Source organism: Ranitomeya variabilis, chromosome 5 (assembly GCF_051348905.1).
Source record: "Ranitomeya variabilis isolate aRanVar5 chromosome 5, aRanVar5.hap1, whole genome shotgun sequence".
In the NCBI taxonomy this organism is placed as follows: Eukaryota; Metazoa; Chordata; class Amphibia; order Anura; family Dendrobatidae; genus Ranitomeya; species Ranitomeya variabilis.
This window is the reverse complement of record NC_135236.1, coordinates 642,834,867-642,959,452: the sequence shown is the minus strand read 5'-3', so window position 1 is coordinate 642,959,452 and position 124,586 is coordinate 642,834,867. Positions and strand designations below refer to the sequence as shown.

The 124,586-nt window shown below is 45.4% G+C and overlaps 2 protein-coding genes across 3 annotated transcripts; both read right to left on the bottom strand.

Moving 5' to 3' along the window:
- Nucleotides 1–4,247: 4,247 nt before the first annotated feature.
- LOC143776655 (uncharacterized) lies at nucleotides 4,248–6,088 on the bottom strand. Its single transcript, XM_077266296.1, has 2 exons — nucleotides 5,660–6,088; nucleotides 4,248–5,189 (listed from the first exon to the last, which is right to left on the bottom strand). Exons 1-2 carry the CDS (start codon nucleotides 6,086–6,088, stop codon nucleotides 4,551–4,553), a joined length of 1,068 nt encoding a protein of 355 aa, XP_077122411.1. The 3' UTR covers nucleotides 4,248–4,550.
- Nucleotides 6,089–24,070: 17,982 nt separating this feature from the next.
- MAML1 (mastermind like transcriptional coactivator 1) lies at nucleotides 24,071–93,801 on the bottom strand. 2 transcript variants are annotated; one of them, XM_077266295.1, is made up of 5 exons: nucleotides 92,981–93,801; nucleotides 34,061–35,476; nucleotides 32,725–33,012; nucleotides 32,240–32,354; nucleotides 24,071–30,155 (listed from the first exon to the last, which is right to left on the bottom strand). In XM_077266295.1, the coding sequence occupies exons 1-5, from the start codon at nucleotides 93,296–93,298 to the stop codon at nucleotides 29,158–29,160; spliced, it is 3,135 nt and encodes a 1,044-aa protein (XP_077122410.1). In that variant the 5' UTR covers nucleotides 93,299–93,801; the 3' UTR covers nucleotides 24,071–29,157. The 2 variants fall into 2 exon arrangements, with proteins under 2 accessions (XP_077122410.1, XP_077122409.1); XM_077266294.1 differs by having other exon boundaries at nucleotides 34,061–35,479; nucleotides 92,981–93,800.
- Nucleotides 93,802–124,586: the final 30,785 nt, after the last annotated feature.

Here is a 124,586-nt window from a genome sequence, read left to right as displayed (position 1 = left end):
GCGCAGCGGTGACGTCACTGCTGTACTCTCACTTCTCACTGTACGGCCGGCAGTCAGTGAGAGCAGGAAGCAGACGGCAAGGGACCTGGACACCGAAAGGCGAGTATGTACTGTTTGTTTTTTTTGGTAACCAGGGTAAACATCGGGTTACTAAGCGCGGCCCTGCGCTTAGTAACCCGATGTTTACCCTGGTTACCAGTGAAGACATCGCTGGATCGGTGTCACACACACCGATTCAGCGATGTCAGCGGGGCCTCAACGACCAAAAAAAGGTCCAGGCCATTCTGACACGACCAGCGATCTCGCAGCAGGGGCCTGATCGCTGGTACGTGTCACACATAGCGAGATCGCTATGGAGGTCGCTGTTGCGTCAAAAAACTTGTGACTCAGCAGCGATCTCGCTATGTGAGACGGGGCCTTTACTGTGAACTCACAGCATGCGGTCAAAGGAGCACTCAATGGAAGAGAAAGATCATCATTAGGCTGAAAAAAGGTTGAAATCCATCAGAGAGATAGCAAAACTGTGAAGAGTGGCTAAATCAACAGTTTGGTACATTCTGTAAGAAAAAAAAGTGCACTGGTGAGATTGGGAACTCAAAAAGTCCTGGAAGTCACCAGAAGTCAACAGTGGTGGATGATCACAAAATCCTTTCGATGGTGAAAAAAAACCTCTTCACAATATCCACCCAAGTGAAGAACACTCTCCAGGAAGTAGGTGTTTCAGTATCTAAGTGTACCATAAAGAGAAGATTTCAAGAGAGAAAATACAGAGAGTTCACCACAATGTGCAAACCATTTATCAGCCTTAAAAATAGAAAGGCCAGAGTAGACTTTGTAGGAAAAAAAAAATCTAAAGCCGCCCAGTTCTGGAAAAGGCATTTTTTGGACATATGAAACTAAGCTCAACCTGTCCCAGAATGATGAGAAGAAAGAATGGTGAAAGCTTGGAACGGCTCATGATCCAAAGCTCACCATATCCTCTGTAAAGCATGGTGGAGGCATTGAAATGGCATGGGCATGCATGGCTTCCAATGGCAGAGGGTCACTAGTGTTTATTGATGATGTGACTAAAGACAGAAATCTGAAGTGTACGGGGCGATACTTTCTGTTCAGATATAAACAAATAACGTAAGATTGATTGGACGGTGCTTCACAGGACAGATGGACAATGACCCAAAACATACAGCGAAAGAAACCCAGGAGTTTTCTATGGCTAAGAAGTGGAATATTCTGCAATGGCCAAGTCTATCACCAGATCTAAACCCACGTTGAGCTGCATTTCACATAGTTAACCCCTTCACGACATGCGCCGTATATATATATGGTGCTGCGGGAGCTGCATTCCTTCAAAACGCAGTGTATATACAGGGCCGATATTTCCAATCAATGCGCTGCATAGCTGTGATTGGCCAATGAACTCTGAGCAGTCAATCACAGCAATGTCACAATAAAGTTTAAAAAACACAAAAAAACACAACATGTGACATGCTGTGATTGGTGCTCTGAGACTTCAGCCCTGCTATGTGTAGCAGAAATCACAGTCTCCTATGAACGCCGGCCATGGGCCAGATTTCCCAGAAGAATCATTATGACACTCAAGGGCAGAGGTGTCAAACTGCATTCCTCGAGGGCCGCCAACAGGTCATGTTTTCAGGATTTCCTTAGCATTCCACAAGGTGCTGGAATCATTCTGTGCAGGTGATTAAATTATCACCTGTGCAATACAAGGAAATCCTGAAAACTTGACCTGTTGGCGGCCCTCGAGGAATGCAGTTTGACACCTCTGCTCAAGGGAGTCATCATCAGACCCCCGGCTGTCTTGACAACCCATTGGCGTCCCGCAATCACGTTACGGGTGTGCTGATGGGAGCGTTGCTGTGTATAGCACAAGCGATTAGATGGATAAGAGGACTATAAAATACAGTGAAAAGTAAAATAAAAAAAATAAAAAAATTAAAGTTTTGGAAAAAATAAAACCAGCACAAAAAGTTCGCCCCCCCCCCCTCTTGCCCCATTAAAAATAAAACAATTAAAAAATACACACCTTTGTCATCGCCGAATTTAGACATGTCCAATCTATCAAAATTTAAAATAAATGAATCTGATCAGTAAATGGCGTAATGAAAAATTTTTCAAAAAGCCAGAATTACGTTTTTTTTGGACACCACAGCATTGCAATAAAATACATTAAGAGGCGATCAAAACATTGCATCTACCCCAAAATGGTATAAATAAAAATGTAAGCTCAGGGGGCAAAAAATGAACCCAAACCCAGCCCCAGATTCCCAAAAATGAAAAAACATTACTAGTCTCGGAAAATGGCGACAAAAGCAAACAAATTTCCAAAATTTTTCACCATTTAAATAAAAAAACAAACAAAAAACAAAACTGTGCATGTTTGGTATCTGCATTCCTGGGGAATCCTATTGCATTTTGCCACGTAGTTCACCTGGTAAAGAAAACACAATTATGGAATTCCACTGGAATTGAAATTTTGTTCCGGTGTTCCAGTACATTATGTGGTAGAATGAATGATGTCATTCAAAAGTACAACTCTTTATGCAAAACACAAGCCCTCCAATTACCATATTGATGGAAAAAAAATGCTTCTTAGAAGGGCAGGAAAAACAGAAAAAAAACAAACAAAAATCGCCCGGGGTTGAAGATGGTTAATCAAATCTGAGAGTCTACACTTCAATTACATCTCAATTGTTTCATTTTAAATAAAAATAGTGGCTTGCAGAGCGGAAATCAAACATTCTGTCACTGTCCAAATATTTCTGACCCAAGGTCCAAGTTACTTGCAACCCTAGATTATGTGAATGCATTTTTTTCAGGCTGTCAAAAAACATGTTTTTCAAGCAGAATGCACATCAGGAATTGCTCCTTTTCTCTGGAGTTCGTGAACTTTTTTTTTTTTTTTTTCAGTGATTTTGTTACCACTTTTACAAAGTTTTTTTTCCAGTCTTTTTTTTTAAAGCCTTTAAAATTCCTTTTCACATTTTCCAAAGTGATTTTTGTTAGTGAAGACTGGCTCCAAACACACTTAAAGGGAACCGGTCACCAATTTTTCCCCATATAATCTACGGCTACCACCCTTCAGTCCCATGTGGCAGCATTCTAATATACTGTATATATGACTCCAATTCGTCTTGTAAGGCAAAAAAAAGCCGGATTACTCACCGGTAATGCTCTTTTAATGAGTCCACGACAGCACCCCACATGAGAGAGAGGGATCCGCCCATAGGAACAGGAAACCTACAGAATAAAAGGAGGCGGTCCCCTCTCCTCCTCAGTTTAGTTTACAGAGTATAAAAAGGGAACCGCAAAAGCTTTAGTATTAATTCTTATTCAGCAAAATATCTTAAAAACTCTATACAACCATTATTTGTGAATTAAAGAAAGGGCTGTGCATAATCAGGGAGGGTTGTAAATGGGTGCTGTCGTGGACTCATTAAAAGAGCATTACCGGTGAGTAATCCGGCTTTTTACCCTTCGCCACGACAGCACCCCACATGAGAGACTTTCAGAGAGTCATTACTCGGGTGGGATAACTGTACTAAGCACAGCTCTACCAAATGTCAAATCAGACGATGAAGATAGATCAAGTCTATAATGGTTGTAAAAGGTAGAAGGTGTAGACCAAGTTGCGGCCTTACATATTAGATGGATCGGGACATCCGCTTGTTCCGCCCAGGAGGAAGCCATGGCTCGTGTTGAGTGCGCTTTAATACCCACTGGAGGAATCTCGCCTTTCGATGTATAGGCCAAGCAGATAGCATCTCTGATCCACCGAGATATGGTAGCTCTCGTGACCCCATGTCCTTTCTTGTGGCCCTGAAAGGAGATAAACAGAGCCCTACTCTCCCTCCATGTTTGACACCTTTCTATATAAGTCAGGATGGCTCTTCTGACATCTAAGGTGTGGAACTTATGTTGTTCAGGGGTTACAGGAGAATCAAAAAAGGAAGGGAGAAATATTTCCTGTGACCTGTGGTAGGTGGATGCTACCTTAGGGAGGTATGAGGGGTCTCGTTTTAGGACTATTCGGTCATGGAATGTCAGTAAGAATGGTGGGTCTACCGATAGTGCCTGGATGTCACTAACACGTCTGGCTGAGGTCAGGGCTACCAAGAGGGCTACCTTATATGTGAGGACATTTAGAGGTATAGAATCTAGAGGCTCAAATGGGGAGCTGGTTAAGGCTTCTAGCACTAGATTTAAATCCCACGGAGGTAGACGGGGAATATGTACTGGGTTACTCCGTTCACAAGACTTAATGAATCTGGAGACCCATCTATCAGCGGCTATATTATATCCATATAAGGCTCCTAACGCTGATATCTGGACTCTTAAGGTGTTCACTGATAGTCCTAATTCTCTACCTTTTTGTAGGAACTCTAGAATAGGTGTTATCGGAACCTGCTTAGTGAATGGTACTGTATGAAAGTCTAAGAATTTTTTCCATACCCTGCTATATATCAGGGTGGTAGATCTTTTCCTACTTAGTAGCAGGGTGTTTACTAGTTGTTCTGAGAAACCCCTTGAAGTTAATAATTGCCGCTCAAGTTCCACGCCGTCAAGTGAAGCCCTTTCACTTGCGGGTGGAAAAACGGCCCCTGGAACAGTAGTTCCTTGTCCAATGGAAGAATCCATGGATCGGATAGACACATGCTCTGGAGGCAGGAGAACCACGGTCTTTTTGGCCAGAAGGGTGCAATGAGGATTATCCTTGCTTGCTCCCTCCTGATCTTCCTGATCACTAGCGGAATCAGAGACATTGGAGGAAAGGCGTACGCCAGTTTGAAGTTCCAAGGATGGTGTAGAGAGTCCAGCATGTCTGGGTGATCCATGGAGTTCAGGGAAGCGAATCTTTCTACCTGTCTGTTGCCTCTTGTGGCAAATAGATCTATCTGAGGCACTCCCCATGCTTTTGTTATTAGTCTGAACACGGCTCTGTTTAAGGACCATTCTCCCTGGCGCAGCCTGTTTCGGCTGAGGTAGTCCGCTTTGGTATTCTCTATGCCTCTGATGTGTAGGGCTGTTAGGGACGCAAGATGAGCCTCTGCGAACTGGAAGATCTCCCCTGCGATGGTCATCAGACTTCCTGACCGTGTACCGCCCTGGCGGTTTACATAGGCCACTGTGGTGGAGTTGTCTGAGAAAACTCTTACATCTGCTCCTTGGATCTGTGGAAGAAAATAATTTAAGGCTTTCCCTACTGCTGTTAACTCTTCCAATTTGATGAACATGATGATTCTGACTGATTCCAGGTATCCTGGACTATATCATCCTCCATATGTGCACCCCATCCCGTAGGGCTGGCGTCTGTAGTAATTATTCTGGATGGATCTATTATCCATGGTACACCCCCTGAAAGGTGTCCCATATCTAGCCACCAGGATAGAGATTCTATGACATCTCTAGAGAGAGTTAGTTTACTCTCTAGGTGTCCTACCCGTCCCTGGGCTGACAGTACTTTGAACTGTAATTGGCGGGTATGAAATTGAGCCCATGGTACAGCCGGGATACATGAGGACAATGATCCCAGTAAGGACATAGCCTTCCTTAGTGTCATGTAGGGGTTCTTTATCGCTTCTGACACCTTTGACTGTATAGTCCTTTTCTTTGAATGCGGGAGGAAGCTTTTTTGACTTACTGAGTCTAGCTGGATCCCTAGAAACATTTGAGTAGTGTCTGGATTCAGCCTGGACTTTTCGAAGTTGATAATCCAACCCAACTCCTGCAGGGATGAGATTGTGTTAGATAACCGCAATTTACATTGAGCTACAGAATTCCCTACTACTAGAAAGTCATCTAGGTAGGGTATTATTAAAGTGTCCCGTTGGCGTAGATGAGCCATTACCTCTAACATCACTTTTGTAAAAATGCGGGGGGCCATAGAAAGCCCAAATGGCATTGCCACATATTGGAAGTGACGAACCTGTCCCTCCAGGATGACCGCTACTCTTAGATACTGCTGGTGTTCGGCATGTATTGGAAGATGATAGTATGCATCTTTTAGGTCTATCCCGGCCATGACACACCTAGGGAACAAAAGCTTGATGGTAGAACTAATGGATTCCATTTTGAAAGTGTGGTTACGTAAAAAGGAATTTAGTTTTTTGAGGTTTATGATGGTTCTGAATGAACCATCCGGTTTATTGATCAAGAATAAAGGGGAATAGAACCCCCTCCCTTCTTGATCCCGGGGAACTTCTATCAATACTTTTTTAGATAGAAGCGATAGGATCTCTGATTCCAGAGCTTCTTGTTGTTGTTGACCTCTCGGAGATGTTACAATAAAAGAATCCCAAGGGATTCTATCCAATTCTAACTTTAATCCATTCCCAATAATGTCCAGAATCCAAGGACTAGATGTTATTAATTTCCATTTAGAAGAGAAATACTTCAATCTACCGCCCACTTCATAATTAACGGTACTTGTTGCGTTTTTGGTTATAGGATCCGGAAAACAGAGCACCTTTTTGTTTTGGATCCTTTGCCTCCCAGCGCTCCCTTTGCTCAGTAGGTTTATTCCTGGTGAAGGGGCGTCTCCTGAAAGCTCTCCTGTAAGAGGGAAGGTACTGGTTAGGGAAGCCTTTCTTCCGCTCTCCTGCTTTATTTAAGAGCTCGTCCAGAGCTTTCCCAAATAGGAACTCACCCTGGCAGGGGATCGTGCAAAGTTTTGCTTTGGCCTGTGCGTCCCCTTTCCAATTCTTCAACCAGAGTGCTCGCCGTGCTGTGTTTACTAGGCCGGCTGACCTGGCTGTTAGGCGTAGTGAATCTACCGACGCATCTGCTAGAAATGCTACTGCGTCTTTCATTAGAGGGATTTTCGACAGAATTGTATTCCTCGAAGCTCCACCTCTAATTTGTTCCTCCAGCTGCTCTGTCCATACTAGCAGTGACCTTGCAGTGCAGGTGCTAGCAATGGCTGGCCTGAATGCCCCCGTATTTGCCTCCCATGACCTCTTAAGTAAGGCTTCTGCCTTTCGGTCTAACGGATCCGTTAGAGTCCCTGAGTCCTCCACAGGCAAGACCGACTGTTTAGAAGTTGAAGCCACTGCCGCATCAACTTTTGGAATTTTTTGCCAGGAACTAAGTTCTTCGTCACTGAAGGGGTAGCGTCTTTTAGCAGAGGATGGCAAGAATCCTCTTGTATGTTGTTTTTCCCACTCTTTCTTAACCAGCTCCTTAATTGTGGGTATGGTGGGGAAGGACCTTCGTTTTCTTTGTCCTAATCCCGCGAACATGATGTCCTGCGCTGACTTCTTTCCCTTCTCATCTGGGCACCCCATCGTGCTCCTGACGGCTTTAATTAAACTGTCTACGCTACTATTTGGTAGACAAAGCCCTCCTTCATATTCTGATGAACTTTGCTGGGACTCCTCTTCATCAGAGGATTTTTGCACTACCTCTGACTCCGAGCTTACTGGAGATCGGGACCTGCTGGGCTGGCGGGTACTGGTGCTACTTGTATGGGCCAGACCTTGCATCTCTTCACGAATTATGGCTCTAACGTCAGACGGGGTCATTACGTTTTCTTGCCGTAAGGTCAGTACGATGCATTCTGCACATAACCTCTTAGTATATGAGTCCGGGAGGGGTTGCAAGCATAAGGCACATTCTTTGTGTTTGGTTTTATGTGTCCTTTTCTTAGTCTAGAGGAAGGGGATATAGGAGGAACATATATCAGCATATGGGAAGAGACTCTTTTAAAACTCACCCAGTGAAGCTGACAGGTACCGGTTCTGGAGGCGGATTCTTGGCTGAAAGACCTTTCTGTCTGGTGGCAGATCGTTTTTCCTGGGATCGATCTCCACTTTTGGTGCTGCTCCTGGCGCTTGTCTCCTTACTGGGAGACTGCTCTGTTGCAGACAAGTGCGCTACATCGGCCGGTGAAGCCATACTTACACACACCGGCCGACGCTAGTGCTGCACTTTTAAATCTGGCGCCGAATCTCCTGCCTCCCCGGACCCAACCCGGAAGTGCTCCAGCGACTTCCGGGTTAGACGCGCCGCTCCTCCTTACCATGCGGCGGCTGCTGGATAAGAAGCCGGCCGCTGAGCGCGCGCGTCCTCATGGATCCGGGCGGCCCAGCGGTACCAAACCCGGACCATGGCGACGATCAGACGAGGGGGGAGGCTGCAAACAGTGGCTCCCCCGCCGCTGCTTCTGGCACCGCAGCCCCTGCCGTTCCACCAGAGACTGACGCAGGCGGGTGCATGGCCCAGGAATCCTTTTTTGGATTGCAGGTACTTCGGGGTTCCCATAGAAACAGGAAACCTAAACTGAGGAGGAGAGGGGACCGCCTCCTTTTATTCTGTAGGTTTCCTGTTCCTATGGGCGGATCCCTCTCTCTCATGTGGGGTGCTGTCGTGGCGAAGGGTAAAAAAAGACCTATTATACTATTTATTAAACTATGCTTTATCATCATACCACCGAACAATAAGTGGAATAAAACGCAATCAAAAAGACGAATGTAAATAAAAAATGGTATCTCTGAAAACGTCATCTTGTTCCACAAAAAAACAAGCCGCCATATACAGGTCCTTCTCAAAAAATTAGCATATAGTGTTAAATTTCATTATTTACCATAATGTAATGATTACAATTAAACTTTCATATACTATAGATTCATTATCCACCAACTGAAATTTGTCAGGTCTTTTATTGTTTTAATACTGATGATTTTGGCATACAACTCCTGATAACCCAAAAAAACTGTCTCAATAAATTAGCATATTTCACCCGACCAATCAAATAAAAGTGTTTTTTAATAACAAACAAAAAAACAATCAAATAATAATGTTCAGTTATGCACTCAATACTTGGTCGGGAATCCTTTGGCAGAAATGACTGCTTCAATGCGGCGTGGCATGGAGGCAATCAGCCTGTGACACTGCTGAGATGTTATGGAGGCCCAGGATGCTTCAATAGCGGCCTTAAGCTCATCCAGAGTGTTGGGTCTTGCGTCTCTCAACTTTCTCTTCACAATATCCCACAGATTCTCTATGGGGTTCAGGTCAGGAGAGTTGGCAGGCCAATTGAGCACAGTAATACCATGGTCAGTAAACCATTTACCAGTGGTTTTGGCACTGTGAGCAGGTGCCAGGTCGTGCTGAAAAATGAAATCTTCATCTCCATAAAGCATTTCAGCCGATGGAAGCATGAAGTGCTCCAAAATCTCCTGATAGCTAGCTGCATTGACCCTGCCCTTGATGAAACACAGTGGACCAACACCAGCAGCTGACATGGCACCCCACACCATCACTGACTGTGGGTACTCGACACTGGACTTCAGGCATTTTGGCATTTCCTTCTCCCCAGTCTTCCTCCAGACTCTGGCACCTTGATTTCCGAATGACATGCAAAATTTGCTTTCATCAGAAAAAAGTACTTGGGACCACTTAGCAACAGTCCAGTGCTGCTTCTCTGTAGCCCAGGTCAGGCGCTTCTGCCGCTGTTTATGGTTCAAAAGTGGCTTTACCTGGGGAATGCGGCACCTGTAGCCCATTTCCTGCACACGCCTGTGCACGGTGGCTCTGGATGTTTCCACACCAGACTCAGTCCACTGCTTCCTCAGGTTCCGGTCACCTCTTCTCGTTGTACAGCGTTTTCTGCCACATTGTTTCCTTCCAACAGACTTACCATTGAGGTGCCTTGATACAGCACTCTGGGAACAGCCTATTTGTTGAGAAATTTCTTTCTGGGTCTTACCCTCTTGCTTGAGGGTGTCAATGATGGCCTTCTTGACATCTGTCAGGTCGCTAGTCTTACCCATGATGGGGGTTTTGAGTAATGAACCAGGCAGGGAGTTTTTAAAAGCCTCAGGTATCTTTTGCATGTGTTTAGAGTTAATTAGTTGATTCAGAAGATTAGGGTAATAGGTCATTTAGAGAACCTTTTCTTGATATGCTAATTTATTGAGACAGGTTTTTTGGGTTATCAGGAGTTGTATGCCAAAATCATCAGTATTAAAACAATAAAAGACCTGACAAATTTCAGTTGGTGGATAATGAATCTATAATATATGAAAGTTTAATTGTAATCATTACATTATGGTAAATAATGAAATTTAACACTATATGCTAATTTTTTGAGAAGGACCTGTAGGTCCATTCACGGAAAATAAAGTTACAGCTCTCAGAATAAAGTGATGCAAAAATAATAATTTTTTCAATAAAAGTTTTTATTGTGTAAAAGCAGCAAAACATTACAAAAAGATATAAATGTGGTATCACTGTAATTGTACTGACCCTAAGAATAAAGCAGCCTTATCAATTTTACCACCCACTGAACGGCAGAAAAAAAATGAAAAGAAAAAAAAACACAATTCCAGAATTGCTGTTTTTGTTCATTCTGCCTCCCAAAAATTGGAAATGAAACCGATCAAAAAGTGTCATGTGCCTAAAAATGGAACCAATAAAAACATTAATTCGTTCCACCAAAACCAAGCCCTCACATGACTGTCACCAAAAATGGGTATTTGGTGAGAGGACAATGAGGGGATGAGGGAGGAGAGGACAATGAGGGGAAAGAGGACAATGAGGGTATGTGATGACAAGATAATGAGGGGCGAGAGGACAATGAGGGGGATGAGGGGCGAGAGGACAATGAGGGGGATGAGGGGCGAGAGGACAATGAGGGGGATGAGGGGCGAGAGGACAATGAGGGTGTGTGTTGAAAGAGGACAATCAGGGTATGTGGTTAGAGGGGGGTATGAGGGAGGAGAGGACAATGAGGGGGATGAGAGGGGGCAATGAGGGTATGTGGTAAGAGGACAATGAGGGTATGTGGCGAGAGAGGACAATGAGGGTATGTGGCGAGAGAGGACAATGAGGGTATGTGGCGAGAGAGGACAATGAGGACTTGGGATGGAAGTAAAGGGGACTAATAATGGATTTATGAACAGGGGCGAGGAGGGAGTAAGGCGCATAGGACACTTTATAATGAATTGAAAGGTGGGAAAGACGCTGTCAGGGACTTGTAATGAATTGTGAGGTGGCGGAGGATGCTCAGTACCTGATAGCATCATAATGAATTTGGGTGGTGGGAGAAGACGGTATCAAGGACTTATACTGAATGGAGGGACACAGGACTGAGGCTATGTGCACACATTCAGGATTGCAGGAGAAAATTCTGCTGGATATTCTAATCTGTTGGTAGAGAGAACACTACGTAAAACATTTTTTTGCCACTTTTTTATGCGCTTTTATTTTGTCTGCAAGAATTGACATTATGCAGATTTTAATCTGCTTCAAATTTGCAAGGAAAAAATAAGCAACGTGTGCATGCGACTTCAGGCATCTCATTCACTTTGCCTGTACTGTAAAACCTTACAGACTTTCCACAAGAAAAATGCAGCGTGTGCGCATAGCCTTACAGTTAATTAGGGAGAGTCACAGACTGAATAATTTATATTGGGCGGCAGAGAATATAATGAATGGGGGGCTCAGTGCTGGTTATCACACTATATTTTGATTGGTGCGTGACTAATAGTATATTAATGGTGGAGTACATATCTGTACTCAGAAGTGCAGTGGGGGGTAGACATATGTATGTATACAATGTATGTGACCTGGTTAGTTTCAGGGCTGTGATGGATCGTGACAAGACGAGTCGTGGCTGGGAGATGTCGACATGAAGGTCAGACCAGATGGAGAAGACGCAGCGTTCCATTATAATGAATGCGGACTATTATAGCACTGTTCTCTGCCCGCAATACATCCCCTGATGAGCCCCTTTTGGCCATTTAAGGGGGAAAATGCGTCGGGATGGGATACTGTACCTTAAGAGAAGTTCATCCTCTATATTACCATTTCAGAATATGCGTTTGTTTTCACCTGCACCCATTATATATTAACCCTATTATGGATATGCTGTATCTAATGTCTGGCATATGTAATTGATGACATTAGTAGTGGTTTGCATCTATCTAGTATGGAGCCCATTATGGATATGCCGTTGTGATACGAATTTAAAAAAACACCATCACATCCAAACATAGACTAAGTGTGGTAATAAAGGGAAAAAGGTCTGAAAAGAACAGAGCGGCTAGCTCCGAAGACTCGTCAGGATGAAATAGAGAAAAAAGGGCGATGTTCCCCGATAGTAAAGTATGTCCGGATCAAAACGAGTCTATTGTAAGACTCCCAGGATCATTAAGGTCCCAAAGATCTAATGGTATGCGAAAGGGAAGAACCACATGTGAAGACTCCCTGTGAGGAAGTCCATATTTGCAGTTTTGTTGCAATAAGACGGAAAAATACTAGTTCAGCAAACCTGACATGGTCAGTGCGGATCTACCAGGATCACTGGGGCCCTTCCTGCTTCCGAACATATCTCGGAAGTAGTGGAAGAGGGGTGAAGGAAACTAGTACCATGGAAGAACCAGAGCATGCACTGCGATGGCTTTTGGACCTGGAGGCTGAACCATGAACTTAGAGTACATTGGCGTTCAGTCTGGTGCCATTCCGACCTACACCTGGAGTGCTCCAGAGAAGACGGATCTGATGGAAGACTTCCGAGTGAAGTTCCCACTCACATGAGGCAGGACCCTGACGGCGTCCACCGCCCAGAGTTCTACACCTGAGATGTGTAGTGCCGAGATCACCAGATGATAGATCGTGGCCCAACAGAGAATGTGAGGTACCTCAGCCATGACGCCTGACTGTGGGTACCTGCTTAGAAAAAAAGCAGCTGACCGACAGCACAACAGATGAGCGGATGCACGTCCTAGTTCCACTGGACCCCCATGGAAAATGTACATACCAAATAGGACAGAAAGGACAGCATCCAGTCCAGGTGAAAGTGTTCAAAGATGAATTCCTTTATTTGCCAAAGTGCAACGTTTCAACCCACATGGGTCTTTATCAAGCATAAAACAGATTGGTAATGGTGGGTTTTTATAGGGAGTGGATTACCATCCACCAATCCCCACAAAGACCCCACCTACATCATAAATATCATTAAAAAAACAATACAACAATATACATACAAATAGTATATCTCATATACAAAACATCAATCAGGGCAGAGTCAAAGAAATCATTTCATATATGGCAATATAGTACCCAAAATCACCCACAACAGCCTCATTATAAATCCGTCCACGTATCCATAGTAGCCATGAACCAATGATTAAGTGCGTTATAACCAGTGCATTAACACCCTACCTATCAGATCTGCCTTGATATCACATTCGGACACATGCACGGAATCCACCAATCTGCAACCGATCCATGTCACACCAATCACACGCAATATCCACAATGCAGTGCTCCCTACATACACCAATCACACCGCAAAAGTGTGTAATGTTTACTAACAAACCCTCATGTCCAATAGATGAGCCGCTCATACCAGCAACACGTGCGCCTCCTCCAATCGATCGGTTAGCCTCAAGAGCCGGAAGCCGGTGCCACACAGCAGCGTGCCGGCGTGCGGACGCACAAGACTCCACCCCCAGACGCGTCATCACTGATGACGCAACATAGTGAGGGAGATAACGTACGCCCACAGCCGCGCATGCGCTCCGGACCCTTTCTTTTAACACTACAGCTCGAGCGCTGAATCGCATATCAAGAGGGAGGCATAATGTGTATAACGTGTATAGCGTTATAAAGAGACGCTTCCCTGAAATGGATAGCGCCCCCTGGATAGTCTGTCAAAATATTAATATCATGTGTAAACATCAATAGCAAAGGAGCATATAAAACAATGGGGCTGATGGATACATAAACATAATCGATCCCATGTTAGATCACAATCTCACAATTAGGTCAATGAGGAAGATGATGTATATATCAAATAATGTCCATAAAGTAATATTCCACCCACAGAGGCCATCAAACTCTGCATCTTCTACCAAAATGGCCATGTATGCATATAGACCTAAAAACAAAAAACACATGTATAAAACCAATTAAAAACAGTCCAATACCCCGATAAGGTCACAGGATAACAACACAACTAACTAAGGCACACAGATTTGGAGATTATATTCGATATTTAATCCTCCAGGTTGCAAAGAACCTAGCCTGGAGATCCATCTCAATTCTTTTTGCTTCAACAACAAAGTACGGTCTCCACCTCTGCTAAGTGGTGGCACCCCATCAATCACCCTGAACCTCAATTGGCTCACAGTATGCCTATTGTCACAGAAATGTATAGGGACCGGTAGTTCTAACATCTTATTCCTGATAGTACTCTTATGTTTCCCTATTCGTATCTTGACCTCCTTTGTTGTCTCGCCAACATAGACTAGCCCACATGGGCACACTATCATATATATGTCGAAACTAGACATACAGGTATATCTACCTTTGATAGTAATCACTTTCCCCGTATGGGGGTGATGGAAAACATCCCCCTTGATCATATTACTACAACAGGCACAACCGAGACAGGGGAAATTCCCCTGTCTCGGCGGGGCCAAAGTTGCTCTGTACAATGTTTTTACCAGGGCCTATATCAGAATGTACGAGCCTATCCTTAAAATTACGTCCTCGTCTATATGAGAGAACATGGGTATGTGAAAATTCGGCTACATTTGGAAGACCATTTTTCAATATATGCCAATGTCTCCTCAAAATACCACCCATTTGACTACTGGCAGTATTAAATGTAGAAACAAAAGGTATACGCTTCTCAACATTCTTGGTTCTCTTATTTCTGAACTCCTGTCTTGTCACATTTTTTACCTTATTTCTGTAAATCACCACATCACTAGCTGGATAGCCCCTGTCCATAAATTTCCTGCACATGTCATCCAGTCTGGGATCAAGCAGAGAATCATCCGATACTATCCTTCTCACCCTTACCATCTGACTCCACGGTAAGGATTCCACCATTTTCCTAGGGTGATGGCTATTGAAACACAATAAACTATTCCTATCGGTCTCCTTGACGTATAAATGAGGACGGATGATTCTCTGCTTGATCCCAGACTGGTAAGAACATTGTACAGAGAACTTTGGCCCCGCCGAGACAGGGGAATTTCCCCTGTCTCGGTTGTGCCTGTTGTAGTAATATGATCAAGGGGGATGTTTTCCATCACCCCCATACGGGGAAAGATATTACTATCAAAGGTAGATATACCTGTATGTCTAGTTTCGTCATATATATGATAGTGTGCCCATGTGGGCTAGTCTATGTTGGCGAGACAACAAAGGAGGTCAAGATACGAATAGGGAAACATAAGAGTACTATCAGGAATAAGATGTTAGAACTACCGGTCCCTATACATTTCTGTGACAATAGGCATACTGTGAGCCAATTGAGGTTCAGGGTGATTGATGGGGTGCCACCACTTAGCAGAGGTGGAGACCGTACTTTGTTGTTGAAGCAAAAAGAATTGAGATGGATCTCCAGGCTAGGTTCTTTGCAACCTGGAGGATTAAATATCGAATATAATCTCCAAATCTGTGTGCCTTAGTTAGTTGTGTTGTTATCCTGTGACCTTATCGGGGTATTGGACTGTTTTTAATTGGTTTTATACATGTGTTTTTTGTTTTTAGGTCTATATGCATACATGGCCATTTTGGTAGAAGATGCAGAGTTTGATGGCCTCTGTGGGTGGAATATTACTTTATGGACATTATTTGATATATACATCATCTTCCTCATTGACCTAATTGTGAGATTGTGATCTAACATGGGATCGATTATGTTTATGTATCCATCAGCCCCATTGTTTTATATGCTCCTTTGCTATTGATGTTTACACATGATATTAATATTTTGACAGACTATCCAGGGGGCGCTATCCATTTCAGGGAAGCGTCTCTTTATAACGCTATACACGTTATACACATTATGCCTCCCTCTTGATATGTGATTCAGCGCTCGAGCTGTAGTGTTAAAAGAAAGGGTCCGGAGCGCATGCGCGGCTGTGGGCGTACGTTATCTCCCTCACTATGTTGCGTCATCAGTGATGACGCGTCTGGGGGTGGAGTCTTGTGCGTCCGCACGCCGGCACGCTGCTGTGTGGCACCGGCTTCCGGCTCTTGAGGCTAACCGATCGATTGGAGGAGGCGCACGTGTTGCTGGTATGAGCGGCTCATCTATTGGACATGAGTGTTTGTTAGTAAACATTACACACTTTTGCGGTGTGATTGGTGTATGTAGGGAGCACTGCATTGTGGATATTGCGTGTGATTGGTGTGACATGGATCGGTTGCAGATTGGTGGATTCCGTGCATGTGTCCGAATGTGATATCAAGGCAGATCTGATAGGTAGGGTGTTAATGCACTGGTTATAACGCACTTAATCATTGGTTCATGGCTACTATGGATACGTGGACGGATTTATAATGAGGCTGTTGTGGGTGATTTTGGGTACTATATTGCCATATATGAAATGATTTCTTTGACTCTGCCCTGATTGATGTTTTGTATATGAGATATACTATTTGTATGTATATTGTTGTATTGTTTTTTATGATATTTATGATGTAGGTGGGGTCTTTGTGGGGATTGGTGGATGGTAATCCACTCCCTATAAAAACCCACCATTACCAATCTGTTTTATGCTTGATAAAGACCCATGTGGGTTGAAACGTTGCACTTTGGCAAATAAAGGAATTCATCTTTGAACACTTTCACCTGGACTGGATGTTGTCCTTTCTGTCCTATGTGGGTACCTGCTAGATGATTGACGTATGGCACAGACGTGGGATTGTCCGATTGAATCGGATGGGGTGACCTGCCAGAAGGCAGTGGACCTGCTGTAGAACTAGCTGTACCGTTCGGATCCCCAGAACAATGATCTTGAGGAGAGGACTGGCATCGGGAGTCACTAATAACTGGGAGAAAGGATCTTCTCTGGATAAGGAAGGAGCTCAGAGACTACCCTCTGAAAGCCTGATTGACCTGCAGAAAACGAGAGGAGCGAAGGAAACCACTTCCATTGTTGTCACCAATTTTCCTCAGAACATTCCTAGCAAATCGAATGGAATGAGAGGATGAATGAACAAAGGCGCGAGGTCCCTGTTGAAGGGCCACGGCCTTGTCTTAAGGGAGAATCACCAAACTTCTGGAAGATTCTGGGATCAGCCTCAAAAAGGATATCTGCTGGGCTGGAAATGAGGAAAAAACTTATCTAAGTTTCGCTGCCAGCCTAGGAGAGAGAGAGGGTATCGCAAAAGATACAGACGACTCAGCGCCGGGCTGAAGGAGCGGCTAGAAAGTCGACCAGGTAGAGCAGGACGACCACGCCTCTAGGGTGCAAGAGGAACATGACAGCCCCATAACCCTTGCGAACACTCTGGGTGCGGTAGCAAGGCCGAAGGACAAGGTCATGATTTGAAAATGCTGTTTGCGAAAGGGAAAGCGAAGAAATTTTGAAGAGGGAAAAACATAGGAATGTGAAGGTAAGCATCCCGAATGTCGGTGGATGCCAGAAACTCCCCCTTTTTCCGTTGAAGTAATGGCTGAGCAGAGGAACTCCATCCGAAGAAGGGGGACCTTGTCAAGCTTGTTAGAAGTTTGAGGTTCAGGGTCGGTCTTACTTTTCGGTCCCCATTTTGGAACCAAGATCCCTTAGATCTAGACCGTCCTGGACAACTGATCCGCTGCTGGTTGGGTCTATAGGAAATCAAAATAGTTAAGGTCTCTGACCTAGAGACCATTGCTCTAGCAACACATGCGGCGGATAAGGGAGGGTAGAGCGCTGAACTGGAGACCGCAAGACGGAATGAACTAGATTTGCTATCTGACAGTCGGTTGTATTTTTAATTGATGACCCATTGGGTAGGGATACTGGTGGGTATACCACAGGAGATTCTACCCAGTTAATATGGCAAGTGGCAAAATGCGCGGCTGCATGCAGAAGGAGGAAAAACCGTCTCTTACTATCGCCACTCTCTTTTGACTGTGCGGAGTTAAAGGGAACCTGTCACCCCGTTTTTTCAAGATGAGATAAAAATAGTGTTAAATAGGGGCAGAGCTGTGCTTTACATTAGTGTATTTTTGTGCCTTTATTCCCCACCTATGCTGCCGAAATACCTTTGTAAAGTCGCCGTTTTGGGCTGTCACTCATGCTGGTCTGGTCATATGGGCGTGGTGACATCGCTGTTTCTCCCCCAGATCTTGCTCATCTTTCCGTTGGTGGCGTAGTGGTGTGCGCATGCCCAACAGGCGAATCCACTGCGCAGCTGAAGGAAAAGAGCGTGATCTGCGCTATTCAGTGGTTTATCGGTGGGCGCGGCCATCTTCCTGAGGCCGCGTGTGCGCAGATGGTAGTGCTCGGCTTCCCGGGGCTTCAGGAAAATGGCCGCCGCGATCTCCATCTGCGCACGCAGACAGGTTCCCTTAAAATGATGAACCCTCGATCCACCATCCTCTTAACAGGGAAGTGGAAAGGAATCGTCCGCCTTCTTGCATCATCTGCTAAATAGTGGAGATGCAGAGGGGGTGTTCGGACGCCAAAAAAAGGAGCCTCTGTACATCCACAGAGGTAAGGTCCCCGGGTGGACAGGGCTGGTTGTTCGGCATTAGGCCTGGCTGTAGAAGAGGCGACACTCCATGTGCTCGTCTATTGCTGGTGTGGGGAGATCGGTGTCCTTTAAAAGGACCTGTCGCCCTTAAGAATCAGACCAGGCATGGCATCTCACGTCTTAGGGAGGGAACACCCCGCGTGTTTGGATATTGGCTGAAAAAGGATACCGCGCTTGCAGGTTTCTGTCCAGTGGATCGCTTATCCGGACACTCCCTGTCCGGGTGAATGGAAAATGCTCTGCGAGGGAGTTTAGTTTCCTCATGAGGGACACTGCATAATGTAGAGTAGAACCGAAGTCCTCGTCAATCTACAGAGATTGGTTAAGGATATAAATAGGCGAATCCATCCTTTTCTGAAGTTCTGGTGAGTCCAGAACCAAGGCAATATCCGATCCATATTCAGACTTGTTTTCAGCAAATCATTGGTGAGGGATCAGGAAATGAAACTTCCGTTTTCTAGGCGCGTGTACGTTTCAGACGCCTGTACGTTTCTAGAATACTTGAGGCCCGTGCTAGCCGACGGCTTTAAGACCAGGAAATACTGGTCATGCGCCTTTAAGACCGGGTAATACTGGCCATGCGCCTTTAAGACGGGTTATACTGGTCATGCGCCTTTAAGACCGGGAATACTGGTCATGCGCCTTTAAGCCGGGGTAATACTGGTCATGCGCCTTTAAGACCAGGTAATACTGGTCATGTGCCTTTAAGACAAGGGAATACTGGTCATGGGGCAGGATATACTGGTCATATTAAGTACAGGGGGAAGATACAGGGGAAGAGTGCAGTACTTCCTCACCCGGATGCATAGTCGTTGTGTCCCTTTAATGTAAAACCAAAGCCCGTGTGCGTGCGTGCTGGCAGGGTGGACCAAGATGGCCACCAGAGTTGCAGAGGTGATAAAGTCTCGCAGAGAGCAAGAGGCGCCAATTTGGGGGGCCGGGCCACAGACGTTATGTGGGCGGAGCCTCGTGACTTCCATGAATAGGCCCAAGCCGGGGCCTAAATTTCTGCAGCCGGCATGAGCAATACCAGCGTTGCTGAGGGAAGCAGTCACTCCCGTGCCAGGGAAGCGCCAGAAAAGGTGGGCGGAGCCGCCTTAGCGCGCCATAGTGCGGGCGCGGTTTCCGGTATGCAGCCTACACATCGGCCAAAGCCGGGGCTAAATTTTTGCAGCTGGCCGGAGCATTACCTTAGGGAGGTGGGCCACAGGGAAGCTGAGGCTGCCTGTCAGCATGTGAATATCCCACTGCAGAGGCCCATCGCTGACTGGATCCACTCACCATCGTTTTAGCGCCGAGGAAAGCGCGCACACTCTACTGTTCTGCTGCAGGTGCAGGGATAGAGGGATAAACCTCAATCCACCATCCCTTTGTTAGGGAGGTGGAGATGAACCGTACGCCTCCTTGTGCCATCCGCTTTCACAGTGGTGAGACAGTGGGGGCTGCTCGGACGCCATAGAGAGGGGCCTCTGTACATCCACGGAGTTCAGCCCCCGGGTGGACAGGGCCAGTTGGCCGGCATTAGGCCTGGCTCCAGGAGAGGATACGTGGAGGCGACACTCCATGTGGTCGCCCGTTGCTGGTGTGGGGAGATCGGGACTCGAAGGAACCATCGCCCCTGAAGTGAGCTCAGGCATGGCTTCCCACGTCGCAGGAGAGGGTACAGAGGGGTATACTCTGCGTGCTCGCCTGTTGATGATGCGGGGGAAATCGGAACCTTGAAAGGATCCGTCGCCCCTTTCACTCCATTAATTAAAAAATTTAAATTTACAGAAAAGTAAAAAATAAAAAACGTTGGGGTCTGAACCAAGAACTGGTTAGCTGAGAGCCAGCAGGAGGGTGTATACTGCAGGGGAGGAGATCACTTTCTTTGTATCACTTAGTGTCAGCCTCCTAGTGGCAGCAGCATAACACCCACGGTCTGTGTCCCCCAATGACGCATAGGAGAAATACATGTCAGATTTTAATCCATGAACAGAGAGGCCCAAGAAAAATCACACGTGTATGGCCCCATAGACTATCACAGGTACGAGTGCCGTCTCCGAAAAACACGGATAGCAGTAATTATGTGGAAATCAGGTGTCTGAATGAGCGCAGTGGTCTCTTAGAGGCCCTCATTTCTGACAGACACAGGATGTAGACCTTTCTATATCGTGGCTAGTCAGCATCAATTGGGTTATTTTTTATATGTATGCCAAAGACTAAAATGGACTTGTCTCCTTCACCCTTTCGAGAGGCTCTACCACAATGAAGATATCCTAACTTTGTAAGATTCTGGAGGCCACGTTGAAGTCCACATACCTCTTTTCTTGGCACTTATGAAAGAAGATGATGAGTATAGAGGTCACGCCATCTTCCATCGATACCAAAGTTCATGCTGGAGGGAATGTAGTGTGGATGGTGCTGAACTTCTCACTGGGTGGTGTTGCTCTTTGTTTAAACCAGTTGCATAATGGTTCCCAATTAGTGATGTGGGCAAGTGCTTGTTACTCGAATTTGCCGAGGGTGCTGGGTATGCACTGAGTATTGCGGGTGCTCGTGTGACCTCTTCGCACCCCAACATGTATCACAGCCAAAAAACATGTAGAATTGCTCGTGTTTGTCAGGCAATCCCAACATGTTTTATGGCTAACAGTTGCAAAACATTTGTCACTCGAGCATCCGCGAGACTTGGTGCACACCAGAGCGCCCTCAGCGAACTCGAGTAACGAACACTTGCGCTCATCACTTTTTTCAATACAACACAAGAAGCTCTTATCACAAATTCCTAAATCTGTCATCGGCTAGAAAGGGAATCCTGAGATAATTCCTAACGACTGCTTACATGGTCACACCTCACCAGTGAGACATGGAGGAAGGAAGGATCGGCAAAAGATAATCTTACTATCAATCTCTCCAAGGTTCTCCAGAAATTCTTTATGCGAGGTAAGATTAAAATTAAGTCAGGTGACCATTTGCCATCCATGTCACTGCTTCTTTTCCATTCTATAGTCTTATCTGTTGGGATACAAGTGTCGTCTTGGATGCAGTTTCGCTTTATTATGGGATGAAAGTCAAAACAACAGACTGGATCCAATTCTTGAAGGATTGAAACTAAAAAGTATCAAAAGTGAAGGGACCAGGGTATTTTTTTTTTTTTTTGACGCCCATGCAATTTTTTTTGCAATCAATTCCAGAGTACTTTTTTTTTTTCCCACATCATCTTAATCAGATCAAATAGAACTTAAAAACGAACGCCATGGTGCATTGTAGTTTTAAAGTTGAAGAAAAGTTTATTTTTAAAAGGGAACCCGTCAGCAGGATTGTGCTCAGTAAACCTACAGACATTGTCAGGTCGGCGCTGTTATACTGATTACAATGATAACTTGGTTGATGAAATCAGTCTTGTGGTTGTTGTGTAATCTTTATTTTCAGTTTTAGGGTATGTGCACACGTTCAGGATTTCTTGCAGAAATTTCCTGAAGAAAACCGGAAATTTTCTGCAAGAAATCCGCATTTTTTTTTTTGCGTTTTTTTTCCGGTTTTTTTGCGTTTTTTTAACATTCTGCAAGCGTAATTAGCTTGCAGAATGCTAAAGTTTTCCAAGCGATCTGTAGCATCGCTTGGAAAACTGACTGACAAGTTGGTCACACTTGTCAAACATAGCGTTTGACAAGTGTGACCAACTTGTTACTATAGATGCTGCTTTTGCAGCATCTATAGTAAAAGATAGAATGTTTAAAAATAATAAAAAAAATAAAAAAATGGTTGTACTCACCCGCAGACATCAGATCTCCTCACCGGCGTCCATTCCTATAGCTGATGTGTGCGCGCAGGGCCTTCCATGACGTCACGGTCACGTGAGCGGTCTCGACCAATCACAGGACAGTGACGTCATTCGGCAAGGTCCTTCTCCGCACACCAGCTACAGGAACCAGCCAGCGTGCAGCACAGAGGCGGGAACACTGCGCTGGACATCGAGGGTGAGTATAGGACTGTTTTTTATTTTATTTCTTATTTTTTGACCACTTATATGGTGCCCAGTGCGTGGAGGAGAGTTTCCTCTCCTCCACCCTGGGTACCAACCGCACATAATCTGCTTACTTCCCGCATGGTGTGCACAGCCCCGTGCGGGAAGTAAGCAGATCAATGGACCCCTAGGTGTGCGGAATCCCCGCAATTCCGCATTTTTAATGAACATGTTGCTTTTTTTTCCGCTATGCGATTTTTTCGCGGAAAAAATCGCAACATTTGCACAAAAAATGCGGAATACCTTGTAAATAATAGGAGGCATATGTTAGCGTTTTTTTCGCGTTTTTATCACGTTTTTATAGCGAAAAAACGCGAAAAAAACGCTAAAAATCCTGAACGTGTGCACATGGCCTAAAGTTAATGATCTGCTCGTGCTCCAGGGTGGTCTGTGGGGGGTCTTCATGTGGTGCTCTGATTAGGTATTCATCTGTATGGCTTCTGACAGGTCACTGATCCATCAATCACATTCATCAGGCAGGCGCTGGAGCATGGTACAGTAGATAATATGCATATTTCCATTTCATTTACACATATACAGTTATATGAAAAAGTTTGGGCACCCCTATTAATCTTAAGCTTAATGTTTTATAAAATTTTTTTTTTTTTGCAACAGCTATTTCAGTTTCATATATCTAATAACTGTTGGCCACAGTAATGTTTCTGCCTTGAAACGAGGTTTATTGTACTAACAGAAAATGTGCAATCTGCATTCAAACAAAATTTGACAGGTGCATAAGTATGGGCACCCTTATCATTTTCTTGTTTTAAATACTCCTACCTACTTTTTACTGACTTACTAAAGCACTTTTTTTTTGTTTTGTAACCTCATTGAGCTTTGAACTTCATAGCTAGGTGTATGCAATCATGAGAAAAGCTACTTAAAGTGGCCACTTGCAAGTTGTTCTCCTGTTTGAATCTCCTCTGAAGAGTGGCATCATGGGCTCCTCAAAACAACTGTCAAATGATCTGAAAACAAAGATTATTCCACATAGTTCAGGGGAAGGATACAAAAAGCTGTCTCAGAGATTTAACCTACCAGTTTCTACTGTGAGGAACATAGTAAGTAAATGGAAGAACACAGGTACAGTTCTTGTTAAGGCCAGAAGTGGCAGGCCAAGAAAGACATCAGAAAGGCAGAGAAGAAAAACGGTGAGATCAGTCAAGGACAATCCTCAGACCACCTCCAGAGAGCTGCAGCATCGACTTGCTGCAGATGGTGTCACTGCGCATCGGTCAACTATACAACACACTTTGCACAAGGAGAAGCTGTATGGGAGAGTGATGCGAAAGAAGCCGTTTCTGCAAGCACGCCACAAACAGAGTCGGCTGAGGTATGCAAAAGCACATTTGGAGAAACCAATTTGTTTTTGGAAGAAGGTCCTGTGGACTGATGAAACCAAGATTGAGTTGTTTGGTCATACAAAAAGGCGTTATGCATGGCGGCAAAAAACAAAAAAACGGCGCTGGCCTGACACTGTGTAGGTTACGGAGCACAATCCTGCTGACAGGTTCCTTTTGACCGAACCTTCTGTTAAATAAGGCACACATCACCAAATACTCTAACAAAATACTTTATTTTATTTTTTTTGAATGGCAGAACATAAGTGGATTTCTTTCTCTTTAGTAAGCCATATCTGTAGTACAAGAATAAAGTATTGGGTTTTTTTTGTTGTTTTTTTTACACATTTTCAGAAAAGGAAAAAAAAAAAAAAAAAAAAAAGGCCGATGTTCAGAAAGTCATCTCCATTTACAAGCAAAGGGGAAGAAATAAAAAAAAGTTACATACATCCCCAAGACACAGGGAAAAATATATAAAGAATAACAGTTTCTTTTAAAATCTATAAAAAAAAAAGTTTAAAAATATACAGTCAGGATCTAATTTTGTAATTTTTTTTTATATATAAAACTGTAAACTATTATTTACAGAGGAAGTGTATTCAGAGGAGAAGAGCAGAACGCTGGGACTGACGGCCACTAGGAAGCAGTTACCACTTGCTTACTAATTAGCGGCCGATTTCTACCTACAGGCCCGCAGCACTAGTAAGCGCTATGCTCCACAGTGATCACTATTCTTTACCCCAGTCTCGCCCACACAAAAAAATTATTATTGCCAAGTGTACTGGTGCATAAAGTCAGTGGAAAAGAACTGAAATGAGTGGAGCTACTGGCAGAAACATAGAAAAGACGAACATAAAGAGACTAAACAACCCCCCAAAAATACTTTTAAATTCTGTGTACGACCTGCGATGTAACCACTAACATATGTCACAGGCATCACTCGACTCCATGTAACCCGGACCTCAGTGCATGAAAATGGCTAGAAGAGTGGTCCCACCACGGCAGCATCATTTATGGGGGTTTGGCCAAAATGTTTTTATTAAACACATAAAATTCAGTAAAATTTAGGAAAAAATATTTTTATTTATTGTGTCCCAATGGGAACAACTGCTCTGATGTAAATTTACTAGAGAAATTCATCCAAGAAGGAAAAAAAAAAATAAAACACATTCAACTCTTTGGGAAATCTACCAGGCATAGATTCTGTAGACTGGAGCATTCTAGAAATCGGTGGGCCCCCAAGTAATATTATGCCCGAAACCATTATTTGGGGCTAAGAATTATTTCTGTAATTGAGTTTCATAAAATAAAAAAGAAAAAAAAGTGTCACTGCAGAATGATGTCTGGCAATCAGTCAGTGAGCTCGTTATGGTGGTCCAATGGTAGAGTTTCTGATTTTTTTTATGCTCCTCCAGCTGACCACAGACCACATCATAGTTAAATGTGTAGGGCAAGAGAGTTTAAAAGCGGAAATATTTCGTGAAGCCAAATTACAAATATGATTTTTAACCTCAAATACATGTATTTGAGGAAAAAAAAAATATGAACAAAAACGTCCCCAGATGTGGACAATCTATTCGATTTCAAGGACGGGGCATTGTCCTCTCTCAACATTGGCCCTATATTTATTGCTGTAAGACTGAGGCTAGTAAAATGGAACCAGTCGTGAAATTAATGCTGCGGAGAGCGGTAGCAGGGCGACGCCATTAGAGTCCAGCCTCGAACTAGTCACCCGAGTCACGATTCAGTGGATTTTTATATATAGGTTCTGTCAAATCGCTGCAATAATGCGGTCGGTGTCCGATACTCGCTCTCTGAGGTTCAGCAGCATCAATCTACTACGGTCAAGCTGACTTGGACAAGGATGAAGTAAGATTGAGCCCTTTGTGGCTTTTGGTGGACATGCACTCCCTGCACCTGTGAATCTGATCTGATCCTTTGACAATTCCAACTCAACGCAAAACCAAGACAACAGAGGCCGCCATCACTAGAAGAAATTAAATGAAATCATAGTGGATTGACTGGCATCTAGAGGAGAGACTATGGATGAACATTAACATCAACTTTGTATAAACTGGTGAGGCCACTGAAAATGGTGTACACTTGCAAAAATGCATATTCTGCACAAAAGAGAGAAATTGTAAGTACCGTATCTCAGCAAAACCAGAACAACGGTGGTAAACTACTAGCGGGTTCATCAAGAGTCAAGGTTATTAGAGAGCGAAAAAGGAAACATTCCCTTTTATCACCGAAAAAAGAAAATTACTCAACAATGATGGTTTTTTCACCCCTTCCATTAGATGGAAGAAACCTCTTGTGTAATTTAGATAAGAGTCTAGTCACGTTCACAGTCTGGTTCTCCAGGACAATGTCCTTTAGTTACCCATCCACCACATCACTGTACGATAATAGTTCGCTTCTCTATAAACTAGGGCCCCACACACACTAGAAGGGAACTGTACTTTCAACAAACTTCAAAAATCAAAAGTACAGAAAAATATCAGAGAATTTTACTTTGTCTCCTCTTATGAGATACTTCTTTCCTTTCAACCCCTCTCTCGATCTCTCCCATCTATTCTGTAATGAAAAGCTCAGCTTTTTCTTGCTGAAGACAAGCACATTGAGGCCTCAAGTTACCTCTCCTTTTAGACTATGGGGAGGAGGAGTGTGGAGCAGGGTGGGAAAACAAGCAGAGGAATACACAGAAAGGTTGTGCTGATCTTCCTAACAAGCGTAATTTCATCCCTGTGCTGGATTCACAGCTACATTGATGAGTATTTCTATATAATGTCTCCACGTTTGCAGTTGTTTGAGATCGTGCTAAGTAATGAAGACTAGGATTTCCCCTCTGTGTGCATGAAGGATTAAGCAGCTAGTGGCCACCCACCAGCTCAGCGTTAACTGGATTTCTCTGACCTTACAATTGAAAAATGGTTGGCCGACAGCCATCTCGTGTATAGGCACCTGATGCAATCAGGTCTCCGCTTACTTACAAGGTGTTCTGGATGCTCAGGCCCTCCATTAATATTGCCGATACATAGTCCTAAAAAAGGGGCATTTAAAGAAGAATAAAAAAACCTTCAACAATTATGAATGTGGGTGACATCGACTCTCTTACTGTGACATTACAGAAATTCTTAGCTTCTAAAAGGCACAATGGTGAAGAACCCTGGACTGGTCAGAAGCAAGCAAAATGGGCTGCTAGTTAAGGCGACATCTAAAAAAAACAAAAACGGAAGAAAGGTGAAAAAAAAAAAAAGACTAAGTTTTTGTATTAAACTTGATGTGGTTTAAAGGAAGAAAGTGCCAAGTGGAGTAAGATGAGTAAAACTATATTAAAAAGAACAGGACACAGATGTGGGGAAATGGTGACGCTAGATCTATCCCAAATAATGAACATATGACTGCAGAAAGTCCCATTGTTGCATAGGTTTGTGTGTAAGAGTGTTTTCGGGTGACCCATGTCGCCGACCCCTGGCAGCAGATTGCTTGCTTATATAAGTTGGTGCAGAACCCAAATAGAAATGTACTGATGAGGGGCCGGATCCATACAATTCTCAGCAGTGGATCCCAGACTTCCCCTCTGCATCTTTTAGCATAGATTTTTTTTTTTTTTGTAGAGAAAAGAATACTAAAATGTAGAACACACCCCAGAAATCCTCCTCGATTACCCTTCTCTCCTTTGTAATGACTGGATCAATCAGAACTGCAAATATACAAAAAAAAAAAACCTCATATACAGCTCAAATATTCATCTATTCTTTTCCTCATTTTACCAAACTCTGTCTCACTGTAAGGCATCTAGTCAGCAGGGCTGTGGAGTCGGAGTCCATTTTGGTGGAGTCGGAGCTGGTATTATGGAAAGTAAGGAGTGGGAGGTTTGGCTTACCGACTCCACAGCCCTCCCCCGGTCTGCTATAGGAAACCCCCAGGTGAAAACGAATGGGCTGGTATAGGGTAAGAAACACGTGAGAGTGATACAAGATGGAATCACTGGAGAAAGTTTTCATTACTTTTGGGTAGCTGCTCCTTAGCGATGGACACTAGATGGCCGTTTACTAGCAAAGTCACAGTTTGCTGCATGTTCCAAAGGAGCAGCTGAGTAATTTCTATTGCTCCTACTTTTGAAAAAAAAAACAAGAGCAATGAAAAAAAACAAACTTTAAAGCAAACTTCTCTAGTGATTGCAAAATAAAGGAGCGCAAGTTGAGGACAACAAAGGAAAAAACTTTGCAAAGCTCAATGGCCGTGTTACTACATAAATGCTGCGATTTTTTCCGCAGTTTTTTCATTAGTGCAGAAAAACTGTAAATAACAGTGCAAGCAAAATGCACGCGACTCCATAAAAACTAATGTGGGTTTAAAGGCGCTTTTGGATTGTGTGCCTTTTTTCCCTCCACTATAGGCTTGTACGTGAAGCCTGATACAAGCGCAACCGCGCTTTTAGTGAAAAATCCCAGAGATTATGCAAAAAAAAAAAAAAAACCAACCCTGCAACTTACATTTTCTGCACTAAAAATACATAAAAAATTGCAATCAGACAATCAGAGCAAATTGCTATTGAATATTTTGGTGTAGACACCTCCAGAAAATAAAGCGTTAAAAAGGGTTGTTTGCATGTGGGAACATGGCTTTAACAGTATTTGTAAAGTTTACAAAATTACACTATGGAGATAAGTTGGTAACATTAAAGTACAGGCGATCAGACTGTACTGGGGGGCACACTGGGGTGCTAGAAGGTGTTCCCTAAAGCTTTCCTTTATTGACCGTGATTATTTGTGGGATTACATAGAAGATGGAGGTTCTCTGCCACCGAGAACAGCTACGGATCACCTCCCGAGTGCGATTTCACAGTGGGGCGAGGTAAAGGAAATAACGGGGTGCTGTGATGAAGTGGCCTCAACCATCAGGAAACAGTGATGAGATTTGAGCGTTCGCTTCCAAGTACTATCTATAGTAGCATTCATCTGGCTCTCTGCTACTGCGGACCCATCACTCCCCACAGTGCTTCTGAAAAATAAGGCATTTGCTGGGAAGAGGGGCCCTGCCATCAACAATGACAGAGACAGGCAGTGGTGAGCAGAAAGACCCACATATGCTCCAGGCATCTGTGGCCATTGGGGGTGGGGAAGGAAGCAGCAGGCCATTTTATGTTCCAGCCTCAGGGGACAACAGTATCTCAATGGCACAGGTTTTTGGTCCAAAAAGAAAATGTACATTTTAGTTTTTGTTTATAAAATGCACTAAAATGTTCTCAAAATTAATATAACCCCCCCCAAAAAAAACAGGAATCCAGGCTCGGTATCAATGGTTCCCCAATAACTCATCCAAGTCATTCATCCATTCTTCTGAAGTCCTGTTTTTGAGCAAGGAGTCCAACAAATCTGCATCCCCCGACAAGTTCTGTAACCCGGCATTGCCCGACTGTCCACCAAATCCAAATGAAAGGTCCTGACCCGTCGACCTCACTTGGTAATTTTGCGTACAATGGAGCCCAGCTCGGTTGGCCATCTGCTGGCCTGGGTTCTGGGTGAATGCCGTCAAGTCTGGCACTGCTTGGTTCATCACAGGTAGGACCTGCTGATTAGGTGCTGGCGGCTGACCGGCAGGATTTGTCCTTTGCTGGGAAGCCAAATTTGGCATCATCTGACCAGGGACAGAGCTGCTCAGCGAGTTCATAGGTCGACCAGCTCCTAGGCCAACCTGTGGCAGACCTTGGCCAAATGCTTGGTTGGATATCTTGTGGTGATTCTGCTGGAGGTGAAAACCAGGATTGGCAGTACTGAAGGCAGACAAGCCATTGTTTCCTTGGGGTTGATTGTTCATGTTTTGCATTTGTTGATGCTGCCATCCTGGATTCTGCGATGCCATGCCGGCAGGCATTCTTGGCATTTGAGCCTTGGACATAGCATGGTTCATCCCTGCTTTATTATGCTGTGCTGCTAGAGCCGAATTTGCCATGTGGTTTGGTCCGTAACCAGCGGGAAGGCCGTTTCCTTGTCCTAGGTTTGGCTGCCTCTGTATCTGAGGCTGTCCGTTGGGCATGTTACCCTGCGCTGCATGATTCGGAACCATCTGTGGGAGGCCTGACCCCATGTTGTACATTCCGCTACGCTGCACATTCTGCATATTGGGGTACTGGGAAACCACTCGTTCTTGAGAACTTGCAACAGAAGACAAGGATGGAACAGCAGTGTGGCCCCCCGTCATCTGGAGCATCGGCTGTGACTGGGAAAACATGCGTGGACTCCCTGAGGTCTGATGTGCCATACTGTTCACCCCAGGCATAACTGAGGCAGACCCTACAAAAGAAATGGAACAATAATGGTAAAGGCTTACTCTATTTACTGCCATTCTGACAAGCTTATCTTCTTCCAATTGGATGGAGGAAGACGAGGGTGCAGAATGCCTCATCTAAAAGCTGGTCATAAACCTTTAATAGCCATCATCTAAACATCAGGGGACAGCCATGGACCTGCGCCCCGGGCCCGCATCAGGGGACAGCCATGGACCCGCATCAGGGGACAGCCATGGACCCGGGCCCGCATCAGGGGATAGCCATGGACCCGTGCCCCGGGCTCGCATCAGGGGACAGCCATGGACCGGGGCCCGCATCAGGGGACTGCCATGGACCTGCGCCCGGGCCCGCATCAGGAGATAGCCATGGACCCGTGCCCCGGGCTCGCATCAGGGGACAGCCATGGACCCGGGCCCGCATCAGGGGACTGCCATGGACCTGCGCCCGGGCCCGCATCAGGAGATAGCCATGGACCCGTGCCCCGGGCTCGCATCAGGGGACAGCCATGGACCCGGGCCCGCATCAGGGGACTGCCATGGACCTGCGCCCGGGCCCGCATCAGGAGATAGCCATGGACCCGAGCCCCGGGCTCGCATCAGGGGATAGCCATGGACCCACATCAGGGGACAGCCATGGACCCACATCAGGGGACAGCCATGGACCCACATCAGGGGACAGCCATGGACCTGCGCCCGGGCCCGCATCAGGGGATAGCCATGGACCCGTGCCCCGGGCTCGCATCAGGGGACAGCCATGGACCCGGGCCCCGGGCTCGCATCAGGGGACAGCCATGGACCCGAGCCCGCATCAGGGGACTGCCATGGACCCGTGCCCCGGGCTCGCATCAGGAGATAGCCATGGACCCGTGCCCCGGGCTCGCATCAGGGGACAGCCATGGACCCGGGCCCGCATCAGGGGACTGCCATGGACCTGCGCCCGGGCCCGCATCAGGAGATAGCCATGGACCCGAGCCCCGGGCTCGCATCAGGGGATAGCCATGGACCCACATCAGGGGACAGCCATGGACCTGCGCCCGGGCCCGCATCAAGGGATAGCCATGGACCCGTGCCCCGGGCTCGCATCAGGGGACAGCCATGGACCCGCGCCCACATCAGGATACAGCCATGAACCCGCAACCCTGGCCCAAGTTAGGGACAGCCGTGAACCCGCAACCCTGGCCAGCGTTAAAGTAAGCTGTGGTTGCTGTTGTTTGTAAAGGGGCTCAGCTCCTGGATAGGCCATAACTTGCTGGTCGCTGGGGTGCCCTCTCATGCACACCACCAATTATTTGCCTATGGGAGTGCCAAAAAATAGCCAAGAGCTAAACTGTGCTAAGTTTGGCCTTCTCAAAGATGCAGAAAATACTGGCGGTGTCTGTAAGAAAGCACTGCTCCATTACTACAGTTCTTGCGATTGGTTGAGACTCCAGCAATCAGCCAGTTATACTGGTGCTTCTTGATAAAAAATGTATATCGTAAAAGCAAGTTAAAGGGGTTGTCCATTCTTAAGCTCAAATTCTGTTGTCACTATGTGATTGCAGGTTTGTAAAATCCTCAGACCGCACACACTGCGAAGATTCTCTGGTACCAGTGCTGGGAGCGATGGGTGTGCGACATCAAGCATAGGATTTGCACACATGCCGTCTTGTGCCGAATAGATGGGCACAATATAAGTGTGGTGAGGAAGGTCACATACAGTCTAGTTGTAATGTGGCCTGAAGTATGCACATCACAAGCTTGAGGTCACGGCGCTGGCAAATCCTCACAGTGCGCTTGATGTGAGGATTCACAAGTCTGCAGTCACATAAGCTACATGTCTGAAGTTGCTCAAAGACGGACAACCCCTTTAAAAACTGTGAAAATCAGCTCGGAAAATTTCTTTAGAGAAGCCACACAAACAAGAAACCTCAGTGAGAAAATGACCAACTACTATGGGAGACTTATAGGCATGCTCTGTGCAGAGGTCACTGTGCAGGGAGGGAGAGGAGGCAAGCTTTGATTGTCACCTAATTTTTTTTTTTTATTTATTTATTTTTTTTTTTTTTAAGCACTGCAAACACAGATTGCTATAAATGTCTGGTGTCCTTACCCTGAAAAGGGCCCACTGCCTGCTGGGGATATGAACTCTGTTGCTGGTCCTGGTACTGAGGGGGCGGTCTGGTGAGATGCCGCTGTAGTTGCTCCTGTTGGTGCCTTTGCTTCTCCTATTATGAAAAAAAAATGTATTAGACAAATGCCTACAGGGTGCCATGACACTTTTGGGCATATGTGGCAATACAAACAGAAAGGCAAGACAGTGGCACATGCATAAAGAGACAAAGTATTATGTAGGTCCTTGGCAGTGAAAGTGTTAAAAACAGGTAGGTGAGGTGAATAGGGGGGGGGGGGGGGGCTACATATCAATTCCCTAATATAACATATTATGAAAAATGTTGAGGCTATGTTTCAGCAAACGGCTAAGGGTCTTCAGTGATATCTAATACCCATCTGCTGCTTCTTAGGAGGAGTCATTGGCCTTTTCAACAGTAGTTTGGTGTCTTGTGTGGAGTTCGTTCCTGTAATTGGTTCCCTTACCTGCTCTGCCAGGAGCTGCTGCTGCCGTTGCCCCCGGAGGTACTGCTGTTTTTGCTGCTCCAGAAGTAGTTGCTGCTTCTGCTCTCGCTGTTTTTGCTGCTCCAGGAGAAGCTGCTGTTGCTGCTGCTGTTGTTGCTGCTGCTGTTTTAGCAAGGCTTGCTGCTGACTGTTCAGGTATGTGGCATTGGCGTGGTTGCCAGACATGGACACAGCCGGTGGCTGTGACACCACACCGGGGCCTCCCACCGACACTGGGACACGGGGCACATTGGGCTGTGGATTCTGGTCCTGTAAATTTTCCAATGAGAAGAAAATGCCACATTATAACAAAACCCTGTCAAAACATTAAAATATCATTCATACCAGACAATTAAATCTCATGTGTATGTTGACACTTTTCCACACTTGCAGGGTACAAGTAAAAAAAAAGGTATGTTGAATCTCAACATGCCCGATCTTTTGTTCTCACAAGAGATTAGCTGCCACTATAAGCCAATCGTGCATATATGTATTTATTCTCCATCGCACGTTTCGCTCACGCTTCTTCATGGAATGGAGTTTCCCAGAGGAAGTTTGAGCGAAACACGTGTTGGTAGATACACAGTGATACTTGCACATGAAAAACCCCTTTGTTGGTACTGTATGTTACTGAACATTGCCGCTTGAGAACTTGCGTGATATCCTAGTTAAGGACCTGCTTTATTACCATAGCTATACATACTTTCATATATTATAGTGTTTCGCTATTGGTTGCATATCAGACAGATCATTTCACTTATGACTATGGTCTGCATTTTCTCTTACAATTAACTTTTGATATAAAACTTAATGGTCATGGTATATAATTAGTAATTTTATTTAATAAAATATTGTGTTGTACATGTCAGAGCCACCGATTATTTTTTATAAAACATCATTAGGATATTTTAGTGCAGATCATATCAGATAGTGTCCGCTACTAACCTCATCGGTTTGATCGCCATAAATATATTGTCAGTATATCTTACTAAATTTAGCTGGATCTGCAGACTAGTATCTTATGGCATTTGGCCAAATGTGCATTCTTGATGGGAGGAAGGGAATAAACTACTGACTGAATGCGGTCCCCTACCTAAGAACAAAGTATGGGGCATGTTAAAATCCAACATGCTTGATTCTTCTTAACCCTAAACATCTGCCATTGGGAAAGTCAGGACAAGGCCATATACATAAGATGGTCCGTCAATCGGGCAGAAATCTGATGAGTATGGTCACCTTGTGCCTGCTGCCAGGTGCAGGGAAACAAAGGTTTGGCAATGTTAAATTTGGCCAAATAATAATGTCACTCGTCACTTACCTGCCCATGTGATACTAATGGCCTGTAAGAAATTCCAGCCTTGTGCTTTATAAATATTCGGCTCTGCTCCTCCGTCATAGGAGGCAGCTGCTGCGCCGCCTGCTGCCGCTGAAGATATGGTATCATTACATTCTTGTTCGGATTTTGGGCGACAAGCCCCGGGCCGCAGTCGGCCTCGTAATGTGAGAGGGGTAAGGTGTTGCCATAGTCCAGCATGGCATTGGGACCTGCAGACTGGGTGGGATTTAGACCGTTTGCGGGTTTATGAGCGATCATGACGACGTGGTTCGCCTGCATGTAGGTGGTGCCGCCACGTGGGGAGTTTTTGTTCATGTTAGGCATCATAAGTTTCTGGTTATTAAAGTCTTGCTGGTAAACAGAAGGGCTGGTAGGTTTATCCATGGTAAAGGGGACGCCGAGAGGACTCTGAGAAGATCCTGACTGCGGCCAGTTGGTCATTGTATTTGACGGATGGACCTGCGGCGCCTGCTTGTTTTGCAGCATCTGGTCCCTCTTTTTCTTGGCTGCAACTGCAATCTGCTGGAGTTGGTGGGCTGAGGACATATCTTTGGTAGCGCCAGCCCCCTGGCCGCCCAATAAAACATTGCTTAAAGGTCTCTGCACGTTTTGCGCTTGGCTTGAAGGCTGCATTGATGTCTGGTTGGACGATTCGGTCACAGTCTGAGAAGACTGCTGAAACACAGTCTGGGAACCACCTACCACGGGAGATGAACTGCTCGCAGGCACTGACGGAGTCGCACCAAAAGGCCCACAAGACGACGACCTGACTTGAGGCGATCCGAGGGAATCCTGCTCAAAAGTGGCAGGAGAAAACTCCGTTTTGATGTGAATGTCTTGCGGCAATGGAGTCTGCGTGGCAGAATGTGAGGCATCTTTGTCCTTTTTGTCTTCTAAGTCATCATTAAAAATATCATCCAGGTCCTCATCAGGGACAGACTTGTTCAGCTCCTCGATGAGTTCTTTCCATTCCTGCTCATTCAGGTTTAGGTCTGGCATCAAGTTATTTTGACACATTGACCCACCGACGCCAGACAGCATGCACGGCAAGTCATCCACCGGCTCCTGCTTCATTTCTTTGCCGAGGCAAAGAGAGAAATCGTCCACGTCCCCGTTCAGCTGCAAACCTGCATCCGGAAGACACTTTTTATTGACCCCATCCAGTCCGATCGCGTGGCTGCCGTTCAGCTGCAGGGAATCGCCGCTCGGAGGCTTGCTGTCCAGTTGGTGCAAGGGGGAGACTGGAGGCATCCCATTAGCGGATCCGATCACCCCCGACAGACCGTCATCGTGCCGGAGCTTCTTCGCCACCGAGAAGAGATCTCCGTATCCGTTCTGCTGCTCTCCATTCTGAGGTGAAGCCGCACTGTCCAGCTTTCTTTTCACGGTGTCATGAAGCTGCTGGAAAAAAATGGGAGAAAAAAAACAAACAAACAAAAAACAGTTATTTTTATGATCAGTCGGGAGCAGAAAAAGCAACTTATAAAACGGTTCATGAGGACATCGGGCAAAAATCTGATTGTGGTCAGCGAATAGAAAACAGTCAGATATAAGGTACAGGTAACAAATGGAAATAACCCATAAATTGGCTATGCGCACGATTAATCAGATCTGACGAGGCTGCAGAATCTGAAAATCCACTTCAGAGTGGAGGAATATTTAGTCCATAGTGAGCGATCTCAAGTCCCAAGTGGATTCGATCTCCATCCTCCCTGACCGACAGCTGCAGCTTGTACTGATCAGCGTGAGATGTCAGCAGGGAGGAGGGACAATGAGGAGCTTGGCCAGAGATTGAGATAAACTTTCAAAAAGTATTATATGGCCATTCTCACATTGAATACACCATTTGCAAGTCTAAGATCTGTTTAGTAATGTATGCAGTTTGGTGACAGACCCGCTTTAAAAGGATTGTCAGAAGGAAAAACATTTGTAGGTTCAGAATGGGGTAAAACAAAATATATAATTTACAATGTACTAATTTGCCATAGGGCTGTCTAAGTGAATGGTTCTTTAAAAAAAACCACGTACATCTGAACTGAGTCAAAGTGATAAAACGACCATTATAATAATAGTTTAAATAAGTCTAGAAACGCCAACATTTTTTTTTTATATATTGATTCGCACTCAAAACAGAGGCGTTAAAAAGGCATAAGCTGTGTTGTTGTAATTCCCAGAGCCGTACACCAGGGGGCAGTAAATGCTCCTATAAGGAGCGTTCACAGCCACATAAAACAGAAGCTCCACTCAAAGTGTCAGCCAGAGAAATTCCTCTGTGGTTATGGTGACCTTTTGGGAGAAGCGTGCAGCCCCAGCCGGAGCATTCCTACTTCTAGAGGCTTATTAAAACAACTCACTTTCCTCAGACGACTTCTACCATATACTGGAAGACACAGGGGATAAAGCGCAGTCACTGCGTATAGAAACGCAACAACCCCCAACATATAGGAAAACCCCACAGTATTTCCCACAGTGCCCACTAACAACTGCGGCCCGTTCTACACCTCCTGCACTGACACATTGCAGCAAAACAATACAACATACAAGACTTTCATTTTAATTTCCAATTCACTGACAACAAGTCAAACTCTTGCAAAAGTTGAATTTAGAGGGGCTGGCTGCTTGGGGTCTCCATGATCACTAGGACAAGGGTTCCCGAGAAGAATGTGTGACTACTGCTCCGGAGGGTAAAGCTCCACATAGTCCGGGAGGAGGTGTCCTATTCTGGGAAAGGATGGGACGAGCGGCAGATATGCGAGATTAGCAGCTCCTGATGTGTCCGACAGCCCCTAATGTTTCTACACGTATACTGTGCGGCACAAGCAGTTTAATAGGCATGATGGTAATGTGCAGCATTACATGAAATTAATAACCCTTTGATCTATAGATAAAGTGATCAGTAATTGCCGTACGGGTGGTCTCGCCGTCAGTCATTTTGCTTTTGGTTGTTTTGATGTGTTGCTTTGGCAGATATTCACATGCCGTGCATACTAGACCACCGTCACCACGCCACTTTCACCTCCCTCGTCTTCCCCAGTGTCCTCCTGTTATTTCACAACGGAGCAGAAATTATCTAAATGCAGGCCAATCTTACGGAGAACACTGCATCCCCAAAGGAGTACACCTGTGATATCACGTCGGCCCGCCGCCATCGTACCGTCAGCACGCCGCCATCGTACCGTCAGCCCGCCGCCATCTTACCGTCAGCACGCCACCATCGTACCGTCAGCACGCCGCCATCGTACCGTCGGCCCGCCGCCATCGTACCGTCGGCCCGCCGCCATCGTACCGTCGGCCCGCCGCCATCGTACCGTCAGCCCGCCCTCTCACCTCAGGTAATGCAGCCATTTGTGTGCAGAAAATGTGATATTTTGTGATTAAACATACACGCTGCCCAATGTGTGTTTATAGACCCTGCTATACTCACCATAGGTTTCTATTTCTACTTCAAAAAATAAAAAAAACTGGAAAAAAAAAAATGCAATGGGGTTTTTTTCCCAGCTCCGATTAAGGGCAGATTTCCAGCATTTCTTCTATACATTTAAAAAATGCTGTGCTAAGTCTGCACCTAAAGTGCACCAAAAAATGCATTAAGAAAATGCAATCGGTGCAGATACGTGCAGAAAATAGGCGCAGCGTTCTCACGGGTGGGAACATGGCCATAAGGATCATTTACATGGGACAATAATTGTTACAGGAGCCTTCATAGGCTGGGGCTACATGGCGACCTCGGCCACCATAGCTGTGGACTGAAGATACACAAGTAACCTCGGCCACATTGTCACCCCTACACTACAGTGACCAGCAAGCTGCAAGAAAAAAACAAACAAACAAATTAAAACTGAAGGGTCCTGGCCAAGATGGCCGTGTAGTCCCAACCTTATCGGCCTGTGTGAATACCCCGGCAATCAGCTGACGAGTGAGCAAAATGTTCGACTGTTGATCAATTGGAACATTTATGCCGGAATAATCACAGCTGAGTAAATGATACATCACTGGAATCAGGGTCTCTGTCTGCTCTCAAATGGGGTAGTAAAAACCTGGTGATAGATTCCCATATCTCCACCATTTCTATGGTTGAAATTAAAAGTGTAGTCACACAATAGCAGGATCAGCCTACAGTATAATTGTTTACAGTCAGTAACCATGGCGACACAAAGGAATACACAGACGCCGTAGGCACAAACCGGTAGGAGATCTTTAACAAAGACCATAGACAAAGTTGCTTCACTTTAAATGCAGGGAGATGGATTTTATTTAGTCCATGCTGCCACCTCCGCACATTTCGGAGGTAAATGATAGATTGAGCTGCTGCCTCCTAGGTTTGTCCGCTCGCCCCAGTAGTCAGCACATTGCCGCCCATCGTGTGTAATGTACGGCAGTATCTGCCTGAGATGAGTAAGACGCACACCCACACGAAACCTGGAACCGGTGTCTGACACGCACAAAAACCGACTCTCAGGGATGACAGTGAAGGGCCATTTTAGCAAACAATTAAAAAATAAATAAATATAGGGGTTCACAGTTGGGTCACACTTTTTGTTTACTCAAATGTAAGTGTTTTAGCCTAAAAGTAATTGTTTTTCATTAGAATTTTTCTGTTTGACTCTTCCAGACGTCGTGTTGCACTGTCTATTGCTGCCGGCAGGAGGAGTTAACTGAGACTCGGTCAGTGAGCCCACTCTGAGGGTCCGAGTCTGTAACCCCGAGTCCCGCCAGAGTTAATGTGCACGTCCTCAGCAGGTCAGTACTCTAGTAGCTGGGTGATGCCCTTGTGGCCGCTGGCCAGGTCCATTTAGCCCATTAATCAGCCCTGATCGGCCCTTGTTTACCGATTTCTTTCTGTGGGCCGATGAATACTGATGGGATCAGAACGGGTAATATGACTGTTCTGTGCCAATGTAGCCTCATGGGTCGGCAGCACCTCACCTGCTAACACTGGGCAATGTGCTGCCGATGATTTTTATGTAGCCTGTAAACAATCCAATGACCCGCTGAACAAGCGTCATGCTCGCCCATCCAGTGATCACTGGTAGGTTACCATTGGCTGAGAATTGTTTTTGCGATGGAATCGGTTAGCAGCATAATGTAGGGGCAGAGACCCTGATTCCAGTGATGTGTCACTTAGACTGCTTGGTGCAATTTTGATAGAATCCCTGTTTTGTCTGATGTAGATGTAGCAGAGCTCAGACTTCTGAGCCGAGTATAACCCCACCCACACCACTGACTGGCAGCTTGCTTACCATTCACAGGAAGCCAATCAGTGGTGTGGGCGGGGTCACACAGATCAGCCTGACTTTCCTGCACGTGAGACATACTCCTCTAGTAATAATGTCCTGCTGATAAAACACTTTTTACAGCACACAGCCTAGTAAAGTGATACATCCCTGGAATCAGGCTCTCAGCTCCTACATCATTCTGCTCTTAGATTAAATCGCAAAAACCTGATGGCAGTTTCTCTTTAATAAGTCTTTTTTTTTTTTTAAACCCAGTCACAGTAAAATGTAAACATTTTGGGTATTCATTTCAAATTCTATTTCTAATATTGAATATTGCAAAAAAAAACAAAAAAAAAAAACAAAGCACAACAAAAAGTAAAAAATAGTCTAGTATGCAAAAATAAGATGCACAGGATGGACAGCCATTGTCCATCTGATGTGACCCTACAGACTAGTATGACATATGTGCATAAGGTAAAACGCGCTGCCGGATGCAAGAGACCTGTGAACAAGGCCGAGGAGCTGTATACAGTCCGAGAAGGCGCCAGTGTACAGCATTACTTATGGAGAAGCTATAAATCACCTGCATTTGTGTAACACCTAATGCAGCGGTGGTCAAGCTGCCACAACATGGAGACCCCTGAATACAGGGCATAGATGTCCCATGTGCCCGGTGTCCTCAGTGGCGTCCATCCATGACCGGCAGCCATCCATAACCGGCGGCCATCCATAACCGGCCACTCTCCATTATATATCCGCACTCTGTAGAGAGAAGGAAGCTGGTGGGCCACTAAAAGCCGCCAGCTGCCCACCCCCAACATCAGCTTAACAAAGCCTAGGCTACAGTGCCTTTTCCCCCCTTAGGGCATCAGGAGCCACAGAGGAAATAAAAGCTAAAGTAGTAAAGCCAGATTAATGGAAGGTAATAATCACTTGTGAAGTCCCATGATGGGTGTGGAGGACCTACGATGGGGTCTAGTAAACAGTGACCGTACATAATGGGGCTGGGGGGGGTTGTTGGGAAAGTCTGGATGGAGGAACGTCTCCCTCAGGCATGTGGAGACTAGTATCTCCTACAAGACAATCCAGCTACTCGGTTACAGCCGGCGGTCTCGAATTACAGAGCAAACAGCCAAACCGAGCTCTGTACTGGGAAAAACCAGCCTGGGATGACAATCTGGACCATCGCCGCTGTATACTGTGGCGGGGTACCGTGTATACCCGTGGAGAGATCACCATACACACCATCCAACAGTTGGACAATGGCCCATCCAGGAGCAGAAACTCTCCAAAAACCACGAAGAGCTCAAAAACCACTCACTTTAATTGGAATGTCAGATTATCTGCTCCAAAATCTCCTGAAAAAATCCTCAATGTGAACATGCCCTTATACAGGCTAATCCGAACGCTGTCCCCACACATCATGGTACTAGTACATCCTCCATCGTACACCGCCAGATGTGCTGCCCAGAAGGACTCTAATTTTCACCGTCTGATCACTCGGCAGATCAGCATTTTGCTCGCTTGTTGAATGACCACTAAACAGTGTAGGAGTTGCCCGACCTCCGGCCGCGGTGGGAGAAGAAATGAGCTGATCAGTGGGGTGCTCACTATCAAACCCCCAAAAGTCTCCCATTAACAGCACCGGACAACCTCTTTTAAAGGGGATCGATCACCAGGTTTTTGACACCTAATCAGGGAGAAGCATAATGTGCAGACGGAGACCCTGATTCCAGCAATGTGTCACTTGCTGTCTGCTGCAGTATTCATAAAATCACTTACATCAGCAGGAGATTATCCCTAGAGGACTAGTAAACCTGCTGCCAGGTAGTCCTCCATATTTACGAGCTCCGTATATCCCCACCACTAATTGGCAGCTTCCGTCAGCCGAACACGAGGATATGGACGAGCTTGGGTGACACTAATGTGTGGGGGGGCTTCACTGACAGATGAATGTGGGGACAGAAAAATCCCACAAGTCCCATTTTGTACTGCCTGAGAAAAAGTCATCGTCTGGCATTGGCTTTCTCATAGTACACAGAGTGAGCAACGATGTGCCTGGGAAACATGGCAGCGACAGAAGCTGGACGAACACCCACCTGAAAGGTGTATGGGGGGTTTAAGCCATACACATCAGATTAGAGCAGAAGCTCAATCTCCGGCTTATAAGGTGCACCTAAAGAAACGGCTCATGGAGAGCACAGCACTACAATAAAACACATTAATTACTGAGTTGTCACTTTTGATAAATAAGGCGCAACATGCGAGGACCCCAGAGCCACCGATTCCTCGAGAGTCCTCCATCTCTACCAGCAGTGCTGATCCAGGCTTTCTCACTACACAGGAAATAATATCAACAGGAAGGAGTCACGTGTCGGTCTGGACGGCGCGGAAACTTTCCTGCTGCTGAAAACCTAAAAATATTTCAAAATCAGACACATTTCCATAGAGTGAAGGAGTCACTGGTAGCCATACACCAGATAAATGTGGTCCGAACCGGCCAATATCTGCAAGACCAGGCAGTCATCAAAAGGGTCTTTGGGTGTCCAAGCTCTGCCATGATGTCAAGGAGAAATAGGGTTGGACATGTTGGATTTCAACATGCCCAGTTCTTTATCATTGCCGGTAAGTTGCCAGCAGAGGAGTCTGGCAGTCACATACTCCCCAGCACCCTTCAGAGAAGACATGCACGCTTGGGTGAACTAAAGGCTAATCATCCTGACTCACTACTTTATTATTATTATTATTATTATTATTATTCTTCCTTTAAATCATAGGAGCAGCAGGGTTCATTATCACATTTGTGTTCAATATCACATTATGATTTATGCCCGAAACGACGTTCATTTTACAATGCGCAGCACGTTCGGAATCATGCAATTCCATACGAAAGTCATGGGTGGTGTCCACTTGACATTGTTTTAGCTAATCTGCAGCATAAACAGCTAGCAAAGCGTGTAAAATGACTGATCAAACCATCCACAGGCGCTAGATAAACCCTTGGCGTGGCTAATCAGTTCAGTGCACCTTCCCACCTGCTTGTTTTCTGCCTCCATCCATTTAAGTCAAAGCTGTCAATAGAAGAAAAGGAGGGCGTGATAGATGGAAAGGTGAAAGCAACCTTTTCACCATGCCGGTGCTTGGTTTGAACAGTCATTTTCTGCTCACACACTCCCTTTAAAAAGGGAACAATCTCGACAAAGCAGATATGGTATTGTAACAAGTGCAATGACATCAAAGTAAACATAGTTTGCATTTTTGGGTGAATGCACAGCAATTCCATTCCCAATCCGCATCCAAAGCGGCATGTAACAACACTGCATCTAAAACGGCATGTAGCACCACTGCATCCAAAGCGGCATGTAACAACACTGCATCCAAAGCGGCATGTAACAACACTGCAGCCAAAACTTCAGTGGAAAAACAGCTTTTTTCTGGAGTTTTTCTCTTTTTTGAATTAGTACTATATATTTAAGATGGTATTTAGGTAGGAACTCATTTCCTTTTACAAGTCCCTCCTATACATGTCTTTGACGTGTTAAGATGCCCCTATTTACAAGCTTCTCACACACTGGGAATACAATTAGATACTTGACATAGCCTGAGGCGAGTTCTCCGAGGGCCCCAAGACATAGCAGCCATGTCACGGGATGTCCTTCCGGTAACAATGGGGGCAGTGACTGGTCATTCTGGAACAGAAGCTGCATTATGGTGAACATCACCAGATATATTACCGTATATATCCACATATATAGGGAGCCATGAGCAAGCTATGAGATTCTCTAGCCTCGGCTACTCCCGGCTCACCCCAAGAAACCCAATCTGCTCTGCAAACCAGAAGAACTTGTTTCTCTAGTGGGAGAAAAGAAAAGATCTGGGTTTGGCTTACAACAGGGAAATCAGTAGAAGGTGCAATTCACTGGATAGCTGCTTATAATGATAAGAGCAATTATCCTATGCTGATCCTGACATGTAGAGACCTATAGGCAAGCCCCCTTATAATGACTCTGCAGAGGACTTCATACACGCGGTGAAGGACACATCGTCTTGTTATTTTCACCATACAGCCAATATTACTAATAGAGAACATTAGTTGACGTCTGCTCCTAATCTTTTTTAAATTTACAACCACAAAAGACAGAGTAATAACAATACATTAACGATAGGTGATAAGTTGCTGATTATTGGGTGTCCGATTACTAGGCCCCCACTGATCCACAGACCCGGGCTCTGGGGACCTTCATTAGAATGGATCAAGGTCCTCTCTGTGCATCAGCACTTTTAGTGCCCATGGGACGGAGGGAGAACGTAGACTACATATCTAAACAAGGAAAGTGGTGGCTCAGCTCCCCAATCCGGTTATCGAGACTAAGGAACTCCAGGAAGCCTCGCACGGACCAGGTCAGAGCAACTCTAATAGTCATGTAACAGAACCAAAGGGTCCAGCACAGAAAGGTAAAACTTCACATTTATTAACTTCAGTTAAAATTATTATATATACACACATATACACACACACACACACAAACACATACACATTTTGGCGTATATTTTCATGGTCTAATATCATGACCAATAATCTCAATCATTAGACTTTATAATCATGGTTTAGACCATGATTAGGGCTACACACCAAAACGTGTAAATCTTCTAATTTTGCGTGTCCAGTACTATTTATGTTTTGGTTTTTTTTAACTGAACTTAACATGAATTTTATTTTTTAGAGATGCAGAAATTCGCTCTCTATGCTGGACCCTTTAATTCGCTCTACATTTCCACCTAACTAGAGACATGTTTACACGGGCAGGGCTGGATGAGCCCATCTTCCATTTATTTCTAAATCAAAATGGTCCTTAACCAGCGCTGATCGACGCCAATGTAGAAAGACCCTTATCACACAAGGCTAGTGAGGCTAGCAACAATGGAGACATCATTGCCGTAACTAACAGCGTGCCAACTTCACCAAGTATAGGACTACTAAAGCCGGGATAGGTACAATGCGCACATAGGAGATGTCCACATGCTCATCAGGCACAGGAATCTTGGGAATGGGCAGCAATTCCTTCTGTGGCCAAACAGTTGGGGCTTAAATTTCACTAAGGGGCAAAACTTTTCTGCTAAAAAAAACAAAAAAAATAAACACATTAGTACAGTGAGCTGTTCAGTAACCAAAATGAAGCCCATCCACATAAAATAGCTGGTAGCCAAACATCCACTGTTCTTCCCAACTTTGGCATACACATCAGGTCTTAAGTCAGTCGAACCCGCAGACCCTCCAACATGGGCGGGGCAGTCGCGACCCTCCAACATGGACGGGGCGGTCGTGACCGTCCATCTGGCGCAGGGCAGTCGCGAACCTCCAACATGCATGGGGCGGTCGCGAACCTCCTCTGACTGATTAGGTTTGGGTAGCATTTTGGAACTCAACATGCTTGAACCCTTTGGTCTCCAACACTACTAACTACTACTAACTACTAATACACATTAGATGTCCCTCCGTTTCAGCCAATCTTAAGCTGGCCGTACATGAGATGGTTGTTGGACGAACCAGCGGTCTTGTCCTGACCACCCCATACTCATGAGCTTTGGGTGAGGGTTCATGCATTTTCCATGCAGAGAAAGGAGAAAGCTGCGAACAAACTCCTTTGGCAGCAGCTCATCTCCTCTGACAGATTATGTTGGGGAAGAAAAGGATTGGGAACTTGAAATATTTCAAAGTAAAAGAGGGAGCCCATACACATGATAGTTGGGCAATCCTGTTGAAATTGGTGAATAAGGCCAATTTTCATCTGATGTGCATGGGGGTCTTTAGACGAATCATCATCTCTAGGCTTTGCGGCACCAAAGTGTAATATCAGATAAAGCTAATCCTAAGTCACTACCATTAGCTAACAAGACGCAAAAACTAAAATGAATGTTTTTTTCCCCTAATCAGAAACCACCGTAATGGTGCGCACAGGATGTCATCCCACCTGGATATAGGAGAATGTAGGACACCTTAACACTAACACTTATAATGGTTAAATGCAGAGGGATCACAGAGAAAAAAAATAACTCATAGCTCATAGGAGCAGCAGGTTCATCCCTCACTCGTAAGGCGGAGATCCCATTTGTGTTGTGCCATTTCCACCAGAGGATCAGGTGCTCTTTTTGGCTATTCTTGGGAGTCAAAAATACTGGAATCTTTACAGACACCACTGAAATTCGGTGGTATTGGTCAGGAATGGTTTGACAACAGATCTGTCATCTAATTGTATGATACCACAACATAAGTGTTATCCAAGCCTAATGCAGGACAATTTCAGAGTGATACATGGACCAGGGATGGTCAGCAGTAGATGATGAAACCTACGTCCCGCTTTCACTCAAGAGTAGGGTTGAGCGAAACGGATCGTTCATTTTCAAAAGTCACCGACTTTGGACTTAGGATCGGCCACGTGGTCGGCGATCTTGGCGCCAAAGTCGCGTTTTGTATGACGCCTTCCCCGCCATTTTTTCAGCCAATTAAGGAGTGTGGGCAGCGTGATGACATAGGTTCCGGCCTGGTTTCTGCGGGGTCATAAGAGCCATATTACCGTTTGGGCTGCAGTGATTTCCGCAGTCAAACACAACATATGCTTTGCACGGAGGAGAGAGAGAGAGAGAGAGAGAGACTTTGCACGGAGGAGAGAGAGAGAGAGAGAGAGAGAGAGAGAGAGAGAGAGAGAGAGAGAGAGAGAGAGAGAGAGAGAGAGAGAGAGAGAGCGCGAGAGAGAGAGAGAGAGATTTACAGTAGAATCGGCCGATTTCACGCGATCCGACTTTCAAGAAGGTAGGGTTTCACAAAACCCAACTCGATCCTAAAAAAGCAAAAGTCGCTCAACCCTACTCAAGAGCAGACTGTGCAGGTCGCTCCTGCTATACTTCAGCATCCTACAATCTTTATCCCTAAGGCCTCATTCAGACAGTCATGATTTTTCTCGCACGAAAAAAAAAAAACAACCCAAAATGATCCAAGTTTCATCAGCGTCAGTATTTCTCAAATCAAAACAATTAATAACATGGATAAATAAGGGCGGTTTCCCAAGATTCTCCTATCAAACAATCCATGAAAAACGGATTACATCTGGGTGCGGTCTGATTTTTTTTTTTTTCTTCAAAAAACCCATAAAGTTGCATTGGCAAGTTTGACTTAATATTGAACATGTCATTGTGATTTTGTGTGGACTACTCACGAAAATCTTTGTACAATAAAATATACTAGGTACAAGTGCTATCTATGGAAAACACGGATAGTACACGCACATGCAAAACGGATGAGCTCCAACTCAGAAGAACTTGGAACTTAGACTTCCGGGCTTTCATCATTTCTGTGGAGAAGATCTTCACCCAACTTCTTGGGGGCTCAGCTGCTCTAGAGGATGCAATGTAGTTTTGGATAGTCCACAAGACATCTTTTGTAAGCTACAAACCTCTGTGATGAGATACTGGCCATTGCAGCTTTTCTGAAACTAGGCATTGCTGTCTCATGTCCCACCTGACCCGCTTTCATTTGCTCTCAAACCTCCACTGGTCGAGTTTTAAGACAAAGAAGGCCGAATAAAGTCTTCATTCTCTGTCAAGTATCAAAATACACTGTTGGTTCTCCTAAACCCTCTGGCATCACTCCGCTGGAGCTACCTGCATGGTGTGCCCTAATGGAAGACCTAGCTTCTTTACTTTCCTAAGCTACATCAAAGATTCACCAGTCAAGGCTCTTTATGAAGAGCATGTCCTTGTCTGGACATGTCAGTTGACCTTCTAAGGTGTATTTAGGGTCTTCGGAATCTACTTCATTTTGTTACACCCAACAGGCCTCTGCCTGAGGTGTATAGCAGCTGCGTACTCCGCTCTCCCCATAGTAAGCACATAAAGTCGACCAAGAATTAATATATAAAAGTGGAATCAAAAGAGATTAGTCAGGTCTAAGAGATGGGCCTTTCTAATATCTCAATATTACAGTTTAATTTTTAGGCATTACATAGATTAATACTCTTGAGAGAGAAGGCTCTACAGCTCTGGCAAAAATTAAGAGACCACTGGATTAGACCATAGAGGACTGGAATAAGGTAATCTTCTCTGATGAGTCTAATTTTCAGCTTTGCCCAACACCTGGTCGTCTAATGATTAGACGGAGACCTGGAGAGGCGTACAAGCCACAGTGTCTTGCACCCGCTGTGATATTTGGTGGAGGATCGGTGATGATCTGGGGATGCTTCAGCAAGGCTGGAATTGGGCTGGTTGTTCTTTGCGAAGGACGTTTGAATCAAGCTGCATACAAGGTTATCCTGGAAAAACAGTTGATTCCTTCTGCTCAGGCAATGTTCCCCAACTTTGAGGACTGGTTTTTCCAGCAGGACAATGTGTCATGACACACAGCTAGGTCAATCAGGGTGTGGATGAAGGACCACCACATCAAATCCCTGTCATGGCCAGCCCAATCTCCAGACCTGAAACGCATTGAAAACCTCCGGAATGTAATCAAGAGGAAGACGGATAGTCACAAGCCATCAAACAAAGAAGAACTGCTTACATTTTTGTACCAGGAGTGGCATAAGGTCACCCAAAAGCAGTGTGAAAGACTGGTGGAAAGCATGCCAGGACATGAAAAGCTGTGATTAAAAATCATGGTTATTCCCCAAAAAAATTGATTTCTTAACTCTTTCCGAGTTAAAACATTAGTATTGTTGTTTCTAAATGATTCTGAACTTTTTTTTGCATTATTTGAGGTCTGCAAGCAATGCATTTTTTTGTTATTTTGACCATTTCTCATTTTCAGAAAATAAATGCAAAATTTATTGCTTGGAACTTTCGGAGACATGTTGTCAGTAGTTTATAGAATAAAAGAACAATTTACATTTCTCTCATAAATATACCTATAAAGAGAAAAATCAGACAAACTGAAAATTTTGCAGTAGTCTCAAGTTTTGCCAGAGATGTATATTAGCAGATGACCGCATTTTCTCTGGCTTTACAATGTTTGTCTGCAACACAAACTGGTACATTTTTCCACCTTCTTAGGGTTGGTCAGTCCCCAAATATTTTGCCATTCTTGAAAAAAAAAAAAATTGGCAGAAGGTAAATCTTATAAAATACCAATATGAGGCCCTTCATGGCACTTTTATAAAACAAAATTCTAAAAAAAATAAATAAAAATAAATCCATAGTGTGAAACTACATAACAGAGGGGGATGTGAGGGGGATGCAGCTGCAGCTTCTTTTTAGGTGTTTGTTGTAAGAAAGTATCAGCCTGGCTCAGAGCACAACTATTATAATTATTACACACATTAATTTTATAGAGTTAAGCATCTAGAGCATAGATTAGCCATTACATTTTCTTGTAGATAATGAGTACTAACAAGGATGGCTCAGCTTGTATCGTAGATCCAAAACTTCAGGCAACGCTGACTAATGGGCTACACAGGCCTCGCCTTTAACAGCAGACATACAGCGAGACTGACGGCAGACCAACTAGGTGAAAGGCGGTATAGGTATGGTGAAGACTTCACAAAGGACAAGCCCACACCTCCATGAATAGGCCAGACGTACACACAAAGGTCATGTTGTTAGTAGTTTAGATAAAGCTAGATTCCAGAAAAAAAATAGCAATTTTTTTATTGCTGTATTATTAAAAAACGTCTAACAGAGCTGCAGAGGTAGTAAGATCTCTAGTGTCCCACGTAGTACGTCCATACATTAACAGTTCATTTAACAGGGCAAAAGTCCGATGTTTCAGAGCAGAGACCAAAAGCACTGGAAGATGACGCCATATCTGATAGTACTTTATAAGGTGCCCCTAGGGAGGAGTGAGCGCTAGAAGAACGCAAGTTAAGCGAACAATCTGCTTCTACATTATGGGGAAAAATTCCCACTTTTGATTGCGTGGACTCTCAGAATGAGATAAAGGGGTTGTCCAGGTTTAAAAAAAACAAAAACAAATACTTTCAGATACAGCGCCACTATTGACCATGGGGGGTGTGAGATACTGCAGCTCAGCGCCATTCAATTCAATGGGGTAGAGTATGAACAACAGACGTATGGTCAAAAGGTAGCGCCATTTCTCAGAAAAAGCAACTATGTTTTGCTAAGACTACACAAGCCCTTGAAAGGAATTGCCCAACTTTGTTATTAATTTTCCGTACAGCAGGCCTATGGAATAAACAAAAAAATAAACAAGTGTATGGAATGAGTATGTTTAAGTCATACATATCCTCCGGTTGCGGCTCAGAAACCTGCAGATCCCCGCAGACCACCGTGAGTCACACAAAGCGACTGCAGGCTTATTGATTTGGACCGGACAATGCCTTTAACCCTTCTGACCCAGTGCCAGCTCTCTGCTAGAGTGTGATGACAGCTGCAGCCAACTACTGGACTTGGTGGTCTTGTGTTTTCTAAATCGGTATCACCATTGAGCTCAGTGATTAGCTGCAGCCTCCTGATCCTGTGATTTTTAACTAACGTTCTCCTACCAACAAAGACTGGGGCTGCAGCAGCGAGCAGGAGGTGGCAAGCAGGAGGCGGCAAGTAGGAGGTGGCAAGCAGGAGGCGGCAAGCAGAGTGCTCCAACTTTGTACATTTTTATCATAGAGGAAACCTATAGAATAAAACACAATCAAAACTTGCACAAACCATAAACATTAGAAGATTATCATCCGAAAAACAAATCTCCCCAACTCCACCATAAACATACTGGTACATTTTTATTTTACTGGGTATGTTGTACCTTAATACCAGTCATACTTAGTCTAATCGAGTCCAATATATTAGCTAGGCCATAAAGAGACGCTGTCAGTGGGTGAACACGTGTCCGGTTTTTGCTCTTATTTTATTCCCACTGCGCCCCAGAATATTACGCTTTTCTTGTGTTTTTGTTTTTTTAGTCTGCCACCCGGTTCCAGTGATATTGCCTTTTTATTTGGCGCCTTGTGGTCTTTACCAGGGAGAGGTGGGGCTGCTTACGGGTAGAGATGAGCGGATCAATTTGCAGGACTCCAGTCCAGCGTCCTGGTGGATAGACAAGAGGCCGGGAACCTCTTACCTTCTGATGTCCATGAATGCAACTTTTGATCAGCCAAGGATGGCGTGGCGTCTTCTGTACGATGGTCACTTCTGACCTAGTGTAATGTCCTTTTATCAGACTCGCTAAATGGTCCGTGGGCTGGAAACTATGTAAGGCAGCCTCTACAAGGAGATTGTGTGGCCTTCCCCAGGTCAGCCTGGAGGGTCACCCGATTGTGACGTTCTCTGACATGTTCTGGAAGGTCATATTCACCTGTGGAAACGTTGCTTTGGAAATTTTTTGGGTGACATACTGGATATGTATCATGTCCCGTCGTGCTTTTAAGTCTACCACAACCCATTGGCGCGCTTGCTGCTTCCATGGTGTGTGTGTGTTAAGTAGTCGTGGTGGCACATGCGTACTCGTGCCCACTTTTCCAGCCACTTGGCCACAAATGCCAGGATGCACGTTGTTTTGTTTCGGTATCATTGGAAACAGGCATGAAAACACAGGCGGGCTGCGGCTACATGCTATTTGTTCCAACATGAATGACACTAAGCCTTAATGCGCTCTTTTGTCTGTGGGGCTCCGAAGAATGCTGAGCTGTTGCTTTAGCAACGGAGGCCCACATTAACCCATCCAGTGCTGGCGGGGGACTGTCAGGCGCAGACAGCTGGTCATTCTAGTGGTAAAGGAGGTCAGAGCAGAAATGTGCACATACTGGGGGGGGTCGGGGAGTGAACATCTGCAGCCGAGACCACCCCCCTCCCACAGATTGTCCTTGCAAACTATTTCAGTGTGGAGGAGCGGGCTTGCTGGGGAACCTTCAGCCGCTTCCTAGATTAGAACATTTTAATGTGTAATTACTGCAAGATGTTGTTACATTAGCAAAGTGCAAGACTATGATTTTCTATTTATCCCCCAAGGAAGGGTTTCTAGAAAAAAAAAAAAAAAACAACACTAGACTACATATGCTTAACTAATACACCTCCAAAACAATTCTTTGTACCTAAAAACTAACTAGCAGAGACCACCCTAAGGTTACGTTCACACTTCTAGAACAGAAAATGGAACATCTGAACAGAACACAAAAGGAATTCCTGCCCTAGACGGATCCGTTACATGGATGATGGAAGAGAAGCAGAGGGGCACCTCGGTTATTATGGGGTCCGTCTAAGTTCTGTGTCCAATTTTAGAATGAAAAAAAAAAGAGCAAATTTAGACAAAAGTAATATCCGAATGCAGGACCTGTCAATTGACTTTTTAGTTTAAACAGAGCACCTCCTCCAATTGCCGCTGCCCCACTGATGTAGGAACAGGTGTTCGGCCATTAAGCCCCTCCTTTCTAATGTTAAGCCCCTCAGTTACAGGTCCTTCTCAAAAAATTAGCATATAGTGTAAAATTTCATTATTTACCATAATGTAATGATTACAATTAAACTTTCATATATTATAGATTCATTATCCACCAACTGAAATTTGTCAGGTCTTTTATTGTTTTAATACTGATGATTTTGGCATACAACTCCTGAAAACCCAAAAAACCTGTCTCAATAAATTAGCATATCAAGAAAAGGTTCTCTAAACGACCTATTACCCTAATCTTCTGAATCAACTAATTAACTCTAAACACATGCAAAAGATACCTGAGGCTTTTAAAAACTCCCTGCCTGGTTCATTACTCAAAACCCCCATCATGGGTAAGACTAGCGACCTGACAGATGTCAAGAAGGCCATCATTGACACCCTCAAGCAAGAGGGTAAGACCCAGAAAGAAATTTCTCAACAAATAGGCTGTTCCCAGAGTGCTGTATCAAGGCACCTCAATGGTAAGTCTGTTGGAAGGAAACAATGTGGCAGAAAACGCTGTACAACGAGAAGAGGTGACCGGACCCTGAGGAAGATTGTGGAGAAGGACCGATTCCAGACCTTGGGGAACCTGAGGAAGCAGTGGACTGAGTCTGGTGTGGAAACATCCAGAGCCACCGTGCACAGGCGTGTGCAGGAAATGGGCTACAGGTGCCGCATTCCCCAGGTAAAGCCACTTTTGAACCATAAACAGCGGCAGAAGCGCCTGACCTGGGCTACAGAGAAGCAGCACTGGACTGTTGCTAAGTACTTTTTTCTGATGAAAGCAAATTTTGCATGTCATTCGGAAATCAAGGTGCCAGAGTCTGGAGGAAGACTGGGGAGAAGGAAATGCCAAAATGCCTGAAGTCCAGTGTCAAGTACCCACAGTCAGTGATGGTGTGGGGTGCCATGTCAGCTGCTGGTGTTGGTCCACTGTGTTTCATCAAGGGCAGGGTCAATGCAGCTAGCTATCAGGAGATTTTGGAGCACTTCATGCTTCCATCGGCTGAAATGCTTTATGGAGATGAAGATTTCATTTTTCAGCACGACCTGGCACCTGCTCACAGTGCCAAAACCACTGGTAAATGGTTTACTGACCATGGTATTACTGTGCTCAATTGGCCTGCCAACTCTCCTGACCTGAACCCCATAGAGAATCTGTGGGATATTGTGAAGAGAAAGTTGAGAGACGCAAGACCCAACACTCTGGATGAGCTTAAGGCCGCTATTGAAGCATCCTGGGCCTCCATAACATCTCAGCAGTGTCACAGGCTGATTGCCTCCATGCCACGCCGCATTGAAGCAGTCATTTCTGCCAAAGGATTCCCGACCAAGTATTGAGTGCATAACTGAACATTATTATTTGATGGTTTTTTTGTTTGTTATTAAAAAACACTTATTTGATTGGACGGGTGAAATATGCTAATTTATTGAGACAGGTTTTTTGGGTTTTCAGGAGTTGTATGCCAAAATCATCAGTATTAAAACAATAAAAGACCTGACAAATTTCAGTTGGTGGATAATGAATCTATAATATATGAAAGTTTAATTGTAATCATTACATTATGGTAAATAATGAAATTTAACACTATATGCTAATTTTTTGAGAAGGACCTGTATAATAATGAAAATGTTCTTTTCAATCATCTAGGTGTATACCACAGGACTTCAGTGTTTTCATTGTGGTACACGTGGCCAGTTGGTTTGAGGGACAATTTGATCATGACTGGGAGCATAATTTTGGGTTGGGAAGGCACAGAAGGAGTAACTGTTCCAGAGTCAGTGGAGCAGCACCAATTGGCAGAGGTAATCCAGTGGAAGGTCTTCTTTAAGCCGGCCATATCATTCACATTGCTTGGCTGACAACTCTACCCCTCTAGACACACGTACAAGTGTTCTGAATAGGCAGCGGCCGGACACCTCTGGCTCAATCTGCATTGGATTTTCTACAGTGTTTTACAGTACTAGCATAGAGCATGAAATAAAAATAAATAAAATAAACTAGACACGCTGCGAAAAATGCAAACAATGTAAATGGTCAATAGCTGCAGGCTTTGAGACGCTGTGGATGTCTGTGCAAACTTCAACGCTTGCAATACAAATGGTGAAATGCACGGGTCCCCCACACCTTCACACACGGCTGCGGAGAGCACTGCGGGACCCTCCATGGGAAGGACTGATCCAAAAGAGGGTCGGCAATGCTGCAATATTGGGACATCCTCAAACGCATTTGTGGGGGAGGAGGGTTTAGCCGACAATCTAATGTTTATGGTCACATATACTGAACCCACGTCACTCCACTATTCTGTATAACAGGCTAATTACTATTGTCAAATACCTCTTAAAGGAACGCTGTTGGTAAAACTGACATTTTGGACATGACCTCTCTGTCTGGTATTGTGCAGCAGCCCCTTCAGGCCCGGCGGCATCAATTTAGTGCACAATGTTCATTGAAGGTCAGCAAACATTGCTTCTTCTGCCTTACCAAAGGTACTGGTGTACTCACGAAGATGGACCAGAGCTTCCGGTTAACTTTGGAGAGATTTCTTAAAGAGAACCTGTCACCATGAAAAGGCAGTGCAATCTGCTGGCATCATGTTATAGAGCAGGGGAGCGGAGAAGACGGATGTATAACTTTATGAGAATAGATTCCCTATAACCTGGGATTTAATCATGTAAACTTCTGCTCCTTCTGGGATTTTTGTTCCGGCTCCCCCTACACCTTCTCTATAACATGAAAATGCATTTTCAGGGTGACAGGTTGACTTTAAGTGCATGTATTTGAGGCTAAAAATCCTTTTTGCATTTGGGCGCTGTGCACATTTTCGGCTTTTTGTTTACTTTCAATTAAGAGGACGTCTGATCATAAATCATATAAGCAGGACTTTTTACAACCTATGGCAACGAGCGTTCCCTGGAAGTGTGAACAAGCTGCCGATCACCGGAATGAGCAAAACGCTTGTTTATCAAATGAAATGATCTTTTGGTTGACTTATAATAATCATTGTTCTCGGCAGCACATCATCCTGTGTAAACAAGATGTGCTGCAGAGAATATTTGGAAATAAATGGGTTAACCTGCTCTGCCTTTGAAAGACGATGAGAAGACAGGAATCCAAGTAATGTGGTTTCTCATCGCGTTTCGAAGTTTAAAACTTAATCAGGGCAAACGTGTTTTCTCCTGATGAAGCTTTAAACTTCGAAACGAGTTGACAAACCGCATTACTTGGATTCCTGTCTTATCGGTTTACCCATTTGTTTCAGGTGAGCAATTCTATCTACACAATTTGCCCAGATAAGACCCTACTGCGCTTTGCTACTCTAGTTTTATGGCATTTCTACAGAGAATAATGACATGCTAGGCGCACAGAACGATCTATTATTGATTGTTCTGTGTGCACAGGAAGCCAAGCTGGTCTGTCTAAACAGAGTACTTACAAACTCGCCTGTCAGACCAAGTTCTGACAAATTCTCAGTTAACACATTCTGAAACCAGCAAGACAGTGCAATAAAGCAGCTAATAGAAGCGAAATGGTGCAAAAGTTGTATTGAACCCAAATTGCTAAAATATATTTTTTATTATATGTATTTTAGAGAGAAAAAATGAACACAAAACAAAAAACACAAGGCTTCAAAAAGGTGCACGACCCCTTAAACTAGGGATGCCCAAATCTGCATTTGTATCACAAAAAATACCCATCTTCTAGAATTTGAAGCACACTATACGATAATAAAATGTAAACATAATATTAGAAAACATGCACTAAAAAAGAAAAATAGTACAGAGGACACATCCACATGGAAACATAAGCTGCAAACCTCATGGATAAAGTAGTAAAATATTAGTAAATAATCTAAACTGACAAGTAGATTACAGAAGGAAGTATGAAGCAAGACCCTGCAGGGGGTGTACAAACATCCAAAATATACACTGAATAGTTAAGTAAGCTTAGAAAGTAGTGCACAAAAGGTAAATGCAAACCAACCCCAAAGTGATCCATAAGTAGTAATACACAGTAATAACAATGGGATCAATATACACAGATATTGTAATATCTAAAGCAGATGCCAGCAAGGTAAATACAAACCACCGACTGCAGCACACCTCTCTCCCCCGACGTACGTTTCGCCTAGAGCTTACTCATGGGGGCTACATAATACACAATATACCTGTAAGTGTAGATTTATTTACTATCGATCTAGTTTGGGGCTCATGTGTCTGTGCCCTCTATTAAATATAACTGAAAAACAAAGCAGTATCATCGGGGGTGCAATATTTATAGGGCGTTTTTATTGCATCACAAAAGTAATGCTAAGGCTATAAAATACTTTGGTTGTACAACATGAAGATCGGAAAGCACAAAGCCACATTGCAAGGCAGCATTATGAATTTGGTGACGTTAAGACAAGCGATAATGCGACAGTGGATAAAAATCCAAACCTGCTATATAATTTGCATTAATCTATGTCAGCAAAAATGTCTTCGGACGTCGTCTGCAACTTCGATGTGTCTATAATGCTTTTCTCTTACTACTTAATGTTGCAAACCGTAAATAACATGCAACTTGTAAGCAGACCGCAGAATCAAGAACTAGACAAATTGCACTTTTTTTTTTTTTTTTTAATGTGCAAACCCAGCTGGAAAGTGTGACTAATCCTATAAACACCTTTTGATATGTTAAAGCCCCTTAGAAGCCATGCTAATCCGTGGGAATATGGGTTTTGAGACCCCCATTGATCAATCATCTCACCGGGCAAGAGTGCTCAGTAATGATGAGCGAACGTTTTTGGTATGTTCGAAAAATATCTTTGAGTCCCCGCGGCTGCATGTCTCGTGGGTGTTCAACAGGCACAACAACATGTAGGGATTGCCCATTTGTTAGACAATCCCTGCATGTGTTTCGGCTGTCCATCAGCCGGGAGACATGCAGCCGCGGGGACCCGAACAATTATTCGAGCACCCTGAAGACACTCGGTTAGCACCCGAGCATGTTCAGATAGCAGCTTATCCCAGCAAGTTAATGTTAAATTACAATTTAAAAAAAAAAAAAAAGATTGAACACAGCAAATTTACCCTGAATAGTGAATTTTTTTTTGCTTTACTTCTCTTGTGAGGATTTTGTGTTACCCAATAGTTCATTTCTATATGTCTATAGCCATGCACAGAGCAAAGCATGGTGGGAGCTCAGGTGATGGTTACACATTTAGGCCGAGTCCACACACTGTATACGGACTGCATTGCCCGATGTGGGTCTCCCGGCTCAAACGTAAGCCTTATACAAGCGTCCACGAAGCTGTAGGTTTGGGTGGGGAGATTTGTGGTCAGTCTGTGAACCTGGCCTAAGGGTCACCAGCAGAATGTTTTAGGAAAAAAAGCAAAAAACTGGTCATTCACAAGTGGTAGCTCTCAACTTCCCAAAACGCAAGTCATTCAGTATGGTGCTCACATAACTGTGCCGTCATACATTGGCACTTATGGTTTATGGAGCGCCATTTCAGATGGGTTACAGGCAGACCCACCAGAATAAGGGGTCGCGTGCACCTAAGACTGTGCCTGTAAAAGGGTTCAGGACCTCGCAGAACATCACAAATCAGTGCAAACTAAAATGGGGTGAGAATGTTTCAGATTTTTTTTTTCTTTTATCTGAGGAGGAAGGGAGTAAAAAAAGGACAGGAATTAATTGGAAAGACCTTTTTTTTATTCTAACATGGCTCTGGGTGGTCAAGACTGCGACCCTCCCCCACAAATAAAAACAAGAATCTGTGCTGTTAAAAATGCAGAATGACAAGAGTGAAATAACTCTGCCAGCAAGACAACGATTCCCTGATGATGAAAGTGGTTCTACAAGAATTGCCAAATCGTCCGGCATTTGTGAAATGTCACCAAGTCTGCACTCACTGCGCCCACGTAGACAAACCATGGTGGTGGCGACCCCAGAAGGCCGGCAGCGATCTGAGCAGATCCCCAGAAGGCCGGCAGCGATCTGAGCAGATCCCCAGAAGGCCGGCAGCGATCTGAGCAGATTCCGCAGAGCGCTGGAAAGCGATTAGAGGACACCGGTTTAGCAGCTTCCCACTATGGATGTTACAAGTAATCTGTGAGTAACTGTACACTCATATCTTGCATCTCTCTCCAATGCAGAAAGTGCTTTTTAGACATCACTGGGAGGTGGGGGGACAAAACTGCCCGTTAACCCCTCACAGCCCTGTGTGTGAGGTAGGCGGGCTAGGAGCCCAGCAGGATGGTTCACTCTTCAAACAAATTGTTCTGCTCAGCGAAATCTGCTTCTCCCCCACCCACGCAAATAGGAAACAATGCATTCCTGCAGCCTCGGCTAACGTACAGTGGAAGGCTCGCTCTACTTAATTCTTTCGACTGCCCGGTGTCGCTGAACACACAAGACTTGCAAGAAGAGACAGTCACATCTGTTTTCTTTACCATAAAACACAAGAGCCAAAATCTTCATAGCTGGGTCTGAGCAGCCCAATAGGCATGGAAAACACTTTACACACAACCAGTGTTTTATCACAAACTTGGTGTAGGACTGTGGTGTCATCACTGACCAGAAATGAGAGCTACCAGGTAGGCAGCACATACTAACAAGTGCCAACCAGGAAAACGGCAAGATCACCTGCAAGAACAGATTTTATTAGCCGTGTGCTGGAAACACAAGGTTTGGCTCACACATTCTAGTGGGAAAAAAAGTGTGAAATCTGCAGTGAAAATACACAGAGTATGTAAAAATCTGCTCCTGGGCTACATGAGTGCATTTTATTTATTTTAGTTTATTGAAAACCATTTAATGGGTTACATTACATCTACCTGTAATCTATAAAAAAAAAATAAAATCAGTGCACAGGGAGTTTGCTGATTAAATTTTGGCGCAGAAAGTCCAAATTTTGAGGTGTTTTGAGTTTTTGATGAGTTGCCTCAATTTTTGCTCCAAAAAGACTCTGCACATAGCAATTCTGATACACAGTGGGAGGGGATTTAATGGGGTACGGGTCAGCAGAAAAAAAAAATGCTACTAACATGCAGAAATGAGTTAATCTGCAGATTAATAGAGTTATTAATCTGCCCAGTGACTGCACTTAGCAGGACGCTGCAGGGAGAAAATGAACTTTATTCCCCGAGCAGCGTTCCGGTTTCAGTCACGGGGCGGCACCGGCTCAGTCACCGCTCCGAGTATAGAAAGGAGGTTGTAACCGATAAAAACAGATACAATGTGTAAAAGATACATACCCAAAGTTGCAAATTATATGACACTGTTTTTGTTATTTTTATTTTGCTCTCGTTACAGACAGGAAAGTGCAGTGGTTAGTGATACAAATTAGGCTTAAGACAGTATTACAAATTGCACATTTAAAAAGACGCCCCTGGTCTTGATATATAAATCATTGGACAACATTTTTATAAATTTGGTGCAAAAAGATGGCAACACTGTCACAAATTGAACAATTCCCACGATAAAAATCAACCATGGGTGAATCCACCCAATTATATAGGGGTTTTGTGGTTAGTAGTTTCCTTACAGCAATAGGTTGCAGAATCCAAAGCCAAAAAGGGTCATAATGTGCATGAAAAGTACAAGTTCGGTTAGTGGAGCTCCTGCTTTTGCTCCATTACCCAGGACATACACGTTGGATATAAGAGATATCAGAACTCCCCCCATAAACAGGAACACTGGGTTTGACTGATTTCCGTGGTTTCTTTAAAAGCCACTGCCAGATTATTTCCCCACTAAACAAAGGAATGGGAAGATTGAATTCCAACCACCCAATCCTTAGGTCCTAGAGAGAACGCCTCAGGTAACATACACATTAGACGATAGGCCAACCCCACCTAAATCTGCAGGTTGCGCCTATATGTCCCAGGCTAACAGAGTTCCCTAAAGCCCCCCACCCATTAAGTAGCTGTCAGATGAATAAAAATTTGTACGGAGAGAGCTGCTGCCAGACATCTCTGGCGGAGGCTTATATCTCTGGCCTTATCCACACATCAGTATTTTTGATCAGTAGTAATTAGCCAAAGCCAGGAGTGTTTCAAACACTTTCAATTAGCTTTTTTTTTGTTCCTGGTTTTGGAATGCAAAATACAGACCAAATATTGACGTGTGAATGATGCCTTAGAGAACAAGATTTAAAAAGAAAAAAAAAAATGCGAGTTGGGAGCCCACACAGGCTGTTGACCAAGCCCGGTGACAGACTCATACTTGTAGTCATTAAGACAGAGCTAGTTAAAGGGAACCTGTCACCCCCAAAATCAAAGGTGAGCTAAGCCCACCGGCATCAGGGGCTTACCTACAGCATTCTGTAATGCTGTTGATAAGCCCCCCGATGTATCCTGAAAGATGAGAAAAAGAGGTTAGATTATACTCACCCAGGGCGGTGCAGTCTAATGGGCGTTGCGGTCCGGTCCGGGGCCTCCCATCTTCTTACGATGATGTCCTCTTCTTGTCTTCATGCTGCGGCTCCGGTGCAGGCGTACTTTGTCTGCCCTGTTGAGGGCAGAGCAAAGTACTGCAGTGCGCAGGTGCTGGGCCTCTCTGACCTTTCCCGGCGCCTGCGCACTGCAGTACTTTGCTCTGCCCTCAACAGGGCAGACAAAGAACGCCTGCACCGGAGCCGCAGCATGAAGACCAGAAGAGGACGTCATCGTAAGAAGGATTGGACCGCCCCTGGGTGAGTATAATATAACCGCTTTTTCTCATCTTTCAGGATACATTGGGGGCTTATCTACAGCATTACAGAATGCTGTAGATAAGCCCCTGATGACGGTGGGCTTAGCTCAACTTCCATTTTGGGAATGACAGGCTCCCTTTAAGATTATGAAATCAGTAATCGGGTCAAGACTTGGGGCCATAATACAAATGCTAAAATGCAGCACAATCATGGTGGTCTGAATAAGGCCTTAGGCTGCATTCACACAACACTCATACTGCTATTTTAAACAGATTTTTCTGCTGAAGATATTACTTCAAAGCTCATAGGATGCATTGGATTTTTTGTTTGTGGCACTTTAAACACCTGCATGGGATTTTTGCATATATCTGGCATTGTTTCTTAGGCTTCAAAACAAAAACCAAAAACACACATACAAATGTAACAAATAGTGATGAGCGAGCATGCTCGAATAACGTGTTATCTGAGCATGCTTGCATCTTGTGTATTTTCAGCGTGCTCAGAAAAAATGCTCGAGTCGTCTCAGCTACATGTCCCGTGGCTGTTCCGACAGCCGAAATCCATGCATGGATTGCCTAACAAACAGTCAATCCCTGCTTGTGACGAAGAGCCACGGCGACTAGAGCATTTTTTAGCACGCGGAAATACTCGATTTGGACATGAGCACTATCGGATAACACCTTATCCGAGCACACTCGCTCATCACTAGTAAAAGTAATATTAGAGAAACAAAACAGAGCCTCACTTATGAAAACTAACAGTAACCGTCCTTGCTGCCATGGCAACAGAACTTTGATTCAAACTTCCCAGAGCTGTTTTGTGTTTTTAAACGAAAGCAGAGCTGTGATTGGTTTCTATGCCGAGCTTTGATTAGTTGCTATGGGAAACATTGGCCGTTTTCACAACTACGACCTGGTGTGCGAGGGCGGCCTAAAGGGAAAGTCCGGTATCATATTTCAATTCCTCATTGACTGGAAGCAGAGGTCTTGAAAGCAATCAATACAAAGTTTCATTGTTTACGTCCTGGAAATGGAAACGTGACGATGGCACATGTACACAGAGCTAGAGGCAAAGACCCTGATTTTTTTTTTTTTTTTTTTTTTTTTTACGATATTGCTCAATCCTATGGGTCATAATGCTACAAGAAACATTCCATTTTCTCTTCTGGAAAAGGTCGACGCATCAGAAAACACAAACACACTATATGGTCCGGCTACATATGCATCGTATACAGGCGTCTGACGTAGATGGACAGATACAACGCTGTTCACACAGCTGATAAATCCTGCCAGGAGCAGAGGGACTATGAGAACGGTAAATCTGAATAACTGCTTACAGAAAAGCGGGAAAGAAAGCAAAACCAATGTATTATGGACCACCCCATCAGTAGACATCTTGTGCCGCTATATAGTACCATCACCCGGATAGTATAACAGACGGTATCATGCATACCTGAGGAGGCTTGGACTCTGCAGTTATGAATAGCACAAAAACGGAGCTTCATTGCAAGGCTTTCAAAGGCCAAGCAGCTGTACGCAGCCTGATATCACCAAGCACAATGTGAAGCGTCAGATGTAGTAGTGAAAAGCAGTCGCCATTTTACTCTGGCGTGATAGACACATGTTCTGTGCAGTAACAGATCACACTTCTATATCTGGCCGTCTGATGGAGGAGTTTGGGATTAGCTGCCTGACTGCACCAAATAGTAAAGATTTTTTGGAGGAGGCACCATGCCATGGGGTAGTTTTTCCATGAAATCTAGTATCGATAGAAAACACATTGGAAGGCTCTTTCTAACCATGTATACTACTATTCATTTCACGCCATATACCCAGGCATCTGGCAGTACACAATTCAGTGTTACTCTACACAATTTCCTCCAAAATGCCCTGCCTTTAAAAAAAAAAAAAAAAAAAAAATTCAAAAGGGAAAAGTCCTGTTGCTTAACAGGTGTCCTCAGGGCATATGAAGTGGACTTCAGGATCAGGTTACAGTAAACCCTGCACCCTCACCTCCAAGAAATGCTTGGCTTCTATTGTGGGAGAGTATAGGAATACTTGGAAAAAAAGATTGATTGGTAATGAAGAAACAATCTCATGGGAATTGGGAGTCGCTAAGCCTACATATAAGAACGGTAATGAGTGCAATCAGCAGTGTCGGTGTGATGACCGTGGAGAAGACACCATGATTTCACATGGATGACAATCTGCAGCCTTGTTCTCGCCATCATTCCCTCTCCACTAAGATCTGTGGGATTTCTCATTGCCGACCTCCAGAAAGGCAACTTGCCAGTGTGCAGGACTGGGACTGTAGGCCGCCGGGCTGATCCTCTCCCAGTGACGTCTGCAGCGCAGCCCCTTGTCACGCACTGTGGCACTGCACTCGCACTGCCGGCCAGTCTGGAACAGAGCTGAATTGAAGATCTGTTTCCTGGCATGCTCGGGGAGGGCGTAGCTACTGATAAAACGGTGCCAGGTTTCTTGCCTTGAACTTTATAACTTTTTTTTTTTTTGAGGCGGTTGTTAAAAGGTAAAATAAGTGTCCACAATTATAAAAAGTCAAATACAACAATACGATAAATAGTAAAGGGCACAATCCTAAACCTAATTCCACCTAAGGACTTTGGCCGTCACTACCTCCTCCGAGTACAGTGCCTTTAGGTTCAGACTTCTGCAGCTCCGGATCCCCCCTGCGTTGTTCAGACTTCACCATCTGGCAGCATAGCCGGTGCCACAGCATTCACAGCGGACTACCGGCGCCAACTCTATTCATCTCAAGCAGCACCCCAGAGGCGTACGGTGAACCCCAGACACAGTGCAGCCTGCGGGGCCTTCAATAATAAGCCAAGTGACTACTTATACAGAAGTTCTGGACCGCTGCCACCGACCCAAGTGCCAGCATTGTATGCCTTGTCTGCCCGGTGACTAGAATTTCAATATACAAGTGCCCCCTCTTAACTGCTTAGACTCAAACAAAGGCCAAACCTGCCACCGCAGCCGGGACAAGTGTGACACGGATGAAAAGCATCGCCATCTATGTTATTAGACCCCAACGGAGGAGAACAGGTCTTTATCCGGAGGCCTCCATCAATAGTACAGAAAGTCAATCTGCACTCATTTTATAACATTTATTAGAGGGGTTTACAGCACACGACCGGACGCACAAAAGCTTTCACATTATTTTTGGGGGGCACATCCGTTTACAAGAGGCTTTTACACGGGGCGATGATCGTGCAAACATTCGTTCCTGATCATGGCAGGCGAGATCAAACGCTCGGATGCGATTTCCCCATAGCTTTTATTTATCATTGCTCGACAGCACATTTGCTTGTGTAAAAAGGGAATGTGCTGCCGACAATAACCTAAAGTGCATGATAGGAATAGGAAACAATCGCGCTATCGACCCCCCGACTGATCACTGTAACAGAAGCATTGAATGGCGGTAAGTTGTTGGTAGGCAATTTTTCGACCCGTGTGAAAGGGCGTGCTGCCGACAAACTATAAAGCTTCATAAAATGTGATCAGTGAGGAACGTTTATTTTATTTCTTTAGATGGTAATGCCTGGCTACAAAAAGTGATGATTGGTGAAGAATCGGTGATTGTGTGCCACAGTCTCTGGACAGCTGACCAAAGCGGGTGCTGGTTGTCGGACCCCACAGATTTAATATTGATGGCCTATCCAAGTCTTAAAATCACCCTTTAAAAATTAAAATATTAATCTATCCATGTGTAGGTCCACCAATATTCCAGATAGGCCTCCTGTCGAGAACAAATATATCATGGCCTTTCAAGTTAGAAAAGGCCAGGATGATAATGAGTGACTACAGGACTCTAATGAAGTGCTAATCCCGCAGAGTGTGGCCCTCTGGCCTTGTAGGAGGGTAGGCGGTGGGGGGGTCCGCACCATCAGGTTTGCACCATCATAGAGGAGAGCAGTAATCTCACCATCCCAAGCTCCAGCTGTAGTTTGCAGGCTTCCTGCAAGCAAAATTATCAGTATAAATGGATTTAAATTGTCACCTAACAGATCTAATTAGCGACTATAATTAGCTCTCACTTGCTTGGAATAAGCAGCTTTCTCAAGTCGGGTTACTAGGTGCCACCGTATAGGCCGTATTCACACTGTCTGCACCGGACAGAGTTCATCAATACTAATGCATTCTACCGACAGCAATGAAGGCGCATTTACAAATTACAATTACTGCAAACATAATAGTATAAAGTAATTGATTCTAAATGTTCCAACATATATTATAATGGGGTCTCCCAAGTCCCCCCTAACAGATGATGCTGAAAGGGAGGGGGGTTGTCAGAGCTCTCTCTTCTCTGCCTCACTGAGCCCTCATATATGAGGGAGCCATTTTTTGTACGTTCCTTTGGCCAATCTCACGTTCAGCCAGCTTTGCCTCCTTCCAGCACCATTTTACAGACATAACGTAAATGTTTCTTTTTACCAATCAGTGACCATAATCACCACAAATCCAAAAGCTACATAAGGTTTGGGCTCTGTTGGCGGCACCATTACTAACCTATGCAACTGTACCGTTCGGCCACTCATAGGATCTCTCAAAAATAAGCACCAATTTCCTCTAAATATGGATTAAAGCAAAGTAGATGTAGTCACCACAGATCTGGCCATACATACAGCCTATACTGTTAATATATTAGAAATGTCCTGATGACTAGCAAAAGCTGCAACAAAATTTCCAAGATAATCGAGACTCTTAAAAAAATATTTTTCTAGAGAAAATAATAAATCCGTGCCGCCCCTCCAAGCACTGATTTGGTGCCAGCTGCACAAGGAGGGCACTATGGGTATGTTTTGCATCACGCCGGGCACCTGCTGATTCACGACAAGCCCTGCTCTATGCACATGGATAACCTAATTCAGAGAACACAGAGGCTGTTTATTTAGTGACTCACGGACATTCCTTAAAGTCATAAACACACATTTAAAGGGGTGGTGCTCAGTACTGACTTGGTGTGAAATTCTTAGCCTTGACCTTAATTATTTTGTTGACCATAAACTAGCAGACACCCGGTCTATCCTCGGGTTTTCTATCCACATCGTTATATTTTTAACGATATCGGCATGATAAAATATGGACTGATAGAATGGCTAGGCATGTAGGGAATTGATTAGCCATGGGGCACATAGGTAACCATGGCTGTGAAGTCGGAGTCGGTATAAAATGTATAATAAATTGGGTTCAGTAGTTCAGTGCAGGATGTGCTGAATCTTTTTTCAGAATAATTTGGGAAAGTTATGAAGTGTCCTATAAATATCTGTCCTGTTCCAGATCTGAGCTTTTAGTTGAGATGAATCTGTGCTGCACTTTCTGTACATGCTCAGTAGTGACCAGTGCTGTGGAGTCGGAGTTGAGATGAATCTGTGCTGCACTTTCTGTACATGCTCAGTAGTGACCAGTGCTGTGGAGTCGGAGTGGAGATGAATCTGTGCTGCACTTTCTGTACATGCTCAGTAGTGACCAGTGCTGTGGAGTCGGAGTGGAGATGAATCTGTGCTGCACTTTATGTACATGCTCAGTAGTGTCCAGTGCTGTGGAGTCAGAGTGGAGATGAATCTGTGTTGCACTTTCTGTACATGCTCAGTAGTGACCAGTGCTGTGGAGTCAGAGTGGAGATGAATCTGTGTTGCACTTTCTGTACATGCTCAGTAGTGACCAGTGCTGTGGAGTCGGAGTGGAGATGAATCTGTGCTGCACTTTATGTACATGCTCAGTAGTGTCCAGTGCTGTGGAGTCAGAGTGGAGATGAATCTGTGTTGCACTTTCTGTACATGCTCAGTAGTGACCAGTGCTGTGGAGTCGGAGTTGAGATGAATCTGTGCTGAGTCGGAGTCAGGGAAATCGCTGAGTCGGAGGTTTGTTTGGCTTACCGTCTCCACAACCCTGTTGGTAACTTCAGGTTATATTTACGACCAAACAGATTTATAAGCCCCAGACATCACAAATTTGTACCTGAAATTATTAGGCTATGCGCACACGTTCGGGATTTCTTGCAGAAATTTCCTGACAAAAACCGGACATTTCTGCCAGAAATCTGCATGCGTTTTTTTCGCGGTTTTGGGCTTTGCACGTTTTTGATGCTTTTTTCCCGCGTTTTTTCCCAATGCATTAAATAGCGGGGAAAACGCGAATAATCCGCAAAATTAATGAACATGCTGCTTTTTTTACCGCGATGCGTTTTTTTTCGTGGGAAAAAACGCACCATGTGCACAAAAATTGCGGAATGCATTCTAAATGATAGGATGCATATGTATGCGTTTTTGATGCGTTTTTATCGTGAAAAAAACGCGAAAAATCCTGAACGTGTGCACATACCCTTACGGTTGCGTCCATGGACAAACTGGCAAATATCACTGAGCTATAGAAACGCAATAGCGAGCCACCAAGCAGCACACCCAAAGGGTGCACTTTATATCAGGTCTGAAAAAAACAAGTGTTTCAATAAGGAGAGTGAAGGAAACCCTCACCAGACACTTATGGTGGAGTCTTGTTCCAGTTTGAACACAAGGAACGATCGCTGATGTGCACCATATATGTTCATTTGTTGGGAGGCAATTCTCCTATACACACCCTATGGTCTCCTCACAATTGGCTTGCACTTTGATTTTTTCATGGAAAAGGAGATAAGCCGCTGCCATATAAACAAGACCCGATGGGTTAAATATCTAACTATTGGATGGACCACAGATGAGTGACCAAATCAACAGGATCTGCTGAGTAAAATCTGATAATGTATGAGCAGTTTCAGATTGGTTTCTCAGGCAGAAGTTCTGTTCAGAGTCTCCTTCTAAAGAGAAGAGGACAGGGAAGAAAAAAAAAAAAGCCATATGACAAGCGTAAATAATGAAGGTGGTGGATGCCAATCGTTGAGATCTTCCTTAGGGTATGTATGCACACGCGAAGGTTTCGTAGCAGAAATTACTTCTGAACGAGGTTGTTTCGGCATCTTGTACATCATGTCTGCAAACACCAAACAGAAATTTCTGCATCAGATCTGTTGTGGGTGAACATACCCCCAAGTCCTACACAACCCTCCTCCGAGCACAGCCCGAGCCTGCCCATACAACGCCGGCAACAAAGCTCCGATAACCTGTAGTAACCCAGCTAACAAAGGCAGCCATTGTCTGCGGCACATTAACATTAGCCAACGGCAAACCTTCAGTACGGCGAGAGTCCACTAATCCGGTATCGGCACTAGCGATGAGGATTGTATAACGAGGAGGACTCAATATATCAGAAAGGTTTAAAAAAAAAGAAAAAAAAAAGGATTTTTTGTTTTTCCTACATTCCCGAAGTACTTTATCAAGGGGGAGAAAATAAGAAAAGTCTCAAGAAATCTTCCTTGAAGGCCGCATAGATTACATATTTGTTGTCGACTAGAGCACTATTCTCCAACATGGTACCCCCTTGAGGCTGTAAAACTACAACTTCCAGCATGCCAGACCAAACGATCTCACATCAGCGGCTCATTCTGATTTGGAAGTAAGGGGAGGTGAAGGGGTTAAAGCCAACATGTTCCTCTTCGTGGTAACCTTTACAAAGCTGGACACAAAGCAGCCTCGCTGGTGTTCAGGGGATTATGCGGCTTTGAAGCACAGTGACTCAGAACAATTGCTTACATTCGAGGAGACGGAGGGTAGAACATGCTGAACCTTCCATAACTGGCAAAGTAACCAAAACAGCAGAGTAGTAAGCCACCAGTTGCATAATGGCCAGCAATTTAAAAGGAGCATGCTGGACCGCAGATGTATCAGCTAGAACATATAGTGCTGTAGGTGCCCATAGTCACTCAATGGTGAGTAGTGCCCAACAATATAGGAAAATATAGCACGTCGTGTCCTCAATGAGAATCAAAGCAGTAGAGCGCTGGAAAGTCAGCCAAGGCCCATCAATATTCCCACAGACCGATACATGGGCAACATATAAATTGTTGTGCTGGTTATTATGGGGGCCTGCAAGAGGCACGGACAGTCCGAATGCCATCATGGGAGCTTTCCCAAACAGGTAACCCCATTCCACAGGTGCAGACTTTACCTAGCCCTCCCTACGTATGCTTACTGGTGTCCAGGAGAACAAATATGGCTAAAAGCCATTCACTTAAAGGGAACCTGTCACCCCGTTTTTTCAGTATGAGATAAAAATACCGTTAAATAGGGCTGCTTTACAATAGTATATTTTTTGTCCCCTGATTCCCCACCTATGCTGCCGAAATACCTTACCAATGTCGCCGTTTTCGCCTGTCAATCACGCTGGTCTGGTCAAAAGGGCGTGGTGAAATAGCTTTTTCTCCCCGGCGTAGTGTTCTGCGCATGCGCAACTGCCGAATGCACTGCGCAGCGGCAGACAAAGAGCGCAATCTGCGCTATTCACCGGCTTTTCCGTGGCGGCGGCCATCTTCCTGGGGCCGCGCTTTGCGCAGATGGAGTGCTCTGCTGCCCGGGGCTTCAGGAAAATGGCCGCAGGATGCCACGTGTGCGCAGAAGGAGATCGCGGCGGCCATTTTCCTGAAGCCAAGTTCGCATCTCTGCTTCAGGAAAATAGCCGCCACGATCTCCATCTGCGCACGAGCGGCATCCCGCGGCCATTTTCCTGAAGCCCCGGGCAGCAGAGCGCTCCATCTCAGGAAGAAGGCCGCCGCCACGGAAAAGCCGGTGAATAACACAGATCGCGCTCTTTGTCTGCCACTGTGTAGCATTCGGCAGTTGCGCATGCGCAGAACACTATGCCAACGACAGGAAGATAAGCAAGAGGTGGGGGAGAAAAAGCCATTTCATCACACCCTTTTGACCAGACCAGCGTGATTGACAGGCGAAAATGGCAACTTTGGTAAGGTATTTCGGCAGCATAGGTGGGGAATCAGGGGACAAAAAATATACTATTGTAAAGCACAGCTCAGGCCCTATTTAACGGTATTTTTATCTCATATTGAAAAAACAGGGCGACAGGTTCCCTTTAAGTAAGGAAGCACAAGGTACAGCCATTTCTCTGGAGCCCCCCAAACAAATGAATGCTCAGCCAAGTGTGCGTACATGCTCAATAAGGAGAGCCGAATAAACCACTTGCATCCCTTAATAGCAGAATGATAGCACATGGTCAAATCCAACAATCGCAGACAATTCCCCAATCTCTGTCTGGAGAGAGTCAGGATACCCTATACTTAACATTGGGTTCAGATGTTCTGTTTTTCTCAGGTACCAAATTGTCCTTCAAGAAATGACATAGAAAGGAAAAAGCGGTCAATATATTTCTACAGCTCAAACTGTATTAGACAAGCCACCTTTAGGTTCTATAGGTAGAGAGAACCTCAAGACAGCTCTCCTTTTTATTGACTAGGGAAAAGGAGTGGGGTAGTACACAGGTGAGGCGTACGAACCAGCACAGCTATCTGCTTGGGCTTTATAGGTGTAAGGGTAGGTGCACACGATCAGGAAAAGCTGAGTACTTGCGCAACGTCCAGATGTTACAGCATTGCAGATGGGATTTCAAGAAATCCCATGTCCACTAAGCGCGCGCAGACCCCCGCGGCTTACCTGCGGAGACGGACATGCAGTGCGTCGTTCCAGACTGCAGTATGTCCATTTATCTTGCACAGTCGCTCAGTCTCCGCAAGATAAATCTTACCCATACAATGTATTGGACGAGGTGAATCTGCATGTTTCAGTGAACACATGCGGAATCACCTGCGTTCAATAGCCGGCAGCGCTTTGGATGCAGCGGACATGTGCTGCGTCCAAAGTGCTGCGGATTCATGAACGTGTGCACATACTCTACCACCCAAAAAAAATAAATTTAAACGATAGTCAAATAGGCTGCCCATTAGTGGGACATTTATAAACAGAATTCAACAGTTCACACCTCTAACACGTCAGACATGTTTGGAAAGGACGGGTACATTTTAATATCTTTGAAGCTATATGAGGTTTCTCCTTCTAGGCTAGAAGTCATTGCCTTAAAGGGGGGGCAGGGTTGTCCATTTTGGCTTTGAATTCTTGACCTTGGTCTTATACAATAGGGAGTTGATCAAAGCGCTAAGGTCTTGTGTGGCCATATAATAGGGTAAAGACTAATTATTAGTAAAGCTGCCCATTCACTGGTAGAATCTCTCCACCACAAACAAGTCTTTTTTCTGTTGCTGGACTCTGTGATTGAGGTCACGTCACGCTGGTGTCAGCAGATTCCTCCTCACTAGAACGTATCAGCCTCATTTACTATTCTTCCAATTCAATGTTCATTATTTTAAAGTGTGACCAAGTAGAAAACTGCCGAAGAGAGCATGGACCCTACTGGGGCAGAGTCTCTTTACATGCACATATGCTGATTGAAGGGTTATTCGAAAACCAAAAGTGATCTAAACAGAACCCAAGATGGAACCAAGACAAGAGCTAAATGAGTTTCTAATTTAACAATGGGGCTATGAGACGATAATGCTACATGGCGCCATATCAAAAGTAAATGTTGCAACCAGTTAACTCGGCAACTGGCTGGAAACTTAACGCTAACGCAGACATCTGCGAAACACTGAGCATGGACCATCAGTGAGTCTCCTAACTCGACAGTCATATATGCCTATGAGGACATCATGCATGGGTTGGGAGACTCACAGACAAGTCCATGCATTGCGGCCTGTGCTCGGACTGAGTATCATGGACATCTGCAAACCTTCTGATCGGACAATGTTTAGTTTGGAGAAGTTTCCTTAAGGATCCACTACAAAGAAATGACATGCACTTTTTTCCCCCACGAGGTGGTTTTCAAAAGTTCCTCAGGAAAAAAAAACAAAACAAAAAAAAAAAACCTTCATATAACCAGGAAGGGTACGTGCATACAACGCTTTCTTCCTGGCGGTGGTATTGGCGAGTTTTTCTATTATATATCATTTCAAAAAGTTACTCCAAGAAATGGTGAAGTAGAAATGTGCTGAGGCCTCGGCTCTGATGACACATCCAGGCTTCCCGTGCCGCTCTATTGTTCATCCCCACCAACTTCCTTTTTCTTATTTTAACTACACAACACACAGGAAAGTCACATCAGTTAAACGTCTCATGTCGGTGATCGCCAAACGGCGGGAAAATCTCTACACAGCTCTCCCCTATAGGTTGGCACGACTCAGTCTACATGACCACGAATCCTACATTTACATGTAGGCAGATCCCACCACTTACAGAGTGACCCAGAAGCCATTTTATGTGCAAAATGGAAAACATCGACCACACCCCCTCACCTCCACAAGAAAAAAAAAAAACACCCCCCAAAAACCCACCAGATATGCTTACTCGGCTTCAGGAAAATTTTCCTGAAGCGCCGGATAGCAGAGCGCTCCATCTGTGCACGCGCGGCCTCAGGAAGATGGCCGCCGCCAGCGATAAAGCGGTGAATAGCGCAGATCGCGCTCTTTTTCTTCAGCTGCGCAGTGCATTCCACTGTTGGGCATGCGCAAACCACTACGCCACCAACGGAAAGATAAGCAAGATCTGGGGGAGAAGAAGCGATTTCACCACGCCCATTTGACCAGACCACCTTGATTGACAGGCGAAAACGGTGACTTTGGTAAGGTATTTCGGCAGCATAGGTGGGGAATCAGGGTACGCAAAATACACTATTGTCCAGCACAGCTCAGGCCCTATTTAATGGTATTTTTATCTCATACTGAAAAAACGGGGTGACAGGTTCCCTTTAAGGTCTTTATTATTAAGGGAAAAAGAAATCCAAACCTACAGGGCCCTGTGTGAAAAAATGATTGCCCCCTAAACCTAATAACTAGTTGGGCCCACCTTAGCAGCAACAACTGCAATCAAGCGTTTGTGATAACTGGCAATGAGTCTTTTACAACACTCTGGAGGAATTCTTTGCAGAATTGTTGTAATTCAGCCACATTGGAGGGTTTCGGAGCATGAACTGCCTTTTTAGGCTGCCGTCACACTAGCAGTATTTGGTCAGTATTTTACATCAGTATATGTAAGCCAAAACTAGGAGTGGAACAATTAGAGGAGAAGTATAACAGAAACATGTGCACCACTTCTGCATTTATCACCCACTCCTGGTTTTGGCTTACAAATACTGGTGTAAAATACTGACCAAATACTGCTAGTGTGACGGCAGCCTTAAGGTCATGCCACAGCAGCTCAACCTGATAAAGGTCAGGACTAGACTACTCCAAAGTTTGAATTTTGTTTTTCTTAAGCCATTCAAAGATGGACTTGCTAGTGTGTTTTGGATCATTGCCCTGTTGTATAACCCAAGTGCTCTTCAGCTTGAGGTCACGAAAAGATGGGAGGACATTCTCCTTCACGATTTTTTATTGTATTTTTTTTTTAGACAGCAGAATTCATGTTGCATTTACCACAGCAAGTCTTCCAGATCCTGAAGCAGCAAAACAGCCGCAGACCATCACACTACCACCACCATATTTTACTGTTGGTATGATGTTCCTTTTCTGAAATGCAGTATTACTTTTACGCCAGATGTAATGGGACATACACCTTCCAAAGGTTCAAATTTTGTCTTGTCAGTTTACAGGAGTATTCACCTAAATGTCTTGGGGATCAACAAGGCGATTCTGGCAAAACTCAGAAAAGCCATTATGTTCTCATTGTTCAGCAGTGGTTTCTGTCTTGGAATTTTTTGCCCAGTCTCTTATGTTGGAGTCATGAACACCGACATTAACGGAGGCAAGTGACGCCTGCAGTTCTTTGGAGGTTGTTGTGGGGTCTTTTCAGACCTCTTGGATGAGTCCTCGCTGCGCTCTAGGGGTAATTTTGGTCAGCCCACACCTCCTGGGAAGGTTCACCACTGTTCCATGTTTTTTGCCATTTGTGGATAATGGCTCTCACTGTACTTTGATGGAGTCCCAAAGCTTTAGAAATGGCTTTATAACCTTTTCCAGACTGATAAATCTAAGTTACTTTGTTACTCATTTGTCCCAGTATTTCTTTGGATTGCGGCAGGATGTCTAGCTTCTGAAGATCTTTTGGTCTACTTCACCGTTTCATGCAGGTCCTAATTAAGTGATTTCTTGATTGAGAACAAGTGTGGCAGTAATCAGGCCTGGGAATTTGAACTCAGCTTCCCAAAGATGTGGTAAACCAGTTAATTTATGTTTTAAAGGGGGGCAATCAGTTTCACACAGGACCCTGTAGGTTTGGATTTCTTTTTCCCCTTAATAAACACCTTCATTTAAAAACGGCATCTTGTGATTACTTCTGTTATCGTTGTCTAATATTTAAATTTGTTGGTGATCTGAAACATTTAAGTGTGACAAACATGAAAAAGATTAGGAAATTAGGAAAGGGGCAAAGACTTTCACACAACTGTATGCACCAATTATATACAGGCTGACAAAACTGTACAGGGACAGACTGACTGTTAATAGGATCGTTCTGTCCCCATAAAGCATACATGTTCTCGGCAGCACTTTTCCCGCTTGGATGTGCTGCCGAGAAAGAGGATTTTTTTTTTATGGCTGCAAACAATTGATCAGCAAGCATTTTGCTTGTTCAGTAGAAAGTTTATACAGACCGATGTTTGGGATTAAGCATTCTTATGAATGGTACCGTATATAGGATTACATAACCGTATATCCTGAAAAAAAGAAAAACAGCCCTCGTGATCACTACTTCATCTTCCATATCAATGATACCATGGTGCATTCAAACACATTACAACAAAACATAAAAACCGCAGGCCTGAATAAGGCAATGGAGGTGGTGGAAGAAGCCGCAGCATGGACAAGTCACACATGGAACACAGACAGGAAGCTTTCGCCTGAGATAAGGAATGCAGTCCCTCCTGATGACATCCACAACTGGGAATGCAGGGCAGACTGGAACCAGTCTGGGAATGCAGGAGAGAAAGGCGGCCATGCCTGCTACCCCCTGCTCTGCGGGAGGGGCCTGACAGGCGCCTGTGGCTCACGGCCCACCAGCCCCGATCACTGTCAGGGGAAGCCGAACCAGAACGGACTCTGAAGAGCAGTGAAAACCTCAGCCCGGGGATTGCGGAAAATAGTCATGCAGATTTTTCAGGCGTAACGGAAAAAATGTGGGTAAGATAGGAAGTGGTCTGTGCTCAAAGTAAAAAAAGTTCTCTTTGCTCAGTGATTGCACCGAAGGGGTTGGCCAAGATCAACAAAAAGCGTACAAAGTGTGATCGATCGCTGCTAATCTGATCTATTCCTCTCCAACCACCAGGTTTTCTTGCAATGGAACAGGAATGAAAGAAAAACAGCAATTTACTAGATGAAAAAAGAAAAACAAATTGTACGTGGCAATTAGGCACATAGCAATTAAATGATGAGACATGTCAAACTAATTACACGTGTGCACCATGGGTGTGATTGTAGACGGAGGGATGCAAACGGCAAATGTTACACCGATGCAACCAAAAATCAGACAGCAGCCTACATATACATGGAACTGGCAGCATTGGGTGGTCCGATGGATCCATAGGTTCTCCGTGCACTTGTAGACAAGCAGGTGGTGGATATGCAGCAAAGTGGATGACATCTGCAAAAAAAAAAACCGCACAAGAACAGGGCAGTAATCTGTGCAAAGAAGGGCTGTGGAGTCGGAGTCGGAGTCCTGGAAATTGAGGAGTCTGAGGTTTGGCTTGCCAACTTCACAGCCCTGGTGCAAAGCGCTTCTTACCAGAGGGCTCTTTAGATTAGTCTGATGACATGTGATGTCACACCAGTCCGGCTAATCAAAAAGAAGAGCAGGGAAGCAGTCAGGTAGGAGGGGCTTCTCCGGGATCCCCTCTGATGGCCAAATTACTGACCTGGCTGCTGGACCAGGTCCTGTGAACTATTTAACACCATCGCTAAACAAAAATGCTGTCTAGATGAAGATGGCGCCTCCGTAATGCCAACAGCATTTCTGTCCCCGCGACCTGCAGAAGGGGCCACAGTAATCAGCGAGAACATCAGAAAGGCCTTACGGGATCTCTCCATGTCTCAGAGTACCAGGCTCCCATCACTGTAGTGGAGGGCCCCGCAGTAAACCCACACCCTGCATATAAGGATTTCTAACTACTATAATAAATCTAGGAAGAAGCAGTAAATAAGGCAGAAGTGACTGCGGGCCACCAGCCACCGCCTGGATCGTATGGACTGATGAAGCAGCGCAGGCATGTACAAACCAATACAAGTGTGCGGCAGCTGAGGAACACATACCTGACCTCTGCTTTACCTCATTTCTTGGAAAGGCTGCACTAAATGCTGCTCACCAATAAGTGGATCATCGTTATTCAATATATCATGGGGCCCATAGGACATAACCGTCATACGAGAAGGTCTGCACTTACTACAAGAAGCAGCTGGTGCCCAAACTATCTAACAATTATCTGCCACACAAGTTGGCGCAACACAAAAGAAATCCAGCAGGTTTTGATTTATGAAGACCAGAATACTAGTGGTGTGCACAGTGACCTCATTACCTTTCATTGCGGTGCTATGTCACCACCAACCTTGTGGATAAAGTAGCCCTAGCTTTAGAGGGAGTATATCAGCATAAAATGACTGTCCAAACCAAGCACAGGGGCTCGGTGCACCCTTGGTGTAGCCAATCAGTGCAGTGCACCTTGCCACCTCCTTTTTTCGCCCACTCTCTTCTGGCTCCCACCAATAAAGACGAGGAGGAAGGAGAGAGATGGAAAACAAGTAGGTGGGGACATAACACAACTGCTCGGCCACACCAAGAGTCTACTGACCCACCTGTGCCTGGTATTGACAGTCATGTTGTACTGACAGACTCCCTTTAAGGGCACAATCTGACACGGATGATGATCGCAGCGCAATGCTAGGACTGTCTGGTGGCTCTCCTGACCAGAAATACATGCTGCCACGCTCTGGTCAGGAGAGCCGCCAGCCAGTCTGAGCACTGCGCTTCGATCATCGTCTTATATGTTGGATCTATGCTTTCTCCCACTTATTGCACCTGTAGGCTGTGGATGTATATTCTGCCTTGCAAGCAGTTGGTGCCAATAGGTCAGTTGAAGTGTGTGTTGATATAATATTTGGGTGCTCCTAGTAGCCAAACGGACCACCATTCTTCTGCTGTCTTAGCTGCAAGGAGTACAGATCAGCAGCTGTACTATGCACATCTGGATGTGTGACCACCAAGGGAGTTCATAAACGTACACGACTGCTTTACAATGCACTGCGTCTAAGCTGCACAGACTTGTTTTTAGGTCCCCAACTCATCGGCCTGATGTATATGCTACTTTGGGACAAAGTGGCAAAACAAGGAGAAAGTGTGCAAAAGACAGTAAAGTTCCAGGTCATCTATAAAGAGATGCTCGGATGGCGGAGCATTGAGGATAGGCGCCATTAATGTCTGGTTTCACAGCTCGCACTGCACTGACCAGACACAGTGGTCACGTCACAGGCTGCGTCTTTACTATCAACTCCAGTGATCTGCTCGTGTTTCATTAGTTTTCCTAAGGCGAGGGTTACACTGACGTGTGTCGCGTGACATCGCACCTAATCGTCTCCCATGGTATTACACTGCAAGCTGGGACCTACCGCGACAGTGGGAAATGTCTCCAAGTATGGACGATTCGGTGCCGAAAGCTGCCATTCAGTTGCCCATCGCCTTTAATGCAAGGTGCAGGCGAGTAGTCGGACTTTTTTCCCCTATGACAAAACTGTTTCTCTACACAACAGCAGCACGGGAGCCCCGGGAGAGCGTGCCGACACAGCGGGAACCAGATTTATTATTTATGGGGTCAAGTGAGGGGTATGACAAGAACTTGTCCAAGTAGTGGACAACTTCTTAAAAAAGTTACATGACACATTTGGTAAAACAGATGCACTCAGACATCTGATAAAATCACACATCCAAGAACGAGATCCATGAGACTTGGCACATCCTATTCTGGGCAGATTTTGGAGATCAGAATCGGCCTTTACTCAATGGCTTTGTATGTGGACAAGAGGCTCGGTGGGCAGAGATTGAATATAAACTTTCAAAAAGCACAGTACAGCCAGTGTGGCATTGGGTTTCAAAGTAAATACACCAGCCTCATCAGGTCTGAGAGATCATTGTAATAATGTCTGCTTTGTAGGCTGAGAAGTAAGGCAGTCTTCCCCTAATAACTACTGTACAGATGTCAGGGTCATGAGGCAGTCCCCCTAATCTTGTAGCTAAAGACTCGGCAACATTCAGGTCCCAGATCTCTCATTGCCGCATTAATGAGATTATTCCGGAAGTAGGAAAACCTAATTTTAGTCTAAATTTACAATTAAGGTTTGGAAGCAAAATGATGAGGCAGGGAGGAAACATACTGACCTCACCGGAGCCACTGAGCAGCCTCTGAAGATATGCTAGGCATTTCCCACTTGTGAGTGGGTGTCATCCCAGCCTGGGACCCACCGAGCGGTCCGCTAGGCAAGCAAGAAGCAAAATGGGAGAAGACGGAGAGCAAACAATACTGCTCGGAGCAACGGGTGCAACTTATAACCCCAGAGAGTAGTAGCTGCTAACAGCACAAATGTGAACATGACTCTACGTGTAGTGAGCAAAACATGGCGGGATACAAGCTGTACCCACAGAGGGCTCTGCAACGCAAACAGCTTCTACTGACGGCCCTGCAAATGAAACCCATGACCCAGTCTACAACCTAGAAGGACAGCGTTACCAAAGTCACCTGGGGAGGTCAGGGATCGCTTGATTTCCTAATACATGCTTATGCAAAATATTATATATCTACTATATAATTGTCTAAGGGTCACTTCCGTCTGTCCTTCTGTCTGTAACGGTTATTCGTTCGCTGATTGGTCTCGCCAGCTGCCTGTCATGGCGCCGGCGACCAATCAGCGACTCGCACAGTCCGGAAGAAAATGGCCGCTCCTTACTCCCCGCACTCACCCCTCCGCTCACCGCTCACACAGGGTTAATGCCGGCGGTAACGGACCGCGTTATGCCGTGGGTAACGCACTCCGTTACCGCTGCTATTAACCCTGTGTGACCAAGTTTTTTTTAATATTGACGCAGCCTATACAGCGCCAATAGTAAAAACATCGAATGTTAAAAATAATAAAAAAAATAAAAAATGATTATATACTCACCTACGCCGCCTTTCCCACTTCTCGCGATGCAACCGGCACGTTTCGGTGGCACGGTAGTCTGGCAGAAGGACCTGCCATGACGTCACGGTCATGTGACAGCAACGTCATCACAAGTCCTGCCCAACAAGGACCTGCCGTGACGTCACGGTCATGTGACCGCGACACGGTCACGTGACCGCGACGTCAACACCCTGGGACCGGAAACTGCCGCCTGCACCCCACACAGGCGACAGTGCTACAACGCGCCTGCGGAAGGTGAGTATATGTTTATTTTTTATTTTTTTTAACCTGTGTCACACGTGGCTGGGCAATATACTACATAGCTGGGCAATATACTACATGGGCTGTGCAATATACTATGTGGCTCTGTGCTGTATACTACGTGACTGGGCAATATACTACGTGACTGGGCAATATACTACGTGGACATACATATTCTAGAATACCCGATGCGTTAGAATTGGGCAACCATCTAGTATGTGTGTATATATGTATGTGTGTATGTGTGTATATATGTATGTGTGTATGTGTGTATATATGTATATATGTGTGTATATATGTATGTGTGTATATATGTATGTGTGTATATATGTATGTGTGCATGTATGTATGTATGTATATGTATATGTGTATGTGTATGTGTATGTGTGTGTGTGTGTGTGTGTGTGTGTGTGTGTGTGTGTGTGTGTGTGTGTGTGTGTGTGTGTGTGTATGTATATATATATATATATATATATATGATCCGGGTATTTAAATGTTCAGTTTATGATGCCGGCGACAAATAGAGTAGACACATGAAATGTTCCGAAACGCAACATGAAGGTGACCTGATATGGTTATAGATTTAATCCGCCATTTACCTGGCACATTAGATATGTGCAGCCTTTACTCAAAATTAAAATTGCTCAAAAAATTGAGGACAAATTTCAGGTTGAGACCAAGGACAGACACTGGAGCGCCCAGTACTCACACATGGGAATACAACAGCATGCACATCCTGATACAGCCGAATAAAAAATATATATATATCTCACACACAATTTTATGTAGAAATACCGTATATAATCCACTGACCATTCTCGGAAATGCATAGCCACAGGTCAGCTCCGGCTGTTTCCATTTATTTGATGTCTAGTTCTAATAAGAGCTAATTTATGTTTATTAAAGAGACGGTGGCAGCACAGCAGATACACACGGTAACCCTTAAAGTGCTAGCAGAAGCGCCCTGCCAGCAATACATGCGGCCTGCTGACACTTCCAGTTGGGCTCCACGTGTTGCTGTACCTTTAACAGCAGAGCTTAGTGCTGGAGAAGGAGCGATTACATGGAGCTGTGGAATGCGTCCTGGGATTGTGCCTGGTGCACGGAGGGGTTGATATAAGGACACACGGCAACCTTAGAAGCCTATCCTTTTATCCCAACCATGACACATGTGGGAGAAGGTTTTGCATTATGGGCAAGCAGAAGATTCTTGCAGCGCGACACACTGGCAACCATAGTGTTAAAAGTGGAAGCCACAGCAGATGCTCAGAGCCTTGGCGTTTGTCAGATCCTATTAAATGGTGAATTCCTGAAACATAGGGGGGCAACTGTACGCACCAGCCGGCTAATTAAAAACCCATTCAAGGGGGCCTCTAATTATCCTGACCCATATATTCTAAAAGGGAAAAATGAGAAAATGACAGATACCCTGTTCCCCCAAGATTAACGTGATCTGAATATCCAAGAACATCGCTAATGGAGGGATATAAAAGACACGCAGCGCTACGCCCGAGCCTCCTCCTTTATATAACAAAGTAGGTCAATGAAAGTAGAGGTTCACCATTAATATCTGCATGAATAAAAGATTTCCCATATATATCATCTCGCCTTCCTGGAATCACACTTCTTTTCTGCTGTGTTTTTGTACCCATTCCATTATAGAAATCCACACAAAATCTTCCAGAGGCAAATTCCGCAACGTGTGCACATAGCCTAATAGTACATTATACAATGTGAGGAGACACGGTGAATACTACAAGTGTACGCACACCATTTTAGAAGTAATCTGTCACCTCAAGAAAAGTAATAATGTTTGTAAAGTGCTGTGGAATTAATGGCGCTGTATCAGTAAAAATAAATAAATATAAAAATAAAAAGTTTAAAGCCTGGTTAGCCGGCTTACTGGAAAAGCACTGGAGAAAATACACTCTCTGCTGGCAGTCACTTCCCGTTATAGGGCCGGTGCAGGAGACGTTACAGTCACCACTCAGTACAGAGCGAGCACGCTGTAATAACATCCCAGAACTTATATTGCAAGGAGCCCAACCTGAGGACAAGCTTCATAGAATGACAAACATGGCAGCTACACAGGGCAACCCGCCACGGCATCACAGGGAATTACTGGGAGCTGGCGAGTGCAGGCACTAAATGTCGCTGTCAGTGATTGTATGTGAGACCGCAGGAATCAAGGCGAGCACTGATCTCTGCTGTTACAGGAAGATGCCGGCTATGTATCACAGCCGACATCTGCCAGATACGGAGCTGGTGCGGCTCAGGAACCTGCTCCATACAATCACACCCCTATGGAGACATAATTACATCAAGGTGCACAAAGGGGTTAATTTCACTTGTCTGTTCTTAAACTTGGAAAGACACATGGAATTCCTTATCACAGATGTGAGCGAGCACTTCTAGATCTAGTAACTGTGGCCCAAATATAGGACTGTCAGCACAGTACAGGCAGGCATACGTACAGGCATCTTACAAATATACATACAGTTCCTGATACATGGGCAGTGCAGACCTGCACAAGCAGGCAGGCCCGAGCCCAGCAAGCCCAACGCAGGCAGGCCCGAGCCCGGCAGGCCCGAGCCCGGCAGGCCCGAGCCCGGCAGGCCCAACGCAGGCAGGCCCGAGCCCGGCAGGCCCAACGCAGGCAGGCCCGAGCCCGGCAGGCCAACCACAGGCAAGCCTCCATGTGCATTGTACACAAATATACACAGAAATGGCAAGCTACGCACAGCTATATATGCCCCCACAGACACGGCCAGCTATGCACAGCCATATATGCCCCCACAGACACGGCCAGCTATGCACAGCCATATATGCCCGCACACACACTGGGTGCTTACCTTACCTGGGATTGTCTCCCGGTGGACCCGCATGTTTGATTGATGCTCCTCTCCGGCGGGAAGGCGGCAGTGCGGGAGGTAACATCACGTTACCAGACGTAACCGTGCACAGCATAGTAGGTGCAGAGTCGGTAACTGACGAGGCCGGGCTGCACACAAGTGCTACTGCGCTACACCGTATCAGCCGAAGAACCAGGCGGCCCGGGAGCATATGTCCCCCAGCTCTGCCGCAGCCGGGCAGTTATCAGGGAGTCACACGGTGACTATTTTTATAAAAATGGCGCATGGATTTTGCTTTTAAAACAAACAAAAAAAAACTGCAGCTGTATGTCAATAGGAAACCACCACAGCGCGGATAGTGCTTGTGCTTTACACTCACTCGGTGCATGCTGGACGTGCTGCACGTTTTCAGCATTCTCCTATTGGCTTCTCTTTACAAATAAAATAAAAAAAATAAAGCAAAAGAAATGAAAACTGCCTCAGATCCTGCAGTGCAGATTATCAGGCCTGTCAGGCTCTGTGCCACCATCGGGATATAGCAGCGCTTTGGGCGCAGTGCATTTTCTCTGCGTTCTAATCACGCAGGTAAATCCTGTGAGATCACTGACCCGTGCGGATCCACCGCGTCCAATACATTCTGTATTGTGGAAATTTCTGTTGTAGAGACTAGTGTATCCACAACAGAAATGGACATTCTGCGGCCCGTAAACCCGCAACGCATGTCAGTGTCCACAGGTGACCCGCTGGTGACTGACAGTTCAGAGCAGCAGTGTTCGTGCAGATTCAGCCTGTGAAGCAAATGTGCAGTGGTAACTGCAGCAGCCATGCAACCACAGGACACGCAACCAACCACCCCCAACGTCAGCCCCCGGGACGCACAACAAACCCCCCAAACGTCAGCCCCCGGGACGCGCAACCAATCCCCCAACATCAGCCCCCGGGACGCGCAAACCCCTGACCAGGGGCTACAAATTACTGCTGAAGCCAATAGACTGGGTCATACCAACTGGCTGGCAGCAACTCTACCCCTACCTTACAAATAGGGAATAACTTGTGAGTTTGGGAAAACCCTTGGTGATAAGTAAGCAGAGGCTTCATTTTGCTCTCACCGGCCATACCATTACCCAATAGTGTAGGGTGACCAATGAGTGGCCTACATGGCGACGTGCCGCCATGACGTGCTGGATACCCCTGAATGGCAGGATAGTCTGAGCGACAGATTCCTTAGAGCCGCCACTTGGCTATTTGCTTTTTAGCAGATCTGTGTCTGCGATGTGCATGGTTTACAGTGAAATGAAATAATGCTTCCTATCATCACGGCAGCATCCCCAGGATGTGTCCTCCTGCCGCAGAAATAACCCACAGGCATCATTCATAGAACATCAAACGATATTAGGCCCAAAAGAAACAGAGCATTCCTCAGAACAAACAGCGCCAGACCTCAACCCATGAAGACCCCACTGTGCGACCGGGGAGATTTTCACTGCTTGCAAGTTAAATCAGGCCAGGACCCCAAACGAAAAGACTTTTTCTGAGCCGAGATGGCAGAGTCAGAATCTGAAAGTATTTATTTTGGAGACCGTCAGCATGGAGTGGAAGCAACAAGGCAACGCACCAAACATCCCACATAGGCTGCAGTCAATTATTAGGCAGAGCTCCTGGGGTTGCACCAGAAGCTTCAACATGGACCATGAAAAAAAAAGCTAAGTACACTGTAAAAAAAAATTACCCCACCCTTGAAAACGAAAAAGATGGCTCCTTTATTCCTTCCCCAAACAGCACCACTTGTGTCCACAGTTTGTATCTGGTATTGCAGCTCAACCCCTATTACTTTAATGGAGCTAAGCAGCAAGTCCAGGCACCGGGTAGTCACCACAGCCATCAGCCAACACCGTTTCGCGTGAATACACGCTTACTCAGGGGCACATCTTCTGCACAATATGGATGCTTTATTACCTAGCTGTGAGCAGAGCAGATTCACGCCTTAGGCTACTTTCACACTAGCGTCGTGCACCGCACGTCGCTATGCGTCGTTTTGCAGAAAAACGCATCCTGCAAAAGTGCTTGCAGGATGCGTTTTTTCTCCACAGACTTGCATTAGCGACGCAGTGACACGTCGCAACCGTCGTGCGACGGTTGCATCGGTCCGTCGCTACCAAAAAAACATTGCATGTAACGTTTTTTGGTGCGTCGTGACAGTCTTTTCCGACCGCGCATGGGCGGACGGAACTCCGCCCCCGCCTCCCCGCACCTCACAATGGGGCAGCGAATGCGTTGAAAAACTGCATCCGCTGCCCCCGTTGTGCGGCGCATGCACAGTATGCGTCGGTACGTCGCATTGTGACGTGCGTCGTACGACGCTAGTGTGAAAGTAGCCTTATGAGGTTGCCGAGTGCCGATCTCTCGGCATTTTCTAGCAGCCAAATAGAGAATTAAGGTAGACAGCCATGTGCACTGCTGCTCCATCCCCGCAGGGGTAACAGTGCCCCGTTTTACTGATCAGTGCAGGTCCCAGAGGTCGAACCTCACAATCTACAAGTTATCAAAGCCCTTTAAAAGTTGTCCAAAATTGCCAATTCTAAACATTCTAGCTGATGATCATTTGGAAATGACATGCATGCTATGGTCTACCAACACGGCGAATGGTCACATTTTTGTTTGTCATCACTAACTACACTTGTACGGCAATATTTTTCGCTACTTTGTAATCTGGCATGTTGATGCTCAGATCGATTGTACGATGATTCTGTGAATGACTGATGGGCTGCACTTTGGACAATACTCCTCTTAGGGTAAGTGCACAGGATCAATAAGCGCAGCATCCAGATGTCACAGCATAGTGGATGGGATTTAAAGAAATCCATTGCCCAATATGCATCCAAAAACACCTGCAGAGACGGACATGCAGCGCGTCTCCACACCGCAGTATGTCTATTCATCTTGCAGAGACGTGAGCCTCCACAACAGAAATTTCACCCGTACAATGTATTGGACGCGGTAAATCCGCATAGTTCAATGAACATATGCGGATTCACCTATGTTCAATAGCTGGCAGCACTTTGGATGCAGCGGACATGTGCTGCAGATTCCTGATCGTGGACACATACGGTATATAGAGGCAGATTAAAGAAGCTCGCCTTCTTAAAAAGGTAACCCGACATCTGATCCATGCAACCCGATTCATCGGTCGGGCAGCATGCATCAGACGCTGGTTGTAGGACACAAATTCTGCAGAATTTCAGAAGAAAAAAAAAAAACAACAAACACCACCCTAATTTAAAAGCCGCTGGGGACCAAGCCACGTGGGAGACAAGTCAAAAAGGTCGGTCCCCGGCAGCTTCTCTCCGCCCACTGCCAATGACTGACAGGTCTCTCCAGGTGCATGTACAGCAAGAGACAGTGTAGCCATTGGCAGTGGGCAGGGAGAAGCTGACAAGGACCAGCCTGTCTCATGCAGCTCTGTCCCTAGGGGGCTTTTAAATCATACAGCCCGTGTTTGGTACATGTGACCCATCTATCGGGTAGTATATGTCCACTTTTAGTTTCCCTTTAAATGAGGAAATTTTCAAACTGCTTGGAAAAACAAACAACTTTTCTATTTATGACTTATTAACAATCCTCTATATTCTTAAGAATGGAGAGATTTTTAGATGTATAGTTTACTGCTGGTTGCCAAGGTTTCCAGCCACTTCTGCATGCTATCAGTGGTGTCTGGCAACCTAAGAAGGAGCGCATGTTTCCAACCTCTGATTTAGAGCTTACAATCACTGCTCTGACCCTTGCTAGATACAGCCAGCTTCTGCGCCACTGCACTCCTCCGATGCTGCAGGAGCAAAGCTGCCTCTGCTTGTAGCTCGGTCAGCGAACAATCTTCAGGAGCGCACCGCCCCCCGACAAGCAGGAAACAAAAAAGGCCTGAAAATAGAGGAGACAACCCCTTTAAACAGGAGAAAGCCTGTTTAGAGATAGACACGTCTAGACTGAATCTGCCATGAATTAAAAAAACCTGTGAAGATATCAGATCTTTACAGGTAGCAAATTAGCACAGTTCATAAAAAAAAAAAGAAAAAAAAAGGGATCAAGAGAACTTTAAAATAACTTTTCTTAGGGCGAAGTCGAGATTACTTACTGGTATGATGCTACATACATATACAAGTCTCTATGTCTTCCGAACACCATCAACAATTCATTCATAGTGTGAGCCGCCAAAATGCCAGATGCCAAAACAGCCAGCACCAAAAAGCAACCTAAAACCACAGTGACCATCATGAGCAACATCGCTGCTATCTGGCGCTGCTTTCAGGACATGGCATGCACACGTTCACCAGAAGACCATGACACATGCTGGTACAGGGTGTTCCCTTTATGTGTATCTAGGACACATGATAGTATAAAGTAGATAAAAAAAAAAAAAAAAAAAATGAATATGCAGCGCTCGAACCACCATCGGCACAGGAACGCAGCGCCCGACCCACCGTCAGTACAGGAACGCAGCGCCCGACCCACCGTCAGTACAGGAACGCAGCGCCCAACCCACCGTCAGTACAGGAACGCAGCGCCCGACCCACCGTCAGTACAGGAACGCAGCGCCCGACCCACCGTCAGTACAGGAACGCAGCGCCCGACCCACCGTCAGTACAGGAACGCAGCGCCCGACCCACCGTCAGTACAGGAACGCAGCGCCCGACCCACCGTCAGTACAGGAACGCAGCGCCCGACCCACCGTCAGTACAGGAACGCAGCGCCCGACCCACCGTCAGTACAGGAACGCAGCGCCCGACCCACCGTCAGTACAGGAACGCAGCGCCCAACCCACCGTCAGTACAGGAACGCAGCGCCCGACCCACCGTCAGTACAGGAACGCAGCGCCCGACCCACCGTCAGTACAGGAACGCAGCGCCCAACCCACCGTCAGTACAGGAACGCAGCGCCCGACCCACCGTCAGTACAGGAACGCAGCGCCCGACCCACCGTCAGTACAGGAACGCAGCGCCCGACCCACCGTCAGTACAGGAACGCAGCGCCCGACCCACCGTCAGTACAGGAACACAGCGCCCGACCCACCGTCAGTACAGGAACACATCATGAAGCTAAGTACAGCGATCATTTATAATCTTACTTAAGCTACCCCATGTACAATCGTATCACCTGAACCTGGGGGTTTCCTCCAAACAGTTACAAAACGACTTTTTGTGTTAGAGAAAAAAAAAAATTCTGATTCACAATTTTTTACTATTTTTCATAGGCATTAAAACAGAGTCTGCAGAAGACACAGATTTAGGCAGGACCAGCCACTTATATGCAAGGGGGGCTTCCAGACATATTGAGTGGAAACAATCAGACACGTAGACTTTCAATGGCCAATGCTTCCGCTCTATTAGGTGTCTAACAGTGACTTATTCTCCTCTCCTCATATAGAATACATGCATGCTCAGCCATATCAAGTGTGCATATGTATCAGGGTTATGCCCTGCACCCTCAGACCCTGCACCCTCAGACCCTGCACTGAGCTTTCCCCAATTATTTTAAACCACTCTAACTCCAATTTTTTTTCCATCAATCCATGTTGTAACAAATGGAAGAAACTGTACAAAAAACAGTGAGAGAAACGTTCACTTTTTCAGGGGCTCATCTAGGAAAATAGTCCAAATGTTTGTCATAATTTTTAGCTGCACGTGCCAACAAACACACATCAGACCGAGAGTTACCACTTCATACTCGACAGCCTGAGTAGTCCAATGCCAAAAAACCTGAGCCATCATGCCGGGTTCATTCAGATGTCTAAGGGTATGTGCACACGTAGAAAAGTCCACTGTGGATTTTTCCGCAGCGGATTTGCTAAATCCGCAGGTCAAAAGCACTGCTTTTTACTTGCGGATTTACCGCGGTTTTTGTGCGGATTCCACTGCGGTTTTCTATTATGGAGCAGGTGTAAAACTGCTGCGGATTCCGCACAAAGAATTGACATGCTGCGGAATGTAAACCGCTGCTTTTCCGCGCATTTTTTTCCGCAGCATGGGAACTGCGGATTGCATTTCCCATAGGTTTACACTGTACTGTAAATGCATGGGAAACTGCTGCGGATCCGCAGCAAAATCCGCAGCGTGTGCACATAGCCTTACAGGGAAAAAAGTAGAGGAGGGCTGGACGTATCACTGCTCAGTTTAAAGTCTTTATAAGTATTCACAAACCTCAAACCCAGCGACTCCCAAACCCTGCGCCCTGGCTGGACGAGGTACCAGGGAAATCGTGACAGTAATAGCTCTGACCACACAGAAGCTCCGGGTGACTCAAATGGGAGTTTCCGTGCCAATGTCTCCAGTCCGCCAACTAAGTCCAAATATTAAAAGCAATAAGCGGCTCGGGCCTACCACGCAGTGAAAGAGTTAACTCTTCATCAGGTTGAAGATGGTCAGCAAGGTGAGGCTAGCAGCTCCTGGAGGAAACTTTCCACAACTGCCCGATAAGGGTTAAAAACATACCGCAACCTCCCTAAATTTCATACATGTTCCTAACTGGATGGGTAGTATAGCACTGACGGAGAACGGCAGTAAAGACTGAATGAGCACAGGAATGCGGGCCACCCAATATAAGTGGGTGACAATCTATGCGGGCACTGTCATTAGTGGGCATCGCCCAAGAAGCTAAGCTAAGCAGCAGCAGAAGTGGCTTTTCTATCCTTGCAGATGGCTTATTCTAGACCATTACATGAGATAATGCCCTAAAGTGATCGCCTCTGTGGACACTCAGGGGAAAAACAAAGAGGGCAAAGGGGAGGGTGGCATTTGAGACACCATTCGGCAGGCCAGCAGCTTGTAGGGGCCCTGCCAGCATTTCAAGACTCTTGTTAACTTTGCAGGAGATAGTTGAGATGAGTTACATGTCCGACTGGGGCTGAAATCCCTGCTAACGACGCCGAGCAGACAGACCTCTGGCTCCGGTGCCAAGCCTTTTACTGTGCCAACCCAATGCAAACAAACCTTACAGCTTTACAGCTGACAGACACTCCATAAAAGAGGTCTACCCGGGCGCATTTATCACACCCGATGGCCAGCATACAAACAGAAGGGAAAGCCTGCCAAGCCTGAGCGAGGGAAGCGGGAGGGCGGCACAGGCTCGCTGCCACGGGGCAGCACATTAATATGGAGACGGCATAGACAAGAGGGCGAAAGACGGGACCATAGACCTGGCATTATCACCTTGTCCTGACACATGGAAACTTCTCATCCCCCACATTCACCAATATTTCGGTGGCAAGTTTTCTGTTGAGATCTATGGTCATCGGGCGGCATGAACCCTCTGCTTTGCTGCTATATGCCACCCCCTCCACACCAAAGGTGCCGCCATAATACGGACTGTTACATATGGCCTTAAAGTAGATCTGTCATCTTACCTTGCCGCCCAATGTAAGGACACAACATTACAGCGTCTTGCTCAAAAAATGGAGAGAAGTAAGTGTGGCTGCTGAGAGGACCACAGGACACATACTCAGAAGTCTGATGTATTCAGGAGAGCACGGCCCCCACTATTCTGCGCCCTGGTGATTGACAGGCTGCTGGAGTGAGGTGGGAGCGCTCATGAATACATCAGACTCGTACTGAGCTGAACGATCCAATTTTCAGATGATCCATCACCAGATTTCACAATATAAACTGCATACATTATGATATATCAGACCTGATATAGGCTGGTGTACTTATATATATTTTTTTAAAAACTACATTTCAGAATGGCCGTATAATCTTTCATTTAAGTCTCTCTCCGTTATTATAATGATGATTTTCCTGGAGCCACAAAATCTTAATATCAAAAAGATAATCTGCCATAGATTTTCACAGCAAGTACACCAGTCTCATCAAGTACAACATCAACTGAATAATGTATACAGTTTGAATTGTGATACCTGGAGACAGGTCCGCTTTAAAGGGTCATTCCCGTTCATTAAAAGTTGTTACCTATGGAAAAGAAAGAGGAGAGGAACCCCCGCTGTTTCTAAGAAAGGGGCTCTAAAATGCAAGTGCGCCATCAGACCAATTCATTTTGACGGGGCTTACCAATTTCTGGTAAACAGCACGTATGCAGACGTTGGTACTGCACCTTCTTGCCCACTGCTCAGAAATACATGCAGAGTTCGCCAACATGGTGGAACCAAGATAAACATAAGCTGACAGCTATCGAATATGCATGGCCTGCGCAGAGGGATGATACAGGATTTCAAAAGCATGGCAAAACAGTGCCCCACCTGCCCACAGGTTGTGTTTGGCATTGCAGCTCAAGCTCCCTGATTTGAATAGAGCTAAAGTGCAATAATTAACGCAGGCTGTGAAAAGAGGTGGCACTGTTTTTTTTGGAAAGAAAGCAGTCATTTTTACAATCCAGGACAGCTTGTCCAGGTTGTCCGGGCTCGGGGTAAAAGTCTTCAGTCACTGACTGCAGACTTGTGACCCTCACATAGCGCACTGCAAGTATTCTCTGGTGCAGGGAGCGGACGGTCATATGACCATAAGTAGGCGATTTGCATTCTTCCAGACACATTCCGACTAGACTTTTTCCAGCCTTGCTTAATACAATTGCATAGAGTGAGGCCATGCACGTCTAGTCGGCACGTGACTGCGTGTGTGTAAATCCCATACTTGCGGTGATGAGCGATTCTTACAACGCAAAGAGCATGTTTAGTCAGAGAGTGATGGCAGGCTTGTAGCCGGACAACCCCTTTAAGGTCACATGCATGCGTATTATAGCACTGTGTCTCTTATGGATTATACTGTACCTGTGGCTACATTAAGCGACGTTCACATGACCTTATTTTTGGTCAGAGTGCTGTCCAAGGGAAAAAAAAAAAAAAAAAAAAAAAAGACCTCGCAACAACATTATGACCAATGTTCTTCAATAGGGGTGTTCAGAGAGTCCATGCGTGAAGGGGGAAAAGTACAAATTAAAAACTGCATTATTATGCACCAGGCACAAAATAGGAGGCACAAGAAGCCCCTAGGAACATTAACACAGCATTATAAGGGTCTGAACGCCCGTCTCTCGATGTCGCTGCCAAGAACAGTAGTGCTGCAGTGTGAAGAGCCTGCAAACAGCAGCGCAGATCTCAGCTTCCTGCCACAAGTTTCTTTTGCATCGCCCTTTATTGTCTGTCTATGAAATCTCCAATTAATGGGCTACTAAGAAGTCCGCCCGGCTCCCAGGCTCTACCCTGGTATTAATATGCTCTAAAAGCAGGGCATGCCCCGGCCTCCTGGCAGCTGCACGCTCCGGCCCCATGGTGCAACTTCCGACAGTACGTGAATCATTCACAGCGCCAGCGCTGACACACTTCTGACGGGTTTAACCCTTCCAAGACTCAACACGGAATTACTGTAAAACTTCACTCATTTCCTCGCGGGGAGCCACAAGAAGGACTGAGTCAGGGTCTGCGTTCCCCGTGTCACTCCTGGAAAGACGAAAACTCATAATCTGGTAGTAAACGCGACAAAGGTGAAAAGTTACAGAAAGAAAAAAACAAAAAAAACACACACACACACACAAAACACACAACCACCCCGAAACGATTACTGGAGACGCCCTGATAAAGAGGAACGAGCGCTTGGAAAGGATCTAGATCCCAAAATGTAGCGACCACTGGTTGGTTAGTGGCAAGCCCCAAGAAAGTCCACAAAGGATGGTAGGGAGAGAACTACAACTCCCAGCCTGCCCCAAAAACTGGCATACTGGCACTGTGGTTTCACTAGAACATGACTGACAGAGCCTACGTTCCCATTCATCCCCCGGACGGGCATTTTCGGGGTGTGGGCGGCATCTCTCGCATGGCGCGACAAGTTGTTACACCAGGAAAACGTAATACTAAGCAAACAGTCCCAACGGCCGGCTGGCATGGCGGAACCAAATATTTAGTGACACCATAGAAACCGGAGAAAACGAAGCACAGATCACAATGAAGAATCCGCAAACGCAGGTCACAGAAAGTGAGCGAGTCCTCGAAATAAGCAAACCTGGCACCGATGCCCTGCACACCGCGGGCAAAAATACACCCGACCATAATAAAAGGCACGAGACCTTCATACGTCTCCCCGAGAGGTGGCAAAGAAAGTAGGCTGTCCCCATGGCAACCGCCACTCACCCCCAAACGGCGACACAAACCACACCGTGGTGAACCATTGATGTACCCAACCTGTGTGTGCCGGACTATCAGACCGCCATGTCCGCACGGGCTCTCAGTTATCGGCGATTACATATCATCTAATAGAATATAATCAGAGCATGCTGGGAGTTGTAGTTTCACCACAGTGGGAGAAATGTTCCTATAATGCACGGTACGTTTATGTTCCACAGAAAAACTAAGCTGTTTCTTTGGCTCCCTGGAATTGTTGGGGCTGGCGTTTTGGACGCCCCTTTAATGAAGGTGACATCTTCCAGCGCAGCTGTTGGACGGCACCGCGATCATCTCACCGTAGCGGACACCACCGCCGTGGCGTAGATTATGGAGAATATGTCGGCTGTGCTCGGTGACACCCGCTCCAGGCTGAGCGCCGCACACGTTCCAAAAAGATGTCGGCGGCAACAGGAATAAAAACGAGCCGGAAATCAATTCAAGTGATGGAAATGTCATCAGAAAGCAAAAAAAAAAAACCACAAAAACAAACAGAGTTGTCCCATTTAAAGGGGTTGTCCAGGATGTAACATTGATGGCTTCTCCTTAGGATACATCATCATTGTCCTTATTGGTGGGGATGCGATACCCGGCGGCCCCCCGAGATCAGCTGTTCCCAGTGTTGGCACCGGGTACCCAGCCGCAGCCATCATACCGGGAACAGATGATCTCGGGGGTGCCGGGCGTCCCACCCCACCAATCAGACATTGATGACCTGTCCTACGGATAAGCCACCAATGTTGACGTCCCGGACAACCCCTTTAACACAGGATGCGGCTTTGGTGGGGTTTTTCACACAAAATTCAAATCAAAATCAGTGTGAAAAATCCGACTTCCCAGGGTAGGTCTCTTGCAGGCCACGTTGTGACCCCGTCTGCTACCCTGCGATGTTTCGCACTCAAAGACACCGTTTCGCCCCAGAATAAAGAAGAAAAAAATCAGAAGACCGCAGCTGGAACCAATATAAGCCGGAATAAGGACTAACAAACCCGCAGTGCCAGAGGAAAAGAGGTGGCGCTGACAGCTGGGATTTGTAGTCATTTTTTTCTATTGGCGTCAATCGGAAACATTGCGATCGCCCCATTCAGGATGGACATCACTGACACCGGAGAACGTCACTTCCTCGCGGACACGGATACTTTTTTGGGGACGTTATAATAGAACTTTTACTATAAGGAAAAACAAATCAAAACTTGTAGAAAGTTCCCAAAAGTGAAGAACCAAGTGTGTGACTACAACTCCCAGCATGCCCGGGCGAGTGCTCCGGCAGGGCTCTTACCGCCATCAGGGTGCTGTTCCGGCACTGCTCCCCGGCGCCGTCTCCCGGCTCCATGGTGCCCCCGCCGGCCTGGCTGCCCCTCGTCGTGTCGCTGCTGGCCGGCGCGGGCTGCTGCCGGTGCTTGCCGGCTCGCTTGGCCTTGGCCTGCAGGCAGCGCTGGTGCAGCTGGAAGGTGTGCTGCCGCTCTAGCTCCAGCCGCTCTCCGGACACCGAGTCGTAGCGGGACTCACAGCTGCCGTGGTGCCGCCGGCACAGCTCTATCCGCCGGCGGAGGCGCTCCATCACCGCGCTGTGCCGGGGGACCACAAAATCCGCCATCTGGAGGAGGAGGGGGGACGAAGAGAGCAACCTGTTCCCCGCAGCAAGCCCTCCCCTCCCGCCTCACAGTCCCCCGGACCCTCTTCGCCCTCTCGCCATTGTTATCTGCGCAGCCGCCATCTTGAAACTGCTTTTTTTTTTTCTTTTTCCTTTTTTTTTTTCCTCTCAGTACATGGGTGTGACGTCACTGCTGGCGCCAACCAATAAAAGCACAGCTGGGCGGTGACGTCGTGTTTGGTAAACGGAGTTGTTTGTCTACGGGGGAGGCAATGGGAAAAAAAGGGTGGAGACAGCGAGGAATTTCCGATTCGCCCTATCGGATGCGCTTTTTTTTTTCCTATCGTGTGGGCGGGGCTTGAAGGGTTCGCCCCGCCCACAAGTTAGCTGAAAACAAAACAAACGGTTTATTTGTTTTAGTTTATTTTTTCTTTCTTTGGAACAAAGTTCAAATTCTGCAGAATCTAAAAATAGAAGGAACGTAGCAGCCGCTGATTAACGCTGCAGTGTCCGCCAGCGGCTATTTATAGCCATATGGTGCCGCTGCACGACAAGCCCTGAGGTAGTCATACACAGTCCGAGAGGGCGTCTGGGGCAGGGCCGTCACCTAAACCCGATAATGTGTGCTGCTGTGTAATGGCTGTGTCTGACCCTACAGGGACACGGTCTGATGAGAGTATACAGACTGTCCCCTCACACTATCCCCCCCATGCTATCCCCTTACACTTTCTTCCTTATTGTCCTCCCCCAGTTTTCACTCCATACTGTCTCCTTACACTCTTCTCTCCCCATAGTGTTTCCACATACTTTTATTTCCAAAAAAAATACTGTCCTCCCACTTTCCCTCTTTGATACTGTCCCCTCATACTTTTCCCTACATGCTGTCCGCTCACATTTTTCTCCCATCATTATTCTCACACCAATACTGTCCCCTCACACTTTTCTCTCCCCATACTGTCCCCTTACACTCCCCCATATCTTCTCACACACCACCCTATGCTGTCGCTTCACTTTTTCCTCCTCCATACTGTCCCCTCACACTTCCCCCTCCAAACTTCACCCTTATACTTTTCTCCCCTATACTGTCCCATCCTCTAACATTTTGTCCCACCATACTGTCCCCTATTACTTTTGTCCCCCATATTGTCCCCTTACACTTCCCTCCATAACGTTCTCTCACAATTTTCTCTCCCTATAATGTTGCCTCATACTTTTCTTTCCCCTCATACTTACCCTCCATCATACTGTCCCCTCGCAATGTGTCTCCCCACAGAGTCCCCTCATACCGTCACCTCATACTTTTCTCCCTCTATATCAGGGGTGGGGAAGCTTTTTTCTGGCGCGGGACTTTTGCATATTTATACCATCATTTGCGGGCCTTAAAAATTTATCAATTAAAAATTTATTTTGCTATATTTGGTCAAACAAATTAATTAAGTGAAACCTGTCACGAGAAAAAAAAAAACACTATAAACCTGCAGATATGGGGATAATCTGTAGGTTAATTGTGTTACTAACCTGGCCAGTGCCCGCAGTTAGCCGAACGCTGCAGGGAGAAAATGAATTTTATTCCCCCTGGCAGCATTCTGGTTTCAGTCTCGGTGCTGGTTCAGTCACTGCTCTGAGTGTACATGACTGATACCGGAACGCTGCCGAGGAGAATAAAGTCCATTTTCTCCCTGCAGCATTCAGGTAAGTGCGAGCGCCAGGCAGCATAATAACGCTATTAATCTACAGATTAACCACATACGAGCAGGTTAGCAGTTCCTTTTTCTGGTGGCAGGTTCTCTTTATCTCATCCCGCCCTGTGATGGCTGGAGCTGCCTCTTTGGTGAGATGTGTGATATTAGGTAGTAGTGATGATGTTACTACTCGCAACTGCTTTTCTATGTTTGCGTTGGTCTGCTGTCGACTCTATGCAATGAATTTTGAAAAGAACTCGCAATAGTAAGTTCTGACCACGGGAGACACTGGGGGCATTTATACATCACAGGAGACACTGGGGGCATTTATACATCACAGGAGACACTGGGGGCATATACATTAGTGATGAGCGAACATGGTCGGATTAGGTGTTATCTGAGCATGCTCAGGTGCTAACAGAGTGTCTTCGGCGTCCTCGCTTCTGCATGTCTCGCGGCTGTTCTGCAGCCACAACATATGCAGGGATTTTCTAACAGGTTGTCGAGCAGCTGCAAAACATGAAGGCGTGGGGACTCAAGCTTATTTTCCGAGCATGTCGAAGACACTCTGTTAGCACACGAGCATGCTCGGATAACACCTAATCCGACCACGTTCCCTCATCAGTAATACACATCACAGGAGACACTGGGGGCATTTATACATTACAGGAGACAGTGGGGGCATATATACATCACAGGACGGGATGGGGACTATAGACATCACAAGAGGGGCTGGGGGCATTTATACATTACAGGAGATGGTGGGGGCATATAGGCTACAGGGCGGGATGGGGGCATATATACATCACAGGACTGGCTGGGGACTATAGACATCACAAGAGGGGCTGGGGGCATTTATACATTACAGGAGATGGTTGGGGCATGTGTACATCCCAGGACGAGCTGGGGCATAAAGATATCACTGGAGAGGCTGGAGGCATAGAGACATCACAGGAGAGGCTGGTGGCGTATAGACATCACAGGAGAGGCTGGGAGCATATAGACATCACAGGGTGGGCTTGGGCTGCCACTGTTGTCATCGTCGTTGATGGTGGGATTGAGGTGTGAAGCACAGAGCACGCTGGCTCCAAGGTACCTCTGCATCTTCAGTGCCGCTGGCCTATGCACTGTGGTCCTCAGGAATCTATACTGCTCTACACCCCTGCTCTATACTATCTACTGACTCTTTTTTCTCCCTATACTGTCCCCTCACACTTTACTCCCATCATACTGTCCCTTCAAAACGGTCTCTTCACACTATCCCTCTATACTGTCACCTCACACTTTTCTCCCACAATTATCCCCTCCCACTTTTCCTCTCACTGTGCACTCACACTTTTCTCTGCCATACTGTCCCCTTCCACTTTTATCCCCCATACTGTCCCCTTACATTATTTACATTATAGGGCAGCACGGTGGCCTTGCAGCGCTGGAGTCCTGGGTTCTAGTCCCACCTTGGACAAGGCTATGTGCACGCGTCAGGATTTTATGTGGAAATTTCCTGAGCAAAACCAGAGATTTTCCCGCATAAAATCTGCACGCGTTTTTCTCGCGTGGATTTTGTGCGGATTTTTCGCATTTTTTTCCAGAGCTTCCCAATTCAATAACATAGTGGGAAATCCGCAAAAAAATCCGCAAAATTAATGAACATGCTGCGTATTTTTCCGCATGCATTTTTTTGGTGGAAAAATCCGCAACATGTGTGCACAAAAATTGCGGAATTCATTGGAAATGATAGGATGCATAATGTATGCGTTTTTTATGCATTTTTGCCATGGAATACCGCCGAAAAAAACGCGCAAAAAATGTGAAAAATCCACGAATAATCCGGAACGTGTGCACATAGCCTTACACTACACAGATGGTGAAGATCAATGAGGAGAGCAGGGTTGTGTGTCATCACGTCTGTCACCAAAAAAGCCTGTTCTAAGCCTCTTTGGGGGCGTGTTCTTTTTATTCCCCTGCATAATATGTCCCGCTTTTGATTGGTCAATGTGATGCAGGGTAAAAAGTGCACACCCTCAGAGATGTATATCTGGTAACATTCCCTTGTTTTAGCATAAAGTAAAATATAAACTTTACAAGCTAATAACTCCACAATGAAGATGAGAAATTAAAAAATAAAAACTATATTTTATTCTGCTCTGCAGTCACCATTTCATGATGTGGCAAGTTTGACATGCGAAAACTGATGAAAGGTCCTCTTAAAGGGTACTGTAATTCCAAACCTACCTTCTGCCCGTGCCATTGGATTGTCATTAATGGCAGCCTGCATCCTGAGAATGATCTGCTCAATATCAAACAGATCAATATTCTCCAATTGGCATACTTTCTTCTTTGTGATTCAGTCACATAAACAAAAAGCTGGAGGATATGTGTAGTGTGTGCCCTGAGCTTGTCCAGAAAAAACTGGGTTCTTACATTTTCTTGTAGCGCACGTAAAATTTTGTCTTGTATGTCATATAATTTATATTCTATTTTTGGGGTGGGCTGGCAGTTGCCAAATGCTCATAAGGGAACAATAGTCCCTGTAACGCTCGCGCCCAGACTGGTTGGTGCGGGGGTGTGGCGGCACTGGACCACAGACCAGACTTCCCTGGAAGGGGCGTTACTAAGTAGCTTCCTAGGTGTTCGCTGGAGCCTCTGATGGTGAGGTCAGACTTGTGCGGCAGGTAGCTACCAGGTACAACTCCAGGGTGGAGTCTGACTGTGGATGCTGATCCCACCGGGGGACAGGACACAGGCAGGCATGGCAGTGACACTGGCTGATGGACGGGTACGGCAGAGGCCCTGATGGGCAGACTGGCTTGACGGAGATACAGGCAGGCAGATGGGCACAGCTGGCACTCTGGCAGACAGGTGGGCACGGCTGGCACTCTGGCAGACAAGACGAGCTGGGCAGATACTCTGGTAGGAACTGGTACAGACTGGAGGGTATATGGGAACAGGTAGGTGTCATGTCGGACGCTGTTCAGACCAGGTCGTCCGACAGACAGCGGTAATTCCGCTTTTGACCACTATTTGCTCATTGGCGTCTGCTAGATTTTATCTAGCTGTTCCGGGGTTAATTTACCTGATCCTCGGATTGGAAGCTGGGCCATGCCCACTGCCTTTAAATAGTTCTCCTGATCTTTGGGCGTCGCCGATTATAGCTTCTGTCTTGTGCGTTGTTATCTCGGTCTGATGAGGAGAGCTGGTGGTTGGAGATTCGTTGCTGGTGGTGTATTTTCCTTTGTCTTATTTACTCCTTCCTATATTTGTATTTATTTTGCCCTGCACATTTATAGTGTATTCCTGAGTGACTGCGGCGTGGTGTATATTTTCCTTTATCCTTGTCTGTGCTAACTGTGGGTATTGGGGAATAACATCTTCACTGGGTGGTGGGCGGAGGTTTCAGCCTAGGGCTGAGCTCAGGAGACAGGGTGAGGTTCGAGGCCTGGTCATGCACACCTTCAGTGTAAACTCCAGGTAGAGGGTCAGTCAGGATTTCCCTAGTCTGAGGGAAACTGCAGGGGCCCGGGTTATTAGCTCTCGCTCACCTAGTCTCTCCCTGACATTATAATCGGCCCAACAACACAAAAAAAAAAAAAGGGGTTTCTTTTTTTTGTGTTTTGTCATGGATCCCATGACTACCATAACCCGCCAGTTGGAGGTGCTCTCCTTACAGGTCACTGAGTTGAGGGGGGCAGTACAGCAACAGGGACTGGCAGTGTCTAATGTGCAAGCTGGAGCGACAGGAAGAGTTGCTGAGCCTAAATTCCCTTTGCCTGAAAAATTTGCTGGGGAACGCAGTAAATTTGTTTCTTTTCATGAAGCTTGCAAACTATATTTCCGTATGCGCCCGATATCTTCAGGTAATGAGGATCAGCGTGTGGGCCTGGTGTTGTCATTGTTGAGTGCGGATCCCCAAGCATGGGCGTTTTCTTTGCCATCTGATTCTGCTGCATTTGACTCTGTGGAGAGTTTTTTTTCCTGTCTTGGGAAAATCTACGATGAACCTGGCAAAATGGCTCTAGCAGAATCTAAGATACGCTCTATTCGCCAGGGAGAGCGAGTTGCAGAGGATTACTGTTCTGAATTTCGTCGCTGGGCGATCGATACACAATGGAATGATCCAGCATTGCGGAGTCAGTTTATACATGGGATTTCTGGAAGGGTTAAAAAAGCCCTTCTGATGTACGAGACTCCTGCTTCTCTAGATTCCACCATGAGTCTGGTTGTCCGCATTGATCGCCGTTTGCGTCAGGGGGAGCATGTGACACCGCCTATGGGAGAGGGTTTAGGTTCACGTGAGGTTGCTGCAGGTGAGCCCACGGAGCCTATGCAAATCGCAGGGGTGTCACATGTGAAGCGTCGAGCCCCTGAGCTCAGGAAGCAGGGAGTCTGTTTTTACTGTGGTAAAACGGGTCATTTTATTAACATCTGTCCTCTGCTGCCTAAGAAAAACGCAACGGCGGAAAACTTCTAAGCTCAGAGGGTGTGGAGGAGACCAGTGTGAGCTTATGTATATCCTCCATGGTGGTTTCTCAGTGCATGCTCCCTGCTAAGGTTTTTGTTGCTGGCAGTGAGCTGCCAATTACTGTTTTTGTGGATAGTGGTTCAGCCACAAATCTCATTGATGAGGAGATTGCGCGCACAGCAGGTTTTAGGATTGAAAAACTGTCTCATCCTATCCGCGTGGTCACCATCAATGCTGCTCCTCTCTCTCAGGGGGAGATTACTGAATTTGTGGCTGAGGTGAAACTCCACATTGGAGTTCTACATTCCGAGCGGGTTACATGTAAGGTGCTCAGGAATCTTCCTGCTCAGGTGGTTTTGGGTTTTCCTTGGTTGTCTATGCACAAGCCGGTAATTGACTGGAAAACTCAGGACATAATTCGGTGGAGCGAGTTCTGCCAGGAGAATTGCCTGGCCACATGTGTGGCTGCAGTGACTTCAAGCGTTCCGGAGTCACTTCAGGATTTTGTGGATGTGTTCTCTGAGAAGGGTTGTTGTTGTGAACTCTATTTTTGGGCTCCCTCTAGTGGTCACAAGCGGTACTGTGTAGTGTTGTCTTTCTGCAGGTTGGCAGCATCAGCTGGTTCGTTATCCTTGGTTGGTTTCCTATTTAGCTCACCTGGATAATCAGTTCCTTGCCTGCTCTCAATGTATTCAGTGCTCTTCAGATTCCTTGTGACTACCTTGCTCCCAGTCTCTCCAAGACAAGCTAAGTTTTTGTTTGTTTATTTTTTGATTATCAGCATTCATCATGTTTCTTGTCCAGCTTGCTAAAATGTGATTTCCTCGCTTGCTGGTTGCTCTAGGGGACTGAGTTTCTCCCCCCCACACCGTTAGTTGGTGCGGGGGTTCTTGAAATCTCAGTGTGGATATTTTGTAAGGGTTTTTTACTGACCGCACAGACCCCTTTTCTATTTTCTGCTATCTAGTATTAGTGGGCCTCATTTGCTGAATCTGCTTTCACCCCTGTGTATGTGCCTTCCTCTTACCTCACCGTTATTATTTGTTGGGGGCTTCTATATCTTTGGGGATTATTTCTCTGGAGGCAAGAGAGGTCTTTCTTTCTCTCTAGGGGTAGTTAGTTCCTCAGGCTGGCTCGAGACGTCTAGGATTTTAGACACGTTCACCGGCTACCTTTAGTGTGTTGGATAGGTTCAGATTTGCGGTCAGTGCAGTTTGCCACCTCTCTAGAGCTTGTCCTATGTTTTGTTACTTAGCTGGAGTATTTTGTGATCCTCAACCACTAAGGATCATAACAGTAGAGCAGGCCTAAAAGTGTTTAATGCATCGCAGAAGTGGGATAAAAAGAAGACCTGAGTACTTTTTTTTTTTTTCTCCCGCTTTTCCTTTGCTGCAGTCTGTTTAGCTTCTTTCATCCCCTTGAACTCTGGGTGGTTTTGAGCTCAGCTGCAGACATGAATGTTCAGACTCTGGCTTCTAGTGTGGATCATCTTGCTGCACGGGTGCAAAGTATTCAGGATTTTGTTATTCATAGCCCTATGTCTGAACCAAAAATACCCATCTCTGAGTTGTTTTCTGGAGATAGATCTAGGTTTCTAAATTTTAAGAATAATTGTAAGTTATTTCTATCTCTGAGACCTCGTTCCTCTGGTGATTCCGCTCAGCAAGTTAAAATTGTTATCTCCTTGTTACGTGGCGACCCTCAAGATTGGGCTTTCTCTCTGGCGCCAGGAGATCCTGCATTGCTTAATGTAGATGCATTTTTTCTGGCTCTTGGACTGCTTTATGAGGAGCCTAATCTTGAGAATCAGGCAGAAAAAGCTTTGCTGGCTATCTCTCAAGGTCAGGATGAAGCAGAGGTGTATTGTCAAAAATTTCGGAAATGGTCGGTGCTTACTCAATGGAATGAGTGTGCCCTGGCTGCAAATTTCAGAGAAGGTCTTTCTGAGGCCGTTAAGAATGTTATGGTGGGGTTTCCCACCCCTACAAGTCTGAGTGATTCTATGGCTTTAGCCATTCAGGTTGATCGGCGTTTGCGGGAGCGCAAATCTGCTCATCCTTTGGAGGTATTTTCTGAACAGAGACCTGAGTCTATGCAATGTGACCGAACTCTGACCAGAATTGAGCGACAAAGTCATAGACGTCAAAATGGGTTGTGCTTTTACTGTGGTGATTCTACTCATGTTATCTCAGCATGCTCTAAACGCTTAAAAAAAATCGCTAAACCTGTCACCATTGGTACTATGCAGCCTAAATTTATTTTGTCTGTTACTTTGATTTGTTCTTTGTCGTCCTACCCGGTTATGGCTTTTGTGGATTCGGGTGCTGCCCTGAATCTGATGGATTTGTCGTTTGCCAGGCGCTGTGGTTTTGTCCTGGAGCCTTTGGAATTTCCCATTCCTCTGAGGGGAATTGATGCTACGCCATTGGCTGAGAATAAGCCTCAGTATTGGACGCAAATGACCATGTTCATGACTCCCGTACATCAGGAGGTGATTCGCTTTCTTGTTCTGCATAATTTGCATGATGTTGTCGTTTTGGGTCTGCCATGGCTGCAGGCTCATAATCCAGTTTTAGATTGGAAAGCTATGTCTGTGTCAAGTTGGGGTTGTCAGGGAATTCATGGCGATGCTCCGTTGGTGTCTATTGCTTCTTCCACTCCTTCTGAGGTCCCTGAGTTTTTGTCCGACTACCAGGATGTATTTGATGAGCCCAGGTCCAGTGCCCTGCCTCCTCATAGGGATTGTGACTGTGCTATAAATTTAATTCCTGGTAGTAAATTCCCTAAGGGACGACTTTTTAATCTGTCTATACCAGAGCATGCCGCAATGCGGAGTTATATAAAGGAGTCTTTGGAGAAGGGACATATTCGCCCATCCTCTTCCCCTCTTGGTGCAGGATTTTTTTTTTGTGGCCAAGAAGGACGGTTCTTTGAGACCTTGTATAGATTATCGTCTTCTGAATAAAATCACAGTCAAATTTCAGTATCCTTTACCACTATTGTCTGATTTGTTTGCTCGGATTAAGGGTGCCAGTTGGTTCACCAAGATAGATATCCGTGGTGCGTATAACCTTGTGCACATTAAGCAGGGAGATGAATGGAAAACAGCATTTAATACGCCCGAAGGCCATTTTGAGTACTTGGTGATGCCTTTTGGACTCTCTAATGCTCCTTCTGTGTTTCAGTCCTTCATGCATGACATCTTCCGAGAATATCAGGATAAATTTATGATTGTTTTATCTGGATGACATTTTGGTCTTTTCTGATGATTAGGAGTCCCATGTGAAGCAGGTCAGGATGGTGTTTCAGGTCCTGCGTGCTAATGCTTTATTTGTGAAGGGCTCAAAATGCCTCTTCGGAGTACAGAAGGTCTCCTTTTTGGGTTTTATTTTTTCTCCTTCTACTGTGGAGATGGACCCAGTCAAGGTCCAGGCTATTCATGACTGGACTCAGCCCACGTCTGTTAAGAGTCTTCAGAAGTTCTTGGGTTTTGCTAATTTTTATAGCGTGGTTAAACCTTTGACGGATTTGACCAAGAAGGGTTCTGATGTTACTAATTGGTCTCCTGCGGCTGTGGAGGCCTTTCAGGAGCTGAAGCACCGGTTTTCTTCAGCTCCAGTCTTATGTCAGCCAGATGTCTCTCTCCCCTTCCAGGTCGAGGTTGATGCTTCTGAGATTGGAGCAGGGGCTGTTTTGTCGCAGAGAAGCTCTGATGGCTCTGTGATGAAGCCATGTGCTTTCTTTTCAAGAAAGTTTTCGCCTGCCGAGCGGAATTATGATGTTGGTAATCGGGAGTTGTTGACTATGAAGTGGGCATTTGAGGAGTGGCGACATTGGCTCGAAGGAGCTAAACATCGCGTGGTGGTCTTGACTGATCACAAAAATCTGATTTACCTTGAATCTGCCAAGCGCCTGAATCCTAGACAGGCTCGTTGGTCGTTGTTTTTCTCCCGTTTCAACTTCGTGGTCTCATACCTGCCTGGTTCGAAGAACGTGAAAGCTGATGCACTTTCTAGGAGTTTTGTGCCTGACTCTCCGGGAGTTTCTGAGCCAGCTGGTATTCTTAGAGAGGGAGTGATTTTGTCTGCCATTTCCCCAGATTTGCGATGAGTGCTGCAGAAATTTCAGGCGGATAGACCTGACCGTTGTCCACCAGAGAGACTGTTTGTCCCGGATAGATGGACCAGCAGAGCTATTTCCGAGGTTCATTCTTCGGTGTTGGCGGGTCATCCTGGGATTTTTGGTACCAGAGATTTGGTGGCTAGGTCCTTCTGGTGGCCTTCCTTGTCGCGGGATGTGCGTTCCTTTGTGCAGTCTTGTGGGATTTGTGCTCGGGCTAAGCCTTGTTGTTCTCGTGCCAGCGGTTTGCTTTTGCCTTTGCCTATTCCGAAAAGGCCTTGGACGCACATTTCCATGGATTTTATTTCGGATCTTCCAGTATCTCAGAAAATGTCTGTCATCTGGGTGGTGTGTGATCGTTTTTCCAAGATGGTCCATTTGGTGCCCTTGCCTAAGTTGCCTTCTTCCTCCGATTTGGTTCCTCTATTTTTTCAGAATGTGGTTCGCTTGCACGGCATTCCTGAAAATATTGTGTCTGATAGAGGATCCCAGTTTGTGTCCAGGTTTTGGCGGACTTTTTGTGCTAAGATGGGCATTGATTTGTCTTTTTCATCGGCCTTCCATCCTCAGACTAATGGCCAAACCGAGCGAACTAATCAGACGTTGGAAACTTATTTGAGATGTTTTGTTTCTGCTGATCAGGATGATTGGGTGACTTTTTTGCCATTGGCCGAGTTTGCCCTTAATAATTGGGCTAGTTCTGCTACTTTGGTTTCGCCTTTTTTCTGCAATTCTGGTTTCCATCCTCGTTTTTCCTCGGTCAGGTTGAGCCTTCTGACTGTCCTGGGGTGGATACTGTGGTGGATAAGTTGCAGCAGATTTGGAACCATGTGGTGGACAATTTGAGGTTGTCACAGGAGAAGGCTCAGCGCTTTGCCAACCGCCGCCGCGGTGTGGGTCCCCGACTTCGTGTTGGGGATTTGGTGTGGCTGTCTTCTCGGTATGTTCCTATGAAGGTCTCCTCTCCTAAATTCAAGCCTCGCTTCATCGGTCCTTATAAGATCTTGGAAATCCTTAACCCGGTGTCTCTTCGTTTGGATCTCCCAGCATCGTTTGCCATTCATAATGTGTTCCATAGGTCTTTGTTGCGGAGGTATGTGGTACCTGTGGTTCCTTCTGTTGAGCCTCCTGCTCCGGTGCTGGTCGAGGGCGAATTGGAGTACGTGGTGGAGAAGATTTTGGATTCTCGTCTCTCCAGACGGAGGCTTCAGTATTTGGTTAAGTGGAAGGGCTATGGTCAGGAGGATAATTCCTGGGTTGTCGCCTCTGATGTTCATGCGGCCGATTTGGTTCATGCCTTCCACGCGGCTCATCCTGATCGCCCTGGGGGTCTTGATGAGGGTTCGGTAACCCCTCCTCAAAGGGGGGGTACTGTTGTGAACTCTATTTTTGGGCTCCCTCTAGTGGTCACAAGCGGTACTGTGTAGTGTTGTCTTTCTGCAGGTTAGCAGCTTCAGCTGGTTCGTTATCCTAGGTTGGTTTCCTATTTAGCTCACCTGGATACTCAGTTCCTTGCCTGCTCTCAATGTATTCAGTGCTCTTCAGATTCCTTGTGACTACCTTGCTCCCAGTCTCTCCAAGACAAGCTAAGTTTTTGTTTGTTTATTTTTTGATTATCAGCATTCATCATGTTTCTTGTCCAGCTTGCTAAAATGTGATTTCCTCGCTTGCTGGTTGCTCTAGGGGACTGAGTTTCTCCCCCCACACCGTTAGTTGGTGCGGGGGTTCTTGAAATCTCAGTGTGGATATTTTGTAAGGGTTTTTTACTGACCGCACAGACCCCTTTTCTATTTTCGCTATCTAGTATTAGTGGGCCTCATTTGCTGAATCTGCTTTCACCCCTGTGTATGTGCCTTCCTCTTACCTCACCGTTATTATTTGTTGGGGGCTTCTATATCTTTGGGGATTATTTCTATGGAGGCAAGTGAGGTCTTTCTTTCTCTCTAGGGGTAGTTAGTTCCTCAGGCTGGCTCGAGACTAGGATTTTAGACACGTTCACCGGCTACCTTTAGTGTGTTGGATAGGTTCAGATTTGCGGTCAGTGCAGTTTGCCACCTCTCTAGAGCTTGTCCTATGTTTTGTTACTTAGCTGGAGTATTTTGTGATCCTCAACCACTAAGGATCATAACAGGTTGTTCAGAGTTGCCGCCACATCGTCCTTATGACGATCTATCAGGTTTAAACCAGGGGCCAAATTGCCTAAAGCAAGGATGTTTAACATCTCCGGTCCAGAGAGACAAGCGTTAAAAGATTACATTGCTGAAAGCTTGAGCAAAGGGCACATCAGGCCGTCATCCTTGCCGGTGGCAGCAGGGTTCTTCTTCGTGAAGAAGAAAGATGGCGGATTACGCCTGTGTTTGGATTTCAGGGAGTTGAACCAGATTACGGTTCGTGATCCATACCCTATGCCTCTGATACCAGATTTGTTCAACCAGGTGGCAGGTGCTAAGTGGTTTACCAAGCTTGACCTCAGGGGGGCGTACAACCTCATAAGAGTCCGTCAAGGTGATGAGTGGAAGATGGCTTTTAATACCCCTGAGGGTCATTTTGAAAATTTGGTGATGCCATTTGGGTTGACTAACGCACCTGCAGTGTTCCAACATTTCATCAATGATGTATTCTCGCATGTTTTGGGGAAATTCGTTATCGTGTACCTTGATGACATTCTCATATATTATTGCGACCGTGATACTCATTTAGATCATGTCAGGCAGGTGTTACAGCTTCTCAGAGAGAATAAGCTGTATGCTAAACTTGAAAAATGTGTATTTTCTGTTCAAGAGTTGCCTTTCTTGGGTTATATTGTGTCTGCTTCTGGTTTTAAAATGGACGCCGCTAAGGTGCCGGCGGTGCTGTGTTGGGAACGTCCTGATAACCTGAAAGCACTTCAGCGGTTCCTTGGGTTTTCTAACTACTATAGGAAATTTATCAAGGATTTTTCCATCATTGCTAAACCGCTAACTGACATGACTAAAAAGGGTACCAATTTCTCCGTTTGGCCTGAGGCCGCTGTGTGCGCATTTGAATTTCTTAAGAACAGTTTTGTTTCAGCCCCCATTCTTGTGCAGCCAGACGTATCAAAACCTTTTGTTGTGGAAGTCGATGCGTCTGAGGTAGGTGTGGGGGCGGTATTATCTCAAGGCTCATCTTTGAGTGGTTTACATCCGTGCGCCTATTTCTCCAAGAAACTGTCGTCCGCCAAACGTAACTACGATATCGGCAACAGGGAGTTGTTGGCAATTAAGTTGGCTTTTGAGGAATGGCAACACTTCTTGGAGGGGTCGGTACATCAGGTAACTGTTATTACCGATCATAAGAATCTGCTGTATTTGGAGTCTGCCAAGCGTCTGTCCCCCAAGCAGGCTCGCTGGGCATTGTTTTTCACGCGGTTCAATTTTGTGGTCACTTACAGACCGGGGTCTAAAAACACTAAGGCGGATGCTCTGTCCAGGTGTTTTCCGGGGGGAGAACCTCGGGAAGATCCAGTACCCATCCTCCAAAAGGGTGTTGTTGTTTCGGCTCTCACTACCGAGGTTGAGGCTGAGATTGCCGAGGCTCAGGAGGAGGTACCATCTGAGCTTCCCATCAACAAATCTTTTGTACCGCTTCATCTCCGCCTAAAGGTTTTGGCGGAGCATCATGAAGCTGTCCTGGCTGGTCACCCAGGGGTTAGAGGTACCTTGGAGTTGGTGTCACGTCGGTTTTGGTGGCCCAAGATCCGACAGGACGTGGTCTCATACGTGTCAGCTTGTACCACGTGCGCTAGGGCTAAGATGCCTCGCTCCCGTCCTGTTGGCACACTACTTCCTCTTGAGGTACCTAGTAAGCCATGGACGGAAATCTCCATGGATTTCATCACTGATTTGCCCTCATCAGCTGGAAACACGGTCATCTTGGTGATTGTTGATCGGTTTTCTAAAATGTCGCACTTTGTGTCTTTGCCTGCGTTGCCTAACGCTAAGACTCTGGCCCAAGTATTTGTGCAGGAGGTGGTCAGACTTCATGGGGTTCCGTCTGACATCATGTCTGATAGGGGGTCTCAGTTTGTGGCAAAATTTTGGAGAGCGTTTTGCTCACGGCTGGGAATCAAGTTATCTCATTCTTCGGGGTTTCATCCTCAGTCAAATGGTCAGACTGAGCGTATGAACCAAAATTTGGAACAGTACTTACGCTGCTTTGTCTCTGATAACCAGGAGGAGTGGTCTACCTTTCTTCCTTTGGCTGAGTTTGCCATCAATAATCAACGCCAGGAGTCGTCTGGGGAGTCTCCGTTTTTTTGTGTTTACGGGCTACATCCTCAATTTTGTACGTTGAGTCAGAGGGGCTCTTCCGGCGTTCCGGAGGAGGACCAGTTAGGAACACAATTGTCATCAGTCTGGAGGAGAGTTAAACAGTGCCTGTTGAGTGTGGGTGCTAGGTACAAACGTGTGGCTGACAGTAGGCGTGAGCCAGGTCCGGACCTGAGTGTGGATGACTGGGTGTGGTTATCCACGAAAAACATAAGACTCAAAATACCATCCCTTAAATTGGGTCCACGGTTTATTGGTCCATTTAGGGTCACCGCCGTCATTAACCCAGTAGCGTACCGATTGGAGCTCCCTACGGTGTATAAGATACACAACGTGTTCCACAGGTCTCTTCTAAAGAAGGTGGTGGGTTCTGTGGACGCGGTGCCTATGCCACCTCCAGTCTTGGTGGATGGTAATTTGGAGTTTGAAGTCTCCAAGGTGGTTGACTCTCGTGTAGTGCGTCGCACTTTACAGTACTTGGTACATTGGCGTGGTTATGGGCCTGAGGAGAGGTCCTGGGTACCAGCCTCGGACGTTCATGCTGACCGGCCGGTCAGGTTGTTTCACCGCTGTCATCCGGACAAGCCGGGTCCTATTAGCCGTGAGGGCCCTGGGGTCCCTCGTAGAAGGCGGGGTACTGTCATGTCGGACGCTGTTCAGACCAGGTCGTCCGACAGACAGCGGTAATTCCGCTTTTGACCACTATTTGCTCATTGGCGTCTGCTAGATTTTATCTAGCTGTTCCGGGGTTAATTTACCTGATCCTCGGATTGGAAGCTGGGCCATGCCCACTGCCTTTAAATAGTTCTCCTGATCTTTGGGCGTCGCCGATTATAGCTTCTGTCTTGTGCGTTGTTATCTCGGTCTGATGAGGAGAGCTGGTGGTTGGAGATTCGTTGCTGGTGGTGTGTTTTCCTTTGTCTTATTTACTCCTTCCTATATTTGTATTTATTTTGCCCTGCACATTTATAGTGTATTCCTGAGTGACTGCGGCGTGGTGTATATTTTCCTTTATCCTTGTCTGTGCTAACTGTGGGTATTGGGGAATAACATCTTCACTGGGTGGTGGGCGGAGGTTTCAGCCTAGGGCTGAGCTCAGGAGACAGGGTGAGGTTCGAGGCCTGGACATGCACACCTTCAGTGTAAACTCCAGGTAGAGGGTCAGTCAGGATTTCCCTAGTCTGAGGGGAACTGCAGGGGCCCGGGTTATTAGCTCTCGCTCACCTAGTCTCTCCCTGACAGTAGGGACCTGTTTGGACTGTTGAATATAAGGAACAGGTAGAGACCTGTACGGCAAGTTGCAGAACAGAGGTGGAGCAAGAGCGGATGCAAAGCTGAACCCCAGGAGGTGGGGCTAAGAGCAGGAGGCAGAGCCAAGAACAGAAACACAGGAGGCGGAGCCAGGAACAGAAACGCAGGTAAGAGCAGAGAAGGAGAAGATGGAGCTAAGGCCAAAGAAGATAAAGGCGGAGCTAAGAGTAAAAAAGAGAATGCAGAGAAAGAGAGGGAGGAGCTAAGGACGGAGCCGCTGGAGGCGGAGCCAAGAGCGGAGATGCTGGAGGCGGAGCCAAGAGCCAGAAGGCACAGAGCCACAGGTTGTGGTGAGCAAAGCAAAGAGGCACAGAGCCACAGGTAGTGGCAAGCAGAGCAGAGAAGCACAGGACCACGGGTAGTGGCGACCAGAGCAGAGAAGTTCAGAACCACAGATAGTGGCAAGCAGAGCAGAGAGATAGCGCAGAGATACCCACAGCAGAGTGGGAATGGCAACAACCAAAGCAGGAACAGGAACAGACATAAAGCAGAGTACAGACAGGAACGGACATAGACCAGAGTACAGACAGGAATGGACATAGACCAGAGTTCAGACAGGAACGGACATAGACCAGAGTTCAGACAGGAACGGACATAGACCAGAGTTCAGACACAGAAGTAACAGAACACAGATTCAGACCAGGGTATGACGCCCCACTGGGTGGCGAACACAGACCAGAGTACGACGCCCCACTGGGTGGCGGACACAGAGACAGAACCAGACACCTCAGCAGCAAAGTACTGACTGAGGAAGTAAGTTTGCTCCGGCATCCTCCAATGGGTGAGGATGCCTTAAGTATCAGAGGTCTCTCGGCTATTGGCCAGGAACACCTTAGGGAGGTGCACACAGTATCAAAAAGAATCCGGATTTGCCAGCGTCGCCCCCTATGCACACAACCAGGAAGTGTACACAGAGTAAGCGGCCATGTAGCACACGGCATAGAGCCGGCAGCAGACAGATCTCACAGCATGGCACTGGGTGAGTGAGTTGATGTCACAGGCAGGTGGGGGATGGAAGGCCATGCAGTGATGCCGGCAGGCTTGTTACAGTCCCTTCCATTGGTTGGATGTCTTGCCTATAAAGTTCCATCTCACCAGAGTAGATGCCAGTGCTTGGCACTGTCTAGACTTCTTTCTTATGCCCACATCTTCAGCATCCTGCTCTGTATGTGTCACTGTATTAGGGAAGAATACACACACAGCACCTCTCACCTCTACACACAACCTCTCACCTCTCCGCACTCCCTGCCACAGCATTTTCTCCATCGCCTTCCTCTGGCACAGCCGGCTGCTGAATGATGGCATCATCCAGCGGCGCTGCCTATGTGAGAGGAAGCCCGGGCAGGAAACAGGAAGTCAGATCGCTGCTGCAACTCCGCTGCCATTTTCTCTTGTAGGCAGCGGAGCTGCAGGGATTTCTCCCTTCCCGCTGCACATGAGGGCAGCCTCACAGGCTGCACCTGTGGTATAAAAAGTCCTATATAGAAAAGAAATACCAAATAATTCTCAAAATATAATCTATCCAGTAAATATTGCACAACAAACATGTACCCCAAGAAAATATTTACTGACAACTCAATAAATAATTTTTGATCAAATTCATTTTATTTATATTAATAGGACATTACACAACAATTGTCAATATTTTATTAAAAAGTTTTTGCCGTTAAAATAACTAAAGATATATAAAAGTATATAAAAATTATATATTATTATTAACCCCTTAACGACCGCCGATACGCCTTTTAACGGCGGCCGCTAAGGGTACTTAATCCACAGCGCCGTTAATTAACGGCGCTGTGGAAAAAGTGAATAGCGCCCCCCAGAGTCGGATTTTCTCTGGGGTCTCGGTTGCCGAGGGTAGCCGAGACCCCAGAGAACATGATTCGGGGGGTTTTTACCAACCCCCGAGTTGCGATCGCCGGTAATTAACCATTTACCGGCGGTCGCAACAAAAAAAAACAAAACGCGATTTGCCGTTTAATTTCTCTGTCCTCCGATGTGATCGCACATCGGAGGACAGAGAAATGTGGTCCCCGATGGCCCCCAATAGCCCCCCGATACTTACCTACCTCCCCCGGTGCTCCTCGTGTCTCCCCATGGGCGCCGCCATCTTTTTTCCGGGAAAAAATGGCGGGCGCACACGCAGTGCGCCCGCCGCCCGGCACCCAGAAGATCTTTGGGGTCTCGGCTGCCGGGGGTAGCCGAGACCCCAAAGAACATGATCGGGGTCGGTTTGCACCGACCCCTGCTTTGCGATCGCCGGTAATTAACAGTTTACCGGCGACCGCAAAAAAAAAAAAAAAAAAAGCGATCAGTTATTTCTCTGTCCTCTGATGTGATCGCACATCAGAGGACAGAGAAATAGGGGGATTCGGGGACCCTATCATACTCACCCGGGGTCCCTGGGTCCTCTTCTGTCTTCTCCTGCCAGCCGGCTTTTTCATCATGGCGGGCGCATGCGCAGTGCGCCCGCCATCTGCTGCCATCTGCCGGCCGGCAGGAGAAGACAAGTTGGGGCTAAAATTAGGGTTAGGGTTAGGGTTAGAGTTAGGGTTAGAGTTAGGGTTAGGGTTAGGGTTAGAATTAGGGTTAGGGTTAGAGTTAGGGTTAGGGTTAGAGTTAGGGTTAGGGTTAGGGTTGGGGCTAAATTTAGGGTTAGGGCTAGGGCTAGGGTTAGGCTACTTTCACACTAGCGTTTTTTGGCTTCCGTCGCAATGCGTCGTTGGAGAAAAAACGCATCCTGCAAAAGTGCTTGCAGGATGCGTTTTTTCTCCATTGGCTTGCATTAGCGACGCATTGCGACGGATTGCCACATGTCGCATCCGTCGTGCGACGGATGCGTCGTGCTTTGGCGGACCGTCGACACAAAAAAAACTACATGTAACTTTTTTGTGCGACGTGTCCGCCATTTCCGACCGCGCATGCGTGGCCGGAACTCCGCCCCCGCCTCCCCGCACCTCACAATGGGGCAGCGGATGCGTTGAAAAAACAGCATCCGCTGCACCCGTTGTGCGGCGCTTACAACGCTAGCATCGGTACGTCGGCCCGACACACTGCGATGGGCCGAGTACGACGCTAGTGTGAAAGTAGCCTTAGGCTTCTTTCACACTTGCGTCGGTACGGGGCAGTCGCAATGCGTCGGCCCGATGTACCGACGCACGTTGTGAAAATTGTGCACAACGTGGGCAGCGGATGCAGTTTTTCAACGCATCCGCTGCCCAGTCTATGTCCTGGGGAGGAGGGGGCAGAGTTACGGCCACGCATGCGCGGAAATGGCGGACGCGACGTACAAAAAAAAGGTTACATTGAACTTTTTTTGTGACGACGGGGGCTAAAGTTATGGTTAGGGTTGGGGCTAAAGTTAGGGTTGGGGCTAAAGTTAGGGTTAGAGTTGGGATTAGGGTTAGGGTTTGGATTAGGGTTGGGATTAGTGTTACGTTTGGGATTAGGGTTGGGATTAGGGTTAGGGTTGGGATTAGGGTTAGGGGTGTGTTGGATTTAGGGTTTTGATTAGGGTTATGGTTAGGGTTGAGATTAGGGCTGTTTTGGGGTTAGGGTTGTGATTATCGTTAGGGTTGTGATTAGGATTATGGATCGGGTTGAGATTAGGGTTAGGGGTGTGTTGGGGTTAGGGTTGGAGTTAGAATTGGGGGGTTTCCACTGTTTAGGTACATCAGGGGGTCTCCAAACACGACAGCCAATTTTGCGCTAAAAAAGTCAAATGGTACTCCCTCCCTTCTGAGCTCTGCCGTGCGCCCAAACAGTGGTTTACCCCCACATATGGGGCATCAACGTACTCGGGATAAATTGGACAACAACTTTTGGGGTCCAATTTCTCTTGTTACCCTTGTGAAAGTAAAAATTTGGGGGCTAAAAAAATTTTTTTTGTGGGAAAAAAATATTTTTTATTTTCACTACTCTGCATTATAAACTTCTGTGAAGCACTTGGGCATTCAAAGTTCTCACCACATATCTAGATAAGTTCCTTGGGGGGTCTATTTTCCAAAATGGGGTCACTTGTTGGGGGTTTCTACTGTTTAGGTACATTAGGGGTCTGCAAACGCAACATAACGCCCGCAGACAATTCTATCAAAGTCTGCATTCCAAAATGGCGCTCCTTCCCTTCCGAGCTCTGCCGTGCGCCCAAACAGTGGTTTACCCCCACATATGGGGTACCAGCATACTCAGGACAAATTGGACAACAACTTTTGGGGTCCAATTTCTCTTGTTACCCTTGTGAAAGTAAAAATTTGGGGGCTAAAAAAATCTTTTTTGTGGGAAAAAAATATTTTTTATTTTCACTACTCTGCATTATAAACTTCTGTGAAGCACTTGGGCATTCAAAGTTCTCACCACATATCTAGATAAGTTCCTTGGGGGGTCTATTTTCCAAAATGGGGTCACTTGTTGGGGGTTTCTACTGTTTAGGTACATTAGGGGTCTGCAAACGCAACATAACGCCCGCAGACAATTCTATCAAAGTCTGCATTCCAAAATGGCACTCCTTCCCTTCCGAGCTCTGCCGTGCGCCCAAACAGTGGTTTACCCCCACATATGGGGTACCAGCATACTCAGGACAAATTGGACAACAACTTTTGGGGTCCAATTTCTCTTGTTACCCTTGTGAAAATAAAAACTTGGGGGCTAAAAAATCTTTATTGTTAAAAAATATATATTTTTTATTTTCACGACTCTGCATTATAAACTTCTGTGATGCACTTGGGCATTCAAAGTTCTCACTACACATCTAGATAAGTTCCATGGGGGGTCTAGTTTCCAAAATGGGGTCACTTTGGGGGGTTTCTACTGTTTAGGCACATCAGGGGCTCTCCAAACGCGACATGGCGTCCGATCTCAATTCCAGTCAATTTTGCATTGAAAAGTCAAATGGCGCTCCTTTGCTTCCGAGCTCAGCCATGCGCCCAAACAGTGGTTTACCCCCACATATGGGGTGTCGGCGTACTCAAGACAAATTGTACAACAGCTTCTGGGGTCCATTTTCTCCTGTTACCCTTGGTAAAATAAAAATTTGGAGGCAAAAAGATCATTTTTGTAGAAAAAATGCGATTTTTTTATTTTCACGGCTCTACGTTATAAACTTCTGTGAAGCACCTGGGGGTTTAAAGTGCTCACCACACATGTAGATAAGTTCCTTAAGGGGTCTAGTTTCCAAAATGGTGTCATATGTGGGGGGTCTCTACTGTTTAGGCACATCAGCGGCTCTCCAAACGTGACATGGCGTCCGATCTCAATTCCAGCCAATTCTACATTGAAAAAGTAAAACGACACTCCTTCTCTTCCAAGCTCTGCGGTGCGCCCAAACAGTGGTTTACCCCCATATATGGGGTATCGACGTACTCAGGAGAAATTGCACAACAACTTTTGTGGTCTAATTTCTCCTGTTACCCTTGTGAAAATAAAAATTTGGGGGCAAAAAGATCATTTTTGTAGAAAAAATGAGATTTTTTATTTTCACGGCTCTACGTTATAAACTTCTGTGAAGCACTTGGGGGTTCAAAGTGCTCACCACACATCTAGATAAGTTCCTTAAGGGGTCTAGTTTCCAAAATGGTATCACTTGTGGGGGGTTTCCACTGTTTAGGCACATCAGGGACTCTCCAAACGCGACATGGCATCCGATCTCAATTCCAGCCAATTCTGCATTGAAAAAGTCAAACGGTGCTCCTTCACTTCCAAGCTCTGCGGTGCGCCCAAACAGTGGTTTACCTCCACATATGGGGTATCGACGTACTCAGGAGAAATTGCACAACAACTTTTGTGGTCTAATTTCTCCTGTTACCCTTGTGAAAATAAGAATTTGTGGGCGAAAAAATCATTTTTGTGAAAACAAATGCGATTTTTTATTTTCACGGCTCTACGTTATAAACTTCTGTGAAGCACTTGGGGGTTCAAAGTGCTCACCACACATCTAGATAAGTTCCTTGGGGGGTCTAGTTTCCAAAATGGTGTCACTTGTGGGGGGTTTCCACTGTTTAGGCACATTAGGGGCTCTCCAAACGCGACATGGCGTCCGATCTCAATTCCAGCCAATTCTGCATTGAAACAGTCAAACGGTGCTCCTTCACTTCCAAGCTCTGCGGTGCGCCCAAACAGTGGTTTACCTCCACATATGGGGTATCGGCGTACTCAGGAAAAATTGCACAACAAAATTTGTGGTTAAATTTCTGTTTTTACACTTGTGAAAATTAAAAAAAATGGTTCTGAAGTAAAATGTTTGCAAAAAAAAGTTAAATGTTCATTTTTTTCTTCCACATTGTTTTAGTTCCTGTGAAGTACGTAAAGGGTTAATAAACTTCTTGAATGTGGTTTTGAGCAGCTTGAGGGGTGCAGTTTTTAGAATTGTGTCACACTTGGTTATTTTCTATCATATAGACCCCTCAAAATCACTTCAAAGGTGATGTGGTCCCTAAAAAAAACATGGTGTTGTAAAAATGAGAAATTGCTGGTCAACTTTTAACCCTTATAACTCCCTAACAAAAAAAAAAAATTGTTTCCAAAATTGTGCTGATGTAAAGTAGACATGTGAGAAATGTTATTTATTAACTATTTTTTGTGACATATCTCTCTGATTTAAGGGCATAAAAATACAAAGTTTGAAAATTGCAAAATTTTAAAATTTTTGCCATATTTCCATTTTTTTCATAAATAATCGCAAGTAATATCGAAGAAATGTTACCACTAACTTGAAGTACAACATGTCACGAAAAAACAATCTCAGAATCAGCGGGATCCGATAAAGCGTTCCAGAGTTATAACCTCATAAAGTGACACTGGTCAGAATTGTAAAAATTGGCTCGGTCATTAAGTACCAAATTGGCTCTGTCACTAAGGGGTTAAGACTGTATGTGGGGGGCTGTGGTACACAGAACTCAACTGGCAAAGTCAATAACAATAAATCACATAAAGTGCTGATGCAATCAAATCAAAGTTGTCTATACATTGAATATTAAAAACACAGTCATGAACCGGCCATAATGTGCAAAATATGCAAAAGAATTGGAGGAAAAGTTTATATATATATATATATATATATATATATATATATATATATATATATATGTGCAAGATACAAATATGAGAACCTAATTGATATACAATTGGAAAAATCAAATAAATATATAAATATATATGAATATAAAAAGTATATATAAAAAATATATAATATAGAAGAAGATAAGTGATATATATTAACCCAAATAGTTTATAATGGATATATAAAAAAATGTGTAGATATAATATGTTAAAGTGAATACTGTGCAATGAAACAATGTCTATATATGTATATATACTAATAATTAATTAGTGAAAATTGCAATTAACACACAATTTACAAAATCATATATGAAAAAGCTAAAAAGTCAATATCTCTAAATTTTATATAAATGAACACATCAAGAAAATACCTGTGAATGTGAATAAAAAAATATATTATATATAATATATATATGTGTGCCAAAATGTGAACATATAATAACAATGTAATCAATTATACTATAGCCATAGGGAGTCCCTGACGAAGCAGGTGCGAAACGTGCGTTGGAGTGGTGTGTGTGGGGGCTGCGGTGCACTTCTCTGTTTGGTAAGGTCCGGCTTCCATTTGTGTATGCTTTTGCATACTTGTGCATATTTTGAAGAGTGTGTTATAACTAATTACATTATCATTGCACTTTAGAATTTGGAGGGTTAGCAATATACTATGGTAGCATTATAGATGTACAATTGGCTATAGTATAATTGATTACATTGTTATTATATGTTCACATTTTGGCACACATATATATATTATATATAATATATTTTTTTATTCACATTCACAGGTATTTTCTTGATGTGTTCATTTATATAAAATTTAGAGATATTGACTTTTTAGCTTTTTCATATATGATTTTGTAAATTGTGTGTTAATTGCAATTTTCACTAATTAATTATTAGTATATATACATATATAGACATTGTTTCATTGCACAGTATTCACTTTAACATATTATATCTACACATTTTTTTATATATCCATTATAAACTATTTGGGTTAATATATATCACTTATCTTCTTCTATATTATATATTTTTTTATATATATTTTTTATATTCATATATATTTATATATTTATTTGATTTTTCCAATTGTATATCAATTAGGTTCTCATATTTGTATCTTGCACATATATATATATATATATATATATATATATATATAAAAACCTTTTCCTCCAATTCTTTTGCATATTTTGCACATTATGGCCGGTTCATGACTGTGTTTTTAATATTCAATGTATAGACAACTTTGATTTGATTGCATCAGCACTTTATGTGATTTATTGTTATTGACTTTGCCAGTCGAGTTCTGTGTACCACAGCCCCCCACATACAGTCTTAATAATAATATATAATTTTTATATACTTTTATATATCTTTAGTTATTTTAACGGCAAAAACTTTTTAATAAAATATTGACAATTGTTGTGTAATGTCCTATTAATATAAATAAAATGAATTTGATCAAAAATTATTTATTGAGTTGTCAGTAAATATTTTCTTGGGGTACATGCACCTGTGGTATGTCCGCCTATGTTGGGAGCCGGCGCGCTGCAGCTTCTCTGTGCCACCTGGGGAGACACTGCATTAGGCAGCCCGACTGCACCCCCTGCCGGCTGTGCCCTGGGCACATGCCCCGGCTGCCCCCCTAGATACGCCACTGCAGACAGCATCAAATGAATTGCAGCCACAAGAGTCTATTTTACATGCTCTGTGATAGTAACGGCTATTTTTTATTTTATACCACTTGCTGTTGGACAAAATGCTTAAAATCCAATTAAAATCCTCTAAAAGTCTATGATGAAGAACACTTACTGGCTCCTGTATGACTTGATTTTAGTTGTCTCTGAGCTAGTGAGTGAAGACTTGCTGCTATGATGTTTCTAATACACAGCACGCACAGACAATAGGTATTCCTGCTCTCCTATTTCTATGTAGCACATGTAGATGTAGCAGCATGGAGATAATTGTACAGTAGTACTGAGCAGTGTAGCTGTACATGCAGCAGCAGAGTGAGATAAAAACTTACAAGAAAGCTGCAGAATTATATCACTAATGGGAAGTTTACTTTTTTAACCAAGATGGATTTAGGGTAAATTAAAGTTTTATTGGGTTTTACAGGGTAAGTTAAAACAGCAAAATGAAGTGATAAAGTTGAAGTGCAATAATAAAAACAGTTGTACAATGTAGTTAGTTGTTGTGAATTTATAATGTGAACTCTATCTCAAACAATCTTATTGAACTTTGCATTCTGAATTTCTGACCAAATATAAAAGTGCAGGGGAAGAAAGAAGAAACGAGAGGAATGGGGGGAAAAAAGGAAAGAGGAAGAAGGAGGAAGGTCAGATTTGGGGGAAATCTAAAGAGTGAGCAGGACAGGAGGAGAATAAGGGAAGAATGTGAAATTGCAAAAGACAGGGGGATCGAGACAAGAGATTCTGACCTAGAGGGGTACTAGTCTATTATTTGTATGAAAAGGAAAGTGAAAAAAGATATGGAGGCAGAAGACCTTATGTAGTGGTTGTTGGCAGATATGCAACAGATACAGACTTATTTGTGTGCAGGAGGAGTTTCCACTTTTCTGACAGTAGATGGCGATGTTATTACAGTTATATGCTTAGTTGAATGTAATGCATATACTTGTTGCACTTTGGTTTCACTTTCTCTCTGGTAAAAGGTCCTTCAGACTTCCTGTTATGCTGTATTAAGAAGCTGATGCATGTACCTCATGTTCTGTGAAGATAAAAGTTGAATTACCCCATATAATCTACTCTCACAAGTTTCTTCTGTGACCAAACTAGGCAACAGGATTCAACCAAGTTGTTAATTCCTGTGACTCTCTGATCATGATCCAAGGTTGCCAAGTGTCTAAAACTTTGTTCACCGTATCTGAGACTCGAGCAGCTAGAGTGGCATGTAAAAGTTTTGGCACGCCTGGTCAAAATTACTGTTATTGTGAATGATTAAGCAAGTTGAAGATTAAATTATCTCTAAAAGGCCTAAAGCCTAACGTTAAAAATGACACATTTCCTTTGTATTTTAGCAAAAAAAAAAATTGTAATTTTTTACATTTTAAAAATTACAAAAAGCAAAATGGCTGATGCAGAACTTTGGACACCCTGCATGGTTAGTACCTTGTAGCACCCTCTTTTGCAAGTATTACAGCTTGTGATGCAGTGACCCCTGTGGCAGCTAGGGGGCGCTGTGTGTGCTCCTTGGGATATGCATGGAGGCATATCTGTTGTTATAATGGTGGTGAAACAGTGACTGGCAGAATTATGAGTGGCCGATATGTATCACAGAGGGAGTCTGTGTGGTAAGTCTGATGCAATGTTGTTGTTCTGGGACCTGTAATCCCTCAAGAGTTTGTATAGTTATGAAGGGAGACTTACTAGGCTAGTTATGAGAGATGGGCGGGTCGAACTAGCCACACCCACACACTCCCACCTGTGGGAGTGGTTACAGGTGTATAATGCGACCAGGGTGTGGGTCACATGGTTCCTGTATGTTCGCTGAGTGTGGACCTGAATGGTCTATGCTGGAAGGTCCTGGAGAGCCTATGTGCTGGGAGTGTCATCTCCCTGAAGAGCACTTGGTGGGGCTTTGGACCTGGGGACCTGGGGTGTTGGACAGATGTCCTGAACAGCACCGGGTCAGGTCACATGCCGGTGTGTTGGACTGTCCCATGTGGGATGGACGTCCTGAATAGTGCACTGAGTAACCTGTGTTGGAATCCTGGGAGTAGGCTTCCTGAAGTGCACAACCTGTGTTGGATCTCCTGGGAGTAGGAATCCTGAAGAGCACATGCCAGTGTGTTGGATGGTCCCATGTGGGATGGACGTCCTGAATAGCGCACAGTAAGACTATGGTTCTGGACAGTCTGTGTTGGAAGCTCCTGTGAGTGGAGTCTTCCTGGAGCACCTGAGAGACTGTGGACCTGTATGGTCTGTGTTGGGGAAGCTACCGTCCTTTGGTGGCTCTGGACTGACTGATGTGTGCCGGCCAGGCAAATTGGTGAACCCCGTAAGGCAGTTTCCCCAAGAAAGAGGACTGATGAGGAGTCAGCAGGTGGAGCAGGAGCTCCCATAAGGTACCATTGACTGTTGGTGCTTGTGATAGTCTATGAACTGTGTGGTCTCCCACGGTAACTGAATGAAGTGAGGTTCAGCGTGTTTAGAGATCGCGACCCAATGTCATGTGCGCTATGTGACTAGGGACATTGGTGAACTGTTCGGCGTACGGACACCCATGGTAACTGGAGGAAGTGAGAGGTCCAGCATGTTTAGTGTCTGTGAGACAAAGCCGTATATGAAGTGTCTAAGATAAAGCTGCAAGTTAATATCACCAGTTGGTGCCTATTGTGTTCTATGATATGTATATAATGAACTGTGCATAACCCAGTTTATGACACTTTAATAAACCGCATGGACTGTTTTGTGTGAAAAACCGTGCCCGTGTGCTTGAATCCCGTGCCAAGTGAGTGTCCCCCAATACACTTAGTAAGTGCAATCTTACAAGCTTTTTTGTTGTGATTCGGTTCGTGGGCTCCCCCGGTGGTCTCTTGTGGTACTGGTGTCCTGCAAGCTTTGCCTTCAGTTCACCTGTTCCTATCAGGATGTGGGAGTATCCTATTTAACCTTGCTCCTCAGTCATTCTAATGCTGGCCATCAATGTATCCAGAGTGATTCTGTTGCATGTTCCAGCTCCCAGTTTTTTGCTCAGCTAAGTTGGACACTTTAGTCCTCAAGTCTATTTTTGTATGTTTTGTCCAGTTTGCACTTATGTGAATCTCTGCAGCTGGAAGCTCTTGTTGGGCTGAAATTACCACTCCAGTGGCATGAGTTGTCACATGAGTTAAGGTAATTTCAGGATGGTGTTTTGAAGGGTTTTGCAGCTGACCGCGAAGTCCTCTGTTGTATCTTTCTGCTATTTAGTTAGCGGGCCTCTCTGTGCTAAATCTGCTTTCATACTACGTGTGTCTTTTCATCTGCTCTCACCGTTATTATATGTGGGGGGCTGCTATCTCCTGTGGGGACATTCTCTGGAGGCAAGCCAGGACTGTGTTTTCTTCTACCAGGGGTAGTTAGTTCTCCGGCTGGCGCGCGGCATCTAGAGACAACGCAGGAATGCCCCCTGGCTACTTCTAGTGTGGTGTGTAGGTTTAGCATCGCGGTCAGCTCTAGTTTCCATCACCCGAGAGCTTGTCCGTTTATTCTATGCTTCTGATGTTTCCTTGCCATTGGAAACCATAACAGTATGGCCAGCCCAAATGTTTAATCTATAGGCTGAAGCAGGAGAGAATAGGAACTGTGTGAAACCTTTTTTTTTTTTTTTTTCCTTCCTCTGAAGTTGCACTCCAGCTCTAATTGCAGTCTCCTGTTTTCCTCTCCTCTTAACCCCTGAATGGCTCAGACTTTATCTGTTGAAATATGGATCCCCAGAGTCTGGCTACCAATTTGAATAATCTTGCCTCTAAAGTTCAGAATATACAAGATTTTTTGTTACATGCTCCTCGGTCTGAACCTAAAATTCCTATACCGGAGTTTTTTTCTGGAGATCGATCTTGTTTTCTAAATTTTAAATACAATTGTAAATTGTTTCTTTCGCTGAGATCTCATTCTGCTGGAGATCCTGCCCAGCAAGTAAAAATTGTTATTTCTTTACTGCGGGGTGACCCCCAAAATTGGGCATTTTCATTGGCACCAGGGGATCCTGCGTTGCTCAATGTGGATGCGTTTTTTCTGGCTTTGGGGTTGCTTTATGAGGAACCAAATTTGGAGATTCAGGCTGAGAAAGCCCTAATAGCCCTCTCTCAGGGGCAAGATGAAGCCGAAATATATTGCCAAAAATTTCGAAAATGGTCTGTGCTTACTCAGTGGAATGAGTGCGCTCTGGCGGCAATTTTCAGAGAAGGTCTCTCTGATGCTGTAAAAGACGTCATGGTGGGGTTTCCTGCGCCTACTGGTCTGAATGAGTCCATGACAATGGCAATTCAGATTGATCGGCGTTTGCGGGAACGCAGACCTGTGCACCAGTTGGCGGTGTCTTCTGAAGAGGCACCACAGAGTATGCAATGTGATAGCTTTCTGTCCAGAAGCGAACGACAGATTTACAGGCGCAAAAATCATTTGTGCTTCTATTGTGGAAATTCTACTCATGTTATATCAGCATGCTCTAAACGAACAAAGAAAGTTGATAAATCCTCTGCTATTGGCACTTTGCAGTCCAAGTTTATTTTGTCTGTAACTCTAATTTGTTCGTTATCTTCTATTGTTGCGGATGCGTATGTGGATTCTGGCGCCGCTTTGAGTCTTATGGATTGGTCCTTTGCCAGGCGCTGTGGGTTTGATCTAGAGCCTCTGGAAGTCCCTATACCTTTAAAGGGTATTGATTCTACACCATTGGCTAGTAATAAACCACAATACTGGACACAAGTGACTATGCGTATGACTCCAGACCATCAAGAGGTGATTCGCTTCCTTGTACTGTATAATCTACATGATGTGTTGGTGCTGGGATTGCCATGGTTGCAAACTCATAACCCAGTCCTTGACTGGAAAGCAATGTCTGTACTAAGCTGGGGATGTCAGGGAAATCATGGGGACACACCTTTGGTCTCCATTGCTTCATCTATTCCCTCTGAAATTCCTGAGTTTTTGTCTGATTATCGTGAGGTTTTTGAGGAATCTACTCTTAATTCTCTTCCTCCTCACAGAGATTGCGATTGCGCCATAGATTTGATCCCTGGCAGTAAATTTCCTAAGGGTCGTCTATTCAATCTGTCTGTACCTGAACATGCTGCCATGCGAGAGTATATTAGGGAGTCCTTGGAAAAGGGACATATTCGTCCTTCTTCGTCTCCTCTTGGAGCGGGGTTCTTTTTCGTAGCTAAAAGCGATGGTTCTTTGAGACCTTGTATTGATTATAGACTCTTGAATAAGATCACAGTCAAGTATCAGTATCCTTTGCCATTGCTGACAGATTTATTTGCTCGCATTGAGGGGGCGAAGTGGTTCTCTAAGATTGATCTTCGCGGTGCGTATAATTTGGTGCGAATTAAGCAGGGGGATGAGTGGGAAAACCGCATTTAATACGCCTGAGGACCATTTTGAGTATTTGGTGATGCCTTTTGGTCTGTCAAATGCCCCTTCGGTCTTTCAGTCTTTTATGCACAATATTTTCCGTGAATATCTGGATAAATTTATGATTGTGTATTTGGACGATATCTTGATTTTTTCGGATGACTGGGAATCTCATGTTCAACAGGTTAGGAGGGTTTTTCAGGTTTTGCGGACCAATTCTCTGTTTGTTAAAGGTTCAAAGTGTGTTTTTGGGGTTCAGAAGATTTCTTTTTTGGGGTACATTTTTTCCCCCTCTTCTATTGAGATGGATCCTGTGAAGGTTCGGGCTATTTGTGACTGGACGCAACCGACTTCTCTTAAGGGCCTTCAGAAATTTTTGGGCTTTGCTAACTTTTATCGTCGATTCATAACTGGTTTTTCTAGCGTTGTCAGGCCTTTGACTGATTTGACTAAAAAGGGTGCTGATGTTGCAGATTGGTCTCCTGCTGCTGTGGAGGCCTTTCGGGAGCTTAAGCGCCGTTTTTCTTCTGCTCCGGTTTTGTGCCAGCCTGATGTTTCTCTTCCTTTTCAGGTGGAAGTTGATGCTTCCGAGATCGGAGCGGGGGCGGTTTTGTCGCAGAAAAGTTCAGATTGTTCAGTGATGAGACCTTGTGCGTTCTTTTCTCGAAAATTTTCGCCCGCCGAGCGAAATTATGACGTCGGTAATCGGGAGCTTTTGGCGATGAAGTGGGCATTCGAGGAGTGGCGTCATTGGCTTGAGGGTGCTAAACATCAGGTGGTGGTCTTGACTGATCACAAAAATTTGATTTATCTTGAGTCGGCCAGACGTCTGAATCCTAGACAGGCGCGCTGGTCGTTGTTTTTCTCCCAGTTTAATTTTGTGGTTTCGTATCTGCCAGGTACTAAGAATGTGAAGGCGGATGCCCTTTCTAGGAGTTTTGAACCTGATTCCCCTGGTGATTCTAAACCTACGGGTATACTTAAGGATGGGGTGATATTGTCTGCTGTCTTCCCAGACCTGCGACGTGCTTTACAAGAGTTTCAGGCGGATCGGCCTGATCGTTGTCCGCCTGGTAGATTGTTTGTGCCGGATGAGTGGACCAATAGAGTCATCTCGGAGGTTCATTCTTCTGCGTTGGCAGGTCATCCGGGAATTTTTGGTACCAGAGATTTGGTGGCTAGGTCCTTCTGGTGGCCTTCCCTGTCTCGGGACGTGCGTACTTTTGTGCAGTCTTGCGATGTTTGTGCTCGGGCCAAGCCTTGTTGTTCTCGGGCTAGTGGGTTGTTGTT

Bases quoted from the DNA above. Each gene is read 5' to 3' on its own strand.
- LOC143776655 (XM_077266296.1), bottom strand. From the start codon at position 6,088: ATGGAATCCATTAGTTCTACCATCAAGCTTTTGTTCCCTAGGTGTGTC. The intron at 5,190-5,659 runs GTAAGTCAAAAA...TTTCTTCCACAG, and splicing joins TAGGGATCCAGCTAGACTCA to ATCCAAGGAGCAGATGTAAG.
- MAML1 (XM_077266294.1), bottom strand. From the start codon at position 93,298: ATGGCGGATTTTGTGGTCCCCCGGCACAGCGCGGTGATGGAGCGCCTC. The intron at 35,480-92,980 runs GTAAGAGCCCTG...ATTTTTTTCCAG, and splicing joins GGAACAGCACCCTGATGGCG to CAGCTTCATGACACCGTGAA. The intron at 30,156-32,239 runs GTAAGGACACCA...TTTCTTTTGTAG, and splicing joins GGCAGTGGGCCCTTTTCAGG to GGTCTGCCTCAGTTATGCCT.